The 144179-nt window shown below is 45.8% G+C and overlaps 4 protein-coding genes and 1 long non-coding RNA gene across 5 annotated transcripts; all 5 read left to right on the forward strand.

The window, feature by feature from the left end:
- Positions 1–18663: 18663 nt before the first annotated feature.
- LOC144720187 (pleckstrin homology domain-containing family A member 7-like) lies at positions 18664–22461 on the forward strand. The gene is made up of 4 exons (XM_078596684.1): positions 18664–18809; positions 21412–21516; positions 21645–21717; positions 22289–22461. The coding sequence occupies exons 1-4, from the start codon at positions 18774–18776 to the stop codon at positions 22393–22395; spliced, it is 321 nt and encodes a 106-aa protein (XP_078452810.1). The 5' UTR covers positions 18664–18773; the 3' UTR covers positions 22396–22461.
- An 8368-nt stretch (positions 22462–30829) lies between these two features.
- Positions 30830–53636, forward strand: LOC144720437 (uncharacterized). The gene is made up of 5 exons (XM_078597239.1): positions 30830–30972; positions 33785–35782; positions 40031–40256; positions 41832–42146; positions 53508–53636. The coding sequence occupies exons 1-5, from the start codon at positions 30836–30838 to the stop codon at positions 53634–53636; spliced, it is 2805 nt and encodes a 934-aa protein (XP_078453365.1). The 5' UTR covers positions 30830–30835.
- Positions 53637–59950: 6314 nt separating this feature from the next.
- Positions 59951–71112, forward strand: LOC144720438 (pleckstrin homology domain-containing family A member 5-like). The gene is made up of 6 exons (XM_078597240.1): positions 59951–60018; positions 61999–62079; positions 63416–63568; positions 66848–66949; positions 69087–69195; positions 71069–71112. Exons 2-6 carry the CDS (start codon positions 62002–62004, stop codon positions 71110–71112), a joined length of 486 nt encoding a protein of 161 aa, XP_078453366.1. The 5' UTR covers positions 59951–60018; positions 61999–62001.
- Positions 71113–72069: 957 nt separating this feature from the next.
- LOC144720471 (uncharacterized) lies at positions 72070–82104 on the forward strand. The gene is made up of 4 exons (XM_078597274.1): positions 72070–72504; positions 78642–78998; positions 79988–80143; positions 81841–82104. The coding sequence occupies exons 1-4, from the start codon at positions 72073–72075 to the stop codon at positions 82042–82044; spliced, it is 1149 nt and encodes a 382-aa protein (XP_078453400.1). The 5' UTR covers positions 72070–72072; the 3' UTR covers positions 82045–82104.
- Positions 82105–82488: 384 nt separating this feature from the next.
- LOC144720472 (uncharacterized) lies at positions 82489–85709 on the forward strand. Its single transcript, XR_013585761.1, has 3 exons — positions 82489–82627; positions 83308–83400; positions 83780–85709. It is a non-coding gene; the product is annotated as an uncharacterized LOC144720472 (long non-coding RNA).
- The last annotated feature ends 58470 nt before the right edge of the window (positions 85710–144179 follow it).

Genomic DNA, 144179 nt, shown 5'->3' on the forward strand with positions numbered 1-144179 from the left:
TGCGCGGTTGCAGATTTGGAGGACACATTGCAGGATTGTGTCCGGCACCTCCGCAGCAACACGCGGCGTGTGTACGGCTGACTGCATTGCAGTACTCAATGGAAAACACAGCGATCGTTGCATTGCAGTGAATGAAAACGTTTTTTTAAACATAGCAAAGTTCGATGGCGTAGCGTGGTTGGCTTGGGGCCCATAGGACCCGATTGGACCCCTATTATTCACTATTAATCAGCTTAACTTCCGCCCCTGACTCCACACACCACCCCCCCTGCATCCTAAAGGATGTTATTATTCAGCTTAACTCAGCTTAACTACTAATCAGCTTAACACCGGCCCCCCCGACTCCACACCGGCCCCCCTACATCCCAAAAGGATGTTACTAATCAGCTTAACTCAGCTTAACTATTAATCGGCTTAACTTCCGCCCCCAAGTCCACACACGCCCCCCCTCCCCTGCATTTCAAAAGGATGTTACTAATCAGCTTAACTCAGCTTATCTATTAATCGGCTTAACTTCCGCCCCCAAGTCCACACACTGTCCTAAAAGGATGTTATTAATCAGCTTAAATCAGCTTAACTCCCTCCCCCGACTCCGGACGCCCCCCCCCCTGCATCCCTCCTCCCAGGCTCCTTCCCTCCTTTTACCCTATATAATCCCTTGTCACAAATAGCTCTCTCTATTCACTACAGTAATTTTGCTGTGGCTGTTTCACCTGATGACGGAAACTTGTGTTGCCTCCGAAACGTCGTCATTTAATTTAGTCATTTTCATCTTCTTGGTTCTATCGGTAAAGTCACGTAGAAGGGAAATAATAAAATAATAAAAATAAAACATAATAAAATAATTCTCACAACGTTTCGGCCACAACGCAAGCAGCCGTCCTCCGGTGAAGAACAGGTCTGTCGGAAAGACAGCGTCTGAATGAAACACCACCAGGCTTGGAGCGTATATTTAAGCTGGGTTGGAGGGGGAAGAGCGCCTTGACAAAATAATTTGCATATCAAGAGGAATTAAGCATATTTATCTTGATATGGAATTTAGCATATTTCTCTTGATATGCAAATTATTTTGTCAAGGCGCTCTCCACCCTCCAACCCAGCTTAAATATACGCTCCAAGCCTGGTGGTGTTTCATTCAGACGCTGTCTTTCTGACAGACCTGTTCTTTACCTGAGGACGGCTGCTTGCGTTGTGGCCGAAACGTCGTGAGAATTATTTTATGATGTTTTATTTTTATTATTTTATTATTTCCCTTCTACGTGACTTTACCGAAAGAACCAAGAAGATGAATCCCTGCAGTCACGAAAGCTTTAAATCGAAATTTAGTTATTTTAATTTTCATTTTATTTTTCATTATTATTTTTATTTTTTATCTACGTGACTTTACTGAAAGAACCAAAGAGTATGGCTTTGTTTGCATTACTTTTTTCGGTTTTGGCAGTGGAAACAGCGCTTTTGCAGACTAAGTGATTTTTACTTATTTTAAAACTTATAAATTAATTTGATTAACAGCTATTTTGGTTAACACTACTTTTCGTAGAACGGATTAAAAACGTTAACCGAGGCACTACTGTGTTTCCTCCCTCTGCGTAGCCTGGCATCAGGGCCCCCTCTGGCCTATGGGGACTCGGTTGAGTTGCACCTCTTGCGCACTTGATATCTACGCCACTGCTATAGTTCATTATTTTTAAATCCTTTATATTAAGTTCGCTTGCTTGCTTGCTTGCTTGCGTACTTGCTTGCTTGCTTGCTTACGACCGTGCAAATCTTTTGGTCGTTTTTTAACCCACTTCCCGTGATCCAATCGAGCTGACATTTTCCACACAGACTCGTTCGTGAAAAAAAATTCCCAAAATTTTACACTGTTTAGGGAAAACTAATTAAATATTTAATTACCAATTGCTTAATACTGGCAGACCCATAGGTGGCAGCCATCTCAAGCCAGAGGACGAGAAGACTCTAGCCGCCACGCATATAAAGGATTTATAGTGAAAATCTTTGTTTTTACGGGTTTATTTGTTCATCTTGCTCACTCTGGCTTTGAGCTGGTCAAATCTTCGTTTGCCAGAGAAGAAAATCCTTTTTATACTTGGCTTAAAAACAGTTTACTTCACACAAACGGTGTGCCCTCACCAAGTGGTAAGGAATTTACAAATCCAAGGGATGATGAAGGTGATAATGGATATAGGCGGGGTGGGGGGGGGGGGTATTTCTAACTAGCCAAGTGGCTCTGGGAGAGCGAGCGACCCTCTATCGGATGGTTGCGAGTTTTTTGGGGCCGATTAAATGGATACGACTTTGTGAGGAAGTCAACAGCGGCTGTCTTGTGGAGAGTGTTGGCTCCGCCATAGGAATGTGGAACTTCTGCTGCTGGCTTTTTGAGATGAGAAACACCTCAATACGCTGTTAAGCAGGGAATGTTCAATGTTCGCATGAATATGGGCCGTGGGCATATGGATTGTAGCCTAATTGGCCAGCATTGTAGGTGGAATTTACTCACGGGAATTGTGATTGTGAGTGGATTGCCTTTGGACTTGAGCGACGAACGGTCTCTCTTAGACTGATGGTATGCAAGAAATGTCACCTGGAACTTTTTTTGCAGCTGAAAAGCATTAACATTGCAACCTTCTGCAAACAGAAATCGTGTTATTGATGGCTGGGTTGATTCTCACCTGGTTATAAACCCACCCACCTTAATACAGTCGTTTTATTTAATGCCACTTTATGACCAGTATTGTGCCAGGGTTGCCATCTGTTCGGGTTTGGCCCAGTGCAGTCCAGGAATTGGCATCTGTGTTTGGGTGGCAGGAATTGACTCCCACCGAGATCTGGCACCGGTAGTGAACTTTGTTACGACGTACTGTACAGTAGGTTTGATATACCTAGGCTGACTGGGAAATATACGTCCGAGTTTGTTCTGTGTAAAAGATGGCAACCCTCTATTGTACAGAGATCTGTTTTTTTTACTCTTTGTTGTTACAATATGGCATGTTCAAAAGCATGCTCAAATAAGGTTGAATGGTCGCATTGTATTTTGGTTTAATCTTTCAGCCTTCAGGCCTTAAAATACCAGATATGAAGCAAAAGAGGATGTGGGTACTGCAGATCCTGATCTTGATGGATAGCTGGATTCTCTTTTTCTAGATAGAGCTGTTGAGGGCATCCCTTGGCCATCTCCTGCAATGAGATCACAGCATGACGCAGCTGGACCCAGCCAGGCTGTTGGAGTTGGGGAAGTGGGTCATCCCTTCAGCATTTTCTGCTTCTACTGCAGGTATAGTGGAAGTCATATAAATTACGGGGGAGATTATCTGTCCCTTATTTTCCATGCAAATATAAATCTTTATTCAAATGGCCATACTTCCTCTGTACAGCCTTGCTGTAAAGAAGGTACTCTATCTGATTTCGGGATGGAGTGAAGCATTGTCTATTCCGAAGGAACGATTCATAACTGTTAACTTTCCATATCACATGTGTTGGATGTATGTTTAAAAATTGGTCATATTGGTTTCTATTCACATATTTTTTCCTTTTATTGTTACACATGTATAATAAGTACATCTCTTTCCTGCCCAGTTTATTTTCCATCAGTGAGCCTTTACAAAATTAATGTATGCGGTTACAACTCACATAATTCCATGTATATATAATTTACATTATGGAAAATATTTGTTAGATATTAATATCAGGATGCTACCACCGAAGTTTCATCTGGAAAATTATTTATGTATTATGATGTAATGACTGCTTATTTCTAAATGTGTTATGACATATAGGGTGCGGGGACAGTGAATGAATAGTATTCTATACAATATAATTCAGTCGGCTGCGGTATATTGTGTCTGTAGTGGCTACCAGGATCATGCAAACATACATGGACGGGAATAGTGTATCCAGGACACTGAGGTTGTTTTATCTGCGAGCTCAGAAATTGCTCACGTACGTATGTATGTTGAGCATTTTTCGCACCGTACGTAGCCAACCTTTGATTACATCAAGCAGAGCAGTGCCGCTTATAATTTAACATTGATGGGTGTGAGTTGAATGTTGAGGGTTTAAAAAAAAGGTTTTAGTGAGCCTCTTGTTACTTCTCATGACGTCTTGAGTACACTCTTACCCTATAGTCGCCAGTGATGTACACAATGGAACTGTGAATATTTGCGGTTGTTTCGCTGCTATGTTTTTGTACGGTCAAAACATTTCCTAAAAACACGTTGAATGAGGGCAACATTACACAAATTCTTCAGTGTAATTAACATACCTTTTCAAGTAATTTCGAAATTAAATACATCAATTACCATACACTAAATTCTTATTGATTTATCGTGCATTGCTACAATTGATTTGCCATTCCTAATGAATAATTAACAGCGCAAATATTAATCTATGATACATTTTATTAACGTACTGTATTGTTTAAGGGTCGCGAGTTATTTACAGTTTGGATTGGAAGTGAATTGCACGTGGTGACCGCATGACTAGCATGGTGAAGTATGGTCAACCCCCGGTGAGAAGGTCCTTATCCGGCAGTAGATTGACAAAAGGGCTGTACTTATGTAGTGCTGAACTTTACGCAAACAACTTCTTCTTTTCTGTCGTCACTTTTATTACAAACCCTTCACATTCAACACCCGTAACTTCGGCGTTATTATCCACCTCCGCCGTCCGCTCGCTGCACTCCGCTCGCCTCGCTCGCTCCGCTTCCTCCGCCTCACCGTGTCTCTCCCCGACTGTCCTCTCTCTCTGCTCCGACTGACTGCTCTGACTATCTCTCTCTCGGTGTCTCCATCTCACTCTGCTTTGTTCCACTCTTCTCTGCTTCACTCTGCTCTATCTCACTCTGCTCTGTCTCATATCTTCTCTCGTTCCCTGTTCCACTGTTAGCCTGCTCTATCTCTCATATCTTCTCGTTCCTTGTTTCACTGCTAGCCTGTTTTATCTCTCATATCTTCTTCTCGTTCCCTGTTCCACTGCTAGCCTATTCTATCTCTCGTATCTTCTTCTTGTTCCTGCTCCACTGCTTCTCCCCGACCATCTCTGTCCAGCTCCCAGCAACATCTCCCCGTCCCTCTCTCATGCTCCCGTATATATCCCTGTCCTCATTAATTACCAATTAATTAAGCGGCGTCCCCCCCCTCCCCCGACGCCCCGCGCCCGCGGCCCCGCCGCCACCTGCTCCCATCTCCAGACTTGCTGGCGTCACACTGCACCTGCTACATCCACCATCCAATCACCGCCACGCACCACTTAATGGACCGTCTCCCTCCGGCCGTTAACCTCCCAGCAACACCTGTTTGCCGTGACGCGACCCCACTGTCCATAAAATAATTAGCCGTCCCGGCTACGCACAAGCAACACAACGCCTCGATCAGTGGACAGGTGAATACGTGCAACAATCAACAACACAACCAACCAAGGGTCCAACCAACAATGGCGTCCCACAATAACAACTTCTGTGTAATGTTGCAGTCGTATCTTCAACGGAGAGTCCTTCCTCCAGAGCGGGTTCCAGCAGCCGTCCATCACCCCTGAATGGGCAGACAGGGGACAAGGGTGGGGAACGCTCCCTCATCGACACAGAGCTGCATCCCGCCCTCGATGCGTGTCCACCCTCGTGACAGGGATCATCAGCTGGTGTGATTGCATCCCGCTTCCGTGTGTCTCGGGGCGGCTCCCGAGGTTGCGTCTGGCCAACTGGCTCACGGCCAGAGAACCTGCCAGAAAGCCTCTTCCGAGTCAATAGTGGCGGTCCTACAGGCACACAGGGGACAGACTGCTGAGGCGCGTTCACATGCAACCATACCACAGGTTCGTCAGACACATCCAATACAGGCCACTCCGGGATGGGAGATGACGCATCATATGGAGGCACACATTTCTTAAGATGCGACGGGTGAACATGCCATAGGCGCCGGCCGCAGCAAATTCATAAACTCTAGTCCAGACGAGTTTCTACAATATCAACGGGACCTTTCCAGGGTCGATGGAACTTCAGAGATGTGCCCACTGGCACCATAGGGCAGTGCAGCCAAACCCTGTCCCCCACACGCCAGGGCTCTCGCGGAGACTGTGTGCTGTGCAGGCGTTTATTGGCAGCCTGCCGTCTCGCGGTGTTACCCAACGAGGCCTCTCTAGCCTCCTTCAGATGGTCTAATACCACCTGCATGGGGGCAGGTACCGCCGACGACTTCCGCCGCACTTGCACGCCCAACCTGACCAGGGCTGGGGCCTCTGGTTCCCGACCGTACATTAAATAGAATGGCGAATACCCCGTCGAGGCATTGAACAAGTGCCATCACATTCGACGAACCCGGCCCAGCTCCCAAAACACGATGCACTCACGCACCCCATACAACATTTCCGTGCGACTTGTCCAAATGAGTGGTTACAGGGTGATGCGGCACGGATGAGTGATGTGGAGGAAATGGCCGTGTATTGAATGTGTCTCGACTTGCCTGTGAACCTCGGAACGGGGGAAATCCACGGTTGTAGTCGTCCGGCGCTCTTGGAAAAGCGCCCTTGCGTCGCCAGCAGTCACAAGCGAGATGCCCTCACCGTCCGCACTTGTAGCATGCACGAAGAGCGCCACCTCCATACCCCCCGGGGCGGCAGGGCGGGTTCGCAAGCGGCTGACCTCTCGCTGCTGTAACCGGTCGCGGCTCCTCCACCTCCTCTGGGCACCCGGACACGCTGGCGCACATCACCAGAGGCTGCGCCACTGCTGCCGTCGTTGCGGAGATCTAGGTTAGTTTGGATGTTCCTTGCTATCTGCAAATACGACATGCCATCGTCGCTGTTGCTGGGAAGCGAAAGGACAACCCGCAGCTCTTTTGCCATCAGCAGCAGCTTCTCCTGGGCCAGAGAGTTAAGAGTGGCTCGGTCCATCGCCGGGTAAGCCGCCTGGCCGAGGGCCAACAGTGCGCTGTGGTAAGCGAGGGGAGACTTCGTGTCCTCCCACTTCCTTAACTGAAATTTTCGCTTGGCGACTGACCGAGGCTCGTATATGGCCTGCATTGCCACGAATGCCCCTGCCAGCGATGAGCGGTCGTTAGCAGGGAAGCCGTAGAACGCCGCCAGCGCGTCGTCATCCAGGGCCATCGGCAGGGTCCGTAGCGCATCGCTGTCCGCCCAGTCGAGCGATTGATACACCGCTCGGAAGCGCCGTGTAAATGCTGCCCAGATGCCGACCCTGGCCTCGAAGTGCTCCACATGTAGCCGGCCCCGTGAACCCGGGGGTGGCGACCCCGGCACCCCAGCGGCATCCGGCTCCGTTCGCGGCGTGGTGGGAGTCGCGGCCGTGTCGTCAGCCACCACCGGTGGCGCAGGAGCGGGCAGGGGTTGGCCCGACAGCGTCGGCAACGCCATTTCCGTCGCTGTTAAGAGGTCGAACGCCGCCATGAGCGTCGCCAGCCTGGCCTCCCACTGGGCCATGATGGCTCTCCATTCTTGAGCCGGGCTTGGGGTCTCAGCACCGCCTGGTCCGCCCTCCTGCGCCGAAGGCACCCGGTGGTCCAGGTCCGCCAGGGGAGCGGCAACCTCTTGCCCCGATGCGGGCACCACGTCCCCATCGCTGCTGTCGCCTGACGATTTCTTCGACATATCGGCGCGGTTCAGCAGTCACTACCGACACCAAATGTAGTGCTGAACTTTACGCAGACAACTTATTTTTCCGTCGTCACTTTTATTACAAACTCTTCACATTCAAGACATGTAACTTCGCCGCGATTGTCCGCTCGCCGCGATTGTCCGCTCGCCGCGATTGTAGGCCCGCCGCGATTGTCCGCTCGCCGCGATTGTCCGCTCGCCGCGCTCCGTCTCATATCTTCTCTCGTTCCCTGTTCCACTGCTAGCCTGTTCTATCTCTCATATCTTCTTCTCGTTCCCTGTTCCACTGCTAGCCTGTTCTATCTCTCATATCTTCTTCTCGTTCCCTGTTCCACTGCTAGCCTATTCTATCACTCGTATATTCTTCTTGTTCCTGCTCCACTGCTTCTCCCCGACCATCTCCGTCCAGCTCCCAGCAACAACTCCCCGGCCCTCTCTCACGCTCCTCGTTTCCCCCCCCCCCCCGACGCCCCGCGCCCGCGGCCCTCGTCGCCACCTGCTCCCATCTCCAGACTTGCTGGCGCCACCCTGCATCTGCTACATCCACCATCCAATCACCGCCACGCATCTTACAACCACTTAATGGACCATCTCCCTCCGGCCGTTATCCTCCCAGCAACACCTGTTTGCCCTGATGCGACCCCACTGTCCATAACACACACGTGTTTCCAATTCCCCCTCTTGGCGCGAGTTAATCCACTACACTTAAACACACTGCCACCAATGCTGTTGATGGTACCACATCTTTCCATCACATCTGCTAATTCCCATGACCATCAACAACACACAATGCTGGTTCAGTGTGGTTTTCGTCAGTGGTTCAGTCTCTTGGTTTCTAACCTCTGGGTGCAATCTGCATTGCCTTTTTTGGCAACATGGTCTGCTAACTCAGTTTTACAGCCACAAACAGCACACAGATTCAGATCTTGATAACGGTGTGATGTTGGTGTTTCATGGAAACCTATCAGTGCTGTATACGTTTGTGGTCTCTGTGGTTGCGCTGATAGGATATAGGTGGAAGCCACTCTCCAATCTTGCGGGTGAGAAAGTGGAGTGGTGGCATAGTGATTAGCTAACGAGGGATATCAGGGATGAACGATATTTAAATCCAGTGCTGGATGCCTTCTTCTTCCCCCAATGCACACTGACCACTGTGGTCATATATGGCCAAACAATCCCCAAGACTGACACGGCATAGAAAGGCCACCTTCATACATAGTGGATTGACAAAAGGACCGACATCATTCAGTTTGTGGCAGGAAACAGTTTCCACATAACAGCCAACTTTTACTTTCAAAAACATTTCAGTTTTTCTTGTATGAGTTTAGAGCAGTGCTTCTCAAACTCGTTCATTCCAAGAAACTCACTTGCCAAGAAATTCACTTTCCAAGAAACTCACTTTCCGAGCTAGCTCGATCGTCGCGCGCACGCTTTTTCCCCAACTGCGCATGGAGTGACCAAGGGAGGAGTTGAGAGGGCCTTGGGAGAGCCGGCACAGGGTCGGCACTCATGGCTGTCTACTGCCTAAGTTCACGGCAACAATGGAGCAGGGTGGGTGGTCTGGGGTGGGGGAGGTGTGGGGGTGTTGGGTGTGGGAGGTGTGGGCGGTGTATGATGGGGGGTGCGAAGCACTGGTCTAGAGGACGATGCGGTGAAATATGTTTTAATTGTTTAAGCTGATACATTGAAATTATTTTGATCCATGCCCTCATTCTAATATACTTGTAAATAATGTGACACATGTTTTGCACGACTCCTTATACATACAAAAATGTTGATTATTGAATGATTTTAGGAGTCCATGGTAACTATTTTCAGGTGACTCATCTTATCCGTGAAAAAAAACCAGATAATCAGAAGATGTGTATGTAGGTGTAGTATAATAATTTATTGTAGTAGTGTGGGAAAGTGTAGAGGTGTGGTGTATGGTGCTTGACCTTCAGCAGAATACAGATGGTGAAAGCGGCAACAATTGGCATCCTCCTCACAATTGTCGTAATTATAATCTTCATCATCTTGTCACTGTCATCCTTGTATCGTACACTCCTGCTACATAAATCCACGGAGCACTCCGTATGTACCTTCCACCATAGGCTATCATATTTTTTTTAGCAATGCGTTCCGCAAAAGCTCACGTCTCTCAACAGTCAGTGTGGCGTCTAAACGTACGCATGTTCTCCGATCACCGTGTTTCTTGTCTCTTCAGTGTAATTCCAAAATGCACCTTTCTGTCCTTATATCGCACACTTCAGATTTTGTTCAATTGTCATCGTCAATATTAGCTGAAGAAATACAACAATGTAACTGGTATTTGCTGGAAAATCACCTGCAAGTGACGAAATTGGGATTACACAAAAGCAGCATCACCCCCTACCGCAAAAATGTTGCAGGACCCTCCTGATACAGGATCTTGGGAATCAGTGAGGCTTTCTTGGATAATAAACATAACAATAAATAAATGAACATATTTATGATTTGTATTTCATAGCCGGTAGTACGCATTCCTAAAAAATAATACTTCCAAGGACAACCGCATGTTGCTGGGTGTTACAGAATCATTCATATGCATGCCTTTTTTACCTTGTTAACAGCAACAGTAGCAGCACCATCAGTAGCAGCACCAGCGTTGTGTTTAATTATTTCTGTGTCATTATTATCAGACGCAGCAGAAACCGTCATGACTATTATCGTCAACGAAAACCATATAATTATTATCAGCAGCAGCATTTGCTGCAGTCGGGTGCTGTGATTCAGCACTTTTGGGCCCAGCAAGGGCTGGTGGTGGTTCACGCAGATCTATGGAGCCTCCAAACCCTCTCGACTCTGAGATGGTGAGGAGACGATGGCAGCACAGCAAGCGGGTACTTGAACACGTCTCTGCAAAGCACTGAGCGTTATCGTCTATTGCATGTGTGAGCTTTGTCATGGACTCCAGTGTCCACCTACGTAAAAAATACTCAATGAAACACGCTTGGGAGTCGGTGAAGGATTACTGGATAAATCACGTGATCATCATCAGTGGCAATAAAAACAATGACTTGCTCATCATTATTATTGTTCTTTTGGTAAAGTCTATGGGATGGAAGGTGTGGTGGAAGCCAGGCATTCAGGTCGACATTCACACTCTTATTCATCACGGGTAATTGGAAAAATGTAAGTGCCCAACAGAACCACTGATACGAAATGCCTCTTATCTGAGTATAACACGTATAATAGTAAGACTCGAACCACGGATAATGGAAGCTTTTCACATGAATTAGAGAGCAAAAAATAATAAGTTTCAGTTGATGAGGTTGCAGATGAGTTTCAGTACATTAATGCAGTCCGAACTGCATACATATATACAATTACAGGGTTTTCAATTATCTTAAAGTGCATTGCGGTACATCATACATGAGAAAAATGTAGGTCTCAGGGTATAACTGGTGACATGGTTGGAGCAGTAGAGGACTCAAGGATGACGAGAGACTGTCAACAAGGGTGGACTTGAAATGGGTAGCAGGAATTTCTACGGGCAATTCCTACACAAGCCAAGTGTAATATTTTGGACACGTGGGATTATTATTACGTATAAATTAAGTATAAGCATCACCTTCAAGTTATTATCCAAATCATATGATGAAAGCAACACAAGGAATGTACATGTGTGCAGCATTGTTATGGGTGGAGGCAGGATTGTGCGGTGCTGAGAAGCCTGATTCATCTGCCACACGGAGGGAGGTGCAGCAGCAGCAGCAGCAGAGAGCCTTGTTGAGCGACCTGAGCTGAGAGTGAGTGTCCGCAAGCCTCCACAGCACCGCACGCTGAGAACCACTGGTTGGGGCACGACATCCACTGGCACCACCAGGTGATAAGAGGCGGTTAACACGGGGGGCTCGATGTCTGCAGTGGCCCAGGGAGGCTCTTGAGATCACGGCCACCACTGTGACACACGTGCTTGAGTGGCATGTTGTGAAAGGTGACATGCAGAGAAAAACAAGCAGTGTAGAAAGTGTAAGCAAGGTCACCCCACAAACCTCGTAGGCCACATATAAGCTGTGAGTTCATGTTTTTTTTCCCTCTTAAAACTATAGGTAATTCATTTATCTTTAAATTATAAAAACAATTATCTGATTAGACTATTAATAATAATTTTAAAAACGAATATAGTATGATGCTTTTACTGTTGAGGGCTCTGGATGTGGAGCCAGGTAAAAGTAGCTGGAGCTGGAGCGGCCGAGTGGAGCGGCTCTTGAGCTGGAGCCAGCAAAGCCGGGTGGGGCACTGCCAACTCGAGTACCCAACAAGCACACGTTTTGGAACCACTGCAATAGATACAAAAAAAATCAGACAATATGTCTCCTTCATATATCTGTTCATCAACATACAACATACAATATAGTATTTGTTTACTCTTCCCGTCAACCACAATACTTTCTGGGAATGCATATTGTCGGTAGCATTGGCTTAATGCAGAGGTCCTCAAACTTTTTAAACAGGGGGCCAGTTCACTGTCCCTCAGACCGTTGGAGGGCCGGACTATAGTTAAAAAACTATGAACAAATTCCTATGCACACTGCATATATCTTATTTTGAAGTGAAGAAACAAAACGGGAACAAATACAATATTTAAAATGAAGAACAAGTAAAGTTAAATCAACAAACTTGCCCGTATTTCAATGGGAACTATGGGCCTACTTTTGGCTAATGAGATGGTCAATGTCCGGTTCCATATTTGTCACTGCTAGTCGTAACAAGTGATGCAAGTGTGCATCCGTTAGTCTAGATCTGGTTGGAGATTTCAAATGTTTCATTCTGGAAAAAGTCTGTTCACAGACATAAGTGCTGCCAAAGATGGTTGCCATTTTGAGTGCATGGTTCCTGAGATGAGGATATGTCTCAGAGGGGAGAGATGCAGATAAATTATGAAGGCTGCTTGACTTGAATGCGTCTTTCAGAGAGTCACAATTCTGCAGTTCAGCCAGTTCCATTTGGTAAATTGTATCCACATTTTCAATGTCAATAGAAAATGGGTTACGAAAAAGCTGTATGTCCTGTTCATGGAGATGAAGCTCTTTAAATCTAAATTGGAACTCCTTTTGCAATTTTTCCAGTGAATCCACACATGTTTTGTTTGGGAATTGCAACCAATGGTTTTTCTGCTAACAGATTTTGAGTTGTGGGGAGATGGCAGAAGTTTTCCTCCTTAACTTGTTTGATGAGGAGGCCTAATTTTACTTCAAATGCTTTGACATGTGATTGCATATCACAAAGGAGCTTCCCCTTTCCTTGAAGTTGCACATTGAAACTGTTGAGTAGCTCTGTTACATCTGTCAGAAAGGCAAGGTGCCATTTCCATTCTGCATCATTGAGCTCTGGTACTTCTTTGTTTTTTGAAAGCAGAAAAGCTGTAATCTGTGGAAGTAAGTCATAGAAACGTTTCAAAACTCTCCCTCGACTCAGCCAACGGACTTCTGTGTGGTACAGAACATCTTCATCGTCAACATTTAGTTCAGACAGAAATTCCTGAAATTGTCTGTGGTTTAGTGCATGAGCTCTAATGAAGTTAACACAAGATACCACAATTTTCATAACAGAGTTCCACTTCAGTGATTTACTACACAGCGCTTGTTGGTGGATGAGGCAGTGTATGGCTATTGGATGAGAATGGTTATGTTTGTCCATCTCTTGGTTAATGCGAGCAATTACTCCTTTCTTAGACCCCACTATGCTAGGAGCACCATCAGTTGTCACACTGGCTAGTTTAGCCCAATTCAGCTCCAAACCATTCACAGTTTGGAAAACCTTTTCATATATATCCTCTCCTGTAGTTGTTCCTTTGATGCTTTGCAGTGCAGCAAGCTCTTCTGTGACTTCGAAATAGTCATTCATCCCACGAATAAAAATTAGAAGTTGTGCAGAATCACGAACATCATTGCTTTCGTCGAGTGCCAAGGAAAAATAGGAAAGTTTTTTTGTGGAGTTTTGCAAATTCTGATGCAAATTGTCTCCCATTTCTTCAATCCTCCGTGTAATTGTAGGTCCTGAAAGAATCACTGTACTAAATAAATCGGCCTTCTCTGGACACATCTCTTTGGCAACAGAAAGAAGGCATTCTTTAACAAATTTTCCCTCCACGAATGGTCTGCCAGTGCACGCTATTAGCTTGGCAACTTGCAAACTTGCTCGCAGTGATGAAATATTTAGCTGCTTCTGCTTCACAAAAGTATTTTGCTGAGTTGTTAATGTATTTTTCAGTTTTAATATTTTATCTTTTCTCACTTCTCCGACCAAACAATCATATTTATCTTTATGTTGAGTTTCATAGTGTCGACGTAAATTGTATTCTTTGAACACAGACACTATATTCTGGCATATCAGACACACAGCTCTTTCCTTGTACTGCATGAAAAAGTAATCATAAGTCCACTGTTCTTTGAATATCCTACACTCCGAGTCAATTTTTCTCTTTCTTGACATCAGTTTCCTAGGGAGTCAAAATTGATATTAGTAAAATACCAATATATATATACAGCGCTACAAAAACAATATACCAGCAATAACTTTGCCCACACAGAGACATACAGACTGCACTGCCCATCAATGCAGTCTGATTGGGGGAACTCCGCTTTTACCCCAGTCTCACACTGGTGCGGGTGCCATTAAAAAGTTAATTACACCTGCAGTTTTGTTCACAGATCGCAGTACATCCCCAGCACACAGGAATATCACTGGGAGTGGAGCCGAGGGGCAAGTGAGGGAGCTGAGGGAGGGACAGCCAGTCAAGCGCAGCCAGGGGAGGGCTGGCAGCCTTAGGCCTGGGGGGCAAGTCCAGTCAATTGGCCCATTGAACCATTCACCAGCACAGCCCAATGAGTGCCCACCGCCGCAGCTCAATCAGTGCCCACCGCCGCAGCTCAATCAGTGCTCACCAGCGCAGCCAAATCAGTGCTCGCTACCGCAGCCCAATCAGTGCCCACCACCGCAGCCCAATGAGTGCTCACCAGCGCAGCCCAATTAGTGCTCACCAGCGCAGCCCAATTAGTGCTCACAAGCGCAGCCCAATTAGTGACCATGAGCCGGATAAATGTCCTCGGCGGGCCGCATGTGGCCCGCGGGCCGTAGTTTGAGGACCCCTGGCTTAATGCAAGCAAATTCTGGACTGCTTTTGACATACATAATCAGTCAGGCTGACTTTGACCAATTGTGGGCTTCCATAAAGATATCGTCTATTATTAAAGGGTTATAATAAGGCAGAAGTTTCAACTGCATGGTGGGAATTTTCACTCTTTACTGTATTCCTTACGTTTCATACTTTAGTATTTTTATTGCTAGGTGGTCAGGTAGCCTGCAGAAAAATGGAGTACTTACAAGAGAAACAAAACATGTCATGTTGTATGCAACGTTTTAAAGTATTTTCCCTGTGAAATGGGAATTTCAAAGATTGTTTTTCCCAACGCCACCAGAATCTCGGAGCATTTTGCGCCAGCACTATCATTTTCAGAACCCGGGGTGTGTTGATATGGAACAGGGCAGCAGGGGTTGGCAACCAAATTAACAAAAAGAGACATTTTTTTAGGATTCGGTAAAAACAAAAGCATACTCTATATTTGAAGAGCCGCAATGTACGTGGTGAAAACGAGACGGTGGTGGTCCTTAATAAATAAGGCACAAAGCAATCCTTAAATTGTTGCATTGTGGCTCCGGAGAAGTGGGTTGCAGACACCTGAACTAGGGTCACCATCCTTTCCAAAGACTAAACCCGGACAATTTCTTAGACGAGGTCTATCAACAACCGTGCGGTAAACAGTAATCAAGTTCAGCACAGTGCCGGTACCAGATCTCGACAAAAATCGCTTCCTGCCACCCAAACACAGACACTGATTTCTCTCCAGGTGAAACCCGCACAAGTGGCGACCCTAATATGAAATCACATGTTGCCTCTCAAGCAGCGATCAGATCTGTTGAAGCAGCTGTGAAGCATGTTCTACAAAGGTGATGAAAAATAAGAATACGTTTGACCCTTTCTGGCAATAAAACAGGTGTTAAGATGTTCAAGCACAAAATATATATCCTTTGCAAGGCATGACGTCTGAATTAACCACACATACTTGTGGCAAAACATGAAAACAAACATGCTCTGATAATATATGCATTGTCTTTGAAACTGATTGGCCTACACCACAGACAGCCATCTTTATGGCCTTTGTCTCACCCACCAGTGTTTCATAGCCACAAAGGTGGCTTGGCACATTTCACAATAAACTTATGTAAGAATCTCAAAATGCATCCTTATTGTAAGCAGTCGATTATGAACACCCCAGGGAATGTTGCATTCTGTGTAACAAAACAGCAACACAGTACAATGTTTATCATGTTTTTAAAAAATGTCTTATTGACAGTTTACAAACAAGTTATATCATGTCTAAATGCTGTTTCCTCAAGTAAGGCATGTAACAAAACAAGTATTTGTCTTCTCAAGGGACAAATGGTGACAAAATAGGCAGTCTCAGTTAACAAAACGAACGTAGCGTTTGTATGTTCCATGCAGCGAAATTTGATGAATTCAAGAAGGAACATATCACTTTAATTAGATTTACAGAAAATCTACTTGAATCTCTCAGATTCTCCATTCCCACTGTTCACAACAAATACTTTTTCTACTCCAAAAAGGTCGGGGGGGGGATGTATGAATTAATTGTTTAAATGTAAACCGTCTTGCGAGTATCATATTGTATGTAAAACATTTTCGTGGGATTCCATTCGTGCGTCTATTTCATCTTGGGGAGCGCTTCATATTCACCACACTTTGTCTATGAGAGGGAAGCTGTTGTCACCCTGCTTTTTGAACCAAGAGGCAGTGGGGCTGCTCGAGCACACGGCTCCGTGGCACCGACAGCCATTGCCTGTCGGTGCTGTTCACGTTCAGCGTGGTAACGCGTTCACGTTCAGTGTGGCAAGGTGTTCACGTGCTTCTCGAGTGGCAACGCGTTCACGCGCTTCTCTCGTCAAGCCGCGTGTCTTGCTGCCGTCACGTTTCATGCTTCCATGGGAGGAGTATAAACATGTCTTTCCATTGGAATATATGTAAAAAAAAATAGTATCACGCGCTGATTCTTGCAATCATCAATATGGCGTGCAAGAGATTTAGATCGTGCACGTAAATCCAATGAATTGAATAGCAAACGTTGAAAAAGAGATGTGTGATATTCCTATGGTGAGGCAAATTTGTAATTGGTGGAGAGAGGAAAAGCATTCCTACACAGTCATTGGTGATCATGAATACCCATGAGTGATCTCTCACCGCAACGAGAACCAGGGTTGTGGAATTGCTGGGTGCTGCTCTCTTGTTCTGTTACAGTCAAAATGTAACCTTTAATTTATATATTTAGTAATAAACTATTCGCCCGCTTAACATATCGCCCTCGGGGAGTGCATAATTTCAGTAACAATACAGGCAACTCTGCACCTGTTTCAACAAACAGTGTCTCATCAGCAGTCAGGCTTGCTTCAACCAACGACGGTGAACAAAATATGTTTTTGGCAAGGCCTAGTTCTAAGAAAAACTATATAGTACTTTGCACAAATAATACTTCACGTCGTTTTAAAGAAAATTAGTAACAAAATAAAAAAGCAGACAATAAACCTCCTTTACAGATCTCTTCCTGCACGTAAAAACTTTAATTATTTTATACACATCCCATCAGCCACACGTGTGGTATTTCTATTATCTTTTATTTTCATATTACTTTAAATTACAGAAGAGGTTTGTTGTGGCTCCATCGGTGTTTTTCTGGAGTTCGAAGCAGCTTAGGGTGAGATAACCGAATCCAGTGATGAACAATTAAAGAATATATTCTTCCACAGGATGAATGTCAATCAACTGTTTGCCTTTTTGTGAAACAGCGCTCAATCCATGATGTTGAATACAAAAAAAATCATTCAGAAAATAATGTTGATTAATTATTGAACAATTCATGAGAATGCAAAATATACAACAACCCTGTAGTCGCAGTGATTTCCAGGCGCTGCTCAGAAAAGCAGCAGAGATTCCACAGGGAAACGGCACCTGCTGCCTTCCAGCATGCATCCTGCCCCAGTGGAGTGGCCCCATTCCACACAGTTCACATGGATTCCTGAACAAGCGAAATCCACCCCTGGGGTTTTAACTCGGGCACATAGCTGTTTGTGCACAGACTTGAAACTATCGGTGTATATCGTGCATGCTGATTCCAGCACCAAAGACAGAGATCCCCCGTAGGGTCTTAAGACACTATCGGAGCAAGTGCTGTGTGCGAGGAGATATGAAGGCCGGCACGGCACACGAAGGGGGTGGGTGGCCAGCACCACGTTTGTCCGCCTTTGTCTCCCCAGTGACGATGTTAACACACTGCATCTCACACACAAACATGTGCATTCACACGTTTGTGTACACGTATATATAATTTAGAAATGTATACACAGTCACACTTTAATGGTATATTATATGCATAATACACATTACTTATTATGTTTGTTATTAAGACCCTTATACACATATGTGTTAGAATCATGATTATTGTGTATAATATATACAACATAATTGCATGATATATTGTGTGCATCATATACAAATGCTAATAAACACATGATTAATTGTTAATTATTATTAATAAGGCATTTGTGTAAACTGCGTACAACATGTCATGTATATATCATCCAATTATGTTGTATGTGTTATACACGAATGCCTTATTGAAAGACGAATGCACGTAAACGTTCTGTGCGTGCAACTTAGGAGTTGCTTTGTGAGAATTGTTCAACTCATCCGTGAATTCAAACAATAATAATAATCGGTGCATTTATGCTTTGTACGTACGACAATTCAATTTGTTTGGCTGTGCTGGGTGGTGGGAGGGGGTGTTAATGACACAAAAAATGGCCACATCATTTACGTGGCCTAACCCAAAAATAAATTACGAATCGTATCAATGGCAGCAAAAACCAACGTGGTAAAGAGTTTTTTTGTGTGTGTCTTGCTTACTTTTTTTTTGTACCCACTTTTGCGTGGAAAAAAAAGGCATTCATGTTTAGATGTTTGTCTCGGTGTTTTGTCATCTCGGCCGAGCAGGTCACATTTGTGGAGTGGTCAAATAGAAACGCGGCTTGGATCTTCTGGCCTTGGAAGCAGGTCTTCAAGCACTGTCAGCATGGAGGGAGGAACCATCACCACCACCCCAAACAGGGTGAGCAGTGTGCATCTACTAACCTATTCCTATAATTATTATTGTCTGTATATAATCGCATTTGATATATATTTGGTTACTCGTTTGTTCGCTTTGCTAAATCACATTCTAATTATGCAGTAAGCTTCATGTCCTAAGATGAAGAGATGTACATCGTGAACTCTTGCATGCAGCTAGCGTACACCACCTTGTGTGAAGCTGCCGCCATGGAACGACTCCTGAAATCACACGAGTAGGGCTCTGTATTCATACTCTGGATAGGGCTCTGTATTCATACTCTGGGCAAACATTGTATATTCCCTGAGAAGAGTGTTCCATTTAGATTAAATAAAAAAACTTGAATTCCCAAGTCCAGAATACTTCTCAACGAAGTGACACCCAGAATTGCACGTGATGGTTTGCCCGTGCAGTCAATGGAAACTGGGCTGCAACCGTTAACTCACTCATCACACTTGAGAACTTGGATTAATCGCCAATGGCTGCTGTCCAGTCTCAAACCCAACATCTCAATGGTGCCAGCCGAGTGCTCTGATGTATCCCTGAGTCTCCCAACTACATTATTACCTTGTGTTCGCGTTTATGCTATGTGTGTTGAACTTCTTTCGCACCGTACATAGCCAACCGTGCTCACCATGCTATCACTCGGTGCTTTATGATCCTTTTCTTGATTAAGTAGATCTTTCTTATAAAACTACCTTATTTAGTAGAGTGTATCATATATGATTATTACTTTTAGCTATCCACATGCTATTTTTTTTTTGAAAATAAAAAAATAGTGGGTAGTAATATAATGTTTGCATTTCGTCTTTTAAATTAATGGTATTTCAATAATTGCCAATGTTTTATTATAAGTCAAAGTAGGTAAAACATGGTGTACTTGATCATCATCATCAGACTTGATCTATCCACTGCTGGATGAAGTCTTCTCCACTCCGACATCATGCCTCCCGATCTTGCTATGCCACATTGCATCTTGCTGGTGCACATGAACTGATGTAATCACTCGATCTCAGCAACGGTCATCCTCTAGGACATGTATTGTCCTTTGGTTGCCATTCCACAGGCAGTCACATGCATCGACCATCATCCCTTCTCGTGACAAGTCCTGCCCACGTCAACATGACGCCTCTAACTTGCAGTTGTTATCTAATCCACGCGTTCACTTGCCATGCAAAATATATCCATTATTGCGCCCCCCCCAAAATCCAAAAGTGTATTTTTATACTTTTTGCATTGTGTACAGTCTCGAAGCTACCCACATACCCACATGCCAAATTTCAAGTTTGTTGCATGTTGGGAAGTATGCTAAACATTTTTAAAAGACACACGTATTCACAAATTTCCCTTTTATATATATAGATTACCTGAAATACCAAGTGCCGTCTGCTTCACAGTAGGCTATATTCATCGGGCCAATCATTGCCCCCTACTGGTAGACTAATGCCCATTTGCAGGCCAGATGCTGAGTTACTAAAACTACACTTTTATTTGACCAGGTAAGGCCCACTGAGCTATATAGCTCTTTTTCAGAAGTGACCTGGCCACAAAAAATAGCTTAAAGAATTGGCATATGTGGGTATTTATAGCAGCCAAATACTCTAAACGTATGTTTCTAAATGTAGAGGGAAAAACCGGACGATCCGAAGAGAAATCCACACTACCACGGAGAGAGAGACACGCAAACTCCAGATATACAAGTGTCAGGGTCGGGATCGAACGTTCGACCTCATTTATATCAGGCGAGGTAGTTAACATCTTGCCACCATGGCACACTTACTTTGTGCCCGCACGGACAGCTGCCACTGTGGGTGCCTTTTCAAATGTTTAGGATGTCATGTAAAGCATTCTAAGATGCCCCAATTTATAGGGTGCTGAATCAAAAGCAAGTTCCTATCATGATCTGTCCAAACATTATGCATAGCTTTATGAGAGTGTATCACCTTTCCTGAATCCTCTTCTAACATGTACTTGGTTACTTTGCGAAATCCCACGGAGCAAACGATATTTTCAGTATGGTTCTCTAAGCTATAAATATATAACAAGAACAATAACAATAATGGACCAGTACTGCTATTCCCACAACTGATTCGATCATCGGGGCGCCCTTGCTCCACTCCACTGACGTTTTTCGAACTGGATCTTTTTTCCTCTTCCAATTTTTTACCTTCGACTGCTGCCTGCTGAAGCACTGATTTTCGAGATGATGCTGCTGCCCTTCATGACAGGGCCAAACCATTTCAGTTTCCTCTATTTGTTGGTGTTGAGAGTCAATCGTTCGCCGTACAATTTCAGTTGATCACTTTTCCAGATTCTACATCCATCAGGACCTTATGGGAAAATTTTATTTCAATTGCTTTTAGATGTTTCTCTGTCTCGGCTGTGGGATTCTGAGTTTCATAGCCGTGCATGACAATGGAAACACCTGGAGCCAGTCGAGGATGCAGCAAATGTATCGCGTTGTGTTTTAACATAATTATTCACTCGCTAAATGAATGTTAACCACCTTAATTTTAAAGATGTAAATGGCAAAATGTATATTTTTTTCCTTGTGTTACACAGTTTATATGTACATTAACATTAAATTTCCTGTCATCCGACTCAGACGCCAACGTCCTCGAAGAAGTTGCAAAACTTTGGGAAGCGCTCGCACGCTATCCAGAGGAACCCGAACGCTCCCGTGATGATTCGCGGGTGGCTGCACAAGCAGGTTCAGACACCCACCAGTTATACCTGACATTGCGAAACAACGGCAATCACAGGTACACATGACGTACGTACACGAGAGGAGTAAATCTAACTGAAAAGCTAAACGTGTGCGTTGTTTGTGTTTCGTAGGACAGCACTGGCATGAGACTGTGGAAGCGACGATGGTTTGTTCTGGCTGATTTCTGTTTGTTCTATTACAAAGGTGAGGCACGTAGAGAGTGGTTGTACGTTGCTTCAGGAGGAAGTTACCGGAATGACATGGCCTGCATGCACGAGTGTTGGCAATGGATGATGATGATGATGATAAAATGATGAAAATGTATTTAATGATTGAACTTAAATAACATTATTTTATCACCACACAATACAAGTTGAGCAAAACTAATTCCAGGATGGTTGTTCCTGCAATGATGTCACACCTGTTTAAGAAGCTGGATCCGGTTATTCTAACTTCGTGGATTTTTATTTTACTTCCTGGATATTGTCCCGATGATTCTCGATGTAGAATGAAGGGTAACTTCATATCTCGTTGCTAAATTTAGTTGTCAGAATTATTCTTCACCTCAACAGTGAGTTGAAACAATTATATACATAATTGGCGCATTATATGCTTGTACATTTGCCAATTCGTGGGTAATTTGTTTAGTTGCATCGAGTGGTGGAGGATTTTAACAGCACAAACATGGGCAAAATCATGAAGCAGCCTCACCCAACAATCAATTGTCACTCATGATTCCACAAGAGTACGTCAGCCCTGTGAAATGTCGGTGTAGATGGCCGTGAAGACGAGGTTCTGGGCAGCATCTCCCTCCCAAGCTTCCGCATCTCAGAAGTGGAGCCTTCTGATCGCATCAGCCGCAAGTTCACCTTCAAGGTGTGACCACTGCCTGTGCTTCCTCTCGAAACGTTATTCAAACACCCATCCTGACCGTGCACTGATGAGCTTATAGATAGATACATAAATAAACAATTTGGAGATTGTGCTCAGTTTCTTCCAAAAAGGTGAGGCGGTTACATGGCATTGGTTGGTTGTGGCAGCCTTCATTCATACTAGGAGTACTCGCTGGTGTGTGCTAATCCCGTAAGTGTAGCTTCATCATTCGAGTATAGGTGGATGCATAGTTGTGTAAAGTATGTGTACAGGATATAAATAAAAATACTGTCGCGTTTATTCCAGCGAGAATTAGGAATTACAGTAAAACCTCTTGTAGTCGGACTCAAGTAAGCCAGAATTCATGTGAGCCGGAAAGACTTTGTTAAAATAATAACAAAAGATAAAAAACTCTGAAAACTTATTAAAAAAAAAGATCCGAGATATACGACGAACAATAACACAAGTAAATGACGAGAAAAAACTCATCGTTATGGAAACAGGCAGTTTTTCAGGAACGACTGATGTTTTTTTTTGCATAGTGCATAAGGGCTGCATGCTATTTACAACACTAGGAAGTGTAAGTCGCTGTTCTCGATGATTAAAAACGATTGAAGTGTGTTTGTACATGAGCGATTGTAAACCTACTTACTTATCTTTTGTACAGGAAATAGTGAGCCAGTGACTTGGTCATCCACTGGTGCTGCTCACGATTTCTTGTATTGGTACTCTTTACTTAACATACATTTTACGAGTAACCACAATAAATTATTCAACTCCATCGGAAAAATCTCTTCAGCCTTCCGTATCCACAGTGAGGCTCAGGCTTCTCACCTCTGCTTCGTGGGGATGCCAAAGTGACTTGGATTAAACCTCGACAGCAGTGATTCTTAGGTGTTATTAAAGTTTAAACACGGTGGAAATCCCATCATCTGCGTTAACAAGGGGGACCAAATCGCGATTTTATTTCGAAAATCCATAAAAAACAGGTTCATGCTCAAGCGTGTACAACGGAATTAGCTGCGTGATTCTATTAATCGGCCAAAAGTTGCAGATTACAAGGTTACACCTCTTTCTCAGACCCAAATCTGCCACATAGGTTTAAGTTAAAGGATGTTGGCATTTTTTAGACTTGATATGCAAGAAACATTATTTCTACTCAACAAATCTGAACACCGCATTTCCTTGCAGCCTCTGCTCCTGCTGTAACTCCACGGTTTGCGCAGCAGGGGATCAAAGTGCCAATGCGTGAGTCATTGGCACTGCGCGATTTGCAGAGCGCGAGGCATTGGCACTGCGCAGTTTGCAGACCACAAAGTGCTTTTATTGCGCAGTTTGCAGAGTATGAGGCGTTGGCACTGCACGGTTTGCAGAGCGTGAGGCATTGCACTGCGCGGTTTGCAGAGCATGAGGCATTGGCACTGCACGGTTTACAGAGCACGAGGCATTGGCACTGCGTGGTTTACAGAGCGCGATGCGTTGGCATTGCGTGGTTTACAGAGCGCGAGGCATTGACACTGCGCAGTTTGCAGAGCACAAGGTTCTTTTACTGCGCAGTTTGCAGAGCGCGAGGCGTTGGCACTACACCACCGTCACGGATTGCCGCGGATCTCGGGAGCATTCCAGAACCATCAATAATTCACTATGTAACACAATTTTTGTTCTTGGGTACTAAGTGTTATTTTTTAATTGCTTATGCCTAAAAAGTACAGAAAATGGCTATTATTCCCCACAAACTAGATTGAAAGCTTTCGTGATTGCAGGAATTACTCTTTGGTTATTTCGGTAATGTCATGTAGAAAATCAAATCAAATAATAATAGAACACAACGTTTCGGTTGCAACACAAGCAGCCATCATTAGGTAAGAATTAATGATAAAACACGGACACGGAAACAACATAGGCAGACACATGCAGAGACACACCGAGGGAGACACAAACCAAGACAAACAGAAGGTCTTGTTGCAACCGAAACGTCGTATTCTATTATTATTTGATTTGATTTTCTACGTAAATTTACCGAAATAACCAAAGAGTTATTCCCCACAAACTTGCTTTTGTGACCAGGACTTTATGTGAACGAAAGACACAAATACACACGTTTTCTCATTGAAAATAGGTAAATTTTTAAATATCACTGTCCTGGTCACAAAAGCAAAGTTTGTGGGGAATAATAGCCATTTTCTGTACTTTTGACTTACTACCCAGGAACAAAAATGTGTTTTTGTTACACAGTATTATTAATGGAGTGGGTTATTAACTTTGCTTTTGTGTCCTGGTCACTAAAGCAACGTTTGTGGGGAATAATAGCCATTTTCTGTACTTTTGACTTACTACCCAGGAACAAAAATGTGTTTTTGTAACACAGTATTATTAATGGAGTGGGTTATTAACTTTGCTTTTGTGTCCTGGTCACTAAAGCAACGTTTGTGGGGAATAATAGCCATTTTCTGTACTTTTCAGGCATAAGAAATTAGGAAATAACACTTACTACCCAGGAACAAAATGTTTCGATTTAAAGCTTTCGTGACTGCAGGGATGTTTTATTTTTGTTATTTTATTACTTCCCTTGAGCCACTCCTTTGTTGCCTTGGCCAAAAATAAAACATAATTATGTTTTATTTTTGTTATTTTATTACTTCCCTTCTACGTGACTTTACCGAAAGAACCAAGAAGATGAACAAAATGTTGTTTTTGTTACACGGTGTTATAATGCGTGAATTGCATTTCTGCTGTAATGAACTAAATACTTAGTGAATTGGTTTTGAGCCATTATGTTAATTCAAGGTGTAATGTGTAAAATTATATTCAAATGTAATTGAACTGCAGTAATTATATATATTTTTTTTTTTATTATTTGCGGTATGCCAGACAAGCCCCCACCCCCCAGCTCCCAGAGGATTTTCTGTACCGCCATAGGAATGATAGAGCCAGTACCTATAGGAATGAAAGAGCTGGTCAAATAGGAATGAAAGAGCCAGTCAAATAGGAATGATAGAGTCACTACAAATAGGAATGATAGAGCCACTACCAAAAGGAATGATAGAGCAAGCAAAATAGGAATGATAGAGCTAGTACCTTTGGTAATTACCGTATTTTCCCCGCATATAACCCGCGGGGTATACCACTTTTTTACAAACAAAACAAGACCCTGCGGGGTATACAGTGAGGGAAAAACTAATTTGATCCCCTGCTGATTTTGTACGTTTGCCCACTGACAAAGAAATGATCAGTCTATAATTTTAATGGTAGGTTTATTTGAACAGTGAGAGACAGAATAACAAAAAAAATTCCAGAAAAACGCATGTCAAAAATGTTATAAATTAATTTGCATTTTAATGAGGGAAGTAAGTATTTCACCCCTTTGCAAAACATGACTTAGTACTTGGTGGCAAACCCTTGTTGACAATCACAGAGGTCAGACGTTTCTTGTAGTTGGCCACCAGGTTTGCACACATCTCAGGGGGGATTTTGTCCCACTCCTCTTTGCAGATCTTCTCCAAGTCATTAAGGTTTCGAGGCTGACGTTTGGCAACTCGAACCTTCAGCTCCCTCCACAGATTTTCTATGGGATTAAGGTCTGGAGACTGGCTAGGCCACTCCAGGACCTTAATGTGCTTCTTCTTGAGCCACTCCTTTGTTGCCTTGGCCGTGTGTTTTGGGTAATTGTCATGCTGGAATACCCATCCACGACCCATTTTCAATGCCCTGGCTGAGAAAAGAAGGTTCTCACCCAAGATTTGACGGTACATGGCCCCGTCCATCGTCCCTTTGATGCGGTGAAGTTGTCCTGTCCCCTTAGCAAAAAAACACCCCCAAAGCATAATGTTTCCACCTCCATGTTTGACGGTGGGGATGGTGTTCTTGGGGTCATAGGCAGCATTCCTCCTCCTCTAAACACGGCGAGTTGAGTTGATGCCAAAGAGCTCCATTTTGGTCTCATCTGACCACAACACTTTCACCCAGTTGTCCTCTGAATCATTCAGATGTTCATTGGCAAACTTCAGACGGACATGTATATGTGCTTTATTGAGCAGGGGGACCTTGCGGGCGTTGCAGGATTTCAGTCCTTCACGGCGTAGTGTGTTACCAACTGTTTTCTTGGTGACTATGGTCCCAGCTGCCTTGAGATCATTGACAAGATCCTCCCGTGTAGTTCTGGGCTGATTCCTCACCGTTCTCATGATTGCAACTCTACGAGGTGAGATCTTGCATGGATCCCCAGGCCGAGGGAGATTGACAGTTATTTTGTGTTTCTTCCATTTGCGAATAACCGCACCAACTGTTGTCACCTTCTCACCAAGCTGCTTGGCGATGGTCTTGTAGCCCATTCCAGCCTTGTGCAGGTCTACAATCTTGTCCCTCACATCTTTGGAGAGCTTTTTGGTCTTGGCCATGGTGGAGAGTTTGGAATCTGATTGAGTGCTTATGTGAACAGGTGTCTTTTATACAGGTAACAAGCTGAGATTAGGATCACTCCCTTTAAGAGTGTGCTCCTAATCTCAGGTCGTTATCTGTATTAAAGACACCTGGGAGCCAGAAATGTTTCTGATTGAGAGGGGTTCAAATACTTATTTCCCTCATTAAAATGCAAATCAATGTATAACATTTTTGACATGCGTTTTTCTGGATTTTTTTTTGTTATTCTGTCTCTCACTGTTCAAATAAACCTACCATTAAAATTATAGACTGATCATTTCTTTGTCAATGGGCAAACGTACAAAATCAGCAGGGGATCAAATACTTTTTTCCATCACTGTATGGAGGTGCGGGCTATCCCAAAATATTTTACACGTGTGACATGTCATAACTCGTTACATTTTTTCATGATAGGACTATCCACTATGCAACACTTACATTTGACTAAAGCACTGCTGAATGAATCACTCACACTAAAATTGCACATTTTAGATGCTTCGAATCGTTTGTACAATGAAACGACAATGTTTGAAGTGGGCGCACTTTGTTTACCATAATACTTTCAGTGGCTGTAGGGGGGTGCGAAAGTTTCAGTTGAGGCTATGGATTGCACAACGGGAAGTGCCTTAACAAGCGTCTACCAGACAGGGAATCATAATTGCCGAGTCCCTTAGGCCGCTGATGTTGGCTGAGCCTTATACAGTCGCGACCATGAGCTTTGTTTCAAACTTCCAGTCACGAAAGCTTCAAATCTAGAATTACTGTTTTAATTTCACTCGTTTCTGGTTAGTTTGTTTTATTTGTGCACGTTATGATTTAATATAAACAATTGATAGTGGAATGTATTACCAATGTAAACTTTGTATTAATATCGTGGAATTAAGCTACGTTAATGACGTTAAATATATGAATGCATGTGGGATATATGGAGGTGTGGGCTATCTGAAATTTGTTTTACACAAAACGCTATTTTTGCGGGGTATATGCGTATGTGGGTTATATGTGGGAAACTATGGTAAAGAGTCAGTCAAATATGAATGATAGAGCCGGTACCTAAAGTCTAATCCCACGTGAACCTATGTTGACACACTGCACGCGCCCCTCATGTTAGGCTGAGTCAACCTCGTGGTGCAAGGTAGAGATTAGCACAGTGGTGAATGGCAAAGAATCAAGGCTGGTTCCCTGGGATTGTTACGTAGTGTGCTAACCAGCACGCAGCACCGACACCAATACCCGCCATTCGCCATGAAATGACGGTGACGTCACCAAGCGCCTGTGCCACGTGCACTTTGAGGCCACGTGCACTTTGAGGCCACGTGAAGTGTCGAAGGCTCGTTGACAGGAGGTCACAGGACAGACCCAGGTGCCATGGGTCGACTGACTGAGATGACCAAGATGACTGGCTGATGCACCACCTGTGCCCCCTACTGTGCCAACTTGCTGTGCTTTAGCCACCTGGCGCTCCGCTCGCTGTTGTGAGCGTCGCTCCTCCGCCCTCTGTTGCTGTTGGAGGGCGACTGCCTCCAACTGCCCAGTAGCGGCCTTCACGAGCCTCCTCCACAGAGGCCGATCTTGGCACCGCTGGTACCAGTCATCGGCAAGTCCACTCAGCTCCACATCCTCCTGTACCACGTCACTCCATCTCTTCTCTAGCCCATGCCACGCCCGTTTAGCCCCCTCGCCGAACAAAAGCTGTTTGGGCATGTGGTGATTGGGCATGCGGGCTACATGGCCCAGCTAATGCAGCCTTGCTTACTGCAGCCTTCGCTCGGAGGTTCAGAGAGCCGTGAGACGCTGCAAGGATTGGTGGTGGCCGCGGGTTGCTGAGGAGATGGAGTCTGCCTCAATGGCCTGCAGTCACAAATCCCTATTTAACTCCATCAAAAAAGTAACCTGCAGCGCCACACCTATTACCATCATTAGGTGTCGGGGGAGGGGGAATCTCTCAGCCTGGAAAACATCATGGGACAAAGTGGGGATGACCCTGCTGAGGCTGCGGTGCCTCAAATATTGGAGGAGGAGGTCACCCCTATGAGTGGCGGCTGAGGTGCCGTCTGTTGAGGGAGTACTGAAGGCGATGCAGAGTCTGAGACCAGGAAAGGCACCGGGCAGAGATTATCTCCCAAGCGAAATGCTGAGGGAGGGTGGCGTTTGTGCGCAGACTGCCCTAAATGACATCATAACAACAGTCTGGGCCACTGGACGGGTTCCGCAGGATTGGAAGGATGCCCTGGTGGCCCCCCTCTTTAAGAAGGGGGACCGCACAGACTGTAACAACTACAGGGGCATCTCACTCCTCAGTATGCCAGGATAGGTCCTGGCAAGGATTATTCAACATCGCCTTGCTAGGCACGCTAAGGAGAGGCTTGCAGAGCCCCAATGTGGTTTCAGGAAAGGACGGTCCTGCACAGATGCCATATTTTCTGTCCATCTGCTACAACAGATGTGTAGGGAATTCCAACAAGACCTACATCTCTGCTTCATTGACCTGGTCAAAGCCTTTGATACCATTAGTAGGCCTGGGCTCTGGGTTGTTCTTCGTGCTCTCTGAGTCCCTGACCCTCTGCTCACACTCATTAAGAACCTTCATGATGGTGAGCAGGCCCGGATAAAACTACGTGGCCGGGAGTCAGAGCCATTCCTTGTATACCTTGTGGTGTGACAGGGATGTCCTCTGGCTCCAACATTATTTAACATCTATTTCGACCACGTAGTTTGTGAAACCTTCAGTAGCTGTACCGGATGAATTTCCAACTGGTACAGATACAATGGGAGGCTGATCGATGCCCAAGTGTGCTCAAGGGATGGTTCCCTATTGGTCAACCACGTTATGTATGCCGACGACCTGGTAATTGCCGCTCACTCAGAAGAGGAGTTGGAGGCGCTGTTGCTGAAACTGGAGTGTGCCACTAAGAGGTGGGGCCTTAACATCAGCCCCACCAAAACGAAGCACCTGCCTGGGTATTTTGTACCATCGGGCACTCAAACCCCACAATTCCCAATCGGTGATGGGGCAGTTGTGGAGAGAGTGGAGAGTTTCCCATACCTGGGCAGTGTTCTCATGACTGGCTCCGGTTTAACAGCAGAGGTTTCACTCCGAATCAGTTGAGCGGTTTTATCTTTTCATCGGTTGCGTAATGCTGTGTGGAAGCTACCTGGTCTGTCACTCCGCACGAAGCTTCGGGTCTTCTCGGCCACAGTCATTCCCTCCCTTCTCTACACTTGCGAAACGAGGCATGGACACACACACAAGCACTGAATGTGATCCCTCACCAGTCAATTTACATTTTTAGAATTATGTAATAGACCCCTCAAATGAGGACATATGCACCGGTGTACATATTCATCAGCAAACCATTAATGCTACTTCCTGACCTGCTTCTACTGGACATCTGTGAAAAATAACTTCATAGCTCATTGGAGTCCTCCAGTCTAAATAAAGACTCCGATTTTGAATGTGAAGATGCCAATATGTGTTCAACTTTCATAAGTTGCTGAGTGCAGCTAAATCGATTGATATGAAGTCATAATAGAAACAGCATGGGAAAAATACGGCAAATATAAATTAATAATACGTCCATTCATGGTACTTGTGAGTCTATACGTTTACATTGTGTGTATGTTTAATATTCTATTTTATGTTCTCATCATCACCATGCTGTGTGCATATTCCTTCTGTTTGACGTTGATTTGTTCGCCCGTGCCTCACCTTCCCTGGGTTGCCGTGAGAGCCTCCCCTTGTGTGAGTCGCCTGCTCCCATGTACTGGGCCACAGAGCACCACTGACAGGTACCTTCATTTTTTAAATTCATTTTTATTTTGTGTCACGTTAATGATGAACCTGGTCTCTGTCCAGAATGTCTTTTTCCATTTCTCCATAATTGTGTTATCATTGCATCTTTTTTTTCCAAATATGAAAGTCATATACGTGCACGAGCTAAAGAGTTATGAAATGAGGGGGATCCATGTCAATACTGACGCTTGTTGAAAAATGTATGTCGTATTGTTTTATTGGCAGGCTGCTTCCCCAATGGGTGTACTGTCATCCCAGGCAGAGCATACAGGGATGCGCACTTATTATTACAGTGCAGAAACACCGGAAGAAATGCAGCGATGGCTGGAGGCCATGAGTCTGGCATCACGACTGCAACTTGGTATCCCACAAAGGTAAAACCGTTCACCCAAGAAGTAACATTTTCGGCTCCATAACTTTTGTGAACGATGTTATTTACATAGCCCTTCTAAAAGTCCACCGAATTAACTAAATGTTTTGTTTCAATTCTGGGTAGCTTTATTAGAGAGGTATTGTTGTTTTTGTTTACTTCTTCGAGGTAGTTTTCCAACGTGGAAGTGGTTACGGTTCTTTAACATGGTGATGCCATGGGTATTTAACATCCAATTTTGTAGCAGATGGTACGTTTTGTAACATGTTCGTGGATATTACAATGCAACTTCAAAAAGACACCCCTTGTACACGTGAACTGACCGGGGCAGTGATTGTGCTCCCAGTATAAGTGCGCCACCTTCGAAGGTGCCAACTTAAATAAAACTATAAACAATTTTTTATTTACCAGGTAAGGCCCACTGAGCGATATACTCTTTTTCAAAAGCGACCTGGTTATCACAAATGATAGCTCAACGAAGTGGCTTATGTTGAAATTTTTAGCAGCAGCCAAATACTTGAAAACGCATGTTTCTAAATGTGGAGGTAAAAATCGGAGGACCTGAAAAAGAATCCACGCGACCGCGGGGAAAACATGCAAATTCCAAATATATAGCAGGCGTCAGGGTTGGGATCGAACCCATGACTTCCTGTATACCAGGGGAGGTAGTTAACATCTTGCCACCGTGGCACCCGTGGCACCTTGCAGGGTAGCTCACAAAACCAGGTGGGGGCAGTGAAGCATCTCCAAGCTGACGGTGCAGGTTCCGGGGTTTCCTGCTGGAGAGCGAGTAGTCCAGGTTTTTTTGTGGTTTCTCATCAATACACCAAACTGCCTTCTTCAAGGGGATCCATGAGTCCCATTTTTGTATCCGGTGTCTTGGACATCTGTGAAAAAGAGCTGCATAGCTCATCAGGTTCTTCCAGGATAAATAAATATTCTGATTCTGGGTCGCATTGAAGTCTGCCATTAGTCGCTGGCTTTTCTTGGGCCAGAAAGGCACATATTCTTTCCTGTAGCCCTACGTGGGTGACTGCTACTTTCAACAGTCGGACAAAATGGTGGTAGTCTTTTGGAGATGGTAGTATTCTTTAGATGAGTGGTTCTTTTTTCAGTTTCATTTCAGTTTAATTTATTAGGTATAACCCTGTGGGCCATGCGGCTCTTGACTCGGGTGCAACCGCAACAAACAAAACATGAACAAGAAACATCTTAGAGTGACTACACGCAACAGAAAAATCCAGGAAAAAACAGCAAAGTCTTCCAGAAAGAACACCGTATATCAACTCTGTGTGCAAATATCCCAGTGGGATGCAAGTCAAACAATAACAACCATAAGACAATTTAGATGAAAGTTATCAGGCTAACTCTGTACTACAACAAATAAATATTGCGAAACCAAAACGTTTTCAAAATCACCAAAATAACGCTATAAAAACAATGTAACAGTGATCATAGGAACTGTGATTCAAATTTAACAATAAACAATATACATAACATGTACAACAAAACTTTGCAGCCATAGCTGGCGACATGAGTCACTCCATAACAGCAGGATTATCAGTGTCAAAAAATTTCAATACACCTTTAAAGATCAGCACACTATAATCAAAACTCAAGATCATACTTTGCAGCGGTCATCCGGAATGATACATTTGATTTCAGGCCATTCTGAATATCAGTGGCAGCTAGGGGTGTACAACTCCTCTAGAGCAGTTTTGAGTGAAGATCTCACAGGTAGTGATCCAAGTTGCAGTTTATTGGCGATAGCATTCCAGATCCTGGGGGCATCAATAGAAAAGGCCCTTCCTCCAGTATTTGTACGGCAATAAGGAATGTGAAGCTGGTAAATGAGCTTAGGTCGCATTTGTTCCTCGAAACAGTGAGGAGATCCAGCAGGTAGTGTGCTGATTTTTTTGTAAGTACATCGTGCATAAATAAGATCTGATTTACAAGCCGTCGATCAGTACGATAAGTTAAGTTTGACCCAATGTTGAGATCGCAGTGGTGGGTCCTGTATGGGCAGTTCAATGCAAATCTTAAGGCCGAGTGATACATTGAGTCAAGCTTCTTCAGTATAGTACTGGGGGCTGATTTATATACGATGTCACAGTAATCAAGTAGAGGCAGTATGGTAGCTTTTATCAATTCCAAGCGGAACATAGGGAGGAAGCAGTGCTTGTGTCAATACAGAAAACCAAATTTGTATTTTGTCTTTTTACCAATATAATCAATGTGATCTTGAAAATTCAGTTTTGAATCAAAGATACCTATAGATCTTGACTTGCTCTATTTGATGATTATTTAAGGTGGTATTCAGAACTAGTTTAAGAGCAACTAGCTGATGCTGTAGTTTGTTGAAATCACCTTGGAGCTTAGCAATCACGTCATCCGGAGAGCGGCCAGCAGTAATCAGTATCGTGTCATCTACTGTAAATGTGGGATGCAAGTTAACCTTTACTGTAGCCTGCACCCCCTTTGGTTCTCAGAAAGGGCATCTCGCACCCCCAGGGAGTGCGTGCACCCCAGGTTAAGAACCACTGCTCTAGATTGTCGCCTTGACAATGCTCTTGGAGATGAGCAATGAGGCCTTTCGGAAGTTCCCTCTTGATTTTTGGGACTGAGATGACGAAATAATAATCAATACCATTAGCAATAGAAATGTTTTACTTTGTGGTGTGCTGAAGTGTAAGTTCAATATTTTGAATGTCGTTCATTAATACCTAAACGTGGTGCAGGTGTTTAAACAAATGTGTCTTAGATTTTATTTCTAAGCTGTATATTTATTTAATTTGTATGGTTTTATTTATTTACAGCAGCAATTCCTCGAAGAAATCCCAAGAAAGGCCCCTGATGCTAATCAACCACACAGAGAGCAAGCGTTTGAGGGATGCAAGTGAATTAAAAAGAGACTATGCATCACCGTGTTCGGCAAATGAATTTAATCAGATAAATGACACCACAAAGGGTGAACTGTTAATGTCAAAGTTGGAGTTTAAAATGCAACACATGGATACGAGACTGTACGAAGGATATGAAAAGAGGGATGTACCCCGAACTCATGACAAGGTGTTAAGGAATGTACAAATTCCCACCGTGGGAAACTTTGAGAGAAGTGACTTGATTTTGCCACGGGAAGATGTTGGGAAGAGACTTTCATCGGTATGGAAGAGAGAGGATCTTCAGAGAGAACACGATGCGGAGCGGTATTTCAGAGACATTTCTAAACCAAGGGACTTTTGGGAACTGGAAGAACATCACGCCGATGGTCAAAATGAAGAGGATAAAAAATTGTTTTTCAATGCAAGGAATGATGGTCGGAAAATGACATTTAGTGAAGGATGCCAACAGCCTGGATTTCAAATGGAAAGCACAACACAAAACAGCGCCGAGGGGCGTGAACATCGACCGAGGTTGCAGAGCCATTTCTCAGAGGTGACGCAGGGAGATCAGAAGCAGAAAGCCACGCTTCCTCAGCGTAGCACGAGTGTGGGCAGTGCCGTCGGCAATAGAAGTCCCGCAAGTGACAGACAGAGCACCTTCTACAAGCATGGAGCAGCCTCACATAGGCAAAGCCAAGCGTCATTGTGCAGTGGAAATTATACGCATCACCCGAGCCTAGAAATGTTAGATGGTGGAATGGAAAACCATGCAGTTTTAAGTGATAGAAAAACGTCATGTCACAACCAGACAGAAGATAGTCTGAAGCACATGCATTACCCAACACACCTGGAAAAAGAAACCTCTAAATATAGGCAGAGCTCATTGCCACAAATTAGTGACACAGGCGCATACAAGCAATGTGTCCTTGAATGTGCAATACCTTTATATGAGGAGAGGAATGTACCTTTATACAGCGACGGAGATATTTACGAACAAAACCAAAATATAAGTCAAATGAACAATGATAGTTGTACAGCAGTAGTTTCTAAGTCAGACATTAAACCGATGGGATCAGATTATTCTGATCGCTATAATAGACAAAGTACTGCAAATTATGATGAATTACAAAAGACTCACGCATTGTATTCTGATGGAAATGCAGCCACAACTAGGCAAAGCCGGGCAGTACACGATGCTAAAATGTGCCATTATCAGCAAGATGCAGTCATACCAAACGATAGTTTAGGCACGCAACATGTAAATCAAGTCGCTGCTAATACCAATACTGCATATTTCCACAAGCCAGCTGCAATAAATAGCGCTAATACTCATCAACAGAGTAAGAAGACATTCTGCCACAGTAAATCGGAGCTTACAAAGAGTCAAGAAGTGTATTGTGAAAGTGTGAGGCCATATTTTCGAAGTCAAAATAATCTGGTTGATGATGAAGACATGTATCTTCAAAGCATAACTTCTTTAATTCACGGGGCACAAATAAGCTTAAGCAAGACAACCTTAGATGAAGAAGTTGTCACACATTTGCAAAACCAGAAGACATTGGATGAAAATACTTACAAGCAGTATGAAGTCATTCCACATGAAGTTACCCAGAGACAGAACCAAACATTTTTTCATTCAGAAGAATTCCATCCGAGCTATACAGGCCTGATTGAAGAAGCATATACTTACAGACCAAGCCAAACAGCTCTTGATTGTGGAGCCAATAGACAGAGCCACGTAGGCGTAGACAGTAGGCCAGCACTACTGACCAAGAGCCGAATTTCACTGGACGGGGGTATTGGGGCTTATAGCAGCCACAGCCATGCCATTCGTTCAGAGGCTGAGCGGCAGGCACAGAAGAGGAATTCTATGGTGCATTTGGAATACTGGGTGAGGACACAGAAAGAGAAAGTTGAAGGTGACAGAATGAGGTGATTATACACACTTTTTTACGTTTTGTACAACCTTAAAATGTGAATGTCTGCTTGTTCAATTACAGTACAATTAAAGTTAAAACTAGGAGAAACATGGACAAAAAGCACCCATATGCATTAAGTCATGCTCTCCAACATGCATTTATCCTCAGAAGTGTTTGCTCATTATCAATGATAACAGAAGCGCTCATGTCAGGTTTGCAAGAATCATTATGCCCTTAGGCCACAATAAGGCAATGGGGTTCGGATGGTGGCTCTACTGGCGAGGGCACACCCCGGCTGCAATGGCTGGGATGGGAAGGCATGTTTTTACGAGTCTCTAACGTTTGGGCAACTGTTCAAATTGGCTGGTTCTCTATAGAGCAAGGCCCATATAGCAACAACACTTGATAGTAAAGTTCGTCGATATTGGATCATCGTTACAAGAGTTACTGGGCCCTGCCCCCCCCTCCCTTAACAGACAGACAACAGAGCTGCCTGATTTGAAGTGTTCAATTATTGTACTTAAACCCTTACCGTTCTGAGATGTCTGCAAGTTACAGGGTGTGGGTCCCGTTCACCGCTGAATGTCGGAATGCGCAAGTGGTTCGCGTACATTTTATTTAGAGACGTATAACGCCACTGTTTTTACAGACGTACTCACCGCAGAGAACTGTAGCGACATGTCCGCAATCTATGATAGCTGGCACCAAACTGTGCCACGCTCCCTCCTGCATGGCCTTGTGGGAACCTAGGTACTGATAAAGTTACTTTATTTACGTTTTTTTCCCCAGTTTAAAATGCAATATACTACTCATGCGGAATAATAATACCTCTCATGGTCCAGCTAGCAGAGTAGTATCCATGGCACTCTTTGTTGTGAGAGGACAAATGTTACTTTGTTTTCCTATCTAGTTGCAATGCTTTGTAATTGACAAAGTTAGCTAGGTAAACATTGAAGTGGATTAAACATACATTTTGAGAATATTTCAGCATAATAGCTGGAATGTCTACTGGAATCCATGATTATAGCTGATTATAGCTGGTTATGGTTATTCATGCCAAGTGGATAAGCTAAGTCTGGATGCACCCAATCTTCCCAAGGGTGTGCTTATGTTTATGCAAGCCTTGGGGAGTAATTTTGACTGAAAACAACAATCGCATCTCAAATGTTTCTTATTCTTGATAAACCATGGACAATGGGAGAAATGTGTTGCACCATTCCTTTTATTTGTTAATATGGATGAGATACAGATTGGACAACATAGATCACGGATGAAAGCAGTTTCACTGCATACTCATTCGAGGCAGACTCCCAAAGTATTGGCTAAAGAATCCCACATATTTATTTATAGTATATTTAACTATCTGAGTTTGATTCCTGGCCTCAACCATAAACCAGTGGTGAGTGACATCTGAACCGGTTCTGGGTCCCTGTTCACAACCCGCACTCACCAGCATCGTGAATGATGATCAAACAACCCCCATAACCAAGGCGAAGGCCTCATCAGTGGTTTCACAAATATTAAGAAACGTTATTATTAATTCGGCGGTCACCCTCACACCAGGCTCGTAGTCTTGAATCTTTATCTCCATGAACTTCTTTCACACCGTACGAAGCCAACCATGCTTATCGGAGGTGCAATTTTAGATAGATAAATTTACAGCTAGTGGGAGTCTCACCCTTCCAGGGGAAGGAGGGGTTTGAGGTGGGGGTGGCGATGTTGGGGCGCTTAGCACGTGTCCTCCAGCCACCTGTCAGCAAGTCTGAGAAAGTTAGTATTAGTGGCCACGACCAGCTTGGGCTAGCTTGGGGACAGGCTCAATTGTTCCCAAGGTTGCCGAGGTGCTTGGCCAAGTGCTGAGCGTGGAATCTGACAGCTCAGCTTCTGCATCAGGTGTGGCGGCGCCCTTAACGTGGCGCACCGAGTCTGGGGGGGGGGGGGGGGGCTGGGGGGTGGCTCAAAATTGACCGACACCCATGACTCATGCTCTCAATGCCTGGGAAAACGCACGGCGTGACATTGCTTGAGCATCGTCTTGTACGGCTGCCACTGGAGCAAGTGGATTGCGGCGCCTCAACATCTAGCACAATTGGGAAATGGCTCAGAATTCCTTGGATGCTTTGGATGAAGCAATGTCCGGCCCTTCAGGCATGTGCTCTACCCCGGAGGGGCAGGGAGGCGCACGATCCAAGTCGCCTATGAGATTGGTTGCCCCTAAGGGGAAAACCAGAACAGTGGCGGTGATCCGGAAGTGCGGTGTGGCCTGCCATGGGCTGGCCCTGAGTTCTGCTGGCATGCGGACAACACTGCAGATGCCGAGTGATAAGCAGCCACGTCGTTTGGCTTCATCTGGGTTGCGGCATCTGAAGGATGACTCTGCGGCTTCTAAGGAATCGCACGGTGCCCCCCAATTGTCTCTCTTGTTGGGCAAGGCCCTCCTGCAGCTCATATATGATATCTATCCTTCTCTGTGGACTTTTTTGCCTTGTCCTCCCATGTCATTTCTTAGGAGGCAACAGTGGGCTATGACTGCATTGGGTGGAGCCCGGCATAGACCTGGCTTTTGATTTTGGGGGGCCCGTGAGTCGTGAGGGTCCCTGAGGTGGACCCCTTCCCACTTATGCCTCCTACTTCGAGTCTCCCTTTGATGAAGAAATGGGAGGTGACAATGAAGGTTTTACTCTTAAAAGGATGCAGTTTATGAGGCGCAAGCTTTTGAGGAGAATTGAGTCCAAACCAGTGCCAGACACTGAGCTTGGCATGGGGTTCTACTCCACATTTGTGAGGGTTTGTGAGGCAAACGGTGGGGTTCTGGGTTATTCAGAATGTATGGCGTTTCAACTACTTTCTCTTGTACCACTGTTTCAAGATGGAATCTTTGGTAGCAATGACAATAGCTGTGCAGCTCCTGGATTGGTTGGCATCCATAGATGTCCACAATGCCTATCTGCACATCTCCATTGTTGCTGCCCATCATCGTTTCCTGCACTTTTGTGTACTTTCACACCATTGGCACTTGCGTGTGCTTGCCTGGCTGCCCAGATGAGTATGGCTCACGCCTTCGATATCCTGGAGGACAAGGAGCAGTCGTCATATCCTCCAAGCCAACAAGGAGTGTGTGTGGGTGGTTCTCGTCACTTCTGCCTGAGCGAGGATGTCATGGTTCTCCAATCTTCTGGCCCTGATGGAGGCAGTCCTCTTGCCACTTCTGGAATGTCCCAGATCTCCTCTCCCAGCGAGGTTTTTTTGGTGTCAGGGGCTTCAATGTTTCAGCCTTATGGCATGGTCATTGAGAGGCTCAAGTTCCATCACCTAGGTCTGGATCAAGATGTGCAGGAGCTGCTGATTAGCTCCCGAAGACCCTTTACCTAGAGAGTCTAAGATTTCCATTGGTAGCAGTTGTGTGTGTGGTGCCACCTTGTGGACCCTTTGTCCTGCGGTTTGGCCTGAGTGGCCAAGTTCCTGGTGGTCGACGCTCAGCGTGGTTGTTTCCTCCCATCGCTGAAGGTCAGGTCCCCACGTAATCTGCACTTGGAATCTTCACTTGGACCTAAACTCTTATACGCTGCCCCTTTTGAGGCTTTGGCGACCTGCCCTTGAGAGTTTTATAACCTTTAAAGCATTGTTTGTGGCTGACAATACCCCCTGGTGACCAGGGGGTATGATCAGGTACCCACCCCCCCATCTAGATTCCTAGGCAGATCGTGGGTTAATCACATCGTAGTTTATAATTTTCACCTCCCCACATTGTGTTAGTCATTGGGATTCTTTCACCAGTCTTCACCACATTGGGCTGTGTGGCTCGGTAAAGGTGGATACCCCAAGGGCCATTTCAAACACCACTGGATGAGACCATAACCCATATCACCGGATTCATGAAGGTTGTTTTATGAAATGCCACTATTAATCAGTGTACTCGTGCATACCAACACATGCCAATCCAGGGGATTCCTCACCTACAGATCCTAAACACAAGTGGTCATTACTCTGCAAAAAATTTGGCTCAACGATAGCCTAAATGGCTTCATAAATTGTGCACCTTGCACTTTTTAATTTTTTCCAATTAAGTCTGTTGTGAGTAATAAAGCCCTGTTTAAAACACAGTTGATAGCTTATATATATACATGTTTCATAATATGAGCTTATGTAAAAATATCTGATTTATAAAAGTCCACTTGCAGAAGAGTGCCGCAATACAGTATGACATGGGAATACTTTACAGGGAATATTAATCGTATTGAACCACTTGTTCTTTTTGCAGTATTGCTTCCGTGCAAACCATGCCTCCGGCCATGCCTAGTTACCACGTGGGGCTGAGTGGGCAATACACGGACAGCTCAGTCCCAGCACCTCAAGCCATGCCTCGGCGTCCAGACAGCATGGCCGTGTCTTCAAGACAACAGCAGCAGCAGCAGCAACAGAACCTCCAGTACCGCCAAGATGTGTCTTTGGAGCTCCACAAATGGAAGCAAAGGCAGCAGATAAAGGTGTGTTCATGACCCACAAAGCCACACGATTGCAAATTTCATAAACTCAACACATTCAGACAAATTCATCTTTGGATGTGCTTTGCAATGACTAATAGTGTACACGCATACCTCACGTAGCGTTCGAGATGCGTTCCCTGATAAGTGAGCGTGAATCAAATCAGCGATAAAAAGGGGTCGTTATAGCATTGTATATATGGGGATGCATTCCCGAAAGCATGATGAGTGATATATGAGGGCTTAATTGGGGTATCGGGAAGTGCTAATTATACAGATGTTAATATAATTTTACGAATAAATGTTTTATTATAATAACATCCATAAGTATTACCAGCATCTTTCTGTATCTTGGAGGAATCTGATGAGCTATAAAGCTCTTTTCTACAGATGTCCAGTAGCGGCACGGGGTCAGAACGTTACAACAACAAACACTAGAAAAACACTATAGGAGTGCGCAAAGTATAGGAAAGGTAAGTACATTGCTAAAAAATAAATACGTAAAATAGAAAAATAGATAAAGTGGATAAGTTCTAATTGCAAAAGTACACACATTCCCAAGCTTGAGCAAGGCAGCAAAACAACAGCAAGAACAGTCCCAGACCACACCAAGACAACGCCACACAGTCCCTCAATAAAATTGCACGTTAAAATGTAACTTGATGAATGGGCCAGGATGAAAGTTACAAGTCACATTCGCAAATGCAGTTGTATCCAGCAGGAATCTTCTGGTTCAGGATATTTTTTTAGGGATTATTAACGATGTTAACTAAGGAAACGGTTACTCACCAGTGCATCTCACCGCCTCTACCCGACTCCTCATCGCTTGCATTTGAACATCCAAAGTGATCCCTTTCCTTGTCACAGCATTTACAATTTTGGGTTCACTCTCCAATACACCCGTGTGCTGAGCATGTTTTGTTTCTGTGACAAACCTTACTAATTGGCTCTGTTGAGTAGTGGCGGGTTTCGCGACATTTTATATTTATATACAATCTAACCCAAAAAAACCCTCTTATGGACTCCAAATGCGTGTTTCTAAATGTGGAGGGAAAAACTGGAGAAAAATCTACGCAATGATCTCCATAGTGTAGAAGTGGGTTCCCAGAAACAGACTTTGTAGCAGTGGGCATTTGTGATTACACTGTACTGAATAATCCTAACGAGGAGGAAACTGGTCTACAGTTGTCTCTCTGTCTCACTGCTGCCTATCGATGGCATTTGCACAAGTTGAATTTACGGTGACCTTCGACAAGTTGACCGCAATACAGCCACTCAGAAACTCTTGTATATTATGGTTTTTGTATAATACACAAGAAGGCCGATAGATTTTTGTACACTTCTCTGGGTGTTGTTTGAAACGTGCTTCAACAAACATGTTTATGGCATTCCACACTTGCTTAGTGTATATCTTAATCTCGGCAAGACACAAACAAATAACGGAGTTTGTAAATAAATGGCTTAAGCACAAAAATTGACTCACTTGCGTTTGCGTATGTGAAGTTTTAGCTGGCAGGATGTGGATTTCTTTGATATCATAGGCATTGTGATTGAGATGATACATCTTGTTTTGAGCAGAGCAATACGTCGCTGCAGCGATTACACACTGCGCCGTGTGTGCTGGGGAGCATGGTGGAGGAGGAGGAGATGCGCTGGATGACGCCACCGCCTCCTGCAGTGTTGCCTCATCCGTACGGCTCCCCACCACCCCATGCCTCCTACACGCCGCCCACAGTCTCCCCAGGGCCCGGAACAACGTCTGGAGTAGCCAGCCCCCTTCGAAGGCCAAATACTCCTGTGCGGAGGATTGATACTGGCTCTGTCAACTCACTGCAAGAAGCTGACACCATCCATCTTCAATCCAGCACACCTTATGTTACTGTTACCAACCAGGTGAGTAGTGTTGAATTTTACGTTCGTATCACGAGTAGTTTTTCAATAATTGGAAAAAATAACAAAGTGAAAGGTGCTCAATTTATGAAGCGATTTAGGCTATCGTTGAGCCTCATTTTTTGCAGTGTAATGACCACTTGTATTGAGGATCTGTAGGTGAGGAATCCCCTGGATTGGTGTGTGTTGATATGCATGAGTACACTGATTAATAGTGGCATTTCAGAAAACAACCTTCATGAATCCGGTGATATGGGTTACGGTCTCATCCAGTGGTGTTTGAAATGGCCCTTGGGATATCCACCTTTACCGAGCCACACAGCCCAATGTGGTGAAGACTGGTGTAAGAATCGCCATGACTGACACAATGTGGGGAGGTAAAAATTATAAACTACAGTGTGATTAAAATAACCAACGCAGTACTGTTCAAATTAATGAAGGCAGTTTAGTAAACATTTCGTTATTGAAGATAGTCATGTGTTGTATCTATGCCCTGTTTTCCGTTATTAATATTAAGAATAATTAAGAATTTTTTTTTTATCTATATATTTTTTTTTATTAAATAATGAAAACAACCCACTACAAGCACACCAGGAATCTGTGAAACGGCCATTAAACTGGCAAGAAGTCGGTCACAGAGAGGTCAGAGACATCCAGATGGACAAAGATCGATGGCCTGACCTCCCAAGACATCTTGAGATGCACGGAGGGGGTGCAGAGCAGAGAAAAACTACTTTTGCCACTCGCGTTTTCTTAACGTTTTCCTTACCGAAAAGTAGAAACTTAACAAAGAGAATTAACCAACAAACAAATTTTTTATTTTTTATTAGTAATTCTATTATATTACTCGTATTCACCGCATACATATTATTTAGAATTCTATGTTTCCTATCTACATGACCTTCCTAAAAGCTAAAGAGTACGAATTCCAGAAAGCTTAAGTGGAAACATAGTTACACTTAACCTCAGGACATTAAAATATAACTCAGAATAAAACACCAATCTCTGGAGAACTAAACTTGGCGAAGCCCCAAAATAATGATGTGACGAGGATCATTACGAATATTCATTAAACATAGACGAGTGATAACCACGATACTAAGACCGAAGGAACTCATAAAATATAATTCAAGAATAAATGTAACACACAGGACCACATAAATGTATTGCAAAAATCTCCTCAGCCACCTTTGTCTTCCAGCGGGGTCTGGCAAGCAAGGAGGGAGCAAAAAGGTCGGAGGGGGGAATCGGTGCCTGACATTCCAAAGACATCTGTTTTTTTTCTGTTTTGTTTTCTCTCGAAAAGAATGCGCAGAGAGGGGAGTCACGTTTTGAGTTAAGCACAAGCGCGCTTAGCGAACAAGCAGTCTGGGTCGAGTCGTGCTCGGTCTCGCAACTCGGCTTGCGACGCGGCGTTGCGACGGGGCTCGCAAGAGAGCTGGGGTAGATCGTGCCTCGAGAAGTGATGGAACGAGGAGGGGTCGTTCGAGTCGCAGAAGTCTGAGTTCAACCTGGGTCGGGGCTGGCCTTCAGCCGTACTCCGGCTGGCGGAGCGTCGTGAGGAAACGAAACACCGATGCCGATAGCAGGTGTCGCTTCTCGCACAACGAAGTTAAGTGCGAGTGAAGCTGGCAGCTGCACGAACAAGGGAAGCACGGAGAAGAGAGAGTGACGAGTGACGACAAGCAATCAACCTGTAAAAGGGCAGAAATCGCCGAGCGTCGATCAAGCGAGCAAAGCAGAGAGCGCGACGCAGTGGAGAAAGCCTGGTCAAACGGCTGTGAGGAAAAGGACAGCACCATCGAATGCGCAGTGTGTTTGAGGCGCACAGCGACCAACGACCCAGTGAGAACAGACCAGACGTCCAGAGCGACGGCGAGCATCATGCCGACTCAACAATCAATCGAGCAGTGGAGAAGCCGGGGGCTGCCACCAAGAGAGAGAAAGCGCCATCGAATGCGCAGTGTGCTTGATACTCAGACCGACCACCACCCAGTGAGCACAGCCGCGTCGTCCAGAGCCACAAGCCAACACAGTCTGAAGCAAGGGCGAGTGTCTGTGTGAAGTTGGCAGCGATCAAGGAGAGAGCGACAAGAACAGCACGACCCGGGCGTCACCGAGCGTCGTGCCAACTCGTCATCTAGCAGTAGAGGGAGAGAGAGCGCAAGAGCAGCACGACTCGGACGTCACCGAGCGTCGTGCCGACTCGTGGAGGAGCTGCGCGCTATCCGGCGACGGAATCATCGTGCACCACGTTGGCGAGCGTCGTGCAAACTCAATCGAGCAGTGGAGAGAGAGAGAGCGCACAAGCAGAGACACGCCCGAGCGAGGGAGCAGCATGACTCGCTGCGGCCACGCCCAACCCAGAGAAAACCTCTGGCCGCTGTTTGTATCCTCCCACACCACACAAGCTAACGACACAACTCCCGGCTCTAAGAATTAATTAATTTTACAAGGGGACAACGCACACACAGCACGCACACGAATAAGACTAAAAAAAAATATCTTTGCGTTTCAAAAAGGGTTGCCATTTCGAGGTGGTGCGTTCACTACCAACTGATCGTGCAAAGCAGTTGCTGCCGTCGAGTTACATGAATAAGAAATGTTTTAGTCATTCAATTTCGTTAATTGCATAATCTTGCCCATGAATTTATTGACGTATACTTGCTTTTGGATAAGAGAGTGTCATGTGTTTGTTTAGAATTAAAATTGCTTAACACCAAGTCTCGAGTGTTTCTTCCAAGTCCATGCAAAACTGTCTTATTCTTGAGAACTGTATCCTGTGATGAGATCTGAAACTGGAGACCTAAAATAACATAAACACACTAAGATAATCAGTAAATGTTTAATCAATGATAATCGTGTTACCCTGATTGATACAACTCTGGATAAACGAAACTAAGCCTAATTATCATAACTGATCACATTAACATAATCGCAAGCATCCGCATAAGTTACTACGATTATCTCCGCGATTATCATAATCTATGCATATAATCACACACATTATCACAATTTATGCATGTTAATACACACATTAACATAATTAATGCGATTTGCGCATTTTTTGGAAAATTATAAATTTTTATTATTTTTATCAAAATTTCATAACCCAACAAATGGGAGAAAATAATGGGGTGGCGTCGTCCGGGATCTCTCGCAGACAGTGTTTTGCATGGATGATGGAATGAATCACTACGTGTTAACTAGAATATCGTGATCGAACATTGCATGGTGAATGTAAACGGGCATAAAACAAAAAAAAACGCCCTCTGAGGTTAAAACCCAGAATAGCAGGTTGAAACAAAGACAGTGGAATTAAGATAATATCGTATCAAACCGATTGCATCCTGTGATAAATGGTGTTTGAGGTACGCACTCTGAATCGGAAAATAACAGAATAGCTCGAGTCAAATTGACTACACTCTGTGAGATAATTGTTTTATATGCACTCTGAAAGGAAATGTCAAAGTAACTCCTGCCACAGTTGAGATGCTAGGATTAAGATTAATTTTTGAATGGATTACGGGGTACTGGGAGCTCGTATTAAAACGTACCAACCGATCTGTTACAAAGCAGTACAGTCAGAGAGACATATGGGAAGGGAGCTGTATCGATAACACCTCGGGGGAAACTAATTGACTGGATAAAATGTAACGAAGGCGAACACGATGCAAAAACTGCAGAGAAGGCAGGACAGGACTCATGCCTTCCCACACAGGCATACAGACAGGGATTGTGGAATGAGGAAAAATTTGGAAAGGAAACGGGAGAGAAATCGTCTCTAATAAACGAGGAGAATTGTCCTCACACCCTCGAGAGGGAGGAGAAATCAGTGCTCGCGACACCAGCGAAACTCACAGACGTTGATCCACAGAATAAATATGAAAGTAACAGTAAATCACACTCTTGGGTACGTGGACAGAGTCCAGGGACTGATCGCACAAAAGTTAAAGTAAAATCGCCAGGACATGCTGCACTAAGGGCAGAGGCAAAAACTGAAGGGAAATGGCAACACGAGCGACACGGCACAGAGCGCACACACAAAAAATGCACGCCGCTGAAACACGCCCGACACAGCACAGATGAAAGTGACAGATTGCCTGATGATAACTTGTTTGATGATGACGCTGACGGCGATCAACTTTCGGAATACTTATTCAACAGTAAAACCCTTAAATTGATGGACAAGGCTCTAGTCAGAATTCCCGATTTTGACCCACACAATAAGTCCATGGATATACACACACATATTGCAACAGTAGAAGAGGAGGCAATGATTAGAGGGCTGAGGAGACGGGATGAAAAAGCGAGTTTGTTGAAACGGAGCTTACATAAAGAATCTATACCATGGATACAGTCACTACCACACAAGGTTAGAAATGATTTTAAACAACTGAGCCTGGCAGTGATTCGGAAGTTTGGAGAATATTCGACACTCACTGAGGGGTTTTATGCGGTAAAATCGATGACCCAGGGCATGGACCAAGACCCACGTGGCTACCTTTTACAATTTAAAAGAGCGTATTACGCAGGCGATGTGAATCGATACCACGAAGGAGATAAAATGTTCAAAATTATGTTTTTTAAATCCTTGAGCCCAGAGATTACAGAAAGGGTGAGAATGGTTTTGAATCCAGAAACCGCATCCTTACGCCGCATAGAGAGCAAGGCGTACATGGCATGGTTATACAGAGCTAAGAATCATAATTCGGATCCAGAACACAGGGAGAGGGATAAGGAACCCAGCCTCTCAGAGAGGAATAAAAATCACCAAGCAGTCCCACAATGCAGGGAGGAGCAAACACGCACGCACCTGTGGCAAAATAAACCAGAGAGAGGTTGGCACGAGAATGAGAGCAGCACAAAGCCGAACATTCAGGAGAATCGCAGAATGTGGAGGCCAAGGGCAGAATCATATCAACACCCCATGCCCCGACATACGCAAGGTCAAAATTACCCACAAAGATGGCGAAGTAACAATCCAGGAAAAATTTGGCACCCAAATGGGAGAAACACTGGGCCAAAAATGTACGAGAATCGCAGGAGGGAGAGGTTCAGAGCAGAACCATATCAACACCCCATGCCACGACAAACGCAAGGTCCAAATTACACACAAAGATGGCAAGATAACCATCTAGCAGGATGGTGGTACACAGACTGCGGAGGTACGGAGGCGAACATTCAGGAGAATCGCAGAATGTGGAGACCAAGGGCAGAATCATATCAACACCCCATGCCACGACATACGCAAGGTCAAAATTACGCACAAAGATGGCGCAGTAACAATCCAGGAAAAATTTGGCACCCAAATGGGAGAAACACTGGGCCAAAAATGTACGAGAATCGCAGGAGGGAGAGGTTCAGAGCAGAACCATATGAACACCCCATGCCACGACACACGCAAGGTCCAAATTACACACAAAGATGGCAAGATAACCATCTAGCGGGAAGGTGGTACACAGATTGCGGAGGTATGGAGGCGAACATTCAGGATAATCGCAGGATGGGAGGTCAAACACAATCGGTCCAATTCCGATCAATTTCTCCACCGGCTATACCAGGAGGGAATAGAGGAATGACACAGAATGCGGTCCAAATACGTGATGAACCACCCACAGTGAGTGAGAGCGAGCGGCCAACACGCGCCCCACCCGCCGAAGTGTTGTTAAACCCTGAGCTCAATGGGAAATGCAAGCAGGCTGCAAGTGACAGGGCGGGCAAATACCGCCACGACCGGGAAACATTAAATGCATACGATGCGGTAGGAAACACGAGCAGTGCGCCCGTAAATGACGCGCAGATCGAATACAAGGACAGGGCTGAATTGAAGTGTGATCGGACAGTAGATAACAGACAGCAGAGACAGAGAGGAAAACCAGAGCGCACAGGAAAAACAGTGCCACGCGTCGCAAAAGAGAGCGATAATGGTGCAGGGAGAGGGAACACAGAGACCCACCCTGAGAAGTACAGGCGTGAGCCTCTGAATGGAAAATATCCAAATGAAACAAAAATTAATGTGGATCAGAGTGCTGAAATGAAGACGAATGTCCATGACGTATCGGGAATGGTGTTGAAATCCAACCCACTCGTACAAACCAAAAGGACAACATTACGAGGCACGGATTTAAATCGACACGCTGACTCGGCAAATGTGCATGTAATCGCAGAGAGAGCGAATGCCATTGATAACGGAGTACAGAAGTTGGTTGTGTGCGCGAATTCTGATTATGTGCAGCACAATTTTACACCACACACTCCCACGACGCGAGAGAGTGAGAGGGGAAATTACGAAAACGAACCGGAAAACCGTGATCGAATGATCAAAGTGATGTGGTAAACCAGACACTCGGAGCTTGGAAAAATTATGGTGACGAGGTAACATGAGGAAGGTAACGCATAAATGCGTTCGAAACCGCTACCTAGCGTTTCCCAGGATTTAACAAAAACAAAAAAATTAATATCCGCCGTAGTTATGATGGATAAGAATCGATGTAACTTGTGGTATTGATGTTTAACGTTTTGTTGTATTTTCCTTGCTTATTTCAAATGTAACCATGTGAAGATTGTGATACGTACGCGCGCAGGTCGTAAGGAATGCGTTATGGATTGGTATCGATGTTTAACGTTTTGTTGTATTTTCCTTGCTTATATCAAATGTAACCATGTTAAGATTGTGATACATACGCGCGCCTTGTAAGGAATGCGTTATGGATTAGTACCGATGTTTAATGTTTTGTTTCATTTTTTTTGCTTATTTCAAATGTAACCATGTTAAGATTGTGATACATACACGCGCGTGGTAAGGAATAACTGCCGAGAGTGAGGGCGGCTTATGGATTTATAACGAAAAAAAACAGGGCATTTACTTTGTTTAAAAATTCGCCAGTAGCCGATCAACCACTGATAATTTTTAAAAGGGCGGATTGTTGTATCTATGCCCTGTTTACCGTTATTAATATTAAGAATAATTAAGAAAAAAAAAATTATTATATCTATATATTTTTTTAAATTAAATAATGAAAACAACCCACTACAAGCACACCAGGAATCTGTGAAACGGCCATTAAACTGGCAAGAAGTCGGTCACAGAGAGGTCAGAGATATCCAGATGGACAAAGATCGATGGCCTGACCTCCCAAGACATCTTGAGATGCACGGAGGGGGTGCAGAGCAGAGAAAAACTACTTTTGCCACTCGCGTTTTCTTAACGTTTTCCTTTCCGAAAAGTAGAAACTTAACAAAGAGAATTAACCAACAAACAATAGTTTTTTTTATTAGTAATTCTATTATATTACTCGTATTCACCGCATACATATTATTTAGAATTATATGTTTCCTATCTACATGACCTTCCTAAAAACTAAAGAGTATGAAATTCCAGAAAGCTTAAGTGGAAACATAGTTACACTTAACCTCAGGACATTAAAATATAACTCAGAATAAAACACCAATCTCTGGAGAACTAAACTTGGCGAAGCCCCAAAATAATTATGTGACGAGGATCATTACGAATATTCATTAAACATAGACGAATGATAACCACGATACTAAGACCGAAGGAACTCATGAAATATAATTCAAGAATAAATGTAACACACAGGACCACATAAATGTATTGCAAAAATCTCCTCAGCCACCTTTGTCTTCCAGCGGGGTCTGGCAAGCAAGGAGGGAGCAAAAAGGTCGGAGGGGGGAATCGGTGCCTGACATTCCAAAGACATCTGTTTTTTTTCTGTTTTGTTTTCTCTCGCAAAGAATGCGCAGAGAGGGGAGTCACGTTTTGAGTTAAGCACAAGCGCGCTTAGCGAACAAGCAGTCTGGGTCGAGTCGTGCTCGGTCTCGCAACTCGGCTTGCGACGCGGCGTTGCGACGGGGCTCGCAAGAGAGCTGGGGCAGATCGTGCCTCGAGGAGAGATGGGACGACGAGAGGTCGTTAAGGTGACAGTCTGAGGGCAGTCTGTCCGAGTCGCGCTCAGTGTTGCGATGGGGCTCGCAAGAGAGCTGGGGCAGATCGTGCCTCGAGAAGAGATGGGACGACGAGACATCGTTAAAGTGGAAGCCTGAGAGCAGTCTGGGTCGAGTCGTGCTCGGTCTCGCAACTCGGCTTGCGACGCGGCGTTGCGACGGGGCTCGCAAGAGAGCTGGGGCAGATCGTGCCTCGAGAAGAGATGGGACGACGAGAGGTCGTTAAGGTGACAGTCTGAGGGCAGTCTGTCCGAGTCGCGCTCAGCGTTGCAACGGGTCTCGCAAGGGAGCTGTGGCAGTCGTGCCTCGAGAAGAGATGGGACCACGAGACATCGTTAAAGTGGCAGCCTGAGAGCAGTCTGTCCGAGGCGTGCTCAGTCTTGCAACTCGGCGTGCGACGCGGCGTTGCGACGGGGCTCGCAAGAGAGCTGGGGCAGATCGTGCCTCGAGAAGTGATGGAACGAGGAGGGGTCGTTCGAGTCACAGAAGTCTGAGATCAACCTGGGTCGGGGCTGGGCTTCAGCTGTACTCCGGCTGGCGGAGCGTCGTGAGGAAACGAAACACCGATGCCGATAGCAGGTGTCACTTCTCGCAGAACGAAGTTAAGTGCGAGTGAAGCTGGCAGCTGCACGAACAAGGGAAGCACGGAGAAGAGAGAGTGACGAGTGACGACAAGCAATCAACCTGTAAAAGGGCGGAAATCGCCGGGCGTCGATCAAGCGAGCAAAGCAGAGAGCGCGAAGCAGTGGAGAAAGCCTGGTCAAACGGCTGTGAGGAAGAGGACAGCGCCATCGAATGCGCAGTGTGTTTGAGGCACACAGCGACCAACGACCCAGTGAGAACAGACCAGACGTCCAGAGCGACGGCGAGCATCGTGCCGACTCAACAATCAATCGAGCAGTGGAGAAGCCGGGGGCTGCCACCAAGAGAGAGAAAGCGCCATCGAATGCGCAGTGTGTTTGATACTCAGACCAACCACCACCCAGTGAGCACAGTCGCGTCGTCCAGAGCCACAACCCAACACAGTCTGAAGCAAGGGCGAGTGTCCGTGTGAAGTTGGCAGCGATCAAGGAGAGAGCAACAAGAACAGCACGACCCGGGCGTCACCGAGCGTCGTGCCAACTCGTCATCTGGCAGTAGAGGGAGAGAGAGCGCAAGAGCAGCACGACTCGGACGTCACCGAGCGTCGTGCCGACTCGTGGAGGAGCTGCGCGCTATCCGGCGACGGAATCATCGTGCACCACGTTGGCGAGCGTCGTGCAAACTCAATCGAGCAGTGGAGAGAGAGAGAGCGCACAAGCAGAGACACGCCCGAGCGAGGGAGCAGCATGACTCGCTGCGGCCACGCCCAACCCAGAGAAAACCTTTGGCCGCTGTTTGTATCCTCCCACACCACACAAGCTAACGACACAACTCCCGGCTCTAAGAATTAATTAATTTTACAAGGGGACAACGCACACACAGCACGCACACGAATAAGACTAAAAAAAATTATCTTTGCGTTTCAAAAAGGGTTGCCATTTCGAGGTGGTGCGTTCACTACCAACTGATCGTGCAAAGCAGTTGCTGCCGTCGAGTTACATGAATAAGAAATGTTTTAGTCATTCAATTTCGTTAATTGCATAATCTTGCCCATGAATTTATTGACGTATACTTGCTTTTGGATAAGAGAGTGTCATGTGTTTGTTTAGAATTAAAATTGCTTAACACCAAGTCTCGAGTGTTTCTTCCAAGTCCATGCAAAACTGTCTTATTCTTGAGAACTGTATCCTGTGATGAGATCTGAAACTGGAGACCTAAAATAACATAAACACACAAAGATAATCAGTAAATGTTTAATCAATGATAATCGTGTTACCCTGATTGATACAACTCTGGATAAACGAAACTAAGCCTAATTATCATAACTGCTCACATTAACATAATCGCAAGTATCCGCATAAATTACTACGATTATCTCCGCGATTATCATAATTTATGCATATAATTACACACATTATCATAATTTATGCACGTTAATACACACATTAACATAATTAATGCGATTTGCGCATTATTTGGAAAATTACTAATTTTTATTATTTTTATCAAAATTTCATAACCCAACACATACAACACATGCAGTTGAAAATAATTATTCCACCCTTTTGGCTGCCATGTCAACACAAGTTACCCTATCCAGCAAATCAAATCGCTGTTTTTTGTGCGTCTCAATCATTTTCAACAGAATTGCAGCGTACAGACCTATATGCAACTTTGCATCCCCAGCATTTTAGTCAATCCTAGAACAAGAGCACGGATGTTCGTGATAATTTTACAGGAGAGCTGCACCCTTTAACATCAGCTTCGAGGGCCACAGGATATATAAGGGTTATGGTCTGTCTGTAAGTGGCTGTGGTATCTCACCTTGTCACCTGGAAGGGAGATGTGGTCAGGAAGGCCCTATGCCCGTGTCATTCATAAACACGAATTGAAATGTTTGGGTCCCTTCTTGCAGCACATGTGTAGCACTGTTGTGAGTGGTCATCCAGGGATACCTCACAATAGGTGAAATTAGTCATCGTGTCATTTTGGACAAACTGAGGAAATCTCTTCTGATCTCTGAAGCGGGTTGTTTGACACTGCCGGAGTTCGTTGTGCCGTCTGTAATACAACACTTTTGATTTGAGCATGTCAAGCCATGCAAACACCATCTTCGGTGCGAAACCCACCTGCAGTCTTTTGAGGTACCTAGTAGCACAGCAAATAGGTTGATGATTTGTTTGGATTTTTTACTGTTAGCTCTGTATCCATGGGTTTTCTCTGACTGGTTTTGTTCCCTGTACTATGTATACTGCTTTTTATGTACAATACCCTCCTGAAAAATACAATACTGTCCTAAAATATTTTTCACTAATGGGCTTTTTCCTTTATAAAGAATTACTGTTATAAAGGCATGTGTAAATGAAAAATGCATTATCGCATTTGGGTTGGTTTGAAGTTTATTTTAGGTTTCACCAAATGAGAACCAAAGAGACCAGGATAGGGCTGATTCGCAAGAGTAAGCTGAGTCACCTATATAACTAAGTAATTAAAACATAAACAAATCATAATAATCAAGCAAATAGAAATCAGAGAGAAAAAAAAACAAATAGATATCAGATCAAACACAGCAGCAAAAACAACTGAATTATATAATTAATTAAAAATACTGCATGAGCATGAATAAATATTACATTAAATACATTCCTTGTAACAATTGTTGGCTAAGACAAATTTCTTAAAAAAAAGTAAATTGTCCGTAGTACAATTAAGTTGTAAGACACGGAATTGAATTAGCACTCGTGTTTTGCTTGATGTGTTTGCTTGTATTTGATGTTGTTGTTGTTTCATCAGGTGTCTGTGTCCCACTCTCAGCACAGACCCCCACTCCCCCAGATTCACCGTTCCACCGCTGCCAAACCTCCCCTGTCTGTCCGCACGGCCCTGGTTGGTGCCCGGCCCACATCGCGCTTACAGGTGTTCACTGCATGGCTTGTTCATTAATCATTTGTTTTATTATTATAATATTGTTTTGATCTTTTCTCTACATCTGAGATAGGTGCATCGTTTGCCTGCGAATACATTATTTTAGTGTCACGTGTTTTCATTCCATGGGCATACGGTGCTGTCCAGTGGTCGAAATGTAAGTGTAGAAGCACTGGTATGAAACCCATGAAACCTATTTGTCCTGCAGCAGCTCATGTACAAAGCCGTTTCCCTCAGTGGACATATCACGGCGCAGGAATAGGAACCATTCTGAATAGTGCTGGTATAATTTGTGTGTTTGGTGTTGTGAGAAGTGACGGTATGGCATACCATCCTATACTGTCCCAGTTGAACACGTAAGGTGTCCCGTATACTGTCCCTTTTCGACCACTGGTACGATGTTAATTATTTAATTCAGATGTTTTGTTATGGGAATGCGTGTTTAAGCAATATGTTGCACAGACTTGGTGTTCCACGGCCATATATCCACCTCACCCCCCTCTCGGCTCAAAATTGATCTTTTGCACAAACTTCCCTGAACAGAAATGGGCAGTGGTGAATTAACTTGAACTAAAATTATCCTTGTCACGTTGTGCATGCTGATGTAAGAGCTTCACATGCTCTCAAACCGCACACATGCGTATGACTGAAGCTCACCCGACACTTCTATTTTTGGTCAGCTTGGGCAGTGGCAGTAAATGACTGTAAAGAATGGAAATACTATATTGTTATATACAATCTATTGTTTTTGCACTATTAACAAGAGGCCAGGGGTCAGTGTGTAACTCGGTTGATGACAAAATTTACATCCACTGAGTCTGTTAGCCAAGAAAAGTCTGTTCGCCTCTTTCCAGTGTAGATTAAAAAAACGTGTGCATTTCACAGCTCATGACACGGCCTTTGCCATGGCACACATTGGTGAACCCAACGCTGCCAAAGATCTTGCCAGAATACCCTGAGCGATTGAGATCTCTGCTGTATCTGACAGCCTGCTTAGACTAAGCAGTCACATTTTCCAAGTTAAAAATTCTTCGTGTCTTTATAACCACGTCTTCTTGACACCGAATAGATCTCGTCAAACCAAATATCACAAACATGTACCAAAAGAGTAAATGCATACAAAATAGCAGTAAATACACAATGCGGCACACACTTGACACTTTTCAAAAACTCCATAATAACTGCCAAATTTGCCAGATTGCAAATCCCCCAAACACTCCAAAACAACGATGAAACATTTGTCTGGCATTGGTTAATGACCCATACACACTGTCCACACTGTACTTGCTGCTCTCACGAATTCATACAATCCCTACAAACCCTAAAAATATCCAAATGATCTCAATAATCCTATAGTGTATATCCGTGTGTGCTTAATGTATAATTATACCAGTGGCCCTTAATACAGACTCCCAACATTGCAACCTTTCTTCACTCATCCATTTGACACGCTCTCACACCCCCCGTTTACCTCATAAATACTCCAGTGAGTCCACTTAGTACACTTGACGCTGCAAGAATCCCTTGGAAACCCTTTGCTAAACACTTGCCAGCTTGACAATGTACTCTCGAAATACTAAACTCTCAATTTTACATTTAGAATTTCCGCACACCCTCCTACATTCCCCCCAAAATTTCTACACGTGCTTAGACGTTGTTATTAACTCAACTCAACCACATTTAAACTAATTTTATTGTATGTCCCAATTTGAACAAAACGTATCCAAATCCACATGTTTCAAGCTACATGTGAAGTATTCGGAATGACGGCGGGAAACCACTTGACGGGTAGCACACTTTATTTTCACTTGTCTTCCACAATAACACGTGTGGTCACTATTTCTCACACTACACACTCCACCTGACACTGGTGGTTACTACAGCTCACGGTACACACTCCACCTGACACTGGTGGTTACTACAGCTCACGCTACACACTCCACCTGACACTGGTGGTTACTACAGCTCACGGTACACACTCCCGGGCACTCCAGCCCTGTAGCGTCCGTGGCGCTACAGACCCACCCCAGCTTGGGCGTGGGTCTCGACCTCTGGGTCCCGCGGGCCGGCCCTCACACAGACGTTCGGCCCCGGGTCCCAAGGTCCCGCCTCTGGGCCACACAGGGCCCCGGTCCTCACAAGGACAGCGGGACTAGATGCCTCAGGGCCCTATCTCTTCCTCCTCCGTCTTCTGTCTTCACTGGTCACCAACTCCCTGTGCGCCTGCGCGCACCGCCTTATATAGCCTCCCCTCCCGGGAGACGGAGCGTATGCGGACCGCGACGTGAGCACCCCCTTAGTTGACCAATCCCCACGCGCTTCCACACGATCCCTTCGCTGTCAGCGCGCGTCACCGATACCCAGCCAATCACTGCCTCACAACCCATGACCCCGCGCTGACCCATGATCCTTCACCGTCAGCGCGCGTCACCAACACACACAGCCAATCACTACACGCTGGCACACGATCCTTACCCCAGCTTGTATCACCACACACATGTACAGATTTGGTATCAGTCGAAGCCCGTCATTGGTGGATGTGGAAGGAAAATGTTTTTTCCACGACCTTATCCAGCGAAATTCTGGGAGCTTATGTGCATTAAAAAACCAAAAATTGTGCACCCTCGCAAAAATAGGCTGCCTAGAACATACATCACAGCTGGCACAGGAAGTCGTAAGAGAGTGTCCTTGGGCTTGTTGAGAGGTGCTGGATGGCCGGTGGGCCTGCGTGAGAAGCTGTGGTCCATGTGGCCATGCCTGTTACATTTATAATTTCCCCATATGAACGTATTGGCGGTATAATGATACAAAATAAAAAATTTTTCCGCTATAATTATTTATTTCCCCACAATTCGCAACCCAGGTAAGAAAATATTGCGGGGTGGTGGTGCGTCAAAATCAGTTCTCGTGATCTATAAGCAGTCGGAAAACAATGTTATCAGCAGCTAAACACGAAGCTTCACACTCTTTGGTTTTATAGGTAAAGTCACGTAGGTAAAAAGTAAAATGAAATAAAAATAAATTAAATCACGACGTTTCGGAGGCAACACAAGCTTCCGTCTTCAGGTGGCACCGTCACAGCAAAATTGGATGGGCCGAGGGGGAGGGTTAAATTAAGCCTCCTTTTGTTATGCTGCAGGGGGTTAGGGGAAGGCGCTGTGTGCAGGTGATGGTAAGTGGTTAAAAAAGGGGGGACAACTAAACAAGAGGCAGTATTTAAGCTGACAAACTGGTTGCCTTGCAGTTTACTGCAGTAAACTATAAGGCTGCTAAAGTTTAACTTTGGTTAATTTGGTTAACAAATGGGGCTAATCAAGCTGGAAATAGAAAACTGGAAGAAATATGAATGGCTGTACAATTATAAGGCAGCTAAAGTTTGACTTGGTTGGTTACATCTTTTCAATGATTGCTCAATTTGAAACCATCCTCTCCGGTGAAGTTGTGTCTATGTTTGTATATCTGGATGGCTTCATGGACAAATCTCTGGTAGTATCCGGGAGGTTTAAAGAGTACTTTGGTATCGGAGAAAACTATATCATGGGAACCCGCTGTGTTGAAACAATGATCAGCTACGGCCGAAGAATTGTTTCTGCCGTGTTTCAAATCTGATTTGTGCTCACGAATTCGGTCGGAAATATGTCGTTTCGTCTCTCCGAAATAGCAATTTGTAAACACCGGGGCACTGCAAGTCAGGAATGACATCCTTCACGGATGGGATCAGATCCCTGATTTTGTGCACTGTATTGAACCGGACCTGGATCTTGTGTTTGTTTAGAATTTTGAAAATCTTTTTGGTAACGCCTGCTATGTATGGCAACGTGATGATTTTGATCAGAGTTTCAGGATCCATCCTGGCTCCTCCACCCCCCCCCTTAACCTTTATATAGTCTCGTGTCTCTTAGGGTTCTCTCCACTTGATACAGTAATTTTGCTGTGACGGTGCCACCTGAAGACGGAAGCTTGTGTTGCCTCCGAAACGTCGTGATTCAATTTATTTTATTTTATTTTTTACCTATGTGACTTTACCGAAAAAAACAAAGAGTATGGACCCTTGCAGTCACGACAACTTCAAATCTAGAACGAAGCTTCACAGTCTATTACCATATAGCAGCTCCCAGCCTGATGACGATTGGCTGGCTCCGTGTACCAAAGGCAGATTTGACTCCTCGTGCCCTAGATTTGGAGGGTTCCAAGATTAATTTCTGGAATCATTTCTTGGCGGACGGGGGCATCAAAAGATTATGACTTCGTGTCACACGTTAGAATTGGAAAGCAAGCTGCTGAATCTAAGGCAACTTTTGATGGAGAGTCTGCAGCTCACTCAAGGGGCAACAGCGACATCGTCATAATGTTTTATGAGGACCCCGGTGTGTTATGCTGCACCGGTGGACCGCCAATACGTCCATTTATTCCAAGGCAGAAACACCCAGAGCGCCCCCACCCCCACCCCCTCTGATTGCAAGGAGAAAGCTGGAGCTTTGTCTACAGGTCACCTAACATAGCAATTACACACAGACAACAGGCACGTTCGCATTCAGAAACTTATAAAATTTAGATTAAATAAATAAATAATGATGTTAACACTTTTTTGTGGCCAATGATTTGCTTGTCAAGTAAGTGATAACAGTATACAATTGAAACACGAATAATTTATAATGGTTTGTGTGCATCTATTATTTTATTATCAGTTATTCATTTATCAATGGTTGCCTCACATTGTGGCTAAGCAATAGCTTGGAGTTTTACTTCTAATTTTAAAATTGGAATAAAATGGACCTGACGATTATTCACGTGACTTCTACATTCCTACTAATACTCAGTGATCTAATTGCAAAGTTTTAGCTCAATTCGAGAGGGAAAAAAACATCTTCACAATTATGCTTATAAGTGTTATGAAATTCGACACCTGCACCCGAAAGAGCTTATGTGCATTGCAAAATGAAATGCGTTGATTTTCGCCAGACCACAACGTGTGCAAATGATGGTAAATGAGGAAAGACTGAAAGTGAGAGGATTGAGTGAACGAATGAGTGGGTTGAGTAACAATGAGATGATTGAGTAACAATGAGGGAGTAAGTAGTTGAGACATGAGTGACAGAATGAGGAAAGAGTGTGCAAAAGAGAGAATTACTATGTTAGTGAATGATAGATGTCAGTCTCAAGTGAGGGATTAAATTAGTGGCATGCTTGCTTGACTGAGGTTAGAATAACGATCGTTTAGTGATGAATCAGCGCCACGGTGGTGAGGTGTTAACTCCCTCGCCTGGTATACAGAAGCTCGTGGGTTCGATCCCGACTCGTACGCCTGCTGTATATTTGGAGTTTGCGTATTCTCTGCATGGTCAAGTGAATTTTTCTCCAGGTCCTCCGGTTTTCCCCTCCACATTTAGAATCAACATCACACGTTTAGAGTATTTGGCTGCTATAGATTTCCACACGATAAGCCACTTCGTTGAGCTATCATTTGTGGCCAGATCGCTTCTGAAAAATAGAAAGTTCAGTGGGCCGTACCTGGTAAAACACTAAATAGTACAACAAATTACTGGGGATTTGCTGAATATAATCACAAATAAGAACTACATTAATTGATTACGCCCACTACTAGTGCCTGGCGAGTGTCAAGTGAGTGGGGATAGGGCGTGGGTGTCTGCTGAATTTTAGGAGAGTAGTTGTGTCTGATGAGTGTCAGCAGAGTAGTAACCGGTGAGTACTTGCCTCGTGGTGTGGTGTTTGGTGTGTGGTGAGGGTCTAGTGGATGACTGGTGAGTGGGTGTCGTGGGAGCGATGAGATGTCTGTCTGGTGAGTGGTGTTTGATACAGTGCCAGATGTCAGGTGAGTATCTAGTGGGCGAATGGCAGTGGTGTTAGGTAAGTGATGGGTATCTGGTGACAATGTCAGGTGGTGAGTAGTGAAAAGTGTCTGGTGAGGGTTGACATTGGCCAACAGGATGAGGAGCAGCCAATGGTGAACGAACCAGTCATGGGAGAATGGTTGATAGAAGGTGGATTGATTCGAAGGGGGTGACAACCCGGTCTGTAGGACGAGTTGCCCTATAGTTTGCCATAAGGTGCCTGAGCAGGTGTTCCTATGAATGTATGCCAGGATTTGGGATGTGCATGCGTCTGCTCCTAGCGATGTCTGACGCAGGAGATATATTCCTCAAAAAAGTTTACAGAGAGACAGTGCCACGCAGCTGTGATTAATCAGCAATGGTCACAACATTGTTAATGAGCACCCACTGGACAAAATACTGAATTCAAAACGTTGGTCTGGCAAACTGAGTTGAATGTGTACTGTTTGTAATTGTGTGTTTGGTTTTCATTGTGTGTGTGTTCATAGCTGGTGCATCAAGATAAAAAGAATTACAGCTCGTCCGCGATTGAAGAGTATGACACAGATGTAAGGTGTCATTTACATTGTATTTACCAATGACATATAATCACGAGAGTCTTTTTTAAAGAAGATCAGTTAAATAATACGAGGCGGACAGCACAAGAATGTATAATCACATATATATAGGGTATATACTGCATTTATGGTGGCCTTATAATTAATGGCTATAGACAGACCTCGCTTAGCACGATGCCGTAGAACGCCGATTCGTTATATCGCTCTTTGTCCTGGAGACATTTATTTTACAAACAAAAAGTAAAAAAAATCAAAACATCTATAAAGCACTTATGAGTGAGAACACGCTGCAGCGCTGGCTTAGGAAACGTAGCCACCCCCATCATTCACTCAGCTAATGAGAGCGACGCATGGCTCTGAGCCAACCAGACCCCACCACTCCCCGCGATTCGATTATCACGATTCATGCCTCGGTTTACATTTCAAAAAAAATGTCATAGCCAAGTGAGAACACTCAAGAGTTTCAGGCTCCATCTATAAGAATCCTCACCACAGAAGTGTGGATGGAGGGCATCATTAAAATCACCACGGATGTCCTGGAGCACTTTTCTGAGAAAGACCCGGACTGGGAAGACAGCAGCAGCTCCTACATCCTCAGTTTAACACGTAGTAGGCTTTCGCGACCAATATCTAAAATAGAGGTGTATTTTTTGGGTTAGATCGTGTAAATATAAATGGGTCGTGAGCAGCCAATGCCAGGTATTGCAATTTTTGGACCCAAAAAGGACAATATACATGCATAATGTACATGCATTATGTATGTTGATTTAACTGTGAATAACCCAACCAAGAATGGATATCTATTGTAATTTATATAAATACGTGAATCCCTCCTCTGGTCTTCACACTTGATTGGCTCACAAGTGACAACATCACATTTATCCCTGTTAAGACCAAAACAGGAGGAGGATTTCCGCAATGAAGCCCTCATAATGCCCATACGAAAGACAACGCTATCGGGAACGCTTCCCCATATATACAATGGTTATTACGACCCCTTTTAGTGCGGATTCAGTTAGCGCTCACTTATTCAGGAATGCATCTCGAGTGCTAAGCAAGGGCTGCCTGTATCAGTCTTTGCTCAATTGAGGCTATTGACTAGTTCTAGGTCAACAGCTGTCTAGTCATACCATTCAAGTCACGTCAGCATCTGATACATTTCACACAAATTCAACTGTCAACTCTTTGACCTTTTTTCAAATTGTGTCCCAATGTAATAATATTGGAAAGGATTTTAATGCTTTGTAACACATCGTTGGCATATCTGTTGGGCCTATTGTCTTTTTATCACATAGTGGGCATTTGAAATGAATAGACAACCTGTTAATTACAATGTCTTTACACCTCATGCCCTGTACTAGTCTGGTTTTGCCACACATGGACATATTGTTCAGCCTTGTGGTAAAGTGAGGAAGTGGGCTGAGTGTGGGGTTAGGAGAGTGAGGATGTGGGCTGTTTAGCACATTCTGGGTAAAGGTAAAAGGAGAAGAGTAAAATAATGTTGAGTGTAATTGGGATTTATCTGCCGTTTACTGCCCATACTTTATTGTAGGTGGTGCAATATCAATGGGTGAAAATGCACCTTGTTCAGCATTCACGGCTCTGCCACAGTGAATGCAGGAGTTTCCTCTCGTGAAGAACACTTTGTTGTTGTCACTGCTCCATGCTTCGTCCTTCCTCGTCCCCATGCCACGTGATGCCTGACCATTTATAAGACGGCCACAACTTTGCGTTACGAATCTTACTGCGTTCCTGTGTTTCTATTGACTCAGCATTATAAATGTATTCAATTTTACAATGCCATTGTTTTGTTTCCATATAGATATAATTTAGCAATGTTTTTTATTTAAATTTCACGTGCACGAGTTTTAGCAATATAAGGCGATTGCCAGTGAAGCATCTGTAAATATTGAATGGGTAATGTTGTTTGTCTTTTGTATGTTTTGTGGTTGATATATCCACGCCCATCAGTCGATGCTCAGTAAGCTGTGCGAGGAGCATACAAAGGCACAGCGACAGACTCAGAGGTTGCAGCAACTACGCCAGGAAAAGGTATTGACATTACAACAACTTCACACATTTGTAGAGGAGTATTGTGAGTAACCAATGAGGGGGCAAACAGAAGGAGGTGCGAGCGGGTTGACAGTCAAGGTTGACATAACATCACGGGTTGCGTTAGGGCTTCGGAGAGCACCTTCGGGAACATGGGCGGGGCCGAGCTGGGGGGAGGAGCCACCCAAGGGGTTCTTAAGGGGGACCCGTGACGAAGGCGGGGTCGTCGTGGGGAGCCAAGGTAAGGATTGGCTGGAAGAGGGTCTCCTTGTCGCAGAGCAGTGTTGGCTGAACCGTCGCTCTGGGCAGATGAGTGGGAGAGCCAAGGGGATAGCCAGGGATATGGTCCCGTAGTATTCAGTAAAGGGTCGGCTGGAAGAGGTACTCTCTCTCCTAGTCGCGGAGCGGTGTTGGCTGAACCCCCGCTCCGGGCAGACGAGTGAGAGAGCCCAGAGGGTAGCCTAGGGTAGGACCCGAATAGTACTCAGTGTCCGGAGTGAAGGACCGAGATAGAGTGCACCTACACTGTGTGAGTGTAGGATGTGGAGTGTGACAGTGTTTTAATAAACGACAACAGCCCTTCTAGTGTTCCTCGTCTCCGCGTGAGTCTACTGCACAACACATTTACGTGGCACTTTTGAAGATGTAGACCTCACAATGCGCTTAGCAAATTCATCTCTAATATATTGTCTAGAGGAATGAGTAAAGGATCCAAAAATCTCGAGTTTTCTTGGTTAATTTGTGAATGTGTTTTGTTCCGTACGAATGATTTCAGATCGCTTGCTATGCCTGGAGCAGAACTTTAAAAGGCCAAGTGTAGTAAAATAATGATGCAATATTCAAGATAAAGGTGCCCTGGCAACAGCATTTGTTTGCATTATGATACAATTGCGTGACATTTTGGCCCAGTACATGTTAATCTAAATGTGCCGCTAGAGTTTCGAGTTTGTTTTAATCTGTTATACGGATGGTTCACTTTAGCCAGTTGCCCATCTATTTTTACATGGGAGATCCGTGGAGCATAAACACGGGAACAAAAGAAAGACAAAAACATCATGTTAATGCACAACAATCGAGGAGGTACTTAGTCGTAAAAGCGAAATGCACGCAAATAAAACAAGATCAGTGCAAATATAATGAGATCAAGAGGCGCCAAAAAAAAGTTAGGTACAGGTACAATAAGCTGTTGTACTTTATCTTTCTTCATAAAATATCGTAATTATGATCCATCGCCACATAACCGTGTGTCTGTTACGTGCCTCGGAGTAATATTGTGCAGAACACCATACAATGTGAACGTTTAGCATTCAAGAGACACTGCAATTGTGTCCATCAGGAGCATCTCGAGGACTTGCTGGTGAGCTTGCACAGGCAGTCCGTGCAGCTGCGGGGCCAGTCTCAGCCTCCAGACCCTCACCTTCAACAGCAGCAGCACGACCTGCAGCAGCGACTCGTCTCCATCCGAGCAGAGATATCCTGCACCACTTCGGTAGGTCAAACGAGCATTGCGTTTTCCGCATCTTAAAAAACACACACCATGCATAGAAGGAACGACACGATTGGTGGTACTTTTTCATCATCAACAAATGTTTGCTGTTTACTTTACGCGTGAATACAACTCGTATAGCTCCAACACTGGTGCAATCCTGCTTTGTATTAGGCCCTGCACACAACGCGTGACTGCTTTGTAATGCATGCGAGCACCCTTATTGTTCCCTGCAGGTGTGTCCACCCGTTCGTTGTTGTTGTCGTTGTTGTTATCATTGTGGTCGTTGTTTTCTTTGTTGTCGTCGTTGTTATTGTCGTCGTTGTTGTTGTTGTCGTCGTTGTTTTTGTCGTCGTCATTGTTTTTGTCGTTCTTGTCGTTATTGTTGTCGTTGTTGTCATCGTTGCTGTTGTCGTTGTTGCTGTTGTCGTTGTTGTTACTGTGAACCTAGAGCACCTGATGCACAGCTGAAAGGTTTTTAGTTGAAATGCTCGTTCTGGTTCAATTTCTCCAATCATTTCCCTGCCGTGGATAAAATGCGTCCTTGTGGGAAGCCATTAGCAGTTGTCCTATGCTGAGACAGATTCCTGCCATAGGAACGTGGAATTTACACTCCTGGATTAGGCCTACCATTGCTCGTTTGTGTATGTATGGCGAAGCACTGTGCGTCACTGCATTGCTTGTAGGTTACTGTATTTGTATGTTTCAAAATAGTAACATAAAAGAGAGATTCTTATGGCTCGTTTGAAATAATTACATTCAAGGCAGCGATCTCCCTTTTGATTCATCGCCAAGATGACAGCGTGTGTAACAGCAATGTCTTGATGCAAGTTCCCATTAAACTTGTGTTTGTGTTCAACTGGATACAATTTTCTCACTTCAATAACTTTTCGTGAACACCGAATGCGCAACATTGTAACAGTGTTCATCTTCATATTATTCCGTTTAAACGGCATTCACTTTCGATAAACAGTTATTTATACATTGTTATTATTATTATTTTGATCTAGAAATCTTCATTGAGTCTTGGGACCGGTTTTCATGACGGGTGTGCACGTATATTTTTTAAGAGTTAGGGTTTTGAATGTGTGAGGCAACCAGATATGCCATGCTTACAAGTAACTAACATATATGTGATTTATTTTACCGCACATCTTTTAAGCTATTTTAACCCATTCTTAAAATGTATGCTTTCACTTGATTACATTTTTATCACGTGTAAAGGGCTCTGAGATGTCCTGGTGGGAAGGGTGCTCGATGAAAACTAATTGTTATTATTGTTACTGACATCTCCTGGCTGCCTTGCATCACAGCAGGTTTGTAGTTTCACAGAGCTTGATATGTACGTATGTTGAATTTATTTCCTACTGGATATCTATGAAAAAGAGCTGTATAGGTCATCGGATTCCTCCAATATAAATACATTTTCTGAATCAGATTTTTTTTCACGGGATCTCGCTAACTGTGCTAATCCGAAGTGCGGGGGAAGGCCTGATAAAGTCTCCATAATACATCAACCTAATTTACAAAGCACTGGATTTCAGGCCCATGCCACCAACCATTTGAAATTTCTTTCGATGCCATGTGCTGCCATTGGGCAGCATGTGTGCAATAAAGTGAGCAGCACATGTGCATTTAGGTCAAACACATGATGGCATTGAACCCAGAAATTTTCCTCGTGACGCCAGGAAGAAGTTCTGGTGGTCTCCCCCAGTGTGTATTCTGTTGTTAATAACACTATCTTTTGGACAAGAGACATTTTTATAATAAATATGAATACAACAGCAAACAAATTGGACAAATTGTTCAATCGAGAACTCTGGAGGCATGGAGCCAGAGCTAAAATACCTTTTCTATGACAGCCTGGACAGGTGAGAGCCTGAACAGTTGATAGTCTGAACAGGTGAGAAAGCCATGAGCTGTCACTTGAAGGTAGATGGTGCTTAGATGCTGCGTATGTACAGTCAGGAGAATTTCATATGGCTACTGGTGCAGCTACTGGGAAATTACGCTCAGCAATTAGCCCTGGTTCTGGGTGCGAAGACCAGTTTACTATATGTGCTCTGCAGGACGCAGCAGTTTGCTGTGGTCAGTGGAGTGAGAAGGATGGAGAGGTACGGGGGGGAACACCTTGAGAGAGCTTTTTCTTGTTCTTCTGATGTTGATATATGATATCCATTTGACTGTTTCAGGAGTAGCCACATGGATTTGTTTCGGATTGCCGTTAAATTATCCGATTGGGCAGTTGTTCACAATATGTTGCATAGGTCTGATATGTCACACCACCACAGTCACGAACTGGACTCTCATTAATTTTCCATTTGTGGAGAAAGTGTCTACATCTTCCATGGAGTGTCTGGATCTAATTAAAGGAGGACCAGGATCTTCCCTGGTAGGTCAGATCCTGGTTGGAGGATTGTGAGGTTGCAGGTGCACCTAATACCCCAGAATTGAGCATGATAGGTTGTTTTAAGGCCATTGTAGTTTGTTGTGGTGTTTAGTCTGATGTCGTAGTAAAGACAGGGTTGCAATACATCAACACAATTTCCGACTATAGGCACAAGCTGGAGTGTTTTGCTGACTGTAGTCGACATTGGGGCGGATGTGCCACCAGGCCCTGCGATGGTCACCACAATGCCTTTATTGTGTGGATGATGTGGTTTGTTGAGTGAGAATGGTGATTCCAAGGTAATGCTGAGGATTTTTTAAACTTATTTGAGAGATCGATGGTGGATCCAACGATGAGCAGTTTTTGTGGGAGTGACGATGTGGTGAGTCACTGCCATCGGGGTTTTGTCGGTGATGTAAACAAAACCGGTGCTGTAAGGTTGAGGTACAATTTTAATGGTTGAGTGGGCCCTAAGCAGTTAAGGTGGAGAGTATAATTGAGTGTCGTCGGTGTAGATTTTTGTAGTTTATGCCGTGACTATTGATGAGACGACCAATTGGGGAGATGTATAGGGTAAAACACCTATTCTTGTTTTTCATACATTTTTGGGGAGATATCGACTCGAAAAGGAAAAGGGCCCAGCACGGGTCCATGAGGGACACATGCAGTGTACGTCATGGCATGGGTTGGGATCCTGCCAACCTTGATGTTATTATGACCTTCTTTCAGAGAGATACGATGCGAGCAACTGTAGAGCTGTGCCCCTGATGGGCCATGGTATGAGCCATCAAATTTTTATTTTTATTCCATCTTACACCTGCCTTCGTTTTTACTCCCTCCTCGATGAAGATGCACACCTGTCTATGTTTACACCACGTTGTGTGTGTGTGCAGGATGTGGAAAAGACGTGGGCTGACGGCAACAGGCTGGAGCGGGAATTGATCGCTATCAGTGCCCGGTTGCAAAATGATCTGGAGGGTTTACAACGCAGCCAGGTACAATCCGTTCCTTACACTCGTTATATTTCAATACTGATAATCTCTAATTTTTATAATTACCACACGTCCACTATAATTTAAAGCTATTTTGAGCAAAAAATTGCATTGAGTACAATACCAGATGACCTTATTTAACCAATATTTTAATCATTTTAGGGATTTTAACAGCTCAGTGTAAATAACGTTGCACAGAAAAAGAAGGTAATGCCGTACTATAATTTGACTTATGTGTTTTGGATATTATATTAAACAAAGCTTTCTGATGTGCCACATTCAGGTCCTATTATTTTGGGAAGGCTAATGTCACTGAACCATGCAGAAAATCCAGTGGGTCGTGTGGCTGAATTAGAAGCATGCATTTAGATTATTTGGCTGCTATACATTTCCACATGATAAGCCACTTCGAAATAGACTTGCAATGAATCATACTCCAGAATTGTTACTCGGTTCAAGAATGTGTAATGACATGATGACACCTGCTGGTTGGAAAAGGGAAGCACGGGTACAGGCATCACTAAAACATCATCCAATCCCAAAGGGAGCGGTATCTGGGCCAAATGTAAGGGGCGGGTCTGGCCGAGATACTCCGGGAACCTGCGGGAAGGTTCCACAAAAGGGTGTGGCCAGAGGCGGAGCCGAGCCGTGCCTGTGGCAATATAAGCGGAGGCGGAGGAGGACTCGTGGTCGGTGTGTGGAGTCTTGGGTCCGGACTGCGTCACTGCTTTCCGTCATCCGGCCACGTGGTAGATCTCCTGTTGAGTTCCACCACCCTCACCAGCATGCCGTCAGCCAGGGAGTGGCCGGGAGTGGATGGGTGGAACCACGCCGGATGATCGACCATGTGTGTAGCCTGTAGGGACGCTAACATCTAAGTGTTGTACTCGGAAAAGGAGGAAAATAGAGTTGGCCTGTGTTGTGCCCGTATTTGAAATAAAGAAGAGTACCCTCTACACGACGTGTCGCGGAAGTTGCTCAATACAAATGTATTCCTTTTTGTATTGTTTTTACCACATCGTTTCTATTGTTTATTATTTTTAATTTACGACTCATTTGTACAGTTTTGTTCAAATCTATTATCCCAAATGTAAAATTGGCATATGATTTGCATACTTTCTAAATACAGCAATCATATGTGTTGACGCATGTGTTGTCAGTGTAGGAATATATTTGAATTGATGAATTAACAGATCGTTCCCTGATTCCATCATCGTACTCAATGAAACTCAGCATTATAGGTGGATTGAGTAACAGCAAAGGCCAATTTCTGTGTTGTGGTATTGAGGCTGCACTTCCGTAGTCCAGATTTAGAAGCCCCCACATGACCCGTGATGGACCACGACAACGACTCTTCCCAGAAATTATGTTGCAAATAGGTGGGCTTGATCTGGTTCAACATTGGAAAGGTTAAAACACAAACCTGCCTTCACAAGCACAGAATGCCTCCAATAAGACAGGTGCATATATGTTGACGAAGAATCTTGAAGCAGCCCTATGGTCACATGGGGGCCTGATTCCCCTCGGTAACCATAGTGGAACTTTTGCTGGGTGGCAGCCCAAGAAAAGGAACGTGGCCGAGAGGATGACCACCACAGAGATGGAGCGATGAGATCAGCTCTTGTGCGGGAGTTGGATGGATAGTTGTATACCGCAGGTCCTCGTGGGATGGCAAATACGTGGGACAGCCTTTGTCCAGCTGTGGATGGAGCTTCACTGATGATGATGATGAAGAAAGCTGTTAGCTTGTGATCGCACATACAGTATATGTGTGGCTTCAGTTGGTTTAATCGCATCAACAATTTTGCAACTTTTTTCTCTTTTTCCTTCGCCTTGAAGAGCGGCAGTTGTCTACAAAGTGATATTAAAGTATATATATATTGCTCGTGCTAACATCTGCAACTTTACCCAGAGTGTCAACACACATTCGTTATGATCGGTGACTAGTTCTACAGCGGAAACTGTGTTAAACATGCAACAGCAGAACACATTTATCTTTTGACTATTGAGGTATTGATAAATCATAACTAACTTTAGTTTTTCGTGATCTCGTAATTGTGCGAGGGCACATTTGTTGAGTAACCTGTGTTTTTCTACTACGGTGTTTGCGTGCCCTCGATGTGCTTTCGATCCTTACTAGTCAGAAGCAGTTGAACGGCAGCAAGCACACATTGAAAGGGAATTGTGGAGGATCCAGGATGTTATGGGAGGCTTGCAAGCAAGCGAGACAGAGACCGAGACCGAGACAGGTAATTTCACACCAGTGCGCATTGTCACTGACTTTAGTTATATAATATGGTATCGCCAATGCTGTTACATATTATTTGTTGTTGTGACTTGCTGACCTGTCCATCCTGGACATCTGTGAAAAAAGAGCTTCATAGCTTATCGGATACTTTCCCCAGTTTAAAAGAGTCTGATTCTGATATTGTATTGTATGTGTTCAAATACGGTGAAACGTAGTCATCATCGTTTGTGATCTGCAATAGCCGGGAATTTGTGAGTCTGTCCCTGACATCAGAGACACAAGGGTCAACGTAAAAATAAAAACGCATATTGAAAAAAAAATGCGACATAGACAGCTTAAATGTCAATGTTGAAACGTACTCTTAGTTCTTTCGGTGAAGTCACGTAGGTAAAAAAAATTAAAATTAATAAAAAGATCAAAACAATAAAATCACGACGTTTCGGAGGCAACACAAGCTTCAGTCTTCAGGTGAAACTGTCACAGCAAAAAAAAAATACAGATATTTTGCTGTGACAGTTTAACCTGAAGACGGAAGCTTGTGTTGCCTCCGAAACGTCGTGATTTTATTGTTTTTTTAATTAATTAAAATTTCATTTTTTACCTACGTGACTTTACCAAAAGAACTAAGAGTATGAATCCTTGCAGTCACGAAAGCTTCAAATCTAGAATGTTGAAACGGTCTGGTTTTGCCTCTTAGCAGTGGCACAGTACAGCTGCACACTGCGATGTCATCATGTGATAAAATTGGTGTGCGTAAACTTCATATATAACTACATATTTAGCCAACTCATCTAAATGCGAAATCTGTCCGTGGCTAGCCGAGGTTTTACCGTATACACACGAATATGTTTATATGTATAGTAAACCATAAAGCAATGTGTGTTTGTACTTTAAACACTACAATTTAAAGCTTACAACTGTGTTACACACAGATAACTATTTATTAGGGAGGACAGAGGACAAGGAAAGACCTTCAAACCCTCTGCTGCAGCGAGGCAGAATGCCTTCACTTCCTTCTACTCCCCAACATGTCCAACAGGTATGGAATGCCGGGGAAAAACACTTCGCTTAATCCATAGCTTTAATCCATAGCAAAAACAGTTCCTGAACGAGAATTGTAAGTTGGCTGGATGGATGGTGTTGTAACTGACACAGCCATCTCAATATGGGAAGGTTGGGAGTTGAAATATAAAGTTGTGAAATCGTGTAATAATTACTTTTCCGGGAGTGCCACGCTGAGTCTGAAGACTCCCTTTCAGGGTGTCCTGCATCAGGATATTTGGTGAACACCATTACCAATGTTTGCTGTGCCAGTGACACGTAGTGAGCACTCTCCAACTGCTTGAGTACGAATCCTTTTGTGTGTGTTACAGATGCACGTCATAGCCTTGCAAAGTGCTCTATTACACAACATTGGTCAACATGCTTTAATGTGGTGTGTTTGGGCATCTTATGCTTTACAATCAGAATATCCTTGTTTCTTTTGTACTACTTGAGAACACATTGATTATTCCCCTCCAAGGGAGACCGACGTTAACATACAGGGTAGAAAAAGAAGATAGGTTTGGCAGTGGTTTACAAGAACTTCAGGCAATAGCATAACTATTGACTAATTTATAGTTGAAGATAATGAACATCCAATGTGTAATGTGATGCATAATCAGTTCACGTATTCCAATCGGGTTTACTCCATCACATGCAAACTCTGGCCTGCTTTATATTTTGGAAGACTGCCAAATGCCTTGGCAACAGATTTGATGATAAGTGCGTTGAGATCTCGTATTTAAAGTGCGTCATAAACCCTCCATCACCTGACGCGAGCAATTAATGAGGTTGTCACGATGAACAAACGCGCCAATTTATGACTGCTTCAGCAGCGCCAGCAATAGCGTTGGAGGGCAATGTCACAACATTGTAATGGGTACGACATGAGATCGCTCTCCAACGCACCACCGGTAGGGTGCCACAGCAGTAATAATAAATTGGCAGATTTGTTCATGCGACAACTTTATTAATTGGCTTTGGGAGGTGGAGGAGGGTTTATGACACAATGTGACCCAAACAAACAAATCCATTGTGAATCGGAATATTGGTCATGAAAGCCTTTGTGTTCAATTTGAGTGTGTTGTGGTTTGTATATACTTTGTACATGCCTATACATATTACTATAGGCCTAAAAATAATAATAGGTTTTACCATTTCTGGCAATACAACAGGTTTTAAGATTATTGTCATCCAATGATATAGCTGCTCACCCCGAGCTATAAATGCTCTGATGCGTGCATTGTCTTTGTACTGTTTGCCTTTAGTGTTCTCTGGTTTGATACTAGTGAGACTAGGCCATAAAGAAGCCTGTCTCTGATGTAGGCTCATCAGTTGCCAAAGACAATGCGTATATTATATTATCAAGAGCCTGTTTTTGCAATTTCACCTCAAGTACGTGTGGTTAATGCATATTTGATTCTTTGCCAAAGGTTTATATTTGGTGTTTGAACATTTTAATATCTCCTGTTGTATTTCCAGAAAGGTTGAAACCTATTCTTATATTTTCATACTTTGATACTGGCAAAAAAGGCCCCATGACACTATAAGCCTAATTACACTCTCATTGCAAGATCATTTAAACATGTTGGAATTATCTGAATACATTGTATGACAATAACCTTTGTGGCTTCGTGAGAAGTGCCATTGGAACAGAGCAATACAGGACTGTATACGTAATATACGCAGGTGACTTTCTGTACAAATACAGGTATACAAATGCTTTAAAGTTAAATATTTACTTAACAAAATGTCATAAACAATGTGTTGTATAAACAGGCAAATATTCATTTTCTGACACCAAAACTGTGCATGTGATTTGTTTCAGTTCCGGAAAATGACCTCTCTGCCTTCGCACTCTTCCAGTTGTAGTCCAGTGGGGTCACTCTCTCCAGGAGACTCTCTCAGCGAGAGCATCACCACCCCGCTCCAAAGCATCAACACGTCCCCAGCCCACATGGCTCACGTGCCACTCCAATCCTACATCCTGCCTCCCCAGTCTCATGCCCCAGAGCCGCCACCTCAAAGACTCCTTCAGAACAGCGGTAGAACTCTTTATGGTGCCAACATGTGCGGTATGCCAGGTCAAAGCCGTTACGGTGGAAAAACGAATGCCGAGTCAACGTCTCCGCCTGTGCCTGCTGCTCTTCACGGCAGTGCTCACTTGTGGAAACCCACCAGGAGACACAAAGCTGTCGGCCAGCCGTGGTCAGCAGAAAATGCCAACAAACACGTGCTGGAAATGGGCGTCTCTTCTGGCATTGACAGAGTAAGCGCGAGCGGTAGGGTTGCTGCCTGCCTGCATCTGATCCACGCAGTTTGAGACTTGGTACCTGTGATCGTGTCACAGGAATTCGTAGCGAGATCCGGTGGAATTTTGTTGAACTTAATTATACTATACTGCACAGTTTCGATAGACATAAACTGACTGATAAATATATCTGGGTTTGGTCAACAGTGGAAAATGTGGCAACCTAGTTGAGCATCCATAAAACATAATGCTTTAATATATAAGACACTTAAGTTTAACACATAGGTTTTGTTAGCCAATATGATTTATAATGGATTTTGGTTTAGGCAACATAATGATCTGGTCAGATATGTTTGTGTTGATGGTGGAGAGTCTTAACGACGCATATTTGGCCAGATCATTTTGGGGCTAAATCTTAAAGTGGCCTAAATTAATTATGAATGAAATATTAAGTTGAAGGCTTACATTTTTCTTCAGATACTCTGCATTATTAGACCCTCCATTTGTTTTATTCCAATGTAATATACAGTATAATGTAATTTAAACTGCAACAGTCTAATTGAATGCTTGCGTAATGTTTATGTGACCAAAATTTTCATTTTGGAGACTTCGTAAATCGATTTAATTATCACACCAGGTTATCTTGGAACTTCACCCAGCGCCAGAAATAGAAATCCTTTTGACGGGAGGGGAAGGGGTGGGGGTCTCCTCCCCCACCCGACCCTGTATCACGTGTCCCCCCGTACTCAGAATCCTCAGCGTCTTTAGGCTTTTGTGCTAGCGCTGTAAAGTTTACATGAGCTTGCGCATGAGGCATTATTTTTTACTTCGTTCTTCTAGACAGGAGAGTTCTATATTTAGCTTGGGACACTTCGTGTTGTCCCAAGGGAGTGGGGCTTTTGGCCGCTACACCGCGGCTATGTCGACCAGGCGTAGCCTGCCAGCTGAAGGTATTGGCTAGGACTTGCTAGCCACCTTCACCCATCCACCCGAAAGATATTACTGCGCGTGTTGTTGTACCGAGTATGTCATGGTGTTTCGTCCAGTATTTCGATGACGTTTTGATACTAGGTGGACACCAAGCAGGCTTTGCTTCGTTCGGTTTGACTCATGGTGAACGCTTTTCATTACTTCCGTTTTTTTCTCAACGATGCAAAATGTCCTCTTTTCCCCTCTTAGTTTCCTCATGGTATGGGTGCAGTGATGGGCATGGTTTCGGAGCGAACGTTTATGACCCAGGACAAGATGGCAAAGTTGCGTTTAGGGGCGGCCAAGTCGCTGGTCGCCAACGGCGGCTCTACCAGGTCGCTCATTGTGCTTCTGGGTCACGTGGCATCCTTTGTACAGGTCATCCCCTGGGCTAGGCTTCACATGCGGGCCCTTCATTGGTGTCTGTTGGACCAGTGGGGCCCTGTAGAGGGTTTCACAGGATACTTTGTCACTCTCTCACTCGATGCTGTTCAGGACCTCCAGTAGTGGACCGAGGCAGAACATTTTTTTCTGCAGGGAAGCCTATGGGGTTCTTCAAGGAGGACGTGGTAATTGAGACCGATGCCATTTTATTTGACTAGGGAGCTATTTCTGGCAGGGTTTGAATTGTGGACCATTCACCTGACCTGAGCCTGGTTGGTTGATCATGTCACAGGCAAGGCTGTTCTTCTGCACTGTGACAATACCACCACTGTCGCAATGGTCAACAGGCAGGGATCTCCTCGACATGATGCTTTTATGTGCTAATCACTTGGCCTTTGTGATGTATGCCACGTGATACATTACAGCCTTCTCCCCTGGACCGAGCAGCACGGTATCTCTCTAAGCCTATGTTCTGGTCGGCAAGGCAAGTGTACTTCTTCTGTACGGCTGCTGATGTAAATACAGAGCGATAACTACAAAATTATACTTTTAGGTGGTCAAGCCAGATAACCGCTTCAGGAGCAGGGGACTATCATCGCTGTAATGTCTCCTTCGTATTTGTGGATCAGGAATTGCGTTGTGATACGTTGTACGGTCTCTGTTCTGGATGACCATAGCCGCACACTACTGGAGAGTTTTTAATTTTCAATTTGTGCATCAGGTACCCACATCTGCCATGGATTGTGCAGTTGATGCGGTTTAGGGTGGACCATGAGCTTTGTGGAAGATCAAACCCAGGGATCTTCTGCATTGAGTCGTTCACAAGGTGTTTGTAAGTTATTTTGAGCTCCATTCAGCTCTCAAGGTTCATCGGGGTTGAACTCGCATTGATGAAGGTTAAGCGCATGGGTCCAAAAGGGCTTGCTTGACTTCAAGCGATGATGAGGGATGTAATTGAGATCCTGATGAGTGGGAAAGTGACCGTTTTCTTCGATTCGCAGGACTTCCCAGAGGGTTGCAGGATTGTGGATGATGGGTGGAGGAGAGATGTGGTGACAGCACGGGCAGCCAGGGTGTTGGGGTCGACTTGAGACTCCAACACCTGCCTGAAATGACTGGACCCAGCCGAATGGGCCTTACATCGCCACAGTTTTGGTCGGGTTGTCACCAGGTTCGGCAAGCCATCAATGGACTAGTTCGCATCACCAGACAATGCTAAATTAACCCAATTTGCATTCTACTTCTGGCAGGCCAAGCATGTTTTGCCACAGATACACTCCCACTGGGACCTCGAATTTGGCGTCCGTGTTACCTTCGTTGTCCATACTCCCCGAGGTGCTGGAGAAGGTGGTTGGGGGCAGGGCTCCACCTGATCTTCATCGCATCCAGATTGGTCCGAATGTCCTCGATCTCATAAGGCCTAGCTCTGCTTGTTGCTCACCCTTGGCCCCTGATGAGGTGGCCCAACCTGCCCCAGCAGGGCATATGGTGCCAAGACATCCATTCAGCCTTTGGGTCTGACTGCATGGTTGTTGAGCAGCGCTGGTTCTGCCGCCTCAGCTTGGATGTTGCAGTCAAGGATCTGCTCCTAAAGCCCTGCCAGTGGCATTTCACCAGTGGTATATGCGATGCAGCCTGAGTCACGGATTTTTTGCCTCAGTTGCCAGCTTTCTGTTGGGAAATTTCCGCAAAGGGCTTCTCCAGATTAGGCTTTAAGGTCAGGTCCATTGAGAATGTCGGCCTTACATTCCAAAATCCACGACAGATTGCTTGACTCGTCAGACATTTTGACTCATCCTTTTCAATCATTTAGGTAGGAGAGACCTCCTATATGTTCTGCGGTTTCTGCCTGGAATTACATTTGGTTTAAAATTCACTTTGCGAGCCACCATGGCTTCATATGATGAATAATGTTTATTGCTGATTTTCATGTGAATCTATAAAGAAACAAATCCCTTCTTCCCCGGTGCCCTTTCATTCCCATACGCACGTCACTTTCCACAGGTGTGGAGCTTGTTCGGGATCTTTTTATCTGAAGCGTTCATCTGCTTAGCAGAAGTCCAACCATTTATTCGCTTTGTCAGCCAGGGGGCAAGTGAAGTGAACCGGCTACCAAAGAGAGCGTATTGCAGCTAGGTTTCGAGAATACATCCTTGGCTGCCTGGCATATTGTGCTTCTCATTACACTCACGGCATGACTGAGTCTTGGGCCACTAGGGCTGGGGGGCTGAGGTTCCATTGACCTGAAATGTGGAGCTCCCCCATGTCTATGCCAGGCATTATCGCTTGGACACTCTTGGTATCCCAGGAAGGTCTGTTTGGCAGCACAGTCCTTTCTGTTGTGATGGACCACTAGTATTTTGTGGGTGTTTTGGTAAAGTCACGTAGAACCTATCTACGTGACTTTAACGAAAGACTCAAAGAATATGAATTCCTGCAGTCACGAAAGCTTTCAGTCAAGATTTAGACCATGAGTAGTTAAATGTACTCCTCTGTAATTTGATTTATTACGTTGTTTACTCTTGATCCTTGGTTTTTTCCAGCACCTTCTTGTTTTCCCTTTAACATGGATTTGGGTGGCAGCCGCTGAATGAATTAAACAGGGCACCACTACCACGTTAATTCCAGTTTTAAGAAGCAGCCACCACTCTGCTCCACTTCCTTCTTGCCCTCAAAAACTAGGTCCTACGGTGGTCCTTTTTTGGTTCTTGACTCATTACTGTGGTGTCACGGGATTATGTTCTACGTGCAGGTCGCTGCGTGTCCCTGGATCTTTTTGCTTTGCTCACACATCACTGAGTATTCTACGCTAGGGGACACGTGATATAAGGCAGTGGGGCGCGGGTGGGTCCTCCACCAGTCAAATGCTTTTAGGTTTCTGGCGCTGGTTCGGGATGAAGTTCAAAGATAAAGTGGGGCTGCTGTCGCCTCTGAAACTGGCTTGATGTGAGCACAAAAGCCCTGTATCACACCGACTTGGGTTTTACTCTCAGCAACAAAAGCCACCTACAGAGGGCGATTTTAAATAATGATGATGCTCAACGTGAAACTTGAAAATTTTACATTAATGTAGAGTTTATTTGATTTGACACAATGGATAATCCCATTTAGCCAGTTGCCCAGCTATTTTACAAGGGAGGTCCTCGGTGCGTGAGCGCAGCAATAACAACAGAAACAAAAAGCAAAAACATGAAATGTTGCAGAGAACACGTTCAGGGTCCTTCACGAATAATGCACAACGAACAAACGAGGTATTTGACGGGCGTAAAACATGTAACACGCAAATAATAAAATAACCGTGCAAATATATAATATCCAGCAGGAGGTGCCAGAAAAACAGTTATGTACTGGTGTAAGGAAGCTCCCTATTTTAGTCTTAACAGTGACAGAAACAACTTGTGGTCAAAACACGGTCTGAAGAATTCAAGAGTACTAAAAATGATTTGACACCTCCGATTGTTTTCAGTGTGTAAAGTAGACTGGAATACAAATATTTTAATACAGATAACTTACATTTGTCTACACTGGTCTAGAGGTGAACACCACAGATGGTTGCCGTTGTATTTTCCAGCCAAACTGGCCTCACCATTAAAATTGTCACGGTGGTTGATTTATTAGGTTAAGAAATTTTCATTACAACAATTTACCTCTGGGTAATTTATATTTAATGTGCAAACTGTAACTATGATATAATTTAGCTACATACGTTACATCTATAACATCGTGGCATCAATATTCTCAGTGGTTTACTGTTTGAACACATTTTCTCCCCTCTTTTAAATGTAGAATTTAGAGGAATATACCGGTGAATTTGGACTTTTTAAATTAATTTCAATGCTATTGTACATATGGAAGAAAAAAAAACTCACAACCTTCACCATCAGCAACTTCTTATCACGGAACACTCCCTTTCCTGACAACACATTACCCGAAGCATAACCTAGAGATCTCCGAAGCGTTGAAGCTGCAGACTTGATAACTGGTGGTGGGTGAGGTATTCTTGATCTGTGCTGGTACCAGTTGTCCCTGAGGGTTTTATTTGAAATGGATATTCATGAACTTGATCCAATACGTGCCCCTATTGAATTTTGTTTTGAGCCTGAAAATATGTTGACGTTTTTGGAGCCACGTTTATGTTTGCATTTTTGTTTGGCTTCCCTTTGTTGCCCATACCCCGCACCTTCGATGAGCACAGTTGGCTACCCACAGTGCAAAAGAAGTTCAACATACATACATACTTATACCTGTCAACCCCTTATCAGTGCCTACTTTATTACAGACCAATTCAGACCTTATTGGTCACCCTGTGCCCTTATAAATCTCAACGTTCATCCTACAAAGTCCCATCACAAGGTAGAAATACAACCAAATAGACCAAAAACAATGTGCCCGTATTGAAATGGCTGTACGCCGTATGGACCTGAAAACTACATTTTCCTGTACAATAATACCAGCAAATCGTATGGGTTGACAGGTATGCATACTTGTTTTCTGACAATCCCACTTGTAAGAGAATCGCTGATGTCTTTCCCTTATTAAGTTTCCATTCTTTGGGTTGTAGGAAAATGTAATTTCAAGCCTGTGCATCACCCAATAATACTACGTAACTACTGCACTTTTTTTAATGTTGGGAAAATTATGGTTTTGAAATACTTTTGCTTTTCTAAAGTGATATATCAAATAAGGTCGTTTTAAATTAACGCGATCCATGCGATTCCTGTGTGGACATGACGCAGATGTAAGTTATTTGAATGTTTCTTTGCTATAATTGTATTTAATTAAAATGTTTTATTTTTTTACAGGAGAGGCCTAAAAGTGTCTCGGACACTGGAGCTATTGTAGGTTCCTCCAGAAGCAATAAGATGAGTGCGGAAGAGCAACTGGAAAGGATTAGGTTGCATCAGCAGATTGTGCAGAAGAACCGTAGAAAATCTCTGTCCACGGACCCCAGCCTTGAGGCTGAGATAAATGCTCTAAACATGTCTGTACCAAATGAGCAAGTCAGAAAAGACAGGCTTAGGATACCCAAACGGTCTGCCACCGTGGATTGGAGTGCAGGAAATCCCCCAAACCCACCAATGAGATCGGTGTCTATGGAACGGACGGCTGTCATTGGATGCAAAACTCCTCAGAGGCCAGAGTCCCTCGGTGTCCCCAAGGTGAACAACTGCATATTTTACAAACAGGGGGGGAAAGTCAAATATATTTTTGTCAATGTATGGTACTTTAATTTTCATTATCCTGAACAACTTAGGGATGTTACCACTTGTCCCGTTGTGATTTGGTGCTTTGCCATGAATTACGGTCGGCATTAAATAATAACCTTTGCATTTATATGGCGCTTTTAAATGTCTTGGCAACTCAAGGTGCCTTGCGTGTCACATTTCATGTCAAGCATTCGAAGGGCACTTGCAGTGGCATCCACCACTATTGGGCAGAAGGCGACTCAGCACCGGCCTGCAAGCGGGCATTATTCTGACAGTAGGAGGCGACGATTGTTATGTATTGAGTCATTTGCAAGTAATATTTTAAATTTGTCAAATCTGCACCATGATACTGGCACACAATGGCCTACTCTTGCAAATGATTAACTGTGAATAACCGAACTAATAATCAATATCTATTGTGATGTATATGATTACATTACCCCCACCAGCCCTGGGCTTCGCACCTGATTAGCACACAAGTGACGACATCATATTTATCCCTCTATTTAAGGCCGAAACAGGAAGATTGCTCCACAATTCTGGCTGTCGCCTGATGAGGCTGGTTGTAATTATCGGCAGAATGTCGTACTCGAATTGTAAATGCTGTTGGTTTACTCGCCAACACACCGGTGTGCTGAACTAGTAACTCATTGGCATGTTTTGTTTTACGTGACAAATCTAACTAATTGGCTGTGTCGGGTGGTGGCGGGTTTTAATGACACATTTATATATTTTACAACTAATAATGTATTCGTTCATTGAAATAGAATAACAAAAGTCATTGGTTAACGGTTTTAATGGCAACATGTTTATATGATTCAGGTTTGAACGTTAAGTACAATTACATGCACAGCTCAAAGAGACGTTATGTCATTAAAAGTAATAAGGGTGGCATGTGACGGTAGGACTGTGACATGTTTAGTGACCCTTGATGTTTGCAGGTTCGAGGAAAGCAAAGGGACGACATGGATATCAGTGCGCTGGAACAGGCAGTGAGGGCATCTGATGCCACAGCAGTCGAGACCCCTGCGCAGGAAATAGCTCGGCTGCGTGCCGAGCTGGAGGCTGCGGATTTCACCTTTCAGCATTCCGACAGCGTAAAACCCTCAGCCTGTCATTGCCAGCTCTCAACATTTTTGTGCTATTTAAACATCTCACCACGGTGGCGAGATGTTCACTACCTCACCTGGTATATAGGAGGCCGTGGGTTCGATCCCAACCCGTGATGCCTGTATGTTTTGGAGTTTGCATGTTATCTCTTTGGTTGCGTGGATTTTTCTCCGGCCCTCCGGTTTTTACCTCCACGTTTAGAAACATGCGTTTAGACTATTTGGCTGCTTTAAATTTAAACGCGATGAGCCGCTTTGTGGCTAGGTCGCTTCTGAAAAAGAGATATATACTGGTAGTAACCTCCTGGTTACACCAGCCCACAGGGGATTATTTTGTCCGTCCGTCGTGCAGGGAGGAGCTGGGTGGGGAGGGAGGGGCTGGGTGCGGAGGGTGGGGCTTGGTGGGGAGGGGAGGGTGGGGAGGGGCTGAGTGGGGAGGGTGGGGAGGGGCTGGGTGGAGAGGGTGGGGCTGGGTGGGGGGTGGGGCTGGGTGGGGAGGGGCTGCTCACCCCGTGGTGCCCTTAACACTTGGTTGGACAGCACGGCGTTCGGGGGGGGATGGACAGTTGGATGAGTGGGCATGTTTATCCTTCCCCCCACCCTCCCCGACATCATCAACCAATCGCGGCGTTGCTCGATGTTCGGTGGGGAGGGGATTGCATGAGTGGGTGTGTTTACACCCCACCTCTACCAATGGCGGCCCGCTCGGCGTTTGGGGGGGGGGAAGTTGGATGATTGGGCGTGTTTACCTTCCCCCACCCTCCCCGACATCCTCAACCAATCCTGGCCCTGCTCGGCGGTCGGTGGGGGGGGGCATGGGTGAGCTGCATTCCGATGCACGACAGACAATCCCTGGTATGCAGTATGGAACCTGTTGTTCCTACCTGTATCAACGTTTAACCTACTCACGCCGGCTTGTGCCCGCCCTCACAGTCGGGCATATTTGCGGAATACACCACGCCGCCGTTGACCCTGGCCATTAACCGAGCAACCCAACGTTACTACCAGCTCCCTCCGCAGGAATGTGTTAGTTCAGTAGGCCTTACATGGTAAAATAAAAAAAAATGTAGTTACATTTATAGTTTAAATTAAAATTGTTTAGTTGATCCAGCAGCAGCACCCTTCCATCTTGTTGCTGATCAAACCTTGCACTCTTTCATCTTTCATTTTTCCTCGACACCACTAACCTTTGTGACTAACCATAATTACATTCAGTTGTCTGTAAAACAAAAACATTGGTCATTTGCACAATGGCCCTGAACTAATACGGTCACTTTATAGTGAAAATTGCATTAATGATGAGAAAAATTATTGTTCTAAGGAGCATTTTGTGCTTTTTCCGACAGGGAAAAACAAGATACAATATTTGATGTGTCCAGTATTCCAATACTTGTGATCGTGTAAATGTCTGAGAAATCCTCTTATTACATTTTAGTCTCCACTGCCATTTGGTTTATATCCATGAAGCGTATGCTTTTTTGGCTACGTAAAAAAACATATCGAAACGTATAAACGTTTTCCATTCCAATTGCTATAATTGCCCCGATCCAGTACTCTGGAAAACTTCGATGACCAGGATTTTGGCAAGTCCTGGTTTTGTTACTTAACGTGTATGTAATATATTGCATGCACTGCATTGCTGTGCTGCAATGCATGCCCTCAGTATAACCACTCTGTGTTGGCAGCCGTGGAGTCCTGGGACGACGGAGACGCCGACGAGGGACGAGACCCCGGAACAAGATGAACCCCCGAGCACACGGGAGCTGGAGGCCCGGCAGCGCAACGTAGACAAGATAAAGTGCATGCTTGCCAAAGCCAGGCAAGCACATGCATCTACGCTCCCAAAATACGCCCACCTACAACCGTGTGTTAATTGGCTGACATTGTAACAACAAAACACTATACACTATTTTTATTTTACCAGGTAAGGCCCACTGAGCTGTATCACTCTTTTTCAGAAGCGATCTGGCCACAAATGAAAGCTCAACGAAGTTGCTTATTGCGTGGAAATGTCTAGCACACAGCAAGTCCAGTGTGATAACCATAACACCACAGCAACATCCCATATTCTTTTGAACCAAGCATCAGATATGTAATATTGGAGAAGTTAACGCTTTTAGTTGTAAAACTTCCTACGTTTATAAAGACTGTTTATTGCTGTGTGCTGTGACGAAGTGCTCGACGCACATTCCAAGCGTTTTTATATTTTACAGATGCTTCGGTGGACTGGGGCATTTGTGGCGCTTATCATTTAACGTGTGTTGATCGAATATAATAAGTATATCATATATATATGTTCACAACTAATGCCACTCCTTTGCTTTAATAGTTTGTACAATGTGACATCGCTGCCAAGTGGGAACGACGGAGGAGAGGTGGCTGTAAATTCACAGCTTTTGGAGCAGGAAAGGAAGATCACGCTGTCGTGTGCACTCGCAGCCGAGGCGTCCCGGCGCAGCAAGGCCCTCTCTGGTCAGTGGAGCCGTGCGCCCGAGTCCCAGCGATCGCAGCGATCTCAGCACCCTCACTTCCACACTCTCATTTCTGCCATCGTAATCGGCAACATTGGAGTTCATGCATCCTTCTCAAACATTTTAGTGCCTTAAATGAGCTTCATGGGCATAAAAAACCCAAATGAGCATGTGGACTATTGTAAATTGACTATTTATATTTGTGGAATAATTATATTTACGCGAAAGCCTACGTGTCAAACTATTTGTAAAAGGCTCAATAGTTTATAATAAAAAATACCAACGTATTTTTTTATATCAATAGCAACAAAATTATATGTATTTTATTCGTTCAATGTTCCCATTAATGCCATGCAAAATCACAAATCTCTGTAAACATTTTGCATATTTTGCATAATTAACGCCCTATTGCAAATGTGACGAAGTGCCAATTGGTAATCACGTAACCGACCCATGGTTCATTTGCGTCCCTAGCAAACCCTGATGTTATGGAAGGGATTATCAATCACAACACACAGCTGTAGTGTTTGGGCTGTTGCTTTTCAAATGCCAAAGAAAAATATTACAATGCACAGATCACCTTGGACGAGTGCGGTATTTAACCGTTATTTTGCGTCTTAAGTGAATGTACTGTTTTTATTAATAATTGTGTCACGCAGCATGTTATTCTTTTCCTTGTAGCCAAAATTACATCTCCTAAAAAGATGTCATCTCCATCGCCAGAGAGCCCAACCGGTGGAGGAGAGCAGTTTAGCTTCAAGTGAAGTGTCACTGGTGAGGCTCACTGTGCTTATGAGTTACACAAATGCGCGTTACCAGAACTCAATTTGTGTGTTGTCACATGCACTTCGCATTAATCTGTCCAGAGTTTGCTTGTACTGAAAATATTCCGCTGAAATCATGTAGTCCCAGGGGGCCATTGGGCTGATGGGTTTTTTGGGGATTTTTTTTTTGTGTAGAGACGGATGTATGAAGAATACGTATTGTTAAAGTAATTATAAGCAGTATTTTGGTGGCTCTCGTGAGTTTGCAAAAGCCAGGCCGAGTAATGTATACTCTACAAGATATTCCGAAATTATGTTGTGGCTTAATATAATAACAAGTGAGCACAACCGTTTTCACCTCCGATAACATTCAGTTTTTCTGCCGACAGGGGAAGGAATTCCAGAATGCCGATGGTGCCCAAGAGCAGCACAACGTGTTAAGGGATGTCACGTAACGAATTGCGAATGCATATTAACGCATGGTTTTGCCAAAATTGTAAGTTCACTAGGCCCAAATCAATCGACTATGACTGAATGATTGAGACACTTTTAAAAGTATTGACATTTTTTATTCAGTCGCTTGACGGCCTATAATTAGTTAGGGTCATCTTATTGAGGCATAATGCGTTAAATATTTGAACCACACGCAAATGTGTGTTTCATTTACCAATATCTAGAAGAGATATACATATTGAATCAGAGTAGTATAAATTAGTCGGTTAATAACTGGATTTTGAATTTGAAAATCAAGGTAATTTTTTTAAAGCTTTCCAGTTATTCCGTTAATTAAAAAAAGCATTCTAATGTTCATATTATACCAACGCATTTCCCTGATATGGAAAGTACTTGAAACCCATTTTAACAGATTCAAATCTGAATTTTAAAAAAATGTTGCTTTTGAAATAACAGATTAATGCTCATGTGTTAACTGCTGAGGGTGTCAGGGCTCCCTGACGACACGTATCTGGGTGTTGCAGTAGTATGTAGTCTCTTCGGACATTCACTTTGGTCATTAGTATTAGCATGGCCTTTACGAGCCCTAAATAGCCTTTCCCATTCCCTATGTTTATAGCCCCCTTTTTCCATGGACAACTTGACTTCATTGTATTTACATGTTTTTCTTTTTTAAAACGTGACTACATACGTTGTTGAGCGCATCTTAACATGTGGGAGCGTGTCCGGTTTTAATGTTAACATTTTTTAAGTGAACGGAAAGGACACGTCTATGAAACTTTTCCATGGAATGAGGGGAACCTTTGCTCGAAATCTCATTGCATGCCCTTGTGTAGCACATTTGAGGTTGTGCTCATTATGAGAAAATCACAATGTGTTAATGCAATTATAAAATGTATGCAAATAATATAATAAACTCATACTTCCATGATTATGCTAACATTTTGGATTTTAGTATATCTCTTAATGATGTAAAATATATTTTTATTCGAATACAGTTGTAGTCTGGAAAGTATCGTGTCACACAAGATGAGTAACTTAATGATTAACATTCGTGAAAAGTATTTTCACCGTATGAGGCAATTAAATTGATGTCTGCATAACCACGTAGCTATAACGTGCTCAGAAGTCTATTTACAAAGTATTGAACTAGTTTTTTTTAACTGTTGTACGTTAATTACCGCAAGCCATGAAACATTTTAAAGGTGCCGAAGAAATATGACTAAACAAGGATCTCGCAACACTATTAAACCGCCTCTGCGGAGAGGGTTAACCACGTAATGCAAGCGGCACGAATACGTGCGAAACATGCAATGCCCTCCAGTGGAGGCACGGGGTGATCAAACGTGAAAACACAAAAAAACCCAATGATGTGTAAGTGTAATTGCAGTAAAGTTTCACAAGCAAACCGGTATTGTAGCACAAACGGCAATTTTAGTGGACTTTTAAGAACCTTTCTCCCATTTCATGAGACGGGAATTGCGTTTAACACTTTGGGTGGTGGATGAACCTGCTTTTCGGAAGCAAAAAAAATCAAACAAATGGTTGTGGACATATCTTGACTTATTTCCCTTTCTAACCACACGTCTCCATTTCTGTCAGTGGAGGGAGGGGATCGGTCCACAAGATGTGTGGAGTTGGACATCAATTTAGTTGTTTACTCGCGCAGCAGTAGGACGAGGAGGATTGCCTGCTCAGAAATGGATTAACAAAAAACAATTTCGCGTATTTAAACTAAAAATTACAAACTGCCATTTGGCACGAGTTTTTAAAAGAGGTTGTTGTCCAGAAGACATCGTTTTTTTTACATTGGTAAATGTCTGGAACCATCATCTAAACCACTTCATATAATAAAGTTGCATTTTCCTCACATTTGTTGAATCGTACATTTATTAGCTTTACATTTGTGCAGTTTAATTACTGAGGTAAAAGCTACCAGCAGTAAAGCTAACAGTGGATAAGAGTTTATGCGCATCATAAGTTCAACATATCTGAACAATGTGAGAGCAAGGGTTACGTGGAGGTAGAACTTATTTAAGCGCACTGTTTGTGACATGCTGGAAAGAGTCGTTATTCACATCGCCATAAACATATCCATTAAGTGTCTATGGTGCGGTGCGTGAGTTGGAAAGATTGTGGGGCGTAGTTTGCTCTATGTCATACAAATTCAGCAACGTCCAAGTAATTTTCTAATTTCAATCGTGATTCCCACACAATGGCCTACTCTTTTTAGATTGACGTAGCAATGACCAGGGAGGACTGCCGGAGTCGAACCGCAAACCTCTGCAAACAAGTGGCAAACGGTGATACCACTGGGCCATATCACCGCCCCATTGTGCCACGGTAAAAAATTCTTATGGACGGTATCTTGAAGAAAAAAACCTTGTTCCATTTATAGTTGGATTCCAGCGCCCTGTTCTGCAGATAGTAGCGATACCAAGGTGGAACTACCATAAGGGCTGGATATAATCGGGTCTCAATCTGCCACATGTACACATTTGTGTATGTGAGAAACCAGTGATTTATGGAGATTGATGATGGAAACGATACTCGTTTGTCCAATTTGAACTTTTTATTTTATCAAGTAAGGCCCACAGTTCTATAAATACTTTTCAGAAGCGACCTGGCCACAAATTATAGCTCAACGAAGTGGCATATCACGTGGAAATGTATAGCAGCCAAATGCTCTAAACGCACGTTTCTAAATGTGGAGGGAAAAACTTGAGGACCCGGAGAAAAATCCACACGCACGCTTCAAATATACAGCAGGCGTCGAGGGTCGGGATCGAACCCACGACCTGCATACCAGGCGAGGGAGATGACATCTCAACATCGCGGTGCCCCTGAGATGAAGTGTTATGCCACTCTTGAGCCAAACTTAATATAATTCATCTTGCTGTGCACAGTAACGGAAGATGTGACAAGAGAACATCTGACCCTCTTGGCTCCTGGCAATAGAAGACCCAACACTGAAATTCCACAAGGGGTCGCACTTTCTCTAGTAATGAGTGCAGGGATTCCCCCTTGTTGTGCCCGTGGTTAAAATCTTGCGTGAGTTCAAACCCAGGTCCGATGGTCGTCGAGTCAACTTCTCGACACTATTGGGTGGCTAAATGACTTCCTCTTTGGAGTGACTGGCCCTCGCCCTTGTGAAGGTGGACTTTCCATCACTCGCTCAGGGCTCTTAAGCGAAGGTGGTGCAACATGCGGGGAATCGCCACCTGACTCGCACAACTGCAACAATCTGTGCCTGGGGACAGAGCGACACCGTTGTGATGGTTAACGGGAGCCGCATCGAATCACGCGGGTCAACTGCATCGCACGAAAGCAATTCAAACGGAAGTTTCCGTGACGAGAACAATGCAGATGGTTCAAGGCGGTAAGCCAGACGAGGATCTGGCCACGGAGTTATTGTTGCGTGGTGTTTAATACAGACAAGCCATCATTCATCATGTTCTAACCACTGCTGGATTAATGACCGTTCATTGCCACGTCCCGCTCCTGTTCATCCTCTCCCACGTGGATCTCAATCTGAATTCCACAAATGTCCCACGTGCACGCGTTCTACCGCTGTGCTTCTTCCGTTATTCGACGCACAAAAAGGGGAAGCGCAGATTTGCTTCAACCACGAGTCGTGGTTGATTGTGAAAATATTTCAACCTGTTAAATCCCTTGAGATGGAACATCCTAGCTTGCAACGGTGTCCAATGGCGTGATCACTAATTGCGTTTACGGTCAGCGTAATAGGCTCGTCACTTGATTAACAAAATAAAATAGGCGTACATATCCGTGCATCTCCAAATAAAAAAAAAACATAAAATAAGTGTATCTTACACAACCAATCAGACCCACGGCCTTGTGGGAGTGCATAATTTAAGCAGAAATGTTTCAAGACCAGCAAACTGTGGACTGGTTTCGACACACAGGGTCTCATCAGGCTTTGTTTTACTTGTCCTAGTGTTGACAATGCATGTTACATATCGCCACTAGATTATCTCTATACCGTATCTTAACACAGCTTTACTTTAGTGCATGGTGAGTGTTCTGCTTGAAGTGTATAGGTTCGTTTAACAAGAAAATAGCCTTTCCAGAGTATTCCCAATTCCCGATTTTACTCGGGCCCACCTTTGCGAGCTCTTGCTGTGCCTCATATCGTGGAATTATGCTGTAGTCATTCGGATTTAAAAAGGAGACAAATATAATGGGCTAACCGTCCAGCGGTAGATTAAGTGATCACAAATTCTTCAACAACGGTGTTGAAAGATTTAATTATAATAATAATGCAATTTATTACGCGCGCAAATTTTCGGACGTAACGGCCGCAACTCAGAGGCTATGGTAGACAAAATGGGCTTCATAATTGAGCCCAATGGTGATAAACCCTTGACCCATAAATTGTGGCATGTAATCTGACCTTTAGCATTCAATTACCTCGACAAAAACGAAACGAGATATTAACAAGCTTTCTCAATTGGGAGGCAGCAACTGCCTTGCTTTTACAAAATCTATTATTCTTTAAACATTTTTTGTTTTAGAAGCAACCTGGCCACAAATGATAGCTGTGGCTTATTACTTGGAAATATTATATCAGCCTAATATTCTAAACTTACAATTTTCATTCTAAATGTGAAGGGAAAAACCGGAGGACCCAGAGAAAAATCCACGCGACCACGGGGAGACAGAGAGAGACACGCAAACTCCAAATATATACAGTAGGCGTCAGGGTCGGGATCGAATCCATGACCTCCTGTATACCAGGCGATGGAGTTAACATCGCGCCACCACGGCGCCCAAATAATGTAATGACACTTCCCAGTTAAAGACTGAAGGTAACTTTTACATGAAATAGTTAATATTGATTTCATTTATGCAGGCGAATGATTATTAACAGGCTTCATTGTCAGTTTAACACGTAGGCTTTCGCGACCAATATCATTCATAATACAGGTTTTTTTTGGGTCAGATCGCATAAATATATACATGTGTCGTTAAACCCGCCAACACCCAACACAGCCAATTAGTAAGAGCTGTCACGTGAACAGAACATGCTTATTCGTCACTAGTACAGCACATCGGTGTGTTGGAGAGTACGACGTTTCGCCAGTAATTACAACTAGCTTCATCAGGCGACAGCCAGATTTGCGGAGAAGTCCACCTGTTTTATACATTGAACCAATTTTAATAAATAAAACAAATCTGGAAAAATTTACTTTAAAGAATACATGTATCCAGTATTGTATTCGAATAAGATCTTAATAGATACATTTAAAGCTAAATTGGAGTGATGAAATAAAATATGTTCACGTGAAGTGTGTGTTAAAAGTAAAATCTATCTTTTAAAAAGTGGGACTGTTTAGTGGGATTATATTTTGCCAGGGACTGGGGGGCGCGGGGGGAGTTACAGTATATGTCCGATGTAACACCAAGTCGGTGATTCGCGAGCCATTGTCCCAACACGTGTTGCGCGGGATTTGGGCACGAATAACTCGAGGCCCCGTGTGTAGCGCTGATCGCGCGTCTACACTCCGCTCGCCGCTCTTCACGTGCAGCCACGCGCATGGCCGCACACACGTGGATACTTATTTTCTTGTGTTCAGGTTTTGCTGCAGAAATGAAATCCTGAATGAATATTTGATAAAGCCAAGGTGCTAAATGTTTAACTAAACATGCCACTCACTGGTTACTTAGTGTTTTTTTGCTCGATGCATGCACAGACACGTACAGAGCCCGAATGTGAATGCTTTCGTGACAAAATATCTTTGCACAAATTAGACATCTATTGTGATTAATTGTACCCGTGAATTTTACGTAATTAATTTACTCATAGCATTTAACGGCATCTCTGTTCAACGATTTCATCTAATTAACTTCATCTAAGCATTTCATTCGTTTGCCGAAGGAAAAAAAAATGTACCACAGAGTTCCCATTTGTCAGCATGATGCACTCCTTGCCTACATCATTATCCATAATTGATTTTTTTAAACAAGGTATATGCTATGAAAACAAATTAAGTCAGGACCTCAGTATAAAACTCATTTTGTAATTAATGAAAAAATGAAGGGGCTCCTAAATAATTTCTCCCCCCTCTAGTATACTTAATATTTCATTAGAGCCAAGTAAAAAGCTTCAGAGAAGACATAGTTAAGACCTCATTAAGCCCAATCAAAAAGATCTGTCTATTGATCATTTCTTTTAGAGAAGCCTGATTGCTGATTCACTTCTATGATCTTAAGCTGATGTGTTTCAACCTACAGAGATAAAATGACCCCACTTAAATTTTCATCAAAGGAGGAAAAAAACCCAGCGTGTAATAAAAACTGCTTTGGAGGAGAAAAGTTAGCCTAATTACCGCGTAGTTTGCATAACAGCCTGCAGAGACATGCAATTTTAAACATATCTTTGACAATGGTAATGTGGGTACAAATTTACAAAGCTAATATTGCCAAATGGAAATTATTAAGGCCAGAAAACATACACTGCATCTCTACATTAACCTTCTCTTGTGAAAGTTTGAAAGAACGAATTGTTTTTAAAATGCACGCTTTGCTGTATACAGCGTTTCATATTTGCCAGACTGAAGAGACCCCGTTTTTCCAATGACTTGAATTGCAAGCACCAGGCAGATGCACGGTACTACAACATCTCACCGACAGTTGTATGAGAATCACAACAGCCTACCTTTGTACAACATAGCACACGTGTGTAATTCTATACACTACCTTGACCATGTTCGTCCATACACACCCCACTGCCACTCTGCGGAAAGTCCACAATGGATGTCCTCTGCAGACAGAGATTGTGGCCCCTGCCACGGGAATAGCCACGACTCGTCTGGGTCCTTCAATGAATATGAGGCTCCCCTCCACACTCTCTCGCTTTTGAGCAGTGAGATCATTTAGCTTTTTACATTCAGATCGGTGAGATGCAGGGTAAGCTGGGCATCTGTGCATAGTCGGATGGAAGATAGTTTAGTTTATCATATGCAAAGTACTAGGGAATAGTGGATAGAAGTGAGGTTCAGCATCCAGTCCCCCTCCTATTGATGCCCAAACAAGGTTAATTAAAATATTGACCTTGCGTGGGTACGAACTCCACAAAATCTCCACTCAGCCCTCCTAAGACGAAAAACCAAATTGAATGTCCCCATGGCTCTTTTTATTTAACGAACCAAAATTAACACGGTTTTTTTCTTCAGATGATCACTCGCTACTTTAATCACAATTCGTACACAAAAAGAACATCTCACCCTCACCGGAAACATCCCTACTGGGGGCTGAGACCTCAAGGCCTATCCAGGCAGGCAAACAAATGAGTCCACGTGTTTAATGTTACGGCAAACCGCACCGTTATAGCACCCCTCACCCCCATCACTGCAGGTATGTTTCAAGAAATTGTAAAAAAAAAAATAGCCGCACTATAAGATCTAAGTTCAAAATTAAGGGGCAAAGAAGAAGAGTAAGCCTATCCCCAAACTCGGAACTCGTCCATGGCTTCTCTTCCAGTGTGCGTTGATTTGTAAGATCTTTCATTCGAGTGTTTAAGCAGCCCTCACCCCTCCTCTAAGCCATCCTTCCCCTAGAGCGTTTAACGAGTTAAGGAAGCAAACACGTTTCATAGGCAGGGTCAAAACATAAAACGTTGATAATCGGCATTGTGCTTCCCATGCATGCCCTCTGTGTGTACCTGAATCGTTTGTACAATTGTATAATTATGGAAAAAAAATTTGATATCCAGAATGCTGAGAGATGATCATCCTCTTCTCAAATGTGTTTCAGGTGCCCTTGACAAAGCTGAGTGGTGTGACTTGCTTTTATTATCTGACCATTGGAAGCTTCGGGGAGACATTGACACATAAATTGCTGATGCATGTCAAGGCTTCATCTCCGTGTATCATGTTTGCACTGTAGAAAGCCTCTCCCCATATTTGCACTGCCTTCCGTCACATCAGCAATGACACCAAACTCTATGCAGTTATCCCTCAATCCAGCATCCTGGAAGCACTCTCCAATGATTGACAGCAGCGTGCTTGCAGTGTGGAAGACTCGTAACCTGATGATGATGTTCCTGAAAATGTCCTACCTATTTAATTGACTTTGGCATTGGTTGCTCGATAAAATATATACACACACACAATCTTTGTCAGTTGCAAAGGCTGCAAGAGTTACTTGTTGAGCACGATAGTGGATATCTGTATTGCAGGGGCGATGATTTAACAATCAATGCAAGTAGCCCACATTGCCTTTAACCACTGTGGGGTCATTGCGGATAAGGATACTGAAGCCAATCTAGCTATAAACCACAATACCTTGCTGATATCATCAAGAGGCATAAACCATCACGTGAACTCCGGTCATCCTCGCAGTGGCTTTTGACTCGCCATCGAACAAAGACGGTCACTGCATCGCGCGCTTTCAGATGCGCTTCTGCGGCGGTCTGGAACACTCTAGCTTCCGATATTAGGAAGCCACTGGAGCTATGCACGTTTACATCTGAATTGAAAACGCATTGCTTTAGAACTGCTTTTCGTGTTTAGCTTGTTGTTCTTCCCCCACACTATCTGATTAGTACGTTTGGCTATGTACGGTGCGAAAGATGTTCAACATACCTACATACACACATACATACAAAAAGGCACAATAAGTTATTATCTGAGGCATGCTGCTCCACAGCTGCGATGTCTCAACACCTGCACAATGGATTGCTGAATTTACTTTGCACCGTACGTAGCCAAACGTGCTAATCAGATGGTGCGGGGGAAGGACAACAAACTAAAAACAAAAAGCAGTTCTCAAGGAATTAGTTTTCAATTTAGATTTAAAAGTGCATCAGATGGCCGCAGAAACGCATCTGAAATATCGCGATGCAGTGCCCGTGTTTAGCCAACATCCGTGGCGAGGATGACCAATATCTTGCTTATTGACGACAACAGCAAGGTATTGTGGTTTATTCTGGATGTTCGCGTTGTTAAACTCTGTTCACCAGCACTCTTATGGATCTGGGTGGCATAAAATAGAGGCCATATTGGATTTTGCTTATCATTTACACATTATTAGAATATTTTTTATCACGAATAAAACCCCTAAAATCAATGAGACTTAACATCCCACCTCAAAAAGTATAAACATTAACAAATTGTGAAAATGGTGGTCATCTTTGATTTTTAGGTGCCACAGGTAGTGCTTGTGTAATAAAAGACTCGACCACGGTATCTGGCTTGGTGTCCTTTATTCGGGTTCGTCTGCTTTTCCCACATGGCTCTCTCTCTCTGAGACCCTCCGCTCGGCGCCGACGCTGCTGTCGCTCCCATAGCCTCTAGCAGCCTCGCTGCTGATCTCCTCGTGTCGCTCCCGTAGCCTCTAGCAGCCTCGCTGCTGATCTCCTCGTGCAGCCTCTCCGGCTGCCCTCGCCGCAGCCCCACCGCTGTTCTCTCTCCTCCGAACAGTCCCACTGCTGCCTCTTCGTGCAGCCTCCCCGGCTGCCCTCGCTGCAGCCTCACCGCTGCTCCCTGGGTTGGTCACCGCTGGCCGACGGTGCCAATCCGCTCTCCGTGTGTGTGTGGCGATCTCGCCACTCCTCCCAGCCTTCGCCCTGCGTGGCCTCACTCTAGCCCAGTCTCCAACAACCTCCCTTCCTCTTCCGGTTTCTCCCCTTAAAGACCCGAACCCTTCTCCCACGTGACGTAACTCCTCCCCCCCGTGACGTCACATCCGGAAGGTCGTTTACGCCCGCATTACACCACCCTCCCCCGTAGAGAAAACCCAGCCGACCTCGGCTGAACAAAACTCCGACCAGTAATGCGAGCGAAGCCGACCCTGACACACTAAAGGACACGAAGCATGCAATAATTATAACAGTAAGAACAACAACACAACATAACAATCAACGAAACGTAAGAGATTTAGAACGTGTGCGGGTTGCCGGCCCGTCCCGGACGGTCGGCGGCCCTCCCGCAGAGCGGGAACGTGATGGGGTTTTAAGAGTGACAGGCCGCAATCCTCCTGTCGCTGTTGGAGGCCCACCAACGTCCCGTGTCCCCGAAGGCTCAGCCCCGGAGGTGTCCCGCGATTGTGCTTGCAGCGGGGTCGGAAGGGCTGCAGGGCTCGGAGTTCCCGCAGTCCTGGCAGGCACCCCCCGAGCAGGGCCCCTCGTCACCTGCGGTGTCACGGCCGGTCTGTCTGCAATAGGCACGACAGGCGCTCTTGCAAGATCAACGGACGCAGGCAAGGGAGAGTCGGCAGCAACAGACCCCGGCAAGGCAACATCAGGAGATGATGCATCAGGTAGGGGAGCAACATATGGCTTCAAGCGCGACGTGTGAACGAACCAGCGACGAGATCCAATCCGAACACGTGCCGACTGCGGGTTGGGAACCTCGATGAGGCGGACGGGCCCTTGCCAAGGTTTATGCAATTTAGGAGAGGTTCCTGGCCGCACCTGCGGGCAATGGAGCCAGGCCAGGTCCCCAACCTTCCAGGGGCACTCCCCTTTGGAGCGTCGAGCATACCGCTCGTTCCGGGCCTGAGCTTTGGCCGTAGCCACGCGGGCCCCCTCCCGCGCCTCTGTGACCCGGCGAACGGTGTCTCGAATGTAATCTGGAAGTGGTTTACCAGGTCCCCTCACACCGGTTCCCAACTGCACATCCATCGGCGGCACGTTTTCCCGACCATGCATAAGGAAAAACGGCGAATATCCTGTAGCCGCATGCGGCATCATCCGGTACGCCGAAAGCACCCCAGGGATGTGCAGATCCCAATCTGATTGTTGTTCACTCACCGTGTGGCACAGCATGGCGGACAATGTCCGATTCAGCCGTTCGACCATACCATCCGTTTGCGGATGGTATGGGGATGTCCGTATTTTCTTAGTCCCAAGAGCCGCGCACACTTCCGCCAATAATTTAGAAGAAAAATTTCGGCCCTGGTCCGTGAGGAGTCTCTCCGGCGCACCCTTGTCCATAATGTACCCGAATAGAAAGGCATCGGTAATAGCCGTGGCCGATTGGTCGGGCAACGGCCAGGCCATCGGCCAACGGGAGAGGTACTCGACCCCAACCAGCAAATATTTATTACCCCTCGCAGATGGTGGGAAGGGTCCCAAAATGTCCAGTGCCACCAATTCATTAACCCGAGACACCTGAATAGACTGTATAGGCGGCACATAAGGATGTTTAGGTGGCTTTCGCCGGGCACAATCGGGGCACGCGCGCACGTGCCTGACGACATCTGTCGCCATGCCGTGCCAAAAGTAATGACGCTGCAACGTCAAAAGGGTCTTTTGCACACCCAAATGTAAGAGCGTGTCACAATGGAGAGTCCTGATTAACTCGTATCGCAGGGACGCTGGCACAACCAGACGCCAGCGTTCCTGAAATCCTTCCCTCCACATGAGCAGACCATCCCGGAGAGCGGTTTCCGGCACCCCACCCGTACCCGGACCCCCACTCTCCACCGCAGACCGCTTCCGTAAGGACAACAACGACTCATCCATCATTTGTTCCCGAATCCACACAGACCGTGGCAGATTCAAAACCCCATCAGTCGGACCCGGCTCCATCAGAACATCCGGCCTTTCGACGGCCAACGCAACCGGCTGAGGGGGAGATAGAATCGGCGTACACCTATGCATCCCCGACGCGCACGCGCAAGGGGAGCGCTGCGGCAATCTTGAAAGTGCGTCCGCATTCGCATGGCGCACCCCCTTCCGATGGTGAATTTGGAAGGAGAATTCTTGCAGCGTGTCCAACCAACGCCCCAACTGGCCGGATGGCTGATCCATCTTAAGAGCATACTGCAAGGCCGCATGATCCATGCGCACAATAAACGAGCGACCGTACAGGTACGGTCGAAATTGGCGTAGAAAAAAAACAACAGCCAAAAGTTCCCTGCGAGTGACGCAGTAGCGGGTTTCCGCGGGAGACAAAACCCGGCTACCGTACGCCACCACGCGCTCCACACCCCCTTTAGACTGAGACAACACCGCGCCAATACCTGTGTCACTCGCGTCCGTATCAAGAATGAAGGGGTGATCGAAATCCGGATAATCCAACGTTGGCGCCATAGCCAATAGATCGCGCAGGCCCTGAAAAGCCGCCTCTTCCGGCGGTCCCCAACCAAATTTTCGTCCTTTACCCGTAAGGAGGTGCAAGGGCCTTGCGATCGTCGCAAAATTCGGAACAAATCTCCGATAATATGAGGCGAATCCCAAAAACCGACGTACATCCCCCACGGTGGCCGGGGTTGGCCAATCCCGGACGCACGCTGTTTTGTCCGGATCCGTGGCCACCACATCAGCACTCACGATATGCCCCAAATAATGGACGGACCGTTGCAGTAGGTGACATTTCTTCGGTTTGAATTTCAAATTCGCGGAACGCATCCTCGTGAACACCGACTCCAACCGCCGTAAATGTTCATCAAATGTGCGGCTGAAGACGATTTTATCGTCTAAATATATGAGACATGTCTCCCACTGCAACCCCGTCAATACCAGCTCCATCAACCTTTGAAATGTGGCAGGGGCCGCATTCAGCCCCATCGGAAGACAATTGAATTGAAATAACCCCTGCGGCGTACGGAATGCAGTTTTCTCCCGCGAGGGCTCGTCAAGGGGAAGCTGCCAGAATCCCGAAGAGAGATCTAGCGTAGAAAATAACTTGGCCCCCGACAAGGCATCGAGGGAGTCGTCCATACGTGGCAGGGGATACTCATCTGCCACCGATATTTTATTCAATTTCCGGAAATCAACACAAAATCGCAATTTGCCGTCCTTTTTCTTGACCAAAACAACAGGCGCGCCCCATGGGCTGTTAGATGGAGATATTATGTCCGCAGCCAACATGTCATCCACTGCCCCCCGAACGTGTTCTCGCTCGGCCGGACTCATCCGGTGCGAGTTCAACCGAATAGGGGCAGCGTCCCCTGTGTCAATATGATGGTAAAGCAACGAGGTGCGTCCCAAATCCAAATCGTCGGAGCTAAACACATCCGAATAAGTCAATAACAATTTACGAATCGCACAACGTTGTTCCTCGGACAGGGAAGAATTTTCCTTACATAAGTCGGCAATCCAGCAATTATCCGAAGCTACCGGCTCCGAAACACCAGCAACCACGCCCTGGCTGTGCAGGCAATTCTGTGCCATAAATGCCGTAGTGGCATGTGCCACAACCGTACCAGCCGGGACACACACGTTCTCGGTACCCGCATTGAGCACCTGCAAAAACGGTAATTGGTCCGGCCGGACGATGGTCTGCGCCCCAACCAGCGCCAATCCGGCCGTTATGGTGGCTGACGGTGACAACAAGACCCCAACCGCACCCAGCCGATCAGACAGGGGCTTCCGATACCGCAAAGGGATAAGCATCTGTGAGCCAGGTGGAATGTTAACAGATACTACGAACAACGCCTGCACCTGTGCGGCAGAAGCAGGTCGCCCCCAGGGCGACGGCAGAAACGAGATTTGACGGCCACCCGGCAATTCAATACAATTCTCATTAATTTTGATCAAAATGGGCATCTTAGCCAGAAAATCAGTTCCCAATAAACAAGGAACTGCCAGAGATCTTGAAATTAACACAATTCCCGAGGCCGACACTTCCCCGATAGATATTTTAGCATCCACCTGGCCCACAATGCCCATGCTCCCCCCGTTCGCAGCGACGCACGACCCGTAAACCGGACGCACGGCCCCCGGTGGGATGCCCAAAAGATGGAAAATGACATCCGATATAATAGTCGCGGACGCTCTGGAATCAACCAAAATACGCACGTCCACCCCTTGTATAGACCCCGGTACAGTGGACGAACCCATAGCAGCCGCGACGACCCTCCATGCCAATTTACGCCACTGCGTCACCGAGCGACAAGGCCCCATCGATGGCCTCCCCTTAATAACAACACCAGGATCGCACGACAACGGTGATGGGTGAGGTGCAAAGCCTTGCCGGGTGTCTGGTGCGCACCGACTTGCCTGTCTTGGAGGTTCCTTCTTTGGCGCGTCCGTTGACGAGGCCTCCTGCTGGGGCGGACCCGGGACGCGGGCCCAGCAGTCCCTGGCGTAATGGCCCTCACGCCCGCAGCGGAAGCAGTCAACGTCGTTGCGCCGCAGCGCAGGCCCACCGTCCCGCCGGGCCCGTGCCGGTGGTGCAGCGCGCGGGGCTGGCCCACCACGGGCCGACCATGGACCAGAGGCGGCCGTCAGCTCCTGAGGGCCCCCCCCATCCGGCACGTACACTGCCTTCTTAGGGTCCCAACCCAAGGCACCTCTCTCGACGATGGGCCCCCCCGTCCACGCCGCGACTTGCTTCCACCGGCGGAGGTTAAACTGTGCATCTAGACATTTTGCTGCCGCCCAGGACGTCAGCTTCTCGTGGCCACACACAGGCATGGGAATCCCCAGATCCCGAGACAGCTCGAGCATCTTACCTTAGATGAGAGGCTCGAGCAGGTCAGGCTTCGTCTCCGGATATGCGGCCATAGCCAACTCCAGCACCGCACCCCTATATGCCACCGGCGATTCCTCGGGCGCTCGCTGTCGTTCAGCAAATCGGCGATGAGCATCATCGGGTGGCTCGTAAGTGTCCGCCATTTCGTCAAAAACTCCACGTAATGTTTTCTTCTTTTCGGCCGTTATGGAACGAAAGAATCTGACCGACTCGTCATCAAGAAAAGTCGGCAAAACTTCCAAAGCCTCAGCGTCGGTCCACCTAGCAGAGCGTACCGCCGCCAAAAATCTGCAGGCCAAAGCACTCCAATTGCCCCCGATGGAGAATTCTTTGACCGTAGTAAGATGCCGACTGCGACTCCTTAGTGCGCCGTCCTCAAGCGATGGTTCATCCGGTGGTAGGTTCAAAATGGCGTCGAATCGCGGCGTGGTCAAGATGGCGGCTTCCCGCCGCGGAGCGCGCAAGATGGCGGCTTCGTGCCGCGTGGCTGATGGCGTCGACAGCGAAGGCAAGGCGGCGGCCTGTGGACCACCCTCGGCTCTCCCCATCGCCGTCCTCGGCGTGACGAGGTGACATAACTGCGCCAGTACATTCTTGAGAGTCTCAAGCTGCTCCGCCATCTGTTCCCATCGGAAATCCGCGTCCGTTGGTGCTGACGGGCCCGCCGACGCGGCGACATCTTCAACTCCCGGGCCCGCACTCGCTTCAGCATGGGTCTCCTCCACCACCGCAGCTGGGTCCATCGTTGGAAGAAGGTCGTCGTCGTCGGACGAAGAAGCAGATGATGGCGTCGGAATATTCTTTTTTCTTAGTTGCTTCGACATGCCGTTACACTTCCAACACCAGTGTAATAAAAGACTCGACCACGGTATCTGGCTTGGTGTCCTTTATTCGGGTTCGTCTGCTTTTCCCACACGGCTTTCTCTCTCTGAGACCCTCCGCTCGGCGCCGACCCTGCTGTCGCTACCGTAGCCTCTAGCAGCCTCGCTGCTGATCTCCTCGTGTCGCTCCCGTAGCCTCTAGCAGCCTCGCTGCTGATCTCCTCGTGCAGCCTCTCCGGCTGCCCTCGCCGCAGCCCCACCGCTGTTCTCTCTCCTCCGAACAGTCCCACTGCTGCCTCTTCGTGCAGCCTCCCCGGCTGCCCTCGCTGCAGCCTCACCGCTGCTCCCTGGGTTGGTCACCGCTGGCCGACGGTGCCAATCCGCTCTCCGTGTGTGTGTGGCGATCTCGCCACTCCTCCCAGCCTTCGCCCTGCGTGGCCTCACTCTAGCCCAGTCTCCAACAACCTCCCTTCCTCTTCCGGTTTCTCCCCTTAAAGACCCGAACCCTTCTCCCACGTGACGTAACTCCTCCCCCCCGTGACGTCACATCCGGAAGGTCGTTTACGCCCGAATTACACTTGTATCACCATTTTAGCGATCATTCATGTTATCTGCTTGACTATATTTCCCTTACAATTGTCTGCCACACTTCTGGCTGCATCCTCTTCCTTTGTACGTGTTTATAAATGGTAGGAAACCCTGTGGTAGTGGCCCCCTTCAGCTATTAGCTCTGTATGAATGTGTCACATTCATTTGGCTGTGTGATGCACAATATTTATCTGTTGGTTCTCACTGTCCGTGTCACTAATTTGAAAAATCCTGACTTAAAGCTTTCGTGACTGCAGGAATTCAGAATATAATTTGAGAAAATCATGCAAACAAAAAACCTACGTTTTGGGGTTAGGTGGTGGGTCAGCAGTGCAGGGAAATCCGTTTGTTAGACTGTACTTCTGTACTCCCGTTGTCGACGACTCCCCGCTATCAGCCTCCAGCGGTGACCACGGAGGGGTCCTGATAAACCCAGCTATCCACGTAAGGGGCCCTCATCCAGCAGTGTATCGTCAAGAGTATTGCACAGTACAGATCTGAAACGGCGAAGATCAAATGTAAGGCGAAAAAAAACCTCCACCAGAATGTGAGATGCAGTTTGGAATCCAAAGAACACTTTGACTGTGCAAGAGATACGCAATTGCTGAGAGATATATGCAGCCAAATGTTTTCGTTGGCTTATGTCACAACCTGTTCAGCCATCGCTGCTCGCACGTCTATGAAGTGCATAGATATACGGGTTGATCATAAGACGTCGTGCAATTGATTTTGCAGGCAATAACAAATCAAGTAGCACTTCTACGTACAGTACAACTTCAAAGATCGTTGATACATTTTTCATGTTGAGCATTGATGCGGGATTGCTAATTTAGTAGAACAGAATAAATATGCACGTTATTCCTATCACATTGATTTAGTCTTCACTTCAAGGGAAACAATAAGAACAGTAGAGTGTGCGAGAGCTAAAATATTTAGTTGTACGTTTAAAGCATCGGTCATGGATTGAAGAAGAGAATAAACTGAAGTTGGATGCAATCACGGACATTAAACGCAGTCTGCGATGCATCCAGAAATTCAAAGCTACTAATGGTGTAACCATTCATATGCCAATTAAAAAATGGAAATGCAGAGTTCATTTTTTTAATTTTAAAATTTGAATTCTCATCAGGCTCCGTTGTGTGAAGTGCAGTCCCCAAGTCGTCCACTCGATCTCCCTGGCCTCTTTATTCGTGCGCTATGAAGAAGGGCTATGGTCCAAAACGTGGCATATTATACATGTTCCTTTTAACGCAGTGGTCTTGACAAATGTATTGGGTTCTTTTTTAAATAAATTCTAAAGTCAAAGAAATTTACTCTTAGGTTTTTTCGGTAAGTCACGTAGGTAAAAAATAATAATAAAATAAAATAATAATATGTCCCGCGGTTTACCTACGTGACTTTACCGAAACAACCTAAGAGTATGAATCCTTGCAGTCACGAAAGCTTCAAATCTAGAATCAAAGAAATGTCCTGCTCAAATGAGCATCGAGGTTGGTGCTCCCTTCCTGTCGAGTGCGCTCACCCAGTGATGGAAATTACTCATTCATATGACAGGGACGAGCTTCTCCAGAGGACAACCAATTGACTTCCGTAAAGTCGTACCTATTTTATCGACTCTGGATGAATTATGGGCTGAGTCAACACCCAACCAAAATTGTGCAGACATTTTTCAGGTTCCAAAAATGACGATAAAATAAAACATTATATATTAACAGTTCCAACATATGTGTACAGAGCTCAATGTTGGGGTATTTAACGAGGTGGCTGAACTTTTCTTAAAATGAACATGTGAGCGGTGGGGAAAGAGGAGGGGGAGGTGGGGGAGTCGGTAACACGTGGGAGGTGTGGGAGCTGCGCCACGTGTCAGCTGTCGGGGGATGTCACGCGATTAACAAGGCGTGTGTCCTGGTGTCACTGGGCCCGCAGAGTCCCGGAATGGTGTCAATGGCTTATTCAGGAATGGGTCTCGTGTTCTTTTAAATTCTGCCTCATTCCCTTTAACGCTGTATCCCAGGTGGTCCAGGGAGGCTGTGGCTGATTTACGGAGTTGCTCTATGGCACTAAGGATGGGAGTTCGTGGGATTTCCGCGTGCTCAGTATAGTTTTACGTGCCATTACATAACATGTTTCGAGTAGAGCGTGTGGACTTGTAGAAATGTCCTGGGGTTTGTGATACCTGTAAGTGACGCTTCTATTGACGGAGTTATGTTTGTAGAGTTGAATTTATTTAGTTGTAGCAATGTAGAACTCCTGGATGTCCGGGCAGGGGTCAGAGAACGCGTAACCGAATGTTTGTGTCGTGCCTCTTGAGCATCTGGGGCGATTTTGGTGAGAGAACTTGGCTCGCTTCTGATTTCGCAAGGTGACATTTGCCGTGCAGGAATTCAAATTGGATGGTCTTTGAGGATCTGGGACTATTGTGTAGCCACTAAGCAATGGGTTTTGAACAACGAGGGATCAACTCATTTTAACCATAACTTCCGAATACTTCACGTGCTCACCTTGAGAAATTATTTATTTTAAAAGAACAAAATAGGTGCATCAAGTCGCCATATTGTTTCGCCCGCAAATCACATTGTAAAAGTGGCGTGCGTGTTCACATCAATTCACAAGTAAATTGTACACTGCATTGTTTTTATTGCATTAGGGTTTACTGTACAGGTATCAGTGTTTACTGTAACGGTAGGGGTTTATTAAACAGGCACTGTGTTTTAATTTTAAAACTTAATTTAAAAAAAATTATTTTATGTTGTAAGTGGGAGGAGTATGCGAGATGTGACTTCAAGGAAAAAGGTGCAAAAAGCAGGGCCTCTCCAGACAGATTGAGCTGTTTACCATATTAAAGGTTTTCATTTGCTTGAAGTTATTATATGCTTGACACAACAGGACACTGTGCATAATAATGCAAACTAATGTGATGGTAACAGAGTGACCTTTTGCATGAAATGCTTGAAAAATTAATTAAAAATATTATTAAAAGCCCCCTTTGCAGAGATTTAATTAAAATATTAATAAACTCCATAAATATAAGGGTTAGAAATTACACAGTGTCAAGAACAAGATAATATGTTTTGCTGTTATGTTCTGTGTAAAATAATTAAAATGGAAACTAACAACATTACGCATGGTTTTTGTTGCTAATTTGAAATGAATTTTTTTGCGGATGTACCAATGAAACGCAGGTTGTAGCTAACAATGTGCATCCAGGGCATGTCGGATCGCATTGACGCCATAGAAAGAAATTAAAAAAACACAATCTGCGCAGCCCGTTCGTTTATTGACTCGTTACACCGAAACGAATCTCTCTGTTTACCTGCATGAGATATTTCTATTTAATAACCATTATCTTTTTTTATTATCATACTTCTCATAATATTAGCACATGCTTCTTTCATGTCAGTTATGTGCGAGATCTACGTAATTTAATGGATGAATAGCATACATTATACTGTATCACCAAAATTAAAGGCTTTTCAGTACCATTAGTTTATGTGTTTTATTTATAGAACGAGATAAATATTGTCATGCAACATTTTCAATGTTAAAACATTGAGCAAAAAAGGGGGAAATGTTCACGTTGGAAAAATGTTGCCAAATATTTCCCCCCATTATGAATGTTAGCATCATCAGAAACGAACTATATCTACTGCTGGATGACAGCTTCCCGACGCTGTCTCCTTTCCGCATGGTCACACAATGCGATGATCCGTGTGAGCAAGAGCTGTCATCTGCCATCCTCTACGGCGCCTACTTCCCCTTTGGCTTGGCTGTCCACCACTCTGTCTCCACCGCATCGCGCGATACTTTGTGACCAGTTTTGCATCAGAGTTATTCTAATCAAGGCAAACTAAAATGACCGATCGTTTCGTCAGTCAGGGGTTGAGAAGTTTAAAACACTTGCTGCAAACAGTAGTGGACAATTGAGACCAAAAAGTAGTGGAACATTTCAGGACTTTTTTAAAGTTTTAACTTCCGACCATTTACACTATCAAGGCGTGATAATGTAAATACAACACGGTCTTTAATGCAGCTTGGAGAGGGAGATGCAAGCTTGGAATTACATTGAGACCAATCAAGGGCGCCACGGTGGCGAGATGTTAACTCCCTCGTCTGTTATACAGGAGGTCAGGGGGTTCCATCCCGACCCTGATGCCTGCTTTATATTCCGAGTTTGCATGCCTCTCTCCCCATGGTCACGTGGCGTGTGGATTTTTCTCCGGGTCCTCCGGGTTTCTCCTCCATATTTAGAATCAACACGCGTTTAGAGTATTTGGCTGCTATAAATTTCCACCTCATAAGCCACTTCGTTTAGCTATCATCTGTGGCCAGATCGCTTCTGCCAAAGAGCTACATAGCTCAAGTGGGTCTTACCTGATAAAAAAAAGTTTTTTGTTTAATTTAGAACACGTGGATTAGAGAACATAGGCAGGTTAATGACATCATCTAAACTACAAAGACGAGTAAGTGTGCTTGGGCAGCATACGTCACGGCCAAAAGGGACGTTGATGGACGATGGTGAAGAATGAATAACAATGATAATGGAGCGGCAGCCGAGGGGTGGAGTGCGTCGGAGAAGACGCCCAGCGAGCGAGTGGCGGCTTTGGCTTGGGGAGGGTTGATCACGGCTGATGGTAATACTAAGATTGAATCAGTCGCAGCACCCTCGTAGTATTGTCGAGTATTTACAACTGGTAATATTATTTTTAAGATAGTTTTATACTGCATAGAAATGCATGTTTATTGTTATACTAGCTTTTTTGCTCGTCCAAGGACAGGTGTATTGTGCAGAAAAATCTGAAACAATCAATAGAAAAATTGTTAATCTCATGATTATTAATGAGGGAGGGGGGGTTGCCCCATGTGAAGTGACGTCACTCACGAATGGTTATTGGGGAGGTGTGCGGCATGTGGAGTGACGTCACCCGCTCATGATTATTAATGATGGGAGGGGTGCGGCATGTGGTGTGCGCGACCTTTTTGTGCATCAGTGTAAATTTCCACACGCGCATGAACATTCATGAAGATGGGACGGGGCCTCTTTTGCAATGACGTCACGCACGGATGTAGCACTGTGCTGCGTAGATTGATTTTTTACCGTCACTTTCTGTAAAGAAACGTCATATTTTAAGCGACTTTGCGTAATCAATTATTTAATTCAGCTCGACCTTCCTCTGCGTCAGTGTAAAAATATACCCACTCATGAATATTAATGATAGTGGGCCTCATGTGGAGTCACGTCACGCGGGGGGGGGGGGCTCATGTGGAGTGATGTCACGCGGGGGGCCTCATGTGTGAGTGACGTCACGCGCGGGACAAACAATTTCTTGGCTCATTATAGAAGTAATAATGGTAATACATAGCCTAAGCGATGCAGATCTCTGTGACTGGAATGATGTCCCTCCGGCCTCATCAGCATAGGAGTTTTGCTCCAACACATAGCATGTTGATAAATGTGAACTGAAACACATCGAATGCAACTGAGTCGCATTAGACGGGCTAAACAGCAGCGACATATGCTCACGTCATCACTGTTCAGTATAACATTAAGCTCAGCTTATAACGTGCTGTACAGTATCCGCTCAGTCTCGTAGAGTGCGTACGAAGAGGAACCGCAGACAAGCGGAGAACAGCAACTCGGCGATGAGCAGGTGCCAACAATTGCCAAAGCTCTGCGGTCCTCTATATATGAATGAGTTATCGGCCAATTATGAAACAGGAACACTCACATTATTCCATACAGATGGAACAGGTGGAGTCCACCCTTTGCTGCGCTACCTTCTGGTGAAACAGGGTATTTAAATATTTTTAACCTTTTTTTATATAACCTAGACCACACCAAGACAACAGACTCAAAAAATGTCACATTTATAATGTAACTATCAATGCATGGGTAAGGATCAACATTACCAATCACATTGGCAAATTTCATTGTATCAAGCACTAATCTTCTGCTTCGTGATACCGATTTATGAAGCCAGGTCAGGCGACGTTTCAAGCGAAAAGTCGTATCTAATAATTGCCGAGGTTGATTGTGAGAATTGTCATTAAACTTAAAACTATTAACTACCTTTTATTTTACAAGGCAAGGCCCACTGAGTTACACAGATTTTTTTCAGAAACGATCTGGCCACAAATGATAGCTCAACGAAGTGGCTTATGGAAATTTAAAGCAGCCAAATATTCTAAACGCATGTTTCTCTTTGTGGCGGGAAAAAACCTCCGCGGAGACTGAGATTCTCCACGGAGAGAGACATGCAAACTTCAAATATTACAGCAGGCGTCAGGGTCGGGATCGAACCCACGACCTATATACCAGGCGAGGTAGTTAACACCTCGCCACCGTGGCGCCCCATATGCCACCTCAATGCCAGGGAGTTTCACAACTTCTGTGTGGTGATCCCCCAACCCTCGCTGCCTCAACAGTGTGTATCAACGACGTGCGTAACCACCACCGTCCGGCTTCTGCGCTGCAGACCGCGAGGAGTGATGGCTCACGGGACAGCGTTCGTGTTCACTGCCACGTGGCGCCACGCCGCATTAGGTGGCGTCACGATCGTCAATACATTCGACAATGTTTTTCCTGATCATGTCAAATCAGCGGCGCATTCAAGTTAGGAATGAGGACGCACCAATCTTCTTAGGGTCGGTAGCCAGCAACGACGTAACATTCCCTCGTCATAAACAAGAAATCCAGGAAATGTACATCGAGGAGCCCAAATGTTGGAATTATCAAATAATTTGACGCGATTTTAACAACGGGCCCATAATTGTGGGAGGCGTCTGTGCCGTGAAGGCATTCAACATCCACCGCGATGCGAGTTCCACATCGACACAAAGGGGGAGCACCGTTGACTGTAGGCAAATTCGCATTAACGCAACGGATAGGATTGCCTCGAGGGGGGTGGGTGGATCGTGAAGAGGTTGGTGGTCGTGGTAGTTTGGGGAATCCCTTCATCCAGCAGTGGATTGACCATAGCTGGGGCTGTCGCAGCACGAGGATTTCCGCGATATAATATTTCATTTTACGTTCTTACAGTTTACGATTTGTGGTAAAAAATTTACTTTTGCCCTATGCGGGGCTGTAACCGCGTGCATTTTTACAATTTCAGAAACCAAGACAAATTTGAGTCGTTCGAGACTTTGGCAGCGATATGCGCACTCAAGTTGCTGTTTTATTCTTGCGTATATGACGTTGTTTTTCTTTTCAGGAGCTCAATGCAAATGTGGAGGTCTATGCTAGCCAGGAGAGAGTTTTGTAGCAGTAGTAACGCTGCCCACCGTCCGTTGATGGGGCTCAGCCTGCAGTGGTTTACTGTGCGGGTTCATAGTTTGGGGTTGGCATGGCCACAATCCAACAAACGGTGGCTTGCATCTTTAATTATCCATAGTTAAGGAGAATGTGTTCGTCTGCCTGGCTGATGTTCTCGTGCAATCGACGGTCATGCCGCACAGTGTCTTTAGATTAATGTTGAAGCCAGGAAGCGCGATGTTTGGGCCTCGAACAAGTTTTTTGTTTTGGACTTCCGTGTGTACAATAAGAATACAATTTGTGTAAGCGCGGGACAACGCTGGGTTTCATCAGGAGAGGGAGCTAAGCATATGGGGCCCAGCATCGCTGAATCAGAGAGAGTCCGCTGCCTCGCTCGCTCTGCGCGTGTACGCAGCTGCTGAGTGTGCACCGTGTCACGTGCTACAAGCCCGCTTCTGCTGCCGTAGAAAGCTGTGCAAGAGGCAGCGGATAAAGTGCTCATTTTGAGTTATGTTTGATATAATTTCGTGTCACGTTATCTCAAGTAGATGGTCCTTACCTATAACTTCCGGCAGTACGCCAACAGTGACTAATGATGAGACACTTCAACACGTAGGCTTTCGCGACCAATATTATCTAAATGTTGTGGGTTTACTCTCCAACACAAAACCTTAATAATTGGCTATGTCGGATGGTGGCGGGTTTAACGATACATTTATATTTACGCGATCTTACCCAAAAACCTCTTGTGGATGATGAGACACTGTTTGTCGGAACCGGATCAGTTTGCTTGTACTGAATCAATGCTGCTGTAAGAAATAGTTTCATCTTTTAATCTGGAAGGATAAACATATAAGAACAATGCATTGGCTCATCTATTTTGTTATTTATATTCTCAAGTGACGCAAATAATGTATTGTATTATAAAGAAAACAGTAACCTGTATGCAAGTGTAGTAAGTATTCAGGAGGCTTTGACGACGGAGTCGGAGGCACACTTATTTATTAACACCAACTAGTGCAAAGTAACGGGTACACACAGCACTTAGAGGGGTATCGTCCCCTTCACTCGTCTAACAGGGAGACGCAACATCTAACCCCACTAACCTACGCCCGAGTCCTCCACTACGGAGCTAGGGGAGGCTACCTATCCCAGCCCTGGTCAAGCTGGGATCCCGGCACCCTGAGTCTCTAGACCGGCTCTTATAAGAACGTCAGTCTGGGCTCTCGGGGCCACGCCACCGGCTTGCCCTGGTCGGCCCTGACAAGGACAGCGAGCCAGGGGAGCTCCGGGGCCTATTCTAGCTGGTCTTCGCTCTTCGCTGGTTTAAGCTAATACTCGACCTCGAGCCCTCCGGCTCACCACCTTTTATAGTACTCGGCCCCCGGGAGGGGCCCGTGGGGGATGCAGGTGCGGACGTCGGTGTGAGCACCTCCTCTGTGTACGGCCCTAACCAGCCCCTTGTGTTTGTTAGCCATCCGTGCCCATACACAATTACACCTCTACATCACCCCCCCCCCCTGTACAGCTCGCAGCCGTCCTCGGCTGCAACAAAATCAGAATAAAGGTGCATCCCTCCCCAAAACCGTGTGTGCCTCGCGTAATTTTAACAAGAACAATGACAACCATAACAACAACAACAACATGAAACAGGAAGAAAAAAATAACCCGACGCACCCCCCCGAATAAATACCCCATTCCGCAAAACCAACATATATACACGCGCTCCGGACGCCTCCCCCCACCATCCGCAAGGGCCCCCCAACGGCCGACTTCACAAAAGTCTGCGCGTTTTGGCGCGCGTTCTCGCGGCGGGCCCGTCACAAGGGCCCGTCCCGGCACGCTCAGTGTCGGTTGTTGACGGTCCGGGTGCGAGAGAGTCTGGCTTCGCTGCCGAGTGACCCCCGACCCCCCCCGGGAGGGGTTGGCGGTCGTGGACCCGTCACTCCTGTTGCACCTGGAGATGGAACAGTCGATGTCAGGTTAGGCGAAAGCAGCGACGTCGGGGAGTCGGCGGACCCCTCACACGTTTGGCCATGCGTGTGTGTGTGCGAACCACGGGGTGGCGCAATGAACGTTTTCAACCTGGAGGGGTGCACGTACCACCGACGCCTCCCCCATTTGACGCGTACACATTGCGGCCGCAAGACCTGTACGACCTCCACGGGCCCCCGCCACGGCCGTACCAACTTTGACGAGGTCGCCAGCGGCACCTGGGGACAGTGCAACCATGCCCTGTCCCCCGGTTTCCATTTGAACACATGTACCCGCCCCAGCCTAAGCCTCTCGTTCGCCTTCTGGCGGAGTTCAGAATTTTGCACGGCCGCTTCCCGCACATCAGATAATTTGCCGATGTTAAATTTAACGTGTTCGGACAATGTAGACTTCGCCTGAGGCGCCGAGAGCTTCAGCTGGGTCGTCACAGGCGGGTTAGCCTCGCGGCCATACATTAAAAAGAAAGGGGAAAATCCGGTGGTCGCATGGGGAGCCATCCTGTAGGCTTGTAACACACCGGCAATGCGAAGTTCCCAATCTGTCTGGGATTCCGATACCTGCTGGGACAGCATGGACGTGATAGTCCGATGCAGCCATTCCACCATCCCGTCAGTTTGTGGGTGATATGGGGAGGTCCGAATTTTCTCCGTTCCCAAGAGGTCGCACACCTCGCGGAGGAGTTTCCCCGAAAAATTCTTACCCTGGTCAGTCAGCAGCCGTTCCGGAGCACCCTTGTCGAGGACATAGCCCTGGACAAAGGCCTCCGCGATGGCTGCTGCCGACTGGTTGGCCAGGGGCCAGGCCATGGGCCATCTCGTGAAGTATTCGACCCCTGTCAATAAATACCTATTTCCCCTGGGTGTAGCGGGAAATGGCCCGAGAATATCCAGAGCAACGAGCTCGTTAATCCGGGAAACCTTTATGGACTGCAGCGGAGGGTTGGACCCCCTCGCTGGTGGCTTCCGCTGCGCGCATTGCGTGCACGACCCCAGGAGATCCCCCACGTCCTTTGCCATGCCCGGCCAGAAGAAATCGAGCTGGAGCATGGCAAAGGTCTTGTGAACCCCCAAGTGCAGGAGCCGCTCATGCGCAGCCCATACCACCTTACCCCTCAATGCTGCAGGCACCACGAGCCGTTGGCGGCGGGATTTCCCGTCCCAGTGCATTAAAAGCCCCTGGAACAACCCCCATGAGTCAACGTTCGCCACCTCCTGACCAACCCCCCCGGTGCGACGGCGCAGAGCGAGGAGGGAGGTGTCCTCCATTTGGAGGCGTCCCCACTCCGCAACCGACAACCCCAGCAACGAATCCCTCCCTTCTTGCTCGATAGGACCCGAAGCTGAAGGCGCATCGGCGGCGGCCACGAGGACCGAATCGGTGGTCACGTTCGGGGGCCTACAACGCCCCGAGCCCAAGAGGCAAGCGCACTTCGAAGTGGGTGGCAACCGCGACAGGGCGTCAGCGTTCGTGTGGCGGACGCCCTTACAATATGTGGTGACAAAGTCGTAGTCTTGGAGAATCTCCAACCATCGAGACAACTGCCCCGATGGTTGTTGAACCCGCAGGGCGTACTGCAGAGCCGCATGATCTGTACGGACGGTGAAACGTCGACCATACAGATACGGGCGGTACTGCTGAACGAAATAAACAATTGCCAATAATTCCCGACGGGTAACGCAGTACCGTTGTTCCGCCGGAGACAGTACCCGACTACCGTAAGCCACCACATGCTCTACGCCACCAATGAGCTGGGACAGCACGCCCCCAATGCCCGTGTTACTTGCGTCTGTATCGAGCAAGAAGGGTTGTGAGAAATCGGGGTATTTCAACGGCGGAGCCCCCACCAGGGCATTCCGGAGGGCGCGAAAAGCAGCCTCCTCCTCCGGCCCCCAATGAAACCTGACTCCCTTGGACGTCAAGGCATGCAATGGTTTCGCGATCGTAGCGAAGTCAGCCACAAACCGTCGGTAGTACGACGCGAACCCAATGAAACTCCTGACCTCTCCCACCGAGGTGGGAGTCGGCCAGGAGCTGACGCATTCCGTTTTGGCGGGATCAGTGGATATCCCTGAGCGTCCAACAATATGACCCAAATACCGCACCGATTCGCGGAGCAAATGGCACTTCTGTGGTTTAAATTTCAAATTGGCAGCCCGCATTTTGAGAAAAACAGCACGCAACCTCTGGAGGTGTTCATCGAATGATTTGCTAAAGACGATGACATCGTCCAAGTAAATTAAACACGAATCCCATTGCAAGCCCGCCAAGACCAGTTCCATTAACCGCTGAAAAGTTGCTGGCACAGAATGTAAGCCCATCGGCAAGCGGTTAAATTGGAAGAGGCCTTGCGGTGTACGGAAAGCAGTCTTAGGTTTGGATTCGTCATCCAGAGGAAGCTGCCAGAATCCAGAAAGTAAATCCAGGGTGGAAAAGAATCGCGCCCCCGCCAAGGCATCGAGCGACTCATCCATTCGAGGAAGCGGGTACGCATCTGCCACAGAAATTTTGTTCAATTGCCGAAAGTCGACACAAAACCGCAGTGAGCCGTCGTGTTTTTTCACCAAAACGATCGGCGCGCCCCACGGGCTGTTGGAAGGGGAAATGATATCGGCGGCTCGGTCCGTTCCGAGCCTGTGGTGCCGCCGATCTCCATTCCCCCCGCCGCTCCACCCCGCAGACCTCCTCCGATGGGAGGGTGGTAGCCGCCATGGCATGGCCGGCCACCCCCTTGGTGGCCTTGCGACGCAGGGACCGCAAGCCCCCGTGGATGTGGCGCGCGTCCAGCAAGGAAGACATCTCTGTGTCGTCTTGAGCCAAGACGGTGACGTCCAGCTCGTCCGCGAGTAGCAGCAGCTTTTCAGCCACCATAGCGTCCACTCCCTCCTCGTCCATCCGCCGGAAAGCTGCCTTCGCCAGGGCCAGGAGAGCCGTCCAGAAGGCCAGAGGCGATTCGTTGGCGCCCCAATGACGATCGTGGAACAGCTGCCTGCAGTCCGAAGGCGGGCCGTAGACAGCTGACAGCAGCTGCAGCGCCAAGTGCAGCGTGGCGCGCTTTTCCTTAGGCGCCGAGGTGAGGGTAGCCAGGGCGTCGTTGTCCAGCATCGCCGGCAGCGCACGTAGTGCTTCGGCGTCCGTCCAGTTCGCCATCTCCTGATGAGCGATGAACCGTCTTTTGAAGCCGCCCCAGTCCCCGTCCGCGCCCACGAATTCTTTGAGAGGCGGCAGTCGCTGCTGTAACGCGACGTCCGTGGCTGCGGATCGCGCTCCGTCGTTCCCAGCAGACGTTACAGTGTGGGCAGGCTGCGAGCATGGCATCGCCGGTCGCTCCGTTGTTGACGTGCTGGCCGGTGTTGATGATGTCACGGCTTGTGCTTGGCCCTCAGCAGTCACCTGACGCGGGCCAGCCCCGCCCTCTGCTCCCACTGTAGTGATGGCGGGAAATTTAACCGCGAGCCGCGTCGGGGTGGCGGGAAATGTCGCCGCGCGTCGGCTGCCGTCGTCGTCCCGCGCAGCCCCTCCAGCCCCCAGCCGCGTGATCTCCTCCAACAAAGCGGCCGCAGCGTAGAGCAGCTCCGCCAGGCAGGAGTGAGCCAGCCGAAGTCCCTCGGCCGACGCATCCCCCCCTTCCTGTCGTAGAAGCGGGTGTACTCGGCCCCGGCTGCTCCGATCCGACCTCGGCCATCTCTGGTGCCGATTCGGCCAAGGTGTCCTCCATCTCCGACTCCCTGGTACGTGTCGTCCCTTGTGTGTCCATCGTTGAACGTTCACTTCTGACCCCAGATGTAGTAAGTATTCAGGAGGCTTTGACGACGGAGTCGGAGGCACACTTATTTATTAACACCAACTTGTGCACAGTAACGGGTACACACAGCACTTAGAGGGGTATCGTCCCCTTCAATCGTCTAACAGGGAGACGCAACATCTAACCCCACTAACCTACGCCCGAGTCCTCCACTACGGAGCTAGGGGAGGCTACCTATCCCAGCCCTGGTCAAGCTGGGATCCCGGCACCCTGAGTCTCCAGACCGGCTCTTATAAGAACGTCAGTCTGGGCTCTCGGGGCCACGCCACCGGCTTGCCCTGGTCGGCCCTGACAAGGACAGCGAGCCAGGGGAGCTCCTGGGGCTTATTCTAGCTGGTCTTCGCTCTTCGCTGGTTTAAGCTAATACTCGACCTCGAGCCCTCCGGCTCACCACCATTTATAATACTCGGCCCCCGGGAGGGGCCCGTGGGGGATGCAGGTGCGGACGTCGGTGTGAGCACCTCCTCTGTGTACGGCCCTAACCACGCCCCTTGTGTTTGTTAGCCATCTGTGCCCATACACAATTACACCTCTACACAAGTATTGAGGTGAGCTCAGAAAAGATTGCATCTCTGACATTTTGCAGCCCCTTTTATTTGCAAGGGCAAAAAAATTATCCAGTACTCGAGTGCTAAAATGATTGTGCAAAGTAGTTGAATTACCATATTTAACCGGCTGGTTTGTATTATGTATAAGTAGGTGGGGGCTTTATTCGCCACCATGTAAGATGCACCAAGCCGTCATTACAGCATGTGTATGCCGTATATACGATACATACAAACGAAAATAACTAAAACAACCCTTAATTTAATGCCATTGAATGGCCAAACGGCAATGTTTCCTATCATCGCACGGAATACGACACGACCGCTGAGTTCGTGCTGTGCCAAAGGCAACTGCCACGTGCACCCTGGCAGTCACCTGGGCGCTGCGTCACTGAGAGAGCGCTGACGTCAGAGCTCTGCAGTTGGGCAGCGCAAACACCGCTACCCCCACCTCCTACCCTCACACCTGTCCATTGGTCGCGCTTGCGCAATCAGACAGCAAACGCAACCAGAACCAGAATTGGTATTTATACTGGAAGAATCCAATGAGCTATTAAGCTTTTTATTGAACATGTCCAGTTTAGACGGGTCAGAATATTACAACAGCAATACAACAGTATAGGAAAGGTAAACAAATCACTTACAATATATAAACATTTTTTAAATATTTAATCAGGCAAAGCTCACTGAGGTATTAAATTATTTTTCAGAAGCGACCTGGCCACAAATGATAGCTCCACAAAGTGGAAATTTATAGCAGCCAAATAGTCTAAACGCATGTTGATTCTAAATGTGGAGGTAAAAAAACGGAGGACCCAGAGAAAAAATCGACACGACCATGGAGAGAGAGAGAGATGCAAACGGGGAGGACATTGCAAACTCAAAATATACAAGCGTCAGGGTCGGGATCGAAACTCCGACCTCCTGCATACCAGGTAAGGAAGTTAATCTCACACCACCGTGGCACCCCGTAAGAGACACAGAGACACACAGACACGGAGACACACAGACGCGGAGTCACACAGACACGGAGACACAGGGAGACACAAAGACAGAATGCACGTATTCACACTCGCGTTATTACACCGGGCTTTTACTCTACTCTAACACACATGAAACAATATACTGTGGAATGGGACACACCTGTGTACATAAATATGATTTTAAAAGAAGCCTTGTCTTGAAAAGCAACTTTAATTCTTGTTATCATGCTGCTGTACGTCAGTAGATTATTGAGTGCGTTTAGAAAAGGAAAATAATGGGAAAGGTATTGATGGCCTCTTCCCCAGCTACCTAAATCAAAGCCACTCAATGCATTCGCCTTACTCTTTACTTCAATCTCAAAGCCTTTCAAAATACTCAGTAATGCAAAAAAGTCTCCCAAATAAATAATACAAATCCCTTCTAGCAATAATCAATGTTTTTATTAACTTGGGTGTTTAGAACGCCTCTTTCAGGAGCAGTCCAACGCAAGTCCTATGCAAGAAATCCATGGCGTTAAAGGAATTGTAGTAGACTCGGTTATAAATAAAGCAAAACACCCTCTCTTTTTGGGGCAAGCAGCCCAACCCTTTTGTTAGATGTGAGGAAATGTTTGTATAGGGCATAAATCCTGTGCATTCAATGCGTTTCATATGCATGACTCAGTTTGTGAATTATTTTAGTTCGGACAGAAGTGTGGAGGTCTCCACATCGCCAATTTGCATAAACACAAAGATTTGCTTTCTGCAAGCCCAAGTGTTCTACTGCCCTTTTCTGTTATAGGGCCTGTAAAAAGGAAATTCGGTGCCTCATTTTGGCCCTGACACTCGTGTGGTCTATGTGTGTTGCTGCCAGTGGGGGAGCGGTAGTGTAGCGGTTAGCGCACTGCGCTACGAACCCGGCCACCCGGGTTCGATTCCCGCTCACCGCCAACACCAGTGACGATTATATGAGCCGGTCTTGGGCCTCCCCTAGGTCAACTCGGCCTCAAATGAATACCTGGTTCGGTGTGTAAACATCGCACGAGAGAGACAAATGCGGCCGGGCGTTGTTCTGGCCACCCATCCCCTCGTATGCCGTACCAGCTTTCATTGGCGTTCGCTAACAGCACTTGCCTCAGGCTTTCCAGGGGGATCTTAGTTTTTGCTGATCTCAGTGCATACCTTCGAATGGAAAATGACCTGGAATACACGTGTGAAAGAAATATACGTATCCCACAATTTCACCCAGACATTTAAGTACGTTCATTTTATCTATCATCAAGAAAATGAGAGAATGTACCTAACTATATGAACCCAAGATCACGATGAAACGATACGGTTTCCGATTCAAAACTTTTCTTTATAATACCAAAATACACTTTTAAGCATAAACCATATTATCGGATAATGCATTACATATAATACATTACATAAAATAATACATTACATAAAATATTGTTTTTCTCATTCATATATGTATGTGTGTGCGTACAAGCTAACATTAAGAATGAAATGCAGCCATAATAAGCTATTAAACCGTCTTGTAAAAGCTATAATCTGAATTTACAATAATAACTTTTGTATAATTGTCTATCCCTTTAAAATCTGTCCGATAATATGTATGAGCATGTATGGTAAAAAAAAACAATTACAGGACAGCTAATTAAGCCTAAATGTAGTGATGTTATTTACGAGTATATTAGTACAAAAAAATAAACACCTTTGCAATTTTGCAGGCTTAGTTAATGAGTAGATGTGAATGTTGCGTGAATGGTGCATTGTGATATTTTGACCCGTTATTAGTGCAGCTATAGAACGTACATCTCGTTCAAAAACAAAGGGATTGTTACAGCAGTACCAGGCTTCGACCTGGGATCACAGCAGGAGCACATCATGGAGATGAAGAGATCGTAGCAATGCTGAGACCAATGTTTATGACTCTCACTTTAGCCCGGTGCCTCTCGACACGTGTCCACCTTACCTGTGAATCCGTTCCTCAAGGTGCACGGCAGTGTTGGTTTATCTTTGCAAGGCTGACACCCAATGGGTTGACGTACACACACGCGTACAGTTGTGTATGGTAATACAACGTATTGATTTGCATTGCAGTCTATAATATACTGTATACAATTTACCATCCGTCAAATCAGCTCATGGCCCCCGTGCAGCTTAACGGTGGAGTGATCAGCTTTTGATCGGAAGTATGCAGGTTCGAATCGTGACTGGGGGTTGTCTCAGCCCGTCATCCCTCTGGGGGATAATTATCAAAGCAGGTTGCACTTTGTGGGGGAGTCAGCTCTGGGTGTCCTGTACGTAGACTCGCACCTCTCCTCCCCTCCTATATCATAGGATGGTGGAATTTTCACCACCGCTCAGGGCTGTAAACCTTGGAGGTGAGCACCGCCTCAATGGGAGCAGGTCATCCCTTTGACTTGACTGTTGATGATAATTGGATTAAAAAAATATATGTAGCATAAATTAAGTTTGCATAAAAGTTTCGTCAGTGTGTGATACTTTTGAAAATGTGAACGTGAAAAGCAAAGATGTTCTAAAGGTTTTTTTTGGCAGGCATTGCAGTTATGAGAGGCGAGGAGGGGTTGTCTTCTTTCGCTATGGCCTATAAAGAGCAAATACATATCAGAAATTAAATTGCAAGCAATGTAGCCAATACATTGCTTTGTTTGAGAGTGGTGAATTATAGATGCACCACCTTTCTTTGTGTGTATATTTGGGGGCAGCGTGAGGTTATGCGGCACAAGAGAGTTGTTCATTTGATGGGGGTTGTGGTGCAAAAGAGGAGCCCGAAGCTGTCACACTTTGAGGCAAAAATATGAGTGAATTCAAGAACTCACCAAATAAACGAAATTCAGAAATCTTACACAGGGTTGTTTGTAACACAATTTCTGAACTCAAAAGCCTAAAAGTGTCAAACGGTCAGCAACAAACAATACCGTCACTGTTTTAAGGGATCAAAGTTAACACTTTTCTTGATATCAATAAGGTTAAACGAGCTTGGGAAAAGACGGTGTGGTTTTTTACGCGTGTTTATATACCACTCGCTAACAATGGTGTGGTGGACAAAGCCTGTTTATATTCATAGAAGGTTCCATTTATAGAAGTTTCCATTCATACAAGTGTATTTCATTTATTTGTGACTTAAAGCCAAATTATGGTGCTGCAACCGTCACATGTACGTGTGTGCGTCATCTTCATGTAGCGGCAGTGTAGCAGTAAGTGTGCTGCGCTATGGATCGTGCGACCCGAGTTCGATTACCCATAGGTCAATTCAGCCTCAAATGAGTACCTGGTGTCGTGTATAAACATCACCACTGGGGAGACAAAGACAATCGGGCATGGTGTTGGCCACCCACTCTCTCGTGTGCTGTGCAGGCCTTCATAGGTGCTCGCTCTCAGCACTTGTTCAAACAGTCACAGGCTATATGTCTTTGACCTTCATAGAGATGGTGGTAGCAGTTGCTTACACCCCCACCGAAGATGAACATTAGTTGAGGGATGTAGACAAGGCCGATGAGTGAGACGCTTTCTATAACCTCCTGTCCCAGATGCAAGCTAAAGTGGCCCCTCGGGATAGAGTCATCCCGTTGAGAGACTTTAATGCACGAGTGGGTCATGGCACAGACACCTGGGCTGGAGTGATTGGAAGGCATGGACTAGATCACCTAAATAATAATGGTAGGAGGCCACTAGGCTTCTCTGCAGCTTGTAATTAATAACACACTGTTCCGGCATTGGTGAATCCACACAATATCATGGATGCATGCCTGGTCCAAGCAAGAACTTTTGCTGGACTATATAGTGACGGAACAATGGACACCAGCACATACCATGGGGCTGATCTGCCCACTGACCATTGGCTTGCCATCTGTAAGATGCGCATGCCATTCTTCCACTTAAACCCACAGTAGCCTGGTCTCAGATAGCTGATGAAAGTTGCAAGTAGGAATTTCAACATTGCTTGTAGTTGGGGTTGGCATCGTCCCCGCCCCTTCCCCCGCCGACCTCCTCCTGATGCTGATGGGAAATGGGTGAGGTGTAGGACTGTGGCTCATGCAGCTGCAATGCCTGCATTGGGTATGCTGTGCATACCTCCCCAGGGACCCTGATTGAAAGGGGAGGTGTTTCAGCTGGCTGAGAGAAAACGACAGGTCCACTCTGATCGTCTACAACAAACCACGTCGGAACATGAAGAGGCTTACCACAAGCTTCGCTCAAAGGTTCAAAGAGCCGTGCGGTATTACAAGGATGAATCATGGGCGCGGGTTGTTGAGGAGATGGAATTTGCCTCAGTAGCCCGCGATCACAAATCACTCTTTAATTCCATCAAAAAAGATCTGATCTCTGACGGCCAGGGACAGGTCTGCAGGTTTGCAGAGCATGTCTATGAGGTTTTGTGGGAAGGGACTTCCCTCAGCCCAGAAAACATCATGGGACACGGTGGGAACGACCCTGTTGGGGCTGCGGTGCCTCAAATATTGACAGAAGTAGCCACCTCTGGTGAGTGGCCAACTGAGGTGCCACATTATTTAACATCATTTTCGACCACGTAGAAGCCCTCAATGGATGTACCAGTGTAATTCGTATCTGGTACAGATACAATTGGAGGCTGATCGAGTGATGAGGCAGTTGTGGAGAGAGTGGAGAAGTTCCCATACCTCTCTCTTCTTTTTCTTGTTCGTCCATCAAGTTGATGACCATGGCACGTTTGTCATTTTGTTGGGTTTTGATGAGTGCGCAGATGGCTAAACAGGCCAATCCAACCCCGGAATTCTCTGTGGCACACTGGACAGGTCAGGGAGGATGTAGAGCTCTGAGGTGCAGCCACAAGTCCTTCCTTGGTAGATTTGTGCTACTGCATCTTCAAGATAGCACAGGAGCTTCTCCTACTCTCACAGAGGACTGCACCGTCCTGTACTTTTCTTCTACAGGCAGATCGGTCCTGAGCTAGGGGTTCCCAGCTTTTCAGGTCAAATCCAAAGCTCTTCAAGGAAGCTTTAAGAGTGTCCTTGTAGTGCTTTTTGGGTCCACCTTGCGCTCGCTTGCCATTCTTCAGCTCGCCAAAGAAGACTTGTTTTGGCAGTCTCGCGCAGGGCATTCTGGTCACGTGGCCAGTCCATCTAAGCTGTTCCTTCGCAAGCAATGGTATGGATGTTGGGGATATTGGCCTTGCTGAGGACTTCCGTGTCAGGGATTCTGTCTTGCCACTTGATCCTCAGCAGTTTCCTCAGACAGCTCAAGTGGAAATTATTAAATTTCTTGGCATGGCGCTGGTAGACTATCCAGGCTTCGCTCCCATACAGAAGAGTTGGTCAGACAACAGCCTGGTATACCTTCAGTTTGTCTCCTTTCCCATACCGAGTCACGTAGATGTCCAAAGGCTGCACTGGCCTTGACAATCCTGATGTTTACTTTATCATCTATGTGCACAGTGCGAGACAGAGTACTACCAAGGTAAGTAAACTTGTGAATGGCTGACAGCTTTTGTCCATTCAAAAAGATTGTGAGCTCAGTGTAGGGGTTCCCCTTTAGCAGCAGGTTGGTATAGTACTTCAGTCTTCTTTGTGCTGATTGTTAGGCCAAAGATGTTAAAAGCTGAGGAGAAGTGGTCCATACTGTCCTGTAGATCTTTATTTGAGCCAGCCGCCAGAGCACAGTCATCAGCAAAGAAAAGTTCTCCAACAGTGACTTCCTCCACTCTAGTTTTGACTTGCATCCTCCGTAGATTGAATAGCCCACCGTCAAAACGGTAGACGAAGCTAATTCTAGTGTTGTGGTTCTGGAATGAGTCTTGCTGCATGGGAGAAAACACCATGCTGAAGAGCGTTGGTGCTAAAACGCAGCCTTGCTTCACCCCATTTGTGTTTGGGAATGGAAGAGAGAGTTTTTGCAGGTCTCTGACGCTGGCCAACATGCCAGCACGATGCCAATGAACTTGTCTGGACACCCATACTTGGCTGACTGTGTCGAATGCTTTTGTTAGATCAACGAAATCCATATATATATCAACATTTTGTTCTTGGCATTTCTCCTGTAACTGCCGGGCAGTAAATACCATGTCAGTGGTTCCGCGGTCTTTTCTGAAACCACACTGACTCTCAGGTAGCAGACCCTGGTCTAGGTGGACAATTAGGCGGTTCTGAAGGATTCTTGCCAAGATTTTTCCAGCAATTGATAGTATGGAGATCCCTCTATGGTTTTTGCAGGCCTGCCGATTGCCTTTCCTCTTGTAGAGATGGATTATAGAGGCATCCTTGAACTCCTGGGGAATGGCTTCTAAATTCCACAGAGACTGGAAGAGGTCGGTCAGTTTCTCGACTAAGCGAGGCCCTCCAGCCTTGTAGATTTCCGCTGGAATGGCATTGGACCCTGGAGCTTTGCCTGATGAGAGGAGGCGTATGGCTTTGCTGGTTTCCTCAATGGATGGTAGAACAGCAAGGGACTGGTTTATTTCAACTTGAGGCAGTCTCGCAATTACCTCCTCATTTAAGCATGATGGCTGGTTGAGGACTGCGCTGAAGTGTTCAGCCCACCTTGCAAGAATTGTGTCCTTCTCTGTGAGGAGTGTTGTTCCATCTGCATTCAGGAGAGGTGAAGTTCCTGAGTGTTACGGACCATAGACCTAATCTTTGTTTTTTTTCCGGTAAAGTCACGTAGGTAAAAATAATAATAAAATAAATGAAAACTACTAAATTAAATCACGACGTTTCTGGTGCAACACAAGCGTCCGTCATCAGGTGCGAAAGCATGGCCTACTGCTTATGTTGCGCCCGAAACGTGATTTTATTTTGTTGTTTTCATTTCTTTTATTAAAATTTGTATCTATGTGACTTTACCGAAAAAACCAAAGAGTATGAATCTTTGCAGTCACGAAAGCTTCAAATCTAGACCATATACCTGCTTGAGTGCATCATAGAGGCACTTGGTGTTATCACTGTCAGTGTAAGACTGAATCTCCTCAGCTTTTGCGCACAGCTAGGTGTCTAGCATGAGTCTCCATTGGACAATCCTGCGAATGTTGAGCAAGGCAGTTTGCTTTAAGCTTGAGCTGCTGTCTTTCAGATATACTTTATGCAGGTGATGTTTTTCGTCAAGGAGTGCTTGGATTTCTGTATCGATCTCATCAAACCAATATTGATGTGTACGTATGGGAACACCAAGTGATTCAAGGGCTGTAGAATGCAACACGGTCTTGAGAGCAGTCCAGTCTGCCTCAGCATTTGTATGCTCGAAACTTAGAGACTCCAGGTGATGGTCTAGCGCCTCAACAAAGGCCAGTCTGGTGTGTTCCTGTTGTAGACGAGTGATGTTAAGACGCTTGACACGTCTTTTTCCTTGTGGGCGTCTGGGAAGCTTAATCTGAATGTTAAGTTTGGAGATGACGAGACGATGGTCAGTCCAACATTCAGCACCACACATTGCCTTGGTCACCCTGACATCATGCCGGTCGCTCCTCCTCATGATGACGTAGTCAATCAAGTGCCAGTGATGTGAACGAAGATGCATCCATGAAGTTTTCTTGCGCTTTGGTAGTTGAAATATCATGTTGGTGATGAGCAGGTCAAATTCAGAGCATGTTTTCAGCAGCAGAAGTCTGTTGCTGTTACATTTTCCAATGCCATGTGCACCTATGACTCCATTCCATGATTGATGGTCAATTCCAACTCTGGCATTGAAGTCACTAAGTATTAAGAGTTTGTCAGAGCTGGCTGTGGCAGCAATAATGACTTTCAGGTCATTATAAAACTTGGTTTTGATTTCGTCAGAGTTGGTTATGGTAGAGGCATAGGCACTGATGATGGTGGCCTCCTTTTTACCCAATAGGTGGAGCTTTAAGGTCATTAAAGGGTCGCTTAAACCCTTGGGTTGGCTTGCCAGTTGGTTGACCAGGTGTTTTTTACTGCAAAACCAACACCAGCTTCACATCTCTCCTCCTGGCCTCGTCCGCTCTGGAAGAATGTGTAACCTGGACCCACTTCAGTCACCTGTCCAGTATTGGCCAGTCGGGTCTCACTAAGGGCAGCAACACCCACATTATATCTGGCTAGCTCTCTGCCCACGAGGACAGTGCGTCTCTCAGGTCTTTTTGATACAGCTGTGTCCATCAAAATGCGCATATTCCAGGTGCCAACAGTGAGTGGTATCACTTTGGTCTTTTTCATTTTATTTGTTTTTCGACTGCAAGTATGGAATCCCGCCAGCTGCAGTAGGCTGGTCAGGATGTTTTGAAGCAGGCAATGTTTAGGATACCTTTTCTAACCCTTTCCTCACTAGGGAGGTGAGCAGTGTGATCCTGAATAGGGCTGTTCAGTCACTCAGGGTGCTGCCGGACCTCACTGCTGCTTCGGTCCAGTGAGGGAACGACCAATATCCTAAGCTGCCTGCGTGCAGGTTTGCGGCTACAGCTTCCAGCATATCCGTGCCTGCTGCTTCGTCGCTCACCCATCGCCACAGGACTTGGATAATGGCGCTGGTAAAAGGTGCCATGACTTGTGCAGAGAACTTGGATTTAAGTGAGGGTGATTTGCGCAGCATCAACCTCATTCTCTCGACCAGCCCCATCTGTACCCAGTGGCAAGACGTAGTCAAGACGACTGGAGATGGTCCTGGGTGCAGTGGAAGGTCCAAAGACCCTTTTGGTGGAATTTCCTCCACCAGAGGTTCCACATGCCCAGGCTCAGACAAGTTGAGTTTTCCGGGTTAGTTAACCGCTGCCCGGGGTTCGCATTGGCAGCTGCTGACTGTACCGATTCACCAGGGATGTTGAGCCTGGTGTGTTGTCAGCTGCTGACTGTACCGACTCACCAGGGATGTTGAGCCTGGTGTGTTGTCAGCTGCTGACTGTAGTGACTCACCATGGATGTTGAGCCTGGTGTGTTGTCAGCTGCTGACTGTACCGACTCACCAGGGATGTTGGGGCTGGTGTGTTGTCAGCTGCTGACTGTAGCGACTCACCAGGGATGTTGAGCTTGGTGTGTTGTCAGCTGCTGACTGTAGCGACTCACCAGGGATGTTAAGCCTGGTGTGTTGTCAGCTGCTGACTGTACCGACTCACCAGGGATGTTGAGCCTGGTGTGTTGGCAGCTGCTGACTGTAGCGACTCACCAGGGATGTTGAATCTGGTGTGCGCCTACGGTAGCAGCTAGAGGGCCGGCCCAGATGGAACAAGCCTGAGGCACAACTAGCTGGTCCCGTACCTAGGTAATCTGTATATGACCTGCTTCGGTTTTTGCAGCGGAGGTCTCACTCTGAATCAGTAAAGCGGCATTATCTTTTCATCAGCTGCGTAACGATGTGTGGAAACTACATGGTCATGTCCTTCCTTCACTTTGCTTGCAGAACGTGGACCGTTTCAATGGAACATCTGCGCTGGTTTGAAACATTCAGGCTTGCCTACCTACGAACCATCCTGGGTTTACCTAAGCTGGATTGTGTGAGGAGCTCACAAATCTTTGAAAGATTTGGACACATTTCCATCAGTGAGCTCCTCCGGCGAATAAGGCTGCAATTGACTTGGTCATGCAGTCCACATGCCCAGCAATTGAATGCCCAAGCAGCTTCTGTTTAGCCGCATAGAAGGGACTAAACGGGCGTGGCACGGGCTCGAGAAGAGATGGACTGATGCAGTACAGGAGGATGTGGAGCTGAGTGAACTTGCAGAAGACTGGTACTTGGGGTGTCAAGATCTGCCTATATGGAGGATGCTCGTGAAGAATGCTACTACAGTCGCCCTCCAACAACAATGGAGCGCAGAGGAGCGACGATCATAACAATGAGTGGAACACCGGGTGGCTAAAATATTGCAACGGTAGGGAACACAGGTGGTGCGTCTGCCAGTCAGCTCATGGCACGTGGTTTTGTCCCGTGTCCTGTCAGCCAGCGTTTGACACTTCACGTGACCTCAAAGTGCACCTAGTCTGGCACAAGCGCTGTGGTGACGTCACCGCCACTTAGCAGCGAATGGCGGCTGTTGTTGTTGATCTTCATGGAAGGATAGTCAAACCGTAAGTATGGCATTTCCAGAACTCTTTGGGTATGGTGCAAATGTTTGATGATTCGTGAAACCTGTAAAGAAAACGCCCGTCTAATTTTACGCAGAAACTATTGACTAAAGCAACATTTTGTAGACTGGTAACTGGAAAAGAATTGGCCACTGATGTTTAGTTTATTATGTGTTCACTATGTTAATAAATGCATCCAACAGCGAGCAATGACAGCCCACCAACTGGAATAAATGTTTCATCAGTATCCAAGCAAAAATCAGCTATCCGCACGGGACGCCTCAGAAGAACACACACCGCACGGGACGAGAGTGATGCCCAGGAGAAGAAGAGACAGAAGTGCACAGGGATGAAACTATAAACTTTTTTTTATTCTACCAGGTAAGGCCCACTGAGCTGATATCTAGCTCTTTTTTAGAAGCAACCTGCCTGTCATAAATGATAGCTCAACGAAGTGGAAAAAACCCGCTGGACCCAGAGAAAAATCGACGCAACCATGGGGAGAATACGCAAACTATACAGGCATCAGGGTCGGGATCGAACCCACGACCTCCTGCATACTAAGCGAAGCAGTTAACATCTCGTCACCGCGGCACCCGGGTGTGGAGGCCGACGTCGGTGGGAAATCGAGCAGCGATGCGTTGTGGGGCCGACCGTAGCAGAGTAACAGTCACGGCGAGTGTCGTTGTGGAGAATATAAGTAACAAAATAAGCAACAATACTACAGATATATTTGTATGGACAGATTTGTGAACCAGGCGTATCGTCTGCTTATTTATTTGGTTACTCATCTTCTCCACAACGGCGCAAATTACTTTTTCTGTGACACGTAATTTCGTGTTGAAGCAGGACGTCATATCTGTGGCCCCCAAATGTCCTGCGAAAACCAAATTGATCCATTCTATGTAACGTGATCCACGATGTTCGTGATGGTGATGATGAAGTTGCTAAAATAATGATGCCGAAAGTGATCATTTTACTGTTGCTCATGTTACTTCTGCTGTTACTGATGAAGATTATTGTCACCATTATCACGATATTGCTACTGCTGCTTGTGTTGATAACATTTTGGAGAACGTCTTGAAATGCAGTTATAAAATACAGCCCGTGGTTGTCATGTTCATTATAATAGTACAGTCTGTTCTCCTATAACACGGTAGTTACGTTCCTGAAGAACACCGCGTTATGGAAACATTGCCTTATAATATATTATAATATAGGGTAAAGCACAGTCCGCGATAACACGTGATATGCATACGCAGGCCGAACAAAGACTGAGGCGCGTGGGTAGCACCTAGAAGCATCCAGCAGCATCCCGCAGCCGTGTGTGATTCTACGCCAAGGAAGCCATACAACCGCTTCTCTACTCGCGCGACGTAGTTCCGTTCACTCAGTCACGTTATATCCAATTCGCATCCGCGTTATAAAAACGTGTTCCCTAATACATTCATCACGTTATATCCAATTCGCGTTATGAAAACAACACGCGGTGTTATAGGAGAACAGACTGTAATTGGTGTTTATATATTGTCGAATTCAAAACAATACAAAATATTGTCACACGTTGCTTTGTGTTTCACATTTTAATCATTGCCGATTGGTCCTAGTTTTAGGTTGAAATACTCCACAGAGTTTGTACGGTAATTACAAGCGTACATGCTGGCAGAAGCAAATAGAATGTGATCGGAACGTAACACAGGCGCCACACGCACGTAGCCCAGAGGCAGCGCATTTCCCTGTTGTAGAGGTTCACAGTTCGACTCCTGCACCACTAATAATTGTTATTAACGCCCACCACCTCCTCTACCGCTATAACTGTACGTTAGGGCTCCCGCGGAGTGTGCCAACGGGTCTAACCAACGTCACGGTCCAAATTTGCCAAAACTTAAAAAAATAGATCCGCAAATGTCTCAGTGGGCATTATACACCACGGGTCATGTTCCCCCGCTACTGTGAAAGCCTGGCAGGACCCTTCTGAAAACGAGGCACAAGACTCAGTGAGGCCTTCCAACGTTATTTGAAAGCACTCTGATCTTACATTCTGTTATTAATTAGTGGTGTGGCCGCCGATGGAGGTTTGTGTTCTTATTATTATCATCGGTGGCCAAATTACATTGTGATGCAAGAAATTACTCTAACCATAACAATATACATCGCTAAATACTGTCATGATCAAGGTGCACATTTCCAGTACTGAAATGTAATGCTCTCGAAAAAGATATCAATTTATCAAGGCAAATTTATTTTTAATTCTGCTAAAGATAATAATTGTTTAAACATGTGAAGAAACAGATGTTGGTCATTAACTGCAACTTAAATCTGCACACGTGACAGGAGTCTAAGCAAAATGGCATGCTCGCTGTTATTATGGCACTAATAAGAAATGTATATAATTAATTAATTTTAAATGCTTTGTAAAAGTTAGACAAATGGGCTTCATGCTGACAATTGTTCAGTTGTATGCCAGTAAGTAGGGCCCATGCCAGCGGGGGATAAATGCAAGAATTTAAAGCTCATAAACACATCTTTTATTCTGTTTTAATTTTTAGTCTCATCGGGTTTGCTGTGAAAATGATGTGTCAGTATGGATTAAGTTCAATCCTTTGGAATACGGAGCTAAATAACCCCGTCAGGTGTAATGTGTTCGGGGAGGCAAATTAGTCCCAGCGATATGTTGGATGTTAATTATTTTAATTAGGCCTCAGCCAGTGGAGACTTTATATTCAATTTGGAGAATTTATTTAAGCCTAACATTGAAGTCTCGCAGCTTCACACTTGAAATCTTTCTAACAGCTGCTAACAAATTAAAGGCATTCCCATAAGAGGAAATGAGTGAGCTTTAAAGTGTGAGTTTTAGATACATTTTCAGCAGCTGAAATTAACTATTTCATTATTCTGCCCAACTGAATTCCACTTTAAAAATTAACGTACATTTATGCATTTTTATAAACTTCACATTTTTGTCATGGCCTATCACACTTTGTGGAATATTGTAACATTTAGGCAAAGATTTCTGTTGCACATCAGCATAAAATGTAGAGGAATTAATTTTTTTCCAACCGAATTTTCATGGAAAGGATGTAGAGTGTTGCGAAATAACTGGTACGAGGGTGAATCGACACTGCGCCTGTGGTTTAAGGGGGCAACTTGTAGAAAATGTGATATCATTGGTGATCATTACATTTCTATAAACCCTCGCTAAAAAATATCCAATGTTTACAAATGCAATCTCCTGTAAAGAATGTTAGTTTTGCACTGAGGCACTTCTCAAGACTGTGGTTTGATGCTTCTCCCCCCCCCCCATAAAAAGCTAAGAAAACTAATCAAGAACAACGCCTGAATCGTAAGGAAAGACAGCATACGTAGAATACTTAAACATGAACTCGTTAGCTTAATAGATGAATAGCATTAATTTAGGAATGCATATACGTATGCTTTGTGTTGAAGTGCGTGTTAAATTCAGTGATTTTTGCGACCCGAGTTCGGTTCCCTCGCGGCCGACACCAGTGACGATTTTATCTGAACCGGTCCTGGGCCTCCCCTAGGTCGATTCAGCCTCAAACGAGTAACTAGTATTATGTGTAAACATCGCCACTGGGGAGACAAAGGCGGCCTGGCCTGGTGCTGGCCAACCACCCCTTCGTGTGCCGTGCTGGCCTTCATAGGTGCTCGCTAAAAGCACTTGCCCCAAGAGTATGTTAAGGCTATACGGTGGATCTTTGTCTTTGTTTTATGTGTGTGTATAACTTGTCTTCTATCACGGTTGTTGAGCACATGCAGGGCCAGACCTCAGAGATCGCAGAGCGGGAATGTGAAAACAAACGTTATTCACACAAAACACACAAAGCTCCTTGCCAAATGGGATAAAGATCTTTATAAAACTAGCCTTTTGCCCGTCCAAGGACGGGTTTATTGCAGTAAATCTGAAACTTGCAAGCGAAAAGCAGATCGCGACATGATATTCATTGCATTAACGCGTGTGCACTTTGTAAGGGCGCGGTGACACAGACCAATTTCATTTTAAGCAGTGGCGGCTCCTGCAAAATCTCTCAGGGGGGGCAAATGTCTGGATGATTGATAAGGATAGGGTCCACCCATGCAATGGATAAATTAACAGCGTAAGCATGTTAAGGCAACTTCACTTCTTTAATATTAATGCAAAATAAAGTGACTCTTACAATACATCTTGTTTGTTTCTATACTCACTATTATTACAATCCACTCAGTTTCTTTTATTAAAGATTCCACTAGGTGGCGACAAATAATATTGTTGGATGAAACGTGCTTACGTATGATGACGTAAGCACGTTAGTGCGAGCCCTCCCGGAAGCCATAGAGAATGCATTGCAGCGCCCGCCGTTCGAAAAAAAACATCTTTGAATGTAAGTCTATGGGAACACTCTGGGCGATTCTCAGCCGGAGTGAAATCGCCCAAAAAGAGGCGGTACTCCACAGAACGTAGCATGACGCTGATTGGACTATATCCAGAGGCACAGTAACGGCTCGCGAAACTCTGTGGTTGAATGACATTGGTGGTGCGTCGCCCAATCGCCCTAATGAAGAAACCGCCCCTGATTTTAAGGTTATAATCCCTTGTTCATCATTATTCGATGTCTCAACAGCGTGATGGAGATCGCGTAAGGTAGTGAGGGTTGTAAGTTGACCCTGAAGAGTGGGGAGGAGGCGCCTCGCCCCCCCCCCCCATGTGGAGTGACGTCACCCGCTAATTATTATTAATGGCGGTGGGGTGTTCATCTGGTGGACGTCACCTGTTCATGATTATTAGTGAGGGGGGGGGGGAGTACTCCATATTGAGTGATGTCACCTGCTCATGATTATGAATGAGGGGTGGGGGGTGTCCATTTGGAGGACGTCACCTGCTCATGAATATTAATGAGGGGGGATGGTCGCTGTGGAGTGACGTCACGTGCGTTAAGGACATTTCTAGGTGATTATAGTAGGTATTAGCTGAATATAATGGCAGGGAATATTGGCAAAAAAAATCATAAAACACCATACCGCATGTAACTGTAGCACTGTATTAATGTGAGTTAATGTAGCACAAAAGAAAGGCATAAAAACACCTCAAGTTTCAAGTTAATTTATTAGGTATAGCCCTGTGAGCCATTTAGCTCTTGAATCGGGTGCAACCGCAACAAACAAAAAACAAAAACATGAACAAGAAAATATTTTAATGTGACTATGTGCAAACTGAAAATCCAGGAAAAAAATCAGCAAAATTTCCAGAAAAAAACACCGTACACCAACGCTGTGTGCAAAAATCCCAGTGGGATGCAAGTCAAACAACAACAACCACAAGACAACTTAGATTGAGGCCATCAGTCTAACTCTGTACTACAACAAACAAACATGGCCAAACCAAAAAACTTTTCGAAATCACCAAAATAAAACCATAAAAGCAATGTAACAGTCATCATAAGAACTGTGACCGAATTTTCACAATAAACAACATAAACAACATGTACCACCAAACCCTACAGCCATAGCTGGCTGCATGAGTCACTCCCCAACATCAGGAGCATCAGTCGGAGTATCCGTTTTTTCAATGCACCTTTAAGATCAGCACAATAAATCAAAACACAGATAATACTTTGCAGCGGTCATCCAGAGTGAAACATTTTATTTTATTTTAGGCCACTGAATAGTAGTGGCAGCTAGGGGTGTACAACTCCTCTAGAGCAGTTTTGAGTGAAGATCTCATAGGTAGTGATTCAAGTTGCAGTTTATTGGCAATAGAATTCCAGACCCTTGGGGCATAAATAGCAAAAGCCCTTCCTCCAGTATTTGTACAGCAATAGGGAATGTGAAGCTGGTAAATGAGCGAAGACCTTAGGTCAAATTTATTCGTTGAAACAGAGAGGAGATCCAGCAGGTAGTCTACATAATTTTTTGTAAGTACATCGTGAATAAATAAGATCTGGTGCACAAGCCGTCGAACATTAAGATATGTTAAGTTTGGCCCAATGTAGAGATCACAGTGGTGAGTCCTATATGGGCAGTTCAATGGAAATCTTAAGGCCGAGTGATAAATTGAGTCAAGATTCTTCAGTACAGTACTTGGGGCTGATTTATACACGATGTCACAGTAATCAAGTAGAGGCAGTATGGTAGCTTTTATCAATTACAAACGGAACATAGGTGGGAAGCAGTGCTTGTGTCGATACAGAAAACCATTTTTTTTTATTAATTTGTCTTTTTACCAATATCACCTCACAGCATTAGACTACAGCACTGCAGTGATGGCAGATTGTTGCACGCAACAATGTGATGAAACAGCTGGCGCAATACCGCTGTGCCACTGTATTAGACGGACACTCAAAGACTTTAGGTGCACTGCTCTGAGACGTCGTTATCCGCTTTGGCTCGCCGGAATTGCAGGCAATTGTAATTGGAGTCAATGGTCGCAAAGCAGCTGACAAATGTTTATTTTAGCATACAAACTTGACTTCAGCATAATTTGGAAGCGTACAGTTGACCTACCTTTTGTGAGACGTGGCGAAGAAGGAAACGAAGCCAGGAAATGCAGTGCGATGTGACGTTGCATTAATGTAATGCAGGCATGTCCAAAGTCCGGCCCACGGGCTAATCACGGCCCGCGGTCAGATTTCATACGGCCCGCAGCTTCGGTCTTATAATGTGTTATTTATGGCTCGCTCTGTCAGAATAAATCAACCATACAACTTTAAAGATGTAATTCCACCTTTCACCACACGGTGGCAGCACCATTCTAATGCTATCTGGCTCTGCATCCGTGCCGTGAACCTTTCTCGAATAATTTCTGCCATGGCGACTGCAAAAAAAGAGAAAATTTGACAGTGAGGGCCGCCGCTTTCAGGAGCGGTGGGAATTACAATTCTTCACTGAAAATCGAGGCAATTGTGTTTGTCTAATTTGTAAAGAGACGGTTGCCTTGTTTAAGGATTTCAACGTAAAGAGACACTACGAGACTAAACATGCTACAACATACGACAAGCTAACAGGGAGTGACCGCGCTGAAAAAGTGAAGCAACTCCAAGCTGCTCTGGCATCGCAACAGCAATTCTTCACGCGGGCCTGTGAGTCAAAAGAAAACATCACCAAAGCCAACTACGAAGTGGCCATGTTAATAGCTAAACATGTCAAACCTTTTACTGAAGGTGCGTTTATCAAAGACTGTGTCATGAAAATGGTGGAGAACATTTGCCCCGAGAAGAAGCAAGAATTTATGAATGTTTGCCTGGCACGCAACACTGTGGCATGGAGAGTTGAGGACATATCGTCAGATATTCAGAGACAACTGGGGGACAGGGGAGTGGCTTTTGATTATTTCTCATTAGCCTACGATGAAAGCACCGATGCATCTGACACTGCACAACTACTTATTTTTTAAAGAGGAGTTGATGGCAACATGGACGTGACAGAGGAGCTGCTTGACCTCAAAAGCCTTAAAGGGCAAACCAGAGGAACAGATTTATTCGTTTCTGTTTGTGAAGCTGTTGATGATATGAAACTACCATGGAGTAAAGTTTCTGGGATCATTACCGATGGTGCGCCTGCCATGGCTGGTGAGCGAAGTGGATTGTACACACTGATCTGCAATAAAGTCAGCGAAGAAGCAGATAACGCTATTAAACTTCACTGTATCATTCACCAGAAGGCACTCTGCGCCAAACATCTCAAATTTGACGATGTTATGAAACCAGTGGCAAAGGCAATCAATTCTATTCGCTCTAAAGCTCTATACCACCGACAGTGTCAGCAGTTCTTGCGTGACATCCAGGCTGAATACGGTGACGTAATATATCACAACGATGTGAGGTGGCTAAGTCGGGGGTCCGCACTGCAGCGATTTTTCTCTCTCAAAGAAGAAATTGGACATTTTGTGGGTGAGAAGGGACAACCAATGGAAGAACTGTCCGATCCTGTATGGCTGGCAAATCTGGCTTTTTTGGTTGACATAACGAAGCATCTGAATGTTAATCTTCAAGGAAAAGATGCAGTGGTGAGCCAGGTATACGCTCACATCAAGGCCTTTGGAATCAAACTGCAACTTTTCCAAAGACACTTGTCCCAAACAGAGCCCTGCACCGCGCACTTCCCAGCTTTGAAAGAGGTCATTGACAGTTTCCCACAGGACAACATCGGTGCGCAAATGAAGAGTTATGAAACAGCTTTCTTTTTCTGTGGAATTTAACAAACGCTTTTGGGATTTTGCAGTTATTGAAAAGGACATGTTGCTTTTTTCTTCTACCTTCTCCGTGGACCCTGATGATGCTCCTCCACAGCTGCAGCTGGAGCTCATTGAGCTGCAGTGTGACGATGAGTGCCGCGGAAAACACCAGCAGTGTTCTCTTGTTGACTTTTACCGGCAGCTGGACAAAAGCAGGTTTCCAGAAATGTGGTCATTCGCTAAGAAAATGCTGAGCTTATTCGGCTCCACATATTTGCGTGAGCAAACATTCTCAGTCATGAACTTAAACAAGAACCGATTCAGGTCAAGGATGAGTGACTCCCACTTGCCCTCAAGCCAGACCTGGCCTCTTTACTGAAATCTAAATCTCAGTATCACCCTTCTCATTAGTGTCAGCAAGTTATCTGTTCCTTGATCAATCTGAAATTGACTGTGTTTTGAACGGTAACAGCTGTCACTATTAACAGTGAAAAGCCTAAAGCACACTAATGCACTTGGACTTATGGCACTTGTTTTATTAAACTCTTGAATAAGATTTGGTTATAACTGTTGATGTTATGTACCTGTAGATGTGACACAAACTATTGCTTTCTGAAAGATCTTGTAAAAGACAAGGGGAAAATTCACTTGTTTTAAAGTTTAATGATAACAGACCACTTTGCATAACTTATCACTCCTGTTTAAAATGTTCATGAGGCAAAGATATTTAGTTCATGGAAATTTAAGGTATTCTATACAGTTTGTTCAATGTTATCTGACTGAATGAAAGGCAGAATTGTGTTTTTAGTTGTTCACGTCTGCCTGAGTGGCTTATATTTGGTTACATTGTTATTTGAAAAATAAAGGTAATTGTGACAATGAAAATTGTTTTATAACAGTGTGTATTTTAATGTAACTTTTGTGGTAAAAAAATGTCAGAAGGAACTATTGGCCCCCGGGCATCTTCACTTGATCAAATTTGGCCCTCTTTGCAAAAAGTTTGGACACCCGTGATGTAATGGTTAACTCTGTATAAAGATGGGTGAATTGGCGTTACAAAAGCAGCAATAATCGCTCCAAATTCCTCAGCGTTAGTAATGAAATGCAGCGACGCATTTATGACGTGACGCACAGAAGACACACACAGACGTTTTTGGCACGTTACATCAGATGACGCGTAGATTACTTTATAATAGTGGCAAAGTGCAAGCAATTGTGCCTAAACAAATGTAAGTCTCCGCTCCACCTTTCTGCTTGTGGAGTTACGTCATCGTTATGACGCGGGGTTACCCACTATGGAGTGACGTCATCGTTATGACGCGAGTGGTACCCAATATGGAGTGACGTCAGCCGTTCATGATTATTAATAAGGGGCCGTCCATAAATGACGTCACGCAATTTTGGACGATTTTTGACCCCCCCCCCCGTCGTCACACGGCGTCACAAAATATCATACCCCCCTCAAATATGACGTCACATGTTGTAGGAGAAAACATTTAGTGAAAACAGTCTATTTACTTAAGTAGAACGTGTTGTCTATATTTATTTCACTTTAAGATGTTTATTTACTCTTTGGTTCTTTCGGTAAAGTCACGTAGGGTTATAACGCCACACTGATGAGGTGGAGGGGGGGCTGATGACCTCACAGACACTGGGCTGTTGGAGAAAGGGGTACTGACGTCACGAAACATTGATGTGATGTTGTGAGGAAGGGGGTATGACGTCACGGGACATAGAAGGTGGTGAGGAGACTGGAGTGATGACTTCACGCGACACGGGTGAGGTCTATGACAGGGAGTGATGACGTTAAGAGACGTGGGAGTGGTGAGGAGAGGGTTATGACGTCACGCGACATTGGTGAGGTGGAGGAGAGGGAGTTATGATAAAACGTCCATATTCGCCACCCTCGACCGCAGAAGTTCCGCAGCTTCCTGCTAGTAATAAATAGTGGCGTAAATAATAACAACACGTACAAATTAAATCCTTGCAGGGCAATAAACCGTGCCGCATTCACGGCCTGAGACATGATGGAGCCCTCGTTACGGCATTCGCAATTGTGGCATATGTGATGGAGATATCGGTGAAGTTGAGTTGTTGCAGTATCACGTGAATTTGTATCGAACTGGAACCCCGCAGCGCCAGAAGGAGGGTCCTTGCCTCTGCAACCTCTGAAACCTTATAGAGGTATCTCTGGATTTGCAAACGCTCGGTTTACGAAATGTCGCGTTCACGCAATTGACAGCTTACGGACACTTTTCGATTCACGAAATCTAATTTCTGCGTGAACGAAACTTCACTGCGGCGCTCGCCACGAGATCATCAAACAACGAGACACTGAAGAGCGTTGGCGCCAGTACTGAACCTCGTGAAAATCCATTGCTGAGGCACCGGGGTGAGAGCTGCATTTGTTGCCCGTATAGACCCATGCGCTTAACCTTCAACAACGCGAGTTCAACCCCCGATAAATCTTGGAGAACTGAAAGGAGTTCAAGAGAACTCACAAACGAACACCTTGTGAAAGACCGAACGCAGAAGATGCCTGGGGTTTGATCTTCCACGAAGTGCATGGTCCACCCTAACCCGCATCCACTGTGCAAACCATGGCGGTAGATGTGGATATCTGATGATGCACGAATGGAACATTTTAAACTCTCCAGTAATGTGCGACTGTGGTCATCCAGAACAGAGACCGTGAAACGTTTAAGGACGCAATGCCCCGATCCACAAATACGAAATGAGACACAACAGCGATACACTCCGCTGCTCCTGAAACGTTCATCTCGGCTTGACCACCTGCATGTGAAATTGTAGCTGTTGCTCTGCATCTACATCCACCGCCGTACGACAAGGAGATCGAACGGGAAGCCACACGGGAGGGCTGCGTCGCCATCCATCCGCGACGGCGTCACGGTGTCCCTGCAGCGCAACAGCAGCAACGCCTCCACATCGCCTCTCCAGGCATTCCAACATGAAGCAGATCTTTTGATGAATTGCCTGAAAGGGTTAATTATTTTTGTTTAAAATGAATTTTCGTTCAATCATATTCTTGGTTCTTTCGGTAAAGTCACGTAGAAGGGAAATAATAAAATATTATAAATATAAAACAATCAAAAGTCTCACGACGTTTCGACGGCAACACAAGCAATTATCAGGTGTGAAATCCACAGCAAGAAAATTTGAAAAATCTAAATTTATCGTTCAATCGTTTGAATGTGTATGTTCTTTATTATTATGTTTGTGTTGTGAAAAGTGATATATTTCGATTTAAAGCTTTCGTGACTGCAGGGATTCATCTTCTTGGTTCTTTCGGTAAAGTCACGTAGAATGGAAATAAAAAAATAATAAAAATGAAACATAATAAAATAATTCTCACGACGTTTCGGCCACAACGCAAGCAGCCGTCCTCAGGTGAAGAACAGGTCTGTCGAGATGACAGAGTCTGAATGACACACTCCAGGCTTGGAGCGTCTATTTAAGCTGGGATGGAGGGGAGGTAAGAGCGCCTTGACAAAATAATTTGCATATCAAGAGGAATTTAGCATATTTATGGCAAATGAATATATGCGATTCGTACTACTTGTGAAATGCATAGGAGGTTTGGCGAGGGGTTTAAAGTCATTATGCCCGTGCATTATGTAGGATTAGCAGCATCAAAGGGAGGGGATAGGGGTAACATTAATAAAGAGAAGGAAAGTTAATAGTAGGTAGCTGCAGTAACTAAACCACCACGTAAACAACTAAAGTATAAACTACATAGTATCATCAGTATACTAAATATACTCTCCAATAAGCTGAGCTACTAACAGTAAGTAATACATTACAATTCTATGTCGCAAAAATTATAATATGCTTCCAGCTAAACTTTATTCTCTTACATCACACGGGTCTACACCGTACTATATACTGCCATAGACAAACCCAACATTAAATTACTGTATTACTATACACATTGTAATATTACACTATGTATTATTCTACCCACCCTACTGTATATCACACTGCTGTATATTCACTATACAATTACGATACTATGAGAATTATTTTATTATGTTTTATTTTTATTATTTTATTATTTCCATTCTACGTGACTTTACCGAAAGAACCAAGAAAAAGTGATATAGGTGTAATTTTTTTAGGTAAGGAGTAGAGTTGGAAAGACTGTACGAAATGCACCCCTAACTTTTAGTACAGTACATTATTAAATTATTGGGAAAAGCCATTCCGATACCTATATAAACTAAAGAATTTTAAAGAAATTTTACTAGGTAAGGGCTACTGAGCTATATAGCTCTTTTTCAGAAGCGACCTCGCCACAAATGATAGCTCAACGAAGTGTGGCTGATCATGTTAAATTTATAGCAGCCAAATACTCTAAAGGCATTTTACTAAATGTGGAGAGAAAAACTGGAGGGCTCGGCGAAAAATCCATGTGACCACAGGGAGAGAGACAGAGAGACACTTTTTTCGACTGATATAAAGCCGATTTAAAGGTTTCGTGACTGCAGGGATTCATATTCTTGGTTCTTTCGGTAAAGTCACGTAGAAGAGAAATAATAAAATAATAAATAATTAAATATGATTCTCACGACGTTTCGGCCACAACGCAATCAGCCGTCCTCAGGTGAAGAAACAGAGCTGTCGGAAATACAGCGTCCTAACGATATTAATACAGATTAATAATACAAACATTACAATTGTAGATAAAACCCACCAAGATCAAGAACTATGGCAATACGATCATGCATTTATTGTTTATGTAGTGGTGGTGTTGATGCGCGCCGACAGTGAGAGATCACGGGGCGGCGCGGGGTGCGTGGTTGTGCGCGCTGACACAAGGTGGGAAATAGGATCGTGGGCAGCGCGCGGTGATTGGTCAACTGGGGTGGGTGCTCTCAGCGACGTCCGCATGAGGGACTATGAAGGGGGACGCGCGGAAGCACTCGGGGAGTTGTTAACCAGTGGAAGATCGAAGACGGAGTTGAAGAGGTAGGGCCCTGAGACCCCTAGTTCCGCTGTCCTTGTAAGGGCCGGGACCCTGTGTGGCTCGGAGGCGAGACTGTGGGACCCGTGGTCTGACGTCCATGTGGGACGAGGCTGTGGGACCCAGAGTCGAGACGGACACCCCAGCCGGGTGGGTTCCGAGAAGCTACGGGGCGTAAGAGCCCGTGTGGGTGTAGCCAGGGGAACCCCGTGGGTTAGAGTGTGCTACCCGTAAGGTCGTCTCCCTCCAAGTTACTACATTACAACTGGCGTCAGAAGTAAACCTGTCTTCAAAAGGATGGAAACTAGGAAGACTACCCGTATCCACGAGGGAGATCGGGAAGACGACGACGTACCAGAGCCACAAGCCTCGGAAGGCGAGGACGAAGAGTTGCCGCCGATGCAGCACTTCGCGGCGATGGCCGACGCTCCGCTCGCCTCCGACACGAGCCTACAGGATGCACACTCCCGCCTGGCGGAGTTGCTGCTCACCGCCGCTTCAATTTTGGCAGAAATCACCGTTTCAGCAGGCGGGAGGACGACTACGAGGGTGGAGGAGGGAGCGCGGCCGGAGGGATCCCGCCAGAACGCGCTCCGCGCCGAAAGTTTTGAAATTGGCGCCATTTTTGAGGGTCCACCATCGATTGGCGGGAAGCGTGGACACCACATGGTCGGGGACCTCCACTCTACACAGCCCGCGTCATCGGCGCGCGCCAAAACTCTCCACCATGCGCCTGCCGACGGAGCCGACATTTTTGTCAACCACAGCGGCGCGCGGGAAAAGCATTCATCGGAGGACGACGATCAGGTCTTCCAACAAAGACTGCCCATGCTGACGGCGTTCAAGGCAGACGGGGGAGACTGGGGGGCCTTCCAACGAAGGTTCCTCGCACATCAAGAGATGTCGGGCTGGTCCGACACCACTGCCCTACGCGCGCTGCCGGCGATGCTCGACGACGACGCACTTGCAGCCTTCACATCCGCCCCGAGGTCGTCCCGCTCAACGCTCCAGGCCGCGCTACATCTCATGGCTAAGGTGTTCGGACCGCCCTCGACCTGTCGCCACCAGTTCTATGAACGGCGTAAGATGGTTGGAGAAACTACGCTCGCCTATCGCATGGCGCTGCTCGCCCTGGCGGACGCCGCTTTTCCCCGCATGGACAAGGAGGGGAAGGACGCCATGGTGACAGAGCAGCTGCTGGCGTTGGCTCATGACCTGGGAGTCCCCATCAATACGGCGGACGAAATGGACATCTGCTCCTTGGGGGTTGCTACAGGTATCCACACACACGAGGTCCTCAAGCGCAAGCGGGCAGTCGTCTGTCAAATCGGCGGGGATCGCGACACCTGCCGCGACGGTCGCCGAGCCTCAGACTGATACGGCTCGGGAGGAGGCCTTCAACGTGTCGAGACCGGGGGAGTGGAGATCGGGAGGTCGTTCGCCCATACGATCGTCCCGCAAGCTGGAGCAACCGAAACCTACGACATCCCTCGTCATGTGTTACAACTGCGGCCTTCGGGGTCACGTCGCGTCCGGCTGCCGGGCTCCACGTCAGCACGCAACGGGACCACGTCCGGACGACAACCAAGGCCCCAAGTCGTCCCAGCTAACCCCGGCAAGTCGCGGCACCCCACACGCTCGGTCCACATACACGGCACACTCGGGTCGCCGCTTTGCGGTGGGGGGACTGCGTATGGGTACCGGGGATTCGGTTCGGCGAGGGGGGTTCGTACACGGCCCGGGAGCAGTCGAATGGTCCGAGTTGGCCCACAGGATAGTGGCTGCGTCGGCCGGGTCGTCCGTAGTAACGGGTTTTATCGACGGGGTTGAGGTCTGGGTGCTGGTGGACACGGGTGCGTCGGCCACTATCATTTCGGACCTTATTTATAACATCCTCCCCGTCCAAAGTCGACCCCTTCTTCCGGTGGATGTACCGTTTTACGCGGCGAACGGGGGTTCTTTGGGAATCATCGGACAGATTCCGGCGACTATTTGTATTGGCGATATCAAATTGGCAGGTCCTATTTTTGTGTCATCATCTCTGGCAGTTCCTTGTTTACTGGGTACGGACTTTCTGGCTAAAATGCCCATTAAAATTCTCGTCGATCAGGCCTGCATTGAGCTTCCATCGGGTCGGCGGGTTGCATTTTTAACGAGTCCTACCAAAATACGCACGGTTTGTGCTACGGTTCAGGCGCTGGCAACTCAGACTGTGCGGGTGCCCCCGGGATCGCAAATGTTGGTACCCCTTCGATTGCGAAAACCCCTCGGGGTGGATGCGGCGGAACAAGGTGTTCTGTTGGGGCCGTCAAACAGAGCTGTTGGGGGCCTCGACTTAGCGGTAGCTCAGACCATGGTGCGGGCGGACAGGGATCCGTTCGTTATGGTTCTGAATACGGGATCGCGGCCAGCGGTAATTACACAGGGCACGGTGCTGGCTCACGCGGCGCCGCTACCCGTCGATGAACAGCTCGTTGCACATGCGGATTCTAGCCTCGATTCGCATCCTCCATTGGAGGAGGGGACAGAATGGTTGGACTCGTTGTGTGCTGGGTCTAGTAACTTGTCTAGTGTGCAGTTGGGAGCGTTGAGGGGCCTGCTACTCGAATTCGCTGACGTGTTTAGCAGACACAAGTACAATATTGGCTGCACGGACCTGTTGCGCCATCACATAGCGACGGGTGACGCGGTCCCTATTCGGCAGAATCCCTTCCGGCTCAGCCCAGCCGAGAAGGAGCATGTGCAGTCGGCTGTTAATAACATGTTGGCTGCCGATATCATTTCACCCTCTTCCAGTCCGTGGGGTGCTCCCATCGTCCTTGTTAAAAAACAGGACGGGTCCTTGCGGTTTTGTGTGGATTTCCGCCGCCTAAATAAAATCTCGATGGCCGACGCGTATCCACTCCCCAGGATGGATGAGTCGCTGAATGCCTTGGCGGGAGCACAGTTTTTTTCGACGCTTGACCTGCTTTCGGGATTTTGGCAATTGCCCCTCGATGAGGAATCGAAACCAAAGACCGCTTTCCGGACACCAGGAGGCCTATTTGAATTCAATCGATTGCCTATGGGCTTACATTCCGCTCCCGCCACGTTCCAGAGGCTCATGGAATTGGTTTTGTCAGGACTCCAATGGGACACCTGTTTGATTTACCTCGATGATATCATCGTTTTCAGCCGGACTTTCGAGGAGCACCTCCAGCGATTGAGAGGGGTGTTCCTCAGGATGCGTTCCGCTAAATTAAAATTTAAACCGGCTAAATGTCACCTGCTTCGGGAATCGGTCAGGTACTTGGGGCATATCGTTGGCCGTTCAGGGATTTCTACAGACCCTGCTAAGACGCACTGCGTCAGCTCGTGGCCAACGCCAACCTCAGTCACTGAAGTCCGCAGCTTCATAGGATTCGCCTCCTACTACCGCCGTTTTGTCGAACATTTTGCCACCATAGCCAGGCCCCTACACGCTTTGACGGCTAAAGGGGTAAGGTTTCACTGGGGGCCGGAAGAGGAGGCGGCGTTCTGCTCCCTTCGGGACGCCTTGGTGCGGGCTCCTCCCTTGTGTTACCCCGATTTCACACAACCGTTCCTGCTTGACACGGATGCCAGTAACACGGGTATCGGGGGAGTGCTCTCACAGGTGGTCGGGGGGGTCGAACGGGTGGTCGCCTACGGTAGCAGAGTTTTGTTGCCTGCGGAACAACGCTACTGTGTAACACGTCGTGAATTGCTAGCGATCGTTTTTTTTATACAGCAATTCAGGCCGTATCTCTACAGCCGCCATTTTACTGTTCGAACGGACCACGCGGCTCTCCAATACGCTATGCGGGTGACGTAACCCTCCGGCCAATTGTCCTGATGGCTGGAGGTCCTCCAAGACTACCAATTCACGACGATTTACCGTAAGGGATTGCGTCACTCGAATGCGGATGCCTTGTCGCGGTTGTCGCCTCGCTCGGAATGCGCATGTCTTCTGGGATCGGCGCGGTGTAAACCCCCTGTCACCGTCCCCGCGGAAGTTTTGCTCGCCGCCACTGACGCTCCCGGGGTCGACGCGCCCGCCGCTCCCACGGGCGGGGACTCGTTACTCGTGTTGCCTCTTATCGAGTGGGGCCGTCTCCAAATGGCCGACAGTTCCCTACTCACGTTGCGTCGGAAGGCAGAGGCTCCCGGGGGGGGGGAGACGCGGGTCGGTTCCTGGGTGGTCAGACAGGGCCTCCTGATGAAGTTGGACAATATGTCCCGGCGTCATACGCTCGTTGTTCCATCTGCTATGCGGGGTAGGGTCGTTCTGGCTGCTCACGAACGACTCATGCATTTGGGATTTCACAAAACGCTCGCCCTACTCCAATGGGACTACTATTGGCCGGGTATGGGGAGCGACGTGGCAAACATCCTCAAGGGATGTGTGGGGTGTGCTCAAAGAAAACCGCCACAAATAGCGGCTAATCCACCGCTACAATCCATTCAGGTTTCATGCACGAACGAACTGGTTGCGCTCGATATCTTGGGGCCCTTTCCCACTACACCTAGGGGTAACAAGTACCTGCTGGTTGGCGTCGAATACTTCACCCGATGGCCCATGGCGTGGCCACTCGCCAACCAGTCGGCTGCGGCAGTGGCGGACGCCTTTGTCCAGGGCTATGTTTTGGACAAAGGCGCCCCCGAACGCTTGCTGACGGACCAAGGAAAGAATTTTTCGAACGTTTTGTTGCGCGAGGTGTGTGACCTGTTGGGTACGAAGAAAGTGCGTACCTCCCCGTACCACCCGCAGACTGATGGAATGGTTGAACGTCTAAACAGGACGATTACTTCCATGCTGTGCCAACAGGTCTGCAACGATCAGGTTGATTGGGACTTACAGGTACCTGGGGTACTCGCGGCCTATCGAATGGCCCCCCATGCGGCGACGGGGTTTTCCCCATTTTTTCTCATGTATGGCCGGGAGGCCGATCCGGCCATGGATGTCCAACTGGGGATTTCCCAGCCACGTGCAAAATCTAAATTGGCCGACCACATCAAATTTAATATCGCCAAACTGGATGAAGCGCGAGAGGCTGCGAGGTTGAATTCAAGGTCTCGCCAGGTCGCTAACGAAAGATTGCATGCACGAAAGGTGTATACGCATGATTGGAAACCAGGCGATAAGGCCTGGCTGCACTGCCCACATGCACCGTTGGCTACGTCCCCTAAATTGTTGAGACCATGGAGGGGACCCGTGGAAATCGTGCGTATTGCACGACCCCAGAGTATCCAGATTAAATGGGAAAAACGCCGTTGGTACTTACACCCCTCCCGGCTGAAACCCTTCACGGCACCGCATGACCCCCCTTTGTGCTGTAACGACCGAGCGTGTGATGTGGCCGTCGACTCGGGGAGGGATGTGTCGCAGTCTGATCCTCACGTGTCTCCGCCTGACCCACTTCCAGGTGTCTCGGACTTGACGGCTGTTGACCGTCGTGAACCGGAACCCCGAGGCATGCGCGGATCTCCGATGCCTGCCCCGTGCCTTCCTGGACTGCCGGCACCACCGGACGGTCAACCGCGTCTGGTGCCGTACGACGGACCGGCCAGGCGGACTCGTGCTAAGACACGACACTTTTCATGAAAAAAAAAAAAAAAAAAAAGAGGGGAGGGCCCGAGATTGCAGCTCGCCGCCGCGTTCCCCTTCTGCCCGGTATAATGTCCGTTCAAGGGGCGCTCGGAAATGAAGGGACGCTGCACGAGTAATTTTTTTGCATACACATTTATCGTTGTTGCTCGCCGGGTTGTACATATTGTCCTTGTTGTTGCGGTGCCATGTTCTGATTCTTGCAGATGGCGGAGTTATTGTTGTGTTGTTGTGATTGTTGTTTGTGTTACGGGGCACACACGGGGGGGGGGTGGGTAATACATTTTTTTTATAGCAGCCGGGTCGGCTGCGAGCTATGTGGTAGGGGGTGATGTAGTGGTGGTGTTGACGCGCGCCGACAGTGAGAGATCACGGGGCGGCGCGGGGTGCGTGGTTGTGCGCGCTGACACAAGGTGGGAAATAGGATCGTGGGCAGCGCGCGGTGATTGGTCAACTGGGGTGGGTGCTCTCAGCGACGTCCGCATGAGGGACTATAAAGGGGGACGCGCGGGAGCACTCGGGGAGTTGTTAACCAGTGGAAGATCGAAGACGGAGTTGAAGAGGTAGGGCCCTGAGACCCCTAGTTCCGCTGTCCTTGTAAGGGCCGGGACCCTGTGTGGCTCGGAGGCGAGACTGTGGGACCCGTGGTCTGACGTCCATGTGGGACGAGGCTGTGGGACCCAGAGTCGAGACGGACACCCCAGCCGGGTGGGTTCCGAGAAGCTACGGGGCGTAAGAGCCCGTGTGGGTGTAGCCAGGGGAACCCCGTGGGTTAGGCTGCAGATTAGCCACCCGTGTAATATAAGTTGGTGTAAATAAAGAGTGTGCTACCCGTAAGGTCGTCTCCCGCCAAGTTACTACATTACATTTACACCATGCCATGTTGTGAATGTCAGAATTACCTGGAATTAGTAAATTAAGTCGGCTTCAAACTCAAAATAATCCACAATGCTGCCACCACATTTCTCACCGATCGCTCCAATATCTGAGACCCTACAATGGATTCCAATGCAGTCCACAATCAGCCGCGTCTCACTGCCCCCACGTTGCTCATCTGCCTGTGCTGCTCCTGGCACATGGTCTCTTGCAGTCAGCTCAATGGGATGTTTTAGCGTCCACTGAGTCATTACAACCACCGTTGAGCCATGGCAGGCTGCT

Source organism: Lampetra planeri, chromosome 8 (assembly GCF_965212315.1).
Source record: "Lampetra planeri chromosome 8, kcLamPlan1.2.h2, whole genome shotgun sequence".
In the NCBI taxonomy this organism is placed as follows: domain Eukaryota; kingdom Metazoa; phylum Chordata; class Hyperoartia; order Petromyzontiformes; family Petromyzontidae; genus Lampetra; species Lampetra planeri.

Excerpts from the sequence above, each read along its gene's own strand:
- LOC144720187 (XM_078596684.1), top strand. The coding sequence starts at position 18,774 with ATGGAGGGAGGAACCATCACCACCACCCCAAACAGG. Across the intron at positions 21,517-21,644 it reads GCGGGTGGCTGCACAAGCAG|GACAGCACTGGCATGAGACT; the intron begins GTTCAGACACCC and ends TGTGTTTCGTAG. Across the intron at positions 21,718-22,288 it reads CTGTTTGTTCTATTACAAAG|ATGGCCGTGAAGACGAGGTT; the intron begins GTGAGGCACGTA and ends ATGTCGGTGTAG.
- LOC144720437 (XM_078597239.1), top strand. The coding sequence starts at position 30,836 with ATGGGTGTACTGTCATCCCAGGCAGAGCATACAGGGATGCGCACTTAT. Across the intron at positions 35,783-40,030 it reads GTTGAAGGTGACAGAATGAG|TATTGCTTCCGTGCAAACCA; the intron begins GTGATTATACAC and ends TTCTTTTTGCAG. Across the intron at positions 40,257-41,831 it reads AGCAAAGGCAGCAGATAAAG|AGCAATACGTCGCTGCAGCG; the intron begins GTGTGTTCATGA and ends TGTTTTGAGCAG.
- LOC144720438 (XM_078597240.1), top strand. The coding sequence starts at position 62,002 with ATGCTCAGTAAGCTGTGCGAGGAGCATACAAAGGCACAGCGACAGACT. Across the intron at positions 62,080-63,415 it reads AGCAACTACGCCAGGAAAAG|GAGCATCTCGAGGACTTGCT; the intron begins GTATTGACATTA and ends TGTGTCCATCAG. Across the intron at positions 66,950-69,086 it reads AGGGTTTACAACGCAGCCAG|TCAGAAGCAGTTGAACGGCA; the intron begins GTACAATCCGTT and ends GATCCTTACTAG.
- LOC144720471 (XM_078597274.1), top strand. The coding sequence starts at position 72,073 with ATGACCTCTCTGCCTTCGCACTCTTCCAGTTGTAGTCCAGTGGGGTCA. Across the intron at positions 72,505-78,641 it reads TCTCTTCTGGCATTGACAGA|GAGAGGCCTAAAAGTGTCTC; the intron begins GTAAGCGCGAGC and ends ATTTTTTTACAG. Across the intron at positions 80,144-81,840 it reads CCTTTCAGCATTCCGACAGC|CCGTGGAGTCCTGGGACGAC; the intron begins GTAAAACCCTCA and ends CTGTGTTGGCAG.